The 122,661-nt window shown below is 51.2% G+C and overlaps 5 protein-coding genes and 1 long non-coding RNA gene across 6 annotated transcripts; 3 read left to right on the top strand and 3 right to left on the bottom strand.

The window, feature by feature from the left end:
* The first annotated feature begins 22,814 nt into the window (after window positions 1–22,814).
* Window positions 22,815–29,997, top strand: ALAS1 (5'-aminolevulinate synthase 1). The gene is made up of 10 exons (XM_066557978.1): window positions 22,815–23,080; window positions 23,824–24,030; window positions 25,001–25,156; window positions 25,239–25,461; window positions 25,908–26,092; window positions 26,658–26,837; window positions 27,006–27,170; window positions 28,267–28,535; window positions 29,002–29,164; window positions 29,717–29,997. The coding sequence occupies exons 1-10, from the start codon at window positions 22,882–22,884 to the stop codon at window positions 29,875–29,877; spliced, it is 1,908 nt and encodes a 635-aa protein (XP_066414075.1). The 5' UTR covers window positions 22,815–22,881; the 3' UTR covers window positions 29,878–29,997.
* Window positions 29,998–35,546: 5,549 nt separating this feature from the next.
* TWF2 (twinfilin actin binding protein 2) lies at window positions 35,547–58,319 on the bottom strand. The gene is made up of 9 exons (XM_066558322.1): window positions 58,220–58,319; window positions 48,340–48,417; window positions 44,437–44,615; window positions 43,048–43,143; window positions 42,209–42,313; window positions 37,156–37,281; window positions 36,912–37,062; window positions 36,382–36,503; window positions 35,547–35,831 (listed from the first exon to the last, which is right to left on the bottom strand). The coding sequence occupies exons 1-9, from the start codon at window positions 58,242–58,244 to the stop codon at window positions 35,664–35,666; spliced, it is 1,050 nt and encodes a 349-aa protein (XP_066414419.1). The 5' UTR covers window positions 58,245–58,319; the 3' UTR covers window positions 35,547–35,663.
* An 83-nt stretch (window positions 58,320–58,402) lies between these two features.
* Window positions 58,403–65,941, top strand: PPM1M (protein phosphatase, Mg2+/Mn2+ dependent 1M). Its single transcript, XM_066558259.1, has 10 exons — window positions 58,403–58,617; window positions 59,550–59,673; window positions 60,291–60,545; window positions 61,019–61,131; window positions 62,093–62,177; window positions 62,503–62,621; window positions 63,030–63,093; window positions 63,944–64,051; window positions 64,254–64,402; window positions 64,665–65,941. The coding sequence occupies exons 1-10, from the start codon at window positions 58,403–58,405 to the stop codon at window positions 64,807–64,809; spliced, it is 1,377 nt and encodes a 458-aa protein (XP_066414356.1). The 3' UTR covers window positions 64,810–65,941.
* A 742-nt stretch (window positions 65,942–66,683) lies between these two features.
* On the bottom strand, window positions 66,684–84,402 carry WDR82 (WD repeat domain 82). The gene is made up of 9 exons (XM_066557957.1): window positions 84,143–84,402; window positions 79,246–79,343; window positions 76,307–76,373; window positions 76,018–76,117; window positions 73,274–73,390; window positions 72,376–72,531; window positions 72,204–72,273; window positions 70,290–70,432; window positions 66,684–70,113 (listed from the first exon to the last, which is right to left on the bottom strand). The coding sequence occupies exons 1-9, from the start codon at window positions 84,301–84,303 to the stop codon at window positions 70,084–70,086; spliced, it is 942 nt and encodes a 313-aa protein (XP_066414054.1). The 5' UTR covers window positions 84,304–84,402; the 3' UTR covers window positions 66,684–70,083.
* A 223-nt stretch (window positions 84,403–84,625) lies between these two features.
* On the top strand, window positions 84,626–99,870 carry GLYCTK (glycerate kinase). Its single transcript, XM_066558044.1, has 5 exons — window positions 84,626–84,704; window positions 93,032–93,427; window positions 93,796–93,947; window positions 95,784–95,959; window positions 96,576–99,870. The coding sequence occupies exons 2-5, from the start codon at window positions 93,141–93,143 to the stop codon at window positions 97,479–97,481; spliced, it is 1,521 nt and encodes a 506-aa protein (XP_066414141.1). The 5' UTR covers window positions 84,626–84,704; window positions 93,032–93,140; the 3' UTR covers window positions 97,482–99,870.
* On the bottom strand, window positions 94,956–100,306 carry LOC136561644 (uncharacterized). The gene is made up of 2 exons (XR_010784379.1): window positions 98,154–100,306; window positions 94,956–97,490 (listed from the first exon to the last, which is right to left on the bottom strand). It is a non-coding gene; the product is annotated as an uncharacterized lncRNA (long non-coding RNA).
* Window positions 100,307–122,661: the final 22,355 nt, after the last annotated feature.

The following is a 122,661-nucleotide window of genomic DNA, read 5'->3' as shown; positions in this document are numbered from 1 at the left end:
CTGTGCTGTGGGGACATTGCAGGTGACATCTCAGTGATGGTTGCCACTGATCTCACCACTGATCTCAGTGGTGCCCTGGCAGGGGGAGCAGCCCAAGCAGAAACTGCTGAAGGGAACTTGTTGCTTCTCTGTCTGGTGGGAGCCCAGAGCCCAGCAGTGCCCACAGAGTTGTTATGAAGGGCAAGGACAGGCCTGGGCCCTGTCTGGCTGCACCAGGAGTGTGTTCCCCGGGAGGAGCTGGGATGGCTGCAGCCTTGGGCATCCCAGGGCCCTGTTTGGGGACTTTCTGGCTGGGCCCCTCTGACACCTGCAGAAATGTCCTTGTGGATATCAGGGAGAGAGGCCAGCCCAAGGGACTGCACCAGGCTGCACAGGGGGAATGTGGGAAAGCCCAGCCCTGATGGCAAAGGTGGAGGCCAGCCAGGGCCTGGCTGCTGGGTGGTGGTGACAGAGATGAGACATTCCAGGCATTCTCCAGCACAGCTGGGAAGTGGGGGAGCAGCTGTTTGTCAAGGTGTACAGGGTCTGCATATGCAGGGACATGTGTTAGGGATTAGCTATGTTACCTTGGCAAGCACAGGCTTTCTGTGAGCAGGCACGTGTGTGTCCTGTACAGGAGCTGCTGTGAGCTTCTCCTTCTCCATGCCAGCAGTGGTTTCCTGGACAGGCCAAAGATCTTGGCTGCTTCCTGAGGGGCAGCTTTCCTCCAGCTCCTCATCCAGGCACAATGCAGCTGGGGTTCTTTTTTTTGTGGCTCACTCTTGGCTTGTAGCCTTCCAGCACCTTGGGATGGTCCATCTTAAAGCTGGGCTATAACAGAATCATAGAAGCTAGAAAGTGCAGAGAAGAAGAGAGTTGTAACCAGTTCAAGCCTGAAAATCAAAAATACATAAGAACTAAGACTTTAGTCTTGGCCAAAATCCAAACCTGGGTATTGAAGAAGACAGGGGAGTTTGAAACCTCAAGCTTGGGCTGTCTCAGATGTTACAATATGGTTCTATTAAGTGATAACCAGCCCTGGGTTTTTACCTGAGCAAGTCCACAGAGCTGTCCTGAAGGGGCAAGGAGAGGCCTGGGCCATGTTCAGCTGCACCCAGGAGTTGTTCCCCAAAGGGCAGCAGGGACAGCTGCAGCCTGGGACATCCCAGTGCCCCGTTTGGAAACCTGTCCAGCTGCGCCCCTCTGACACCTGCAGAAACACCCTGACAGTCTGCACCTTTTGTGATTCACTGGAGAAACATCTTACAAAGCTCCTTGGTAACAAACCAGCCTTTTAATTGGCTAGGAAAAGTTCTGCCAAGCAAGGGGAAAGGGTTTTCTGTGTTGAAACACATTGCAGCAAGCCTTTGTGTGGAGTAAACACTCTTCATGCCAGCAGGATCAATACAAACAACCTGTCTTGGTACCCAGTTCTGAGCTGCTGCTTGTCTCTCTCTTGCAGCCCAGTGTGAGGCAGTTTGGCTGCAACATTCTGTGATCTCTGTGAGAGGAGAGGCTATTTCTGAGGTGACAGGGACCCAGCAGACGGCTGAGAGCCCAGAACAACCCCTGAGCTCACCTTGTTAGCACTGCCAGGTTGCTCTTCTCTGACAATCTGTTCTAAACATTGGCTAAGTTTGGAAACAGTGCTAAAAGCAGGCTTGTCATGGTCGTGCCAATGAATGAAGAGCTTGTCAACAGAGAGGAGTCACCAGCAGCACAAGGGAGAAGTATAAATATGATTATATTTCCTCTATAGAACAGTTTATATCTAGCTGTAAATCCTTCAAACTGCTGCAACAGAGCTTTAATACTGTATTAAGGACTGGAAAATTGGAGGGTCAGAGGATATTTCACTGTCTAGCTCCAGTCTTTTGCACATGAATGTGAATCCTCCATTCAAAACAGATTCAAAAAGCCAGTTTCTAGCAGGTTCTGACCCTTATAAAATGTCCATATTCAGCTTTTGACTTCAGCTTTATCTCCAGAAAATCCTCAGCAATTTAGGCTTACTCCAAGGGCAAAGCTCACCAAGCATTCACAGAAGACAAGGAACAGCCACATGCAGCTGCTGGCAGCAGGGCAAACCCTCTGGGGTGAAGATCCAGCATCCAGTGATCACAGCACCACCTCTCCCAGCTCAGCCTTCAGGAAGTAAGCTGTTGTGTTTTTTCCTGTGAAAGCAGAAAGGTGAAGAAAGAAGCTGGTTCTCACAGGAAGATGGACAAGTCAATAAAAAGGGAGGTGCTACAGCTGCAGTGAGTTTGGGGGGTGCTGCTTTGAGTTATCCAAAGGTATAGGAAAAGCCTGTAGGTGTAGGAGTCTCCTGCAACACCTCAGGCCTTCTCAGAAGAATTTATTTCCCACTGCAAGTCACCCAGCTCTGCATTTCTTGGTTGGGCTTACTCCCTCTTGGAGACCAGGCACATTCCTCTGCCCCTGCCTTTCAGCTCAATGCCAGGCCTGCAATGTCTCTGACAGATAAATCAAGCTCTGGCAAAACCAAGCACATTCTTGTCTAGCACCATACCTTGACCCACTGATGAGTTCTTTTTTCATTATTTCCTGGAGATGTGGGAAACAGCTGGAGCCAGAATCCGTGACAGGAAGCAATAGAATTTCAGGCATTTCAAAAATAGAAAGATCAGAAAGGTTAGGCTTGAACCAAGTGAGGCAGACAAAGCTGTAACCCCTGCCAGGAGGATGAGCAATCCAAACAGTGGATGCCTGTAACTGAAGGAGAGATTTTCCCCAGTCACAGCAGAGGAATATATTTTAAGTAGCTGGCTTTTGGTCTCTGTTTTGTTTACTCTTCCAAAGACAAAACCAAAAGTGACGCCATACCCTACTTTATTAAGTGCAGAAGGAAGCATCTGGGAAGGGCAGCAAAACATGACAAAGTCCAGACCAGCCTAAACAGAGACACCCACAAATCCTCCTGAGCCTGCTGAGTATGTAGATATTTATCTAGTACAGCCTGCTACCACCGCTGAACAGAAAACACCTGCTGGGCTTCAGGATGCTCCAAGCAGCCAGGAGGAGAACAGGGGAATACCACACTCAGCTGCTCCTCAGGGGTCGCTTGGTCCCTTGAATAACCACAACTGCACAGAAGGACCAGACCTCAGCTGCTGGGAGCAGACCCCACAGCTCTGCCACAGCTGTGCTCATGCTGGCTCCAGTTCAAGGGCTCTATGGCCACTGCCCACTTGTCAAGCTCCTGGCAACTTCTAGCCCGTGCCAAGCAGAAGCTAAGGAGCTGAATGAGTAAGTGATCCGCTGGAACTTGTTCTGTGTGAGGCACTTCCCCAGAGAACAGCACAAGAAAGGCATTGCCTGCCCAGGAAAGTGCCACACTAAAGCTGGAGAATGGCCAAGCTCTTGTTCAAGCTGCCTGATTTGATCACAGAAGCCAGTACCTCTGCCAAATGCAGGCACTGGCTCTGGCTGAACACTATTATAATTAGAGCTGAGGAGCTAGACCTGCTGTTTCTAATTCCTATTTTCAGTCATTTGTGTTAACCTGAAGAGAGATGGTGTCCAGTTTCAGGAGGCAGGAGAACTTCATGCTAAGAACATCCAGTTTTGTTTTTCTACTTAAGCAGAGTGGTCCAAACCTAGTGGTGCAAACCTAGGTGCACCAAAAAGGTCCTAGGGCAAAGTACTTCACTTGATAAATCGACTTATTGAACAATTAGGGTTAGCAGTATTTAGTTCTGTCAAATTACCCCAAAGCTAATTATTCTAATCAGCAAACATTTATTAGAAACTGCAGAGGTACAGTAAAGGACCAGCAGAGGAAGGGATCAGCAATTTCATCTGCAGCTGTCCTGACCTTCAGGGAAAAGTCTCTCTAGCACAACATGGTTGCCATAAATACTTACACCATGACAAAAGATGTCAGAAATGCAGGCTGTTGACATTACAGGATACTCAGCCAAAGCAAAACTGTATGGCATTCAGACTGAGAGTTTAAAGACCAGCAAGTTTCATGACAGTGTGGTATGCTATCCTAGAGTTTAGAGGGCAAGAAAGTGCAGCTGACATTGAACACAAATATATTATTTTCTTTCAAGGAAGTTCGTTTCCGAATGACACAGAACTGTTTAACTCATTGCCAAGTTTCAGCTCGAAACTAAGCACGTTTGTCTTGAAGGTCTCTTCCAGCCTAGTGATTCTGTGAAGTTCATGAAAGTTCATTGAGGCAGAGTTCACCAGAAATTTTATTCTTTTAATGATTAACAATTTTCTCTCTCTCTTTTTTTTTTTTTTTAATTCCTGGTTCATATCCTCTGGCTCAGGGGATTGCCAGGAGCACAGTGCACACCAGCATCTTCCTTTAGAGTCTGCTGCTAGCTGGATGGACATTTGTTCTGACTCACTTGACTCATACAGTCAGCCAAGACTGAAGTATTCAAGTCTCAGTGTTGTTTGTGCAAAACAAAGCCTCATTTGGCAGTGTGGGGTTTCTCAAAGTGTCTTCTCAGTGTTCAGTTCCTCCTTCTGTCTCTTGTGAGCCTGAAAAGACAGACCACCATCTCCGAGGAGGGCAGACACAGAGTTGCTCTGCTTCTTGTTTGTAAAGTATTACAACACTGTGCAAGCAAATGGTCTAACCTCACATGAAAAGACATCTTAGATAAATCCCTTGCATGGAATTAATCACACTGGTGTTGCAATCATGGGTGTCATGGATAAAAATGACCCAAAGAAGAGGAGGATGACAATTTTCCATCAGGGCTTATTTACTCTAATTATAAACAGAGATTCCCAGCTCTCTTAAGCTAGGCCAAACAACAAGGACCTACCTATGGCCTGTTATTTTAGCCGAGTACTATGCTAGAGCACATCTTCTGCCACATATCTGGAGGGAGCTGCCTTGATCTTACAAGGTGAACAGCAAAAGCATCATTTTACTGTTACTGCTGAATATATGTTTCTTGCACAGTTATAGAAACATTTCCTTGCTACTATAAAGAGGTACCCTCATATCACCTCTAGATGTCATAATTATAAGGTAAAGGTTCCTGGGGCCAACCCCACCATAAGCTCTTATACCTTGTTCAGTGTGGTAGAAAGCTCTGCCCCTGAGCTGAGCTGTGGTCTCTGCCGTGCTGGTGAAACCAGCATTTACAATGGGGTTCTGGGCTTAGACTGTGGAGAGGAAGCTTTAGCACTAAAAAATAAAATCATGAGTAACCACATTAAATTATGTTGAACATATCTTTTATGCACCTGTATGGATGTGGTGCTCTTACAGCTTCTCACCTAATGCTTTTATGCAGTAGGGGAGGTGGAAAGGTGACACAAAGCCCACACATGGTAAAACACCTTTGCAGCAGGAAAATCAAACCTCTACATCGTAAAAGCAACCAGAGAGTCAGGTCATTGGGATCAAGCAATTGATCAGGTAGAAAACCTGAGATATCTGAGTGGTTTTCTTAGGAATGGTTGACTACTTACACAGATTGTGCAACTGCTCTGCCTGTGCTCTGCAAACACAGCCTGATGTCCAAACAGCAGTGTCTGTAACAGCCTGACTCTGTATTGATATCATTTGTGTGAGCTTTTTAAATAAACAAATAATGACTCACAAGTGACAGGCTTGGAGAAACTCAGGGCAGGGGTTATAGCACAGGCTGAGTCCTCACGTTCTCATCTGTCCAGGCACACAGCACAGAATGGGCCTGGCTGCAGCAGGGCAACTCCACAGCACAGCAACCCTGGCTGCCAAGGCCAAGCCCTCAGCCCAACAGCTCAGTGACATTTGGCCTAACTGGCAACAGCAGCCCTGGCTGGCAGGATATCCCCCAAAGGTGAACATTCCCACTATATCCTCACCCAAAAGCACCTCTTTCCCCAGCACTGCGTGTGCCATCCACCCTCCAGATTGCTACACTGGAGGCAAGTGAAAAAAAGTGCAGAAGAGATGAATAGAAATTAATGTTTAACCTTTTCCTGCCTTACACTACTGGCAAATAGCTGCAAGCAATCCAGAAATTGTTTTCCACTAATTTAGTTTCTACTTGATGAGAGATTTTGTTTCCTCTGCCATGCAAAGAGCTCCATCAGAGCAGACCTAAGGAAACCAGGTCCCTCATGGATTTAGTATTTGGATAATTGGTTTCTGGTTTGTTTTTTTTTCCTCATGGCTGCCATGGTTCAAGTCTGCTACAGCCTGTTTCTTGGTCAGTGGATGGCAAGGTCTCTATCAACTGGCTTTGTGGTTTCAGAGCTCTCTTAGGAGCCTTTAAAAGCTTTACTGTTCTTTGAGCTTTTCACTGAACTGCAGCATGGCCACCACGTTCAAAGGCACTGGCAGGCAGTCAGCACAACGCCAGTACAACACTGTGCCCTCACAGAGTTCAGCTTGAAACAAATGGAAAAGGAAGCCAAGAGCAAATCATATCCTAGCCTGGCAAAAATCCTTTAAAGCACAAGAGAATTGCAAAACCAAATCTGAAAAGGCACCGAATCAGAAGATTCTTGTTTGTAGGTTTGTCTCCTCAATTCTTAGAGATGTAGCCTGAACCTCCAAACCAGAGCATTTGGACACTCATGATCTAGAGACTGGATCTTCAGCCTGAACACCCAGAGCACAAGGGAAGCTCTTCAGTCCAAGTCTCCTTCTCCTATCACCATCAGCAGCCAGCCACAACTGCCTGGCATAAACCCTCCTGTCACAAGAGGAGAGTCAGTCCTTTATCCTGCAGCCCATCTCCGTGCAGGACTGCCTGGTACTGCTGGAGAAGCTGGCTATGAATGGATGGCTCATTCATGCTGGGACACTGGGCTGTTTTCTTGTCCCCCACAGCACGATCTCACCCAGCACAAGAGAGCTGTGAAACCAGTTCCCTGCACGGTGCCACTCCACTGGGCTGAGCAACCAGAGATGGCAGAGGCTTGATCCTTGAGGCTTTGTCTGGTTGTAATTAAATCACCTCCTAGGGAGGATGTCCAGCCAGCTTTACCAGCAGTGTCTGAGCAAGGCTGTGCGGGGGCAGACAGAGGCTGCAAGGGCCCACTTTGCAGGCTGCAGAAAGAGCAGAGGAATGCTAAGACCATTGCATTGAGGTTCCAGCAGCCTCATCTTGCCTCCTTACCTCCCTCACCTGCATCCAGAGGTGCAGAGTCATCTCCAAGTCCTCCCCCTCTTGCCCAGCAGGGCCCAGCTGTGCTCCTCACTCATTCCTGCCCTGGGCAAGCCAGGTCTGTGCTGGGGCCACTGCACCACCCCAGAGGTGGAAGCCAAGATCTGAGCATTGGCAAGTTGGGGCTGTGCAGGAAAGAACAACCCCAGGTTGCGAAGAACTCACTGCCACAAAAACAGCCAAGGTGGTTTATTTCTTCAGGCACCCTTTACTTTAACATTAATTCAAATTAGTCGTTGTTTCATCCACAGGACAATTGAAGCTTCCAAGACAAGTAACTGGTGGGACAACTACTTGCAAGCAGCCCAAGTAATTATCCAAGACTCAGGCTGGTGTTTGCTTCAAAGACCTTCCATGTTCCAGTACAGCTCACCCACTGCCCACAAGTTTACAACATCTGAGGCTACAGTAACTGTTCAACTGCTGTTCATGGTTTGGGCAAAAACCTACATTGAACAATACCAAGACTTATCTTGATATTAGCAAAGCAAAGTTGAGCAAATGGGAGATGTGCTCTCGCAACAGAAAGCTATGCAGAGCCCCAGGCCAGGCAGAGTGCTGTCAAGGCCTCCATGCCAAGTCCAAGGGCCACCTGACCTCATCTCTTATCCAGACCAAAGAGGTGCAAGAACCACAGACTTCCTGCATACTTGACCTCCAGCACCTCAGGACTGGGGTGTTACTGTCCAGACATAAACAAGTTTCCTTCACAAAAGCATCACTGTTGATTCCAACACCAGGTTGCCTTGTTTTCCATTTAAGAACATGAGCTGGACACTCCATCTTGCTAAATTTATGGTCTCACCAACTTCTGAAGACAATGAGACATACACAAGTAAGCTCAGCTAACCAGTGGCTAAAAGGATTTTCTCACAGCCCAATCATCTTTTAGTTAAGTTCCACAATTTCATGGCAACAAGCCTCAGATAGGCTGGAGTTGTTGGGAACAGGAGGTTCTTCCCAGTTACCACACAATACATATTTTTCCTGGGTGACTATTTGTTCCTACCAATCATGCTGAGAACAGCACTGTTCCCTGTGGCACAGTGAATTCAATTTATAATAAAACCAAAAAGAGAAAAAATAGGGCAGCTTTGACAAGATCTGCTTGACTCACCCCTGCTGCTGTGTTTAATATTGTTGTAGAATTGCTCCATGCAGGGAACAATTTAGAAAAAGCTTGATGAGAAAAGGCTTGTGATGAGGAAAGCTCATCTGCTTTCCTTTAGAGCAGCTGCTTGCCCAGGACAGATGCACTTGTCACGTATGTGGAGATGGCTCATGCATATTAAAGGAGCAACTCATTCAATAACCACACATTTATGAGACAGTTTCTAATCAAATCCTTCCTCCAAGCACAGATAACAAGCCATCCTCAACACTCTCACCACAAGTACATGACAGCTCCAGCACTCTGCTGTCTCCAACACACAGCAGCCTCATTGTGCAAGGACCCACCAAGCCAGTGTGACAATCCCAGCCTCAGGGCACCCATCCCCTGCTAAGTCAGAAAATCTTGTGCTAGGAATGTATTACCCTAATCCTACATCTTGACTGAGACTTCCAAGCTGTGTGCAGTACACTGGCAGTGCCTCCAGCTAAGACACATGCCTGCTGCTTTAATGCTCTGCTCCATGTGAGTGCACAAAGCATGGGAGATGTCCTGTTACTGCAGGTGAAAAAACATCATTCTCTTCAAAATGTCATTGCTGTGTTGCTTCCTGCATTGATTTCTCCAGATTACCATGGTGTGATGGGGCAAGGACTGCCTGGCCTTGGGTGAGACAATGGGAGAGCTGGGATCTGCAGAGAGCTCTTCAAATATTAAATAGAAACCACCAAGATCAAGCCACTGAAGAGGAAGGACAGTCCAATCACAGACAGATATGCTTTATCAAGCCAGCACAGCAGATGCTGGTATAAAGTAAGGAGCAAAGGCTGCAGGAGGCTGTATCTGAAACACAGTGAGCACCTCTGCAAGAACCTGTGATCTGAGAAAAGCTCAGTGCACCCTCAAGCACAAGAGGTGGTGCCAGGAACCTCCTGCAGCTGGAGAGGCCTCAGACACTCAGTTTTAGGCCAGGTGAATGGGGAGGGGACCCAGCAAACAGCAAGGCAGATGCAGGCAGAGCCATCTGCTCACTGCACAACCCACCTCCCCACACACCTTTTCATCCCAGAAATGCAGCATACTGAAATCTCATTGTACAACTACAAGATTGTGTTGCCTCACTTTGATTATGAGTGAAGCCTTTGAGTGATTTTAGCTTCTCCTGTCAAACCCAGCTGTCTCAAAAACATGGTGTTTCTACATGTTTGAAGGGAAAGAAAAATTCCATAGTGAGCAGGGAGAGAGGGGAGCTACATTCCTGCTCCTGCCGAGAAAGCTGCAGCTCTCACCTGCCCTGCTGGCTGGCTAGCAAGAACACACACACACACTTTCCCAAGTGAGAATTAGCCAGGGCACAGGGTGTCTCCCACCAAGCTGATAGTCAGTAGGTGATTTGGGAGAGGAGTGAGCATAGTGAGGGATACTAAAATTTACTGCATCAGTGGCAAGTACAACTGAAGTTGGACTTCTCCAAACTGCTTGTGCAGAGAGCAACTTGTTCCTTGCTTAGGTTACAGTCAGGAGTTCATGCTAAGGACTTTCTCTTTCCCCAGTGGGTATCACAAGGTGTCAGCTCTGCTACATAGTGCAGCAGCCCCAGGGTAATGGCACCAGCACAACACTGAGATGAATTTTGCTTGAGGTCCCAGTTTTACTTTTGGCATCCAAAGGCATTTGCTTGTTCTGCATCCCCTTTTCACCCTGGCAGGACAGCTGTGTCCCAGCAGGGACAGCTCTTCCAGTAACATGGCACCAGTGTGTGCTGTGCAGACACATGACCAAGCAGACCAGCAGAAACTGCCTCCTCTTTACCAAAACCAAACCCAAGGAAGTCAATAAAGGACAAACAACCCACCCAAGTCAAGTTCCTATTGCCTAACTTAATGCACTGTTTCCCCATCACATGGCACACTGTGCTTGCTTTCAGGGCATCACACATCCCTACAGCCTCAGAGCTTTCCCTCTCCAGCTGCTCTGCCCTGGCTGGGTGGAAGAACAGGCCATGCTGCCTGCCACCTCCCCCAGGAAAACTTTCCTTGCTTTTCTGGAAGGAACTGCTGTGTGCAGGATTCATGCTGGATTTCTCCTACTTTTGAAATTGTTTATCTTTTCCTGTTGATGCTGACCTACATAATAAGCAGGTCACTGGAACACAAGAGATGTTTTTTGAGGCAGAGGAGAAAAGCCAGGCAGCTCCCCCTCCAGGTGGGCTCCTGAGGACAAAGTGCTGCTTCCCCGAGGTCCCACTCCACAGCTTCCTTCATGCTCCTCTGTCCAAAACCAGCAGGAGCTGCTGGGATCCCACTGGGGCTATGGACAGACCCTGAGCAGAACATCAGGCTGGTTAATGCTCCACAGGGGACTGAGGGGAGCCTCAGGAACACAAACCTCCCTCATGTGAGCAGTACAGAGGCCATGTGCAGTCCCTGTGCAGGAGGCTGGGAGCTCATGCAATGGCCTGGCTGTGTGGGACTCAGTCCCGTGGGCAAGGCAAGCTCCCACCAAACCAGCAGCAACAGGAGGGAGAGAACAAGAGGATCCCTGTGGTGCAAACCCCTCCCCAGCAGAAGGAGGGATTGGGCTGTAGCAGGTCTGCAGAGCACAGGAACACAGGGCTGAGACATCACCAGCTGGAACAGTGCTCTACCTGAAAATCTGGCAGGTAAAAAGCAGGGTTAGAAGAGCTTGAACTCAGTTTACTTCTCAAGCTCTAGTCATCGTTGCTGTTTCACCATGAGGGGAGCATCCCTAAGTGTTTGCCACAATAAAGCACAAGCTAGAAATGAGAAAGATTTGAGCCAAGAGAAGAGAGTCCCTGGAATAACCTTTCAGTATCCATATGGTTTAAGGTATGGCAGCATGGAACTGGACTGTCTCAGGATGTTGTCTCCTGCACCATCCTCCCTCATCTTGCAGCCAATCCCTCCCCTGCTCCCAAGCAGGAGACAGCCCTGTGAAAGGTCTATGTCAGCATATCCAATCCCCACACCAACTGAGGCACTGCAAGCAGGAAGCAGAGAATTACCTACCCACGGGTAAAGCAGGGATCTATTAGAGAAATTAATGCAATGTGATCCTGCCTGGGGCTCAGAGTCAGTCCCACAAAGACACATAGAGCGAGTAACCAGAGAAGGCAAGGGTAAGAAGCTCTCTCAAACAGCCTGATGGCTCAGAGAGTTCCAGTGACAATAGTGCAAGTCTGGTAACTAGGTCACAGTTATGATCCTTAATTAATCCTGAAGATTCCCCATCTGCCATGAGGAACATGACAGATAAGGTGGCTCATTAAGCAAAAAAGCAAGCCAGGGGTTATGCCAGACCCAAGCCAAGCAGCAGCTGCTTTGCCAAGCCTGCTCCCTGCCAAGCTTTTAGCCAGCAGACACACCAGGCTCTCCCCATGTCCCCTGAGGAAGTGACAGCAACCCAGAGCCTGTTCACAAGCCCCTGCCCAAACCACACTGACATAATCCATGACACAGGAGAGTGATGGGATTGAAAACAGACCAGGCAGACATGAGGCTCCAGCAGAGGAGCTGTACCAAATCCTGATGGACAGCTGAACCCTAGATCCCTGGGCTGTGCTTCCCCTGCAACCCTGCTCTTCTCCTCTGCACATCCCTGTGCTGGGTGGGATGTGCTATCCCAAGTCACTTCTTCCCACAACTCCTCTGGGAGAAGCTAAGAGATACCAGCTGCTCTGCTAGGGCTGCCTCAGTTTGCACAGAGGCAGTCACAGCCCTGGGTGCTGCAGAGGGACATCAAGGCCAATGAAGAAAAGGGCCTGACACTGCAGCTGACACTAGCAGAGGTCACATGCTGGCAAAGCCAGGCTGGTCACTTGGCAGAAAGAGCTGGTCCTGCCCATGACAGTGGAGAGCACATCTGCCAACAGAGCAGGAGCAGAGACTGACTGAGGGCAAGGCCATGGATGGCTGGAACTGGGGAGAGCAGTCTAGGTAAATGTCACCTGCCCTGGCCTCTACAGCTGGTTGTGTTTTGCCTCTACACATGATCCATACAAATATCTTGATCTGCTTAGCTCCACTGGTGACAGGGAGATAAGACAGGATAATGTTGATTGAGTTTTCGAGCCCTGCTTTTGCTACCTGAGCAATTAAAAAGCAGCCACTGTCAGCAAAACCAGCAACAACTAACAGAGCTTTTGAGGACTCAGCGCAGAGCAGAAGCATTAAAAATAGTATTTCAGAGGAGAGATGGATGACTAATAAGCTCTACACTGACAACTGTTGGGAGAGGGGGGTAGCTTAGTACTAAAGCCATGTCTCTGGGGACCTTTATTAAAGTGTCACTTGTGCTCACCATCACCCCCAAAGGCATTGTATTCCCCAACATGAACAACTGACAGCACGCCAGGGAACAGATACAATTAAACCAGGACAACTAGAAAGGAGAAAAGCTGCCAAGTAAACATAAAACAGTATTTCTACCCAAGGAAACTTTGAAAAGCAGAGCAATCAAATTCACAGTATATACACCATCACTGTAGACATGCACTGTTCTCCCTGATCCAAGTGCAGCTGGGTGAGAGACTGCACTACACTGAGATCATTCCATGAAAACTGGGTCACTGGCTATCAAACCCAAGAGACAGTGCCAGGACTTTGGGAAGGATGCACTGAAATCACTTCTTCTAATTAAAATATGAGCTTAGGAAGCATCTCTAGTTTATTTGCTCTTGTAATTAGAGCTTTAAATTTCAATTACTTGCTCAAAATCTCAGTGTTCTTCATGGTAAATAATCCTGACAGAGTTTTTGCTGTGGAGGAGGCAGGCAGTTTTGGGAACAAAGCTGAAATAAACACAGGAAAGATTAGCACCTTTCCAAGAGAGAAGTACAGAGAGCACAGCTCTCACAGAACAATCCATGGCCTCAAAGGCTCACAAGTGCACTGAGAGCTTGCCCCCATCACACCCCACAAAGAACAGCAGAGCTGTTTGCTGTGCTAAGCAGCAGCCTCCTCTCTACCTCTTCTAACCAAAGTGCAAAGCCAGGTGCTACACAAGCCCTGAAGATACTTCTGGATTTCAGCACTAGAGAGCACAAAGGTCCAGAAGGTTTGCACATCTTCACTCATTAGAACTGTTGGCTCCTGTTTTGTGGTTGAAATGGTGGCTGTCCTCTTCCCAGGCACCCCACCCTCCACTACAGTGGCTCATTCTTGCTGCAGGTTGGAGAGGATGAACATTTGGAGAGGATGAACATTTGCTCCATATCAGAGCCTGGCCAATAAGTGTGCATGGCCCAGCATGGCATCTCTCCCCAAAATTACTCCCTTCTAGATATTGTTGCCTCACAAAATTCAGCTTGACAGAAAAACCCAACCTGACACCCATCTGGGCACAGAGATTGCTCAGCACACTCCATCAGAGGCAGAAGAACTAACCTTAAAGTAGTGAATGGGCTGTGGAAAAACGTTGCAAAGCAACCCAACCACACCTCTACTTGTTAAACACTACAATAATACATCATTATGTGCTGTATTTGCAGACTTCAAAGTGCCAAAGAACTACAAGGAAATATTAAACTGCCATCAGGGCTTTTGGGAAAACAGTTCAGCCACTGTTGGCCAGCAAGAGCCTTGTGCAGTGGAGCTAATTTTAAAGTTGTCTGGTGCTACTGATGGCTGGAGAATCACCAGTTATCCTTTGCCCCGAGTTCCCTCTCCACACAGAGCCACCACACCTCACTCTCACAGGCTCAGTACTTCCTCCCCATGTGATCAATCATCCTTACCAGTGCCTAGAGAGGGTGTCTCACAACAGGTCACCTGGAGTAGCATAGAATAATTTTTATTTTCTATTAATTTATGCATTATTATATTTCACAGTGAAAACACAATGCCTCTTTTTGAGAACATGAATTTGGAATTTCCTTTTCAAGTTAAACTTTGAAGCAGAGACTTTTCAAGACTAGAGGTCTTTAAAAAAAAAATAAGGAGTACAAAACTAAATCATCAGAATTACATGCCAGTTTTCCTAAAAGCTTGCGGGATGTCTGCAGGAATTTCTGGGTTGAAAGTCTGAAGAGACTGAATTATCTAATGTATATATCCCTAAGATTACCAGAGCTCTCTATAAAACCACAGCAGAGAGGTCAATCACTTGATCCATCACTAGTGCTAAGCCAGCAATAATCCTGCACTCTCCCTTGGTTTGCTCTTACAGTCAGTGGGACATGAGAAACCAGGCACAGAAGTAAAGACAATGACTTAACCTTGGTTTGTATTTTTGCCATTTCAATCTTAATGTCTCAGCTGATCCCTCTCAACCTTTTTCTTATGTAATGTTTGCACTTCCATCTCTTTCTAGGACATTCTCTAGAATCAGTTTTCATCTTCTTTGCCCAGGGCTGGGACAAGATACATTTCCAAGAGAGCACATGCCTAACCCCCAATTAAGCAGGAAGATTCCTGAAAAGAAGACCTTAAAAGCTCAGAGCTCTTTACCACATCTCCTGGAGGCACAAGAGCAACACATTTTCCTACCAAGACCACCACCCCAAGCCAACACAACACAACTAGGTTTGCTCAGCACACCAAGCCAGAGACAGCTCACTCCTTTGAGTCCTCTAGTCCAACAGATCTCAGCTGGAATGATGTTCAAAGCAGCTGCAGAACCATCAGGTCTAGTAAACCAATGCAGACAAGGCTGCCAGCAGGGTCACAGTACCCCAAGAAACCTCCCAGTCCAGCTGTCCTGGCATCCTCACTGCTCCTGGTACCGCCTGTGCCTCTTGGCAGGCAGAGCGGCCTGGGAGCCTTGGAAGTGGAATCAGAGCTTTGCATGACTGAGGCTGTTTGTAAGACAGGGCACACAGAGCACTTGGCAGCTTTTGGGAGAGTTCAGTACCAAAGCAAACAAGGAATTAAAGCCTTGCACACTCCAATAATCTCAATAGGTCACAGAGTTTCTCTGATCTGCAGCTTTCAAGTTCAGATTTGGAGATACGGTGTGCTAATTTCCTCCCTTAATGTTTCAGCACAAGGCCCCTTCTTCCCCATAGCTGACACTCTTCTCATTTTAATACCTTATCACCACCCTCTATGTGTAATCTTCAGTGCATAAGGAGGAATAGCATGTCTTGCTCTCACAGGTTAAGCAACAAGAGCTATTGCAAAACAGCACAGCAAATGCCATGGGCAGAATGCAGACTGGGAGCTGGAAGCATTTGGAGCTGGACCCCAAGAAGGCTGTAAACTCATTCTTCCACCTTTCTGGCGTATACACAGGCTGTGGTGTTCCACTCACAGGAGAGTTTGGCTCTGTGAGGTTTTATACCCTGTTACCACACACTTTCATGATATTTCCATGTCTGGAAAACCTCTACTTAAATGTGAGGCATCCTTCTGCTCTGCTGCTTGGCCACTTTGCCTCAATCCTTTGGATTATGCCTTGCAAGGAGCTAACTCTGACTGTACAACTATAGCATACAATATTAACTATGACAACTAATTCTAAAACTATAAATTTTCCCTGGCCATTGATGGATACAATGAAAGATCAAAACTGCTTTACACTTTACTCTGTTACTGCTTGCTTTCTCCAAAACAGTTGTTAAAACCGACTCACAGCCAGCAATATCTAATGCTATAGAATGACTGGATAAGGAGAAAAGCCACTCAGCTAACAGAGTTCTGTTGCCTCACTGGGTACTTGTTCATGGGATAACACCTACACAGAAACACCCAGCTTGGCTCTAGTCAGGAGCAGGATTTTCCCCCACCTTCTCACGTCATCAGCAGGTATTTCATTCTGAAATGCTTCTCCTTACTTCACTGAATTTCACTGACCTTTGCAGAAGAAATTATGTTACCAGATGTGTAAAAGAATTACAAACCTTTGCTGAGACAAACAACAACAACAAACCTTACTAGTAGGTATTCTGTGACTATTAGGACTTCACTGGATGCCTTTACTCCTATTCCCAGGCTGAAAAGGCAATCTTACTTGTATTGCTACACCTGGGAACAGAAAGGCAGCAGGAAATAGTATTGATTAAAAACTGTCCAGTCATGGAATCTTCATTTTGACAAAAAAAAGGACATCAATATATACAAAGGATTTCACTTCCTGTATCAGTCTGAGCCTGTGGTGACTGGAAAGAAGGGAGGGCAGTTTTATTATGCTACTGCCTTCTCAGGTGCCCATGGCAGGCCCATGGGACAGGTAGACAAGTCAGAGAAATTTCTGGTTATGATTTAACACCAGTAAGCACCAAATTCCCACACAGCCCATACTCACTCCCCCCTTTCTCTCAGGTGGGGGAGATAATCAGAAGAATGGAAGTGTAAAAACTTGTAGGTTGAGATCAAGTCAGTTTAATAACTAAGAAAGAGGACAAAAGTAACAGAGAAAACAAGATGCAACAGAAAACAATTGCTTACCACCAACTGACTGATGTCCTGCTAGTCCCTGAGCTATGACACCCCCAGCCAATCTCTACCCTCCCAGTTTAACTGCTGATTTTGATGTCCTATGGTGTGGAATGTGTTCAGCTGGGGTTGTCCCCTCCCAGCTTCTTGTGTGCCCCCAGCCTACTTGCTGGCAGGGCAGTGTGAGAAACAGAAAAGCCCTTGACACCGCACAAGCACTGCTCAGCAATGACTGAAATGTCCCTCTGTTATCATCGCTGTTTTCACCAGAAATCCAAAGCACAGACTACACAAGCTGCTATGAAGAGCACTAACTCTATCCTAGCCAACACCAGCATATTTTTAGAGGACAAGAAGAAGAGAACAAGGTCTGCTGCTTGCTTTCTAGCAATCTTCTTGACAGAAAACTCCTAACATTGACATTGCTTTAAGGGAGAGAGCCCATAGGCTCCAGCACAGCATTTTTCACTGCTGTGGGTTGATTTCTTGTTTTCAAGGACTTGGACAACTCCCCTTCTGCTTTGACTTCCACCTGCCTGCCAAAGCCCACAGTAGCACAGGTATGAGCAACACTCGGGGCTCTCATTAGAGATACCTGCTATAGCAAAGATGCTTTACTACATAAGCATGACTTGAGTGTCTTTCTGGGCCTAAAGCATTTAAATTCGAAGAAGACACACACTTCTCTCCTCTGACAGCTGCCCTTTCTATAGAGAAGCAGGCTATCTATTTAAATACTTTCTGGAAAAATCCATTCTACTTCTATAAAGAGCTCTGACTAAAAATCCAAATCCTTTCCCCACCCTCTCACACCTTCAATATAGGAAGCACTTGAATTCACATTTTCTAAGGTATTTCTGCTTTCTGTTGAGAAGACTTCAAGCTCCTAAACTGGATGTAGAAGGTGCTGTCTCTGACTGAGTACCTAAGGAGAAGTGAGGGCTGAGATATGCAAGAAAAATGACAGGCTGAATAGCTTCAATAACCATAACTAAAAGTATACTGGTTGGGGTCTACTGGTTCTTTCTAAGAGAAGGAGGAAAACTGTGTGAGAGAGGAGGAAATGAGGGTGTGGATGTAAGTCATGGCAAGTGCAGCAAAGCACACAGTAGCTGGAAGGATTAGTGTATAATTTCCTGCTATGTGCTGCACAAAGCAAGACATACTCAACAATAAAAGATTTTTAAAAAATTATGTGATTTTCTACATGTGCAGCAACTGGAGAGATGTCAGGGAGATATTCTGGACTTAGGATAAGCCACTGGTGGATGTGTTAATCAGCTGGGCTGTGGACTGCAGCAGCAGTGTGGGGTGGTGCCCTTCAGTGGGACAGTGAGGTACCTTGTATGAGGGTGACAACAGCTTCCACTGCCCAGACTGAGCCTGACTCACGCCCCTGTGATGGGACTTTGCCAGGAAACCAAACTCCTCCGCTGCAGTGGGCAGCTTCTCGCAGACAGGAAAAGTGTCCTGACCCAACAGCCTTGGGAGGGCCCACCAGCAGCCCACGAATTTGAGGAGATCCATTACAGCAGGGAACAAAACAACTCACACTTGTTTGTATGAGATGGGCACAGATCTTGCCTGGCCTGTGTCAGTGAGACAGGGGTGCTGCTCAGCCACTCCACAACATGAGCCTCGGCATCCAGCAGCTCCTCCAGCTTGCTCCAAGTCTCTGCTGCTCAGAGGGTCCTAGAAAGGAATGAGATTTCCTGTTCTGTCATGTAAAGAAGACACTGGCTCCAAATCAGGAAACGTGTTAAAGAAATTCACCATGGGAAGAACTGTCACTATGCAGCTGCTAGAACAGACCTCCAATTTTGCCTTAAAAGGTAAATAAACTAAATCCTCTCTAAGAACTGCTGGTCTCAGCACTGGAGGTGGAGGTTCTCAGATGAAGCCCGGAATCTGAGTCTGGATTAAATCCAGATGTCAGGATCACACCCACTCCCTCAGAAAATTCAGATCTCAATATAGACAAGGGTTTGTGTATGGGGAGGGGAAATTGTTTTTCTGGCTTGCCCTCTCTGACACTGACAGGATGGGAAAAAATTAGGAATATGCACAGTCCTGACTTCAGAAGTGGGCAAAAGGGATTAGATGTTGCTATTTATGGTGCAGTTACAGCCTTTCATTTGAACAGGCTGGAGGCAGAAGGGCTCTGACCCTTGCTTTTCTGCTAAGTATCTAGATGCTCTCTTCAAAATTTCATGAAAATTCTATTAAAGGAGCTACCTGCAGACAAATGCAAGGGGAGATGAATGCTACAAACCTGTGAACCCAGTTCTGTTTCCAGGAATGCTGGGGCAAACATGCTTGAGAGAAGAGGGATGGGAGAGAAGTATTCCAGGTAACTTACACCTGACCCTACATGGGTAAACCAGCAACATGGAAAGAGATCATCTTCACCAGCAACACTTCAGAGACATTTGCAGACATTAACATGATCTTATGGCAGGATTTCAATTTCAATTTCTCTGTGGGAAGCACTTTCTGTGGCTTCTCACTCTCCACTCAAACTGCTGGAATTTACCCTTGTTTTCCCCTAACTTTATTTAGCTAAGAAATTGACAAATCATCAGAACAGAATGGGCTTATAGGAAACTATAATCACCAGAGACTCTCAGGATAGCCAAGAGTCTTCCCTTCTCTTCCTCTGCCACAGCAACACAGGGGCCTTTCAGGCAGATTGAGCTTCCTCTGCTCAATCCATCTGGTCTCAGGGACCAGCTGTAAAGGCTGCTCCAAAACATAGGTTCAGTAAAGAAATAGCTCCTGAGCTACATTTTGTCAGGGCCAGCTGAAAAAATTTGTTCTCACACCAGTGCTACCCCCTCTGCTTAAACCCTTTTCCTCCTTTATTACCTGTTCCCCTGCCCTTTCCATAGTGCCAAGCAGCCATTCCTTCTCCCCTGCCTGCTGTACCTGCTGCCTCTCTCCAGTCTAAGCCTGATTTTTCTCTCTCAGGATGGGCCCCCTGTTCCCTCCTGCTGCACACTGTGCTCCTCCTGCAGTGTGGCAAACAGCATTTGTTTCTCCCGAGCCCTGTAGGATGGCAGTAATATACTGCCACAATTAACATCCTTAAACACCGTTTAATTAATCCACTGAAGCCCTAAGAAATTTTAATTAACAGCAGCTTTATTAGTATTTACTTCACCTCCAACACATAAGCTCTGGCAGTATTTCCAAAGGGAGGAAGGACACTGGCAGAGCAGTTGACAAGACACCCTTTTCCTGGCTTTTCCCTGCTCTGTTGCTCCCAGAGCTCCAGCCAGCTCTGTGCACTGACAAGGACAGTTCCTTCAGCACCCTCCAAGATGAGGGTCAAGTTAACGTCGTTCCGCTGCTCTGCGCAATTCCTGTCACGTACAAGGTTAAATAAATTCGCCAAAATCAAGCCTTAAAAGAAGTGTTGTCGCAGGGTTTGATGAACAGCACAGATTGGAGGGGAGTCTGACAGGAAAGCTGAGAGTTCTGCTCCGTTTGGAGATCTCCATATCGTAGCCAAGGTCGCAGTGTCTCGGCTGCCAGCCTTGAATGAGGTTTGTGTAAAAAGCAGATGCTCTTCAGGCTTCACATGCACTGCTGAACACAAACCCAGCAGTCTCTGCATTCCAGCAACCAAGCAGAATAACACACAGTCCCTCAGCCCTATAACATGGCAGGATGCTGCTGTTCACATTACCAGGATAAAGGAGGATTAGCAGATTTCTGAGGGATCTAACCTGCTGTGGCAGGTGTCCAGGCAGACAAGCTCTGCAGCCTCTTGCAGCAGATTTGTGCTCATTTGCACAACACCTTTCTCTGGTGCCTCTTACAGCAACACACACATTCCCTCTGAGCTAAGGATCATGGACAAACATTAAGGGAAAATAGGAGGAGAAAGAAAAATACTCTCAACATACTATAAATCAAGCTTATGGGACTTGATTTCTGCTGCTAAAACTGCAATTAACCCCAGAAGCACAGGAGTGATCCCTTAGGCCCAGACACATGAACTGTGCTCTAAGGACACTTGTCAGGTATCCACAAGTTAGAATGCCATGATGTTCCCTCAATCTTTAGAATAACTGATGTGATACAAAACTTCAGGGTAGAGAGTCAAATATTGATGTTCCAGGGAACAGGGACAGCAGTAATGTGAAACACAGATCAGGTGTCTTTAAACTTATTATTTTGCTAAATACTTGAGGTATGTAACACTAGCCAAAACACAGTTGTGGAGGGGAAAAAAAACAAAAATAAATTCTTAATGAGCAACTGAACTAATTATTCAAAACACTATCCTGGTATTACCAAATGACCAGGACTCCTGCTATCATAACTGCTACAGAGGCTGAGATCAAATACCACTGCCCTACTTTAATAATTTATGTACAGAACAAATTAAAACTAGCACATATCTGGTGTAATGACACCAATTATGCATTACACTGACAAATACTGAGTTAAGATCTGAGCATTGAGACTTCTTATATAACACTGTCTTAAATTTCTAATAAGCAAGAAGTGAACTGTGCTTAAAGCACTCCTACTAAAGCCTCACTAAAACCCAAATCCCACACCCTGTCTTGTAAAATCCCAGCTAACTTTTTCAGGGCTTTGTAAGTAGTACATGAGGGCAGAACCCTGTCCCATTTCCTGTCTCAGAGCTTAGTAACACACTGGAGCTGACATCAAATCTGACATTTGACTATGATGTTTTCTTCCTGACCAACTTACTCAGATCCCAAAGTTTACAAACTGCATGCAGCATCCTCAAACAAGTCAGTGGTGAATAAAAGAGGGTCAGGCAAATACCTTGCTGGTTGTCCCCCAGATTAAAGATTAATCTGCAGTACCTAAATACTAAAGAAGTGTTTTTTAAAGCCAAATTTGTGTTCATCAGCCACAGTCCTACACAGGCATTGTACTTCTCTAGTCATGCTACATGAGCACCTTCTAGTAACTACACAATGTGACTTCATGCAAGGCAAGAGCCAGGAGTGACCTTTAAGAAAGCTCTCCTCCAAACTCCACACCTGTTACAAAATCCACTCCTGCCTCAAAGTGCCCAAGACAGCTCTTGGCTCTCTACCCAAATCCTGTCTTCCGTGAAATTGTTTCACAAGATGAGGGAAAAAACATGTTGTCATTTTTCCTTCTCCATTCTTTCCACACTTGAGCAGTCAGTGCTTACAGGAAGTAGGACTACTGTGGTTTGAATGGCCACACACATAAGGAGATCTCCTTTTACCATTACCCTCCCCACCAAAGACTCTTGTAAGCAAACAAGCACTAATGTCCATTGCAAACCAGAGAACGAAGGGTTCTATTTTACTTGTTGCTGTTGTTCTTCCCTTCAAAACGTGGCAAAAATGCAATGGTGAAAGTCTGAGTATCACCTACAGAGGAGCTGTTAGATTAGTATCAGCTGTAGGAAAAGTAAGAGGAGTTCAGGATCCCACCACCACCTGAGCCCGGGCTCTGCAAGGAGTCAGAGGGGCATTTAGGAACAAGACACCGAGACGCGTCCGAGCGGCGCTGGATTCCCCCAGTGCAGCTGACTCAGAGCTCGCCTTTTCCCACGAACGGGCACGCTGGGGTGACCCCGAATCTCCTGTCCTGGGGGCGAGAGAGCCCAAACCTGGAAAACAAGCACAGCCTGGAGCTCTGGGGAAACCCTGAGCAGCGCTTTCCGTGCGGACCATGCCCACACAGCCTCCGCTCAAGGCCAGCTGCCGCATCCCCTCACAGACCCCCGGCAGTAGCCAGGCCCCCTCCGTACCCTCACAGCGCTGCGGGAGCGGCTCAGCCTCCCGCACACCCTCACAGCGCCCCTATTCCCCCGTGGCATCCACATCCACTCCAGCCCTCACGACCCCCGGGGGTAGGGACGCCTCCAGCCCCTCACGATCCCCGGAGGGGGCTCTCCCTGTCCTCGGGACGCCTTCAGTCCCTCACGATCCCGGAGGTCTCTCCCTATCCTCAGGACGCCTGCAGCCCCTCACGACCCCCAGAGGTCTCTCCCTGATCTCGGGCCGCCTCCATTCACTCACAGCCCGCAAAGCTTCTCCCCCGTACCCGCACAGCCCAGAGCCGCCGGGCACCGCCCCCGGCCCCTCCCCGCGCCTGCGCAGCCCCGCCGCGCCTGCGCCGCGCCCCCGGCTCTATAAAGGCGGCAGTGCGGGGCACAGCGCGGTGTCGCTTCCCCGTCACCAGGGTCGCTTTGCCGTCACCTCCGGTGTCCCGTCCGAGAGCGAGGATGGAGGCGGTGGTGCGGCGTTGCCCGTTCCTGGCCCGTGTGTCCCAGGCGTTCCTGCAGAAGGCTGGGCCGTCGCTGCTGCTGTACGCCCAGCACTGCCCGCGCATGATGGAGGCGGCCCCGCCGGCCGCCCGCGCCCTCGCCACGTCCGCCGCCCGCGGGCAGCAGGCGGAGGAGGAGACCCCCGCGGGCCGCCGCGGTGAGTACGGTCGGGAGACGAGCCGAGGGGGTTCCTGAGGGGGAAAATCTAACACTGATATTGCATGTCACGAGGGGGAAACTTCTGGAATAGGCAGCGCTGAGACAGGGGTTGCTTAATCCTTGAAATGTCCGCGGTAATGAAATTTGTGACCGTGGTATGAATCAGGGACCGGCCTGTTAGGGCGTCCTGCGGCGATCCCCGGGCGGGGATCCGGGATCCTGGGTCTGGGAATGGTGTTTGTCACAGTACGGTGGCCCTTCACGCCAACCGAGAATATCCCTTGGGGAATTCTTCCCCAGGCACTCAGGGGAAGGAGCTGAGAGTTGCAGCAGAGGAAGTTGCATGGCTGAAGAATCTCAGGAGTCCTCGGAAGAAGGTCACAGAATCACAGTTAGGTTAGGAAAGACCTCTAAGGTCGAGTCCAGCCTATGACTGACCACTGCCGTGTCAACTAAACCATGGCACTTACTGCCCTATCTAGTCTTTCCTTAAATATTCCCATTGGGAGTGAAAGAAAGGTATTTCTGCCCCTCAAAGGATACAGTGCTAGATCTAGCATCTTAACTCAGATGTCCCTTGGGTGTTACTGGCATTTTGTGCTTGTATAAATAAAATGTGACTGCTCAGTTAAATAGTCCTGAATGGGTCCTGCTAAATGATTTCCAAAAGTAATGGATCAAAAAACTGAAGTCAGCGTATTCAAATGATGAAGCCTTTTCCCTTCTCTGCCCCCATCTCAGAGGCCAAGAATGTCAAAGAAGTGGCCCAGCAGAATGCAGATGGAACCCAGCTTCCTGCTGGCCACCCACCTGCCAGTGGTAGCCAGAGTACAGCTACCAAATGCCCGTTCCTGGCAGCTCAGATGAACCACAAGAAGAGCAATGTTTTCTGCAAAGCCAGCTTGGAACTGCAGGAGGATGTGCAGGAAGTGCAGGCTGACAGGAAAGGTACGTTCTCTGTGCACTGGAGCAGTGATTCCTCCCGAGAGCTTCTGGTGCCTGACTTGGATGTGGAGCGTGCCAGGTCTGACAGGCACCACTGAAGTGATGCAGCTGGGATTAGGGGAGACTGCAGGGAAAAGCTGCTGGAGAATGTAGGTGTTAATGACATCCCTGTGACGTTGTGCGGGGCTTCCCTGGGTGGTTCTGATGTGGGAATACTGTGAGCTGTGTTTTGATGTGCTGGCTGGCTCTCGATGTGTGAGTCAAGCTGTTACACTCGCACCCAAGCAGATGCTTAGATCTACAGAGAGCTTTGCTACGGTGCTGGTTTAGACAAAGGCTTTATATCCAAAGATGGAGCAAAAAGTGTCAAGACACCAGGCAAGTACCAGCACAAATCCAAGCTTGAAAGCAGGCAAATGGTTTTGGGGTGGTTTCTTTCTGTTTATGGAACTAAAGGGTGTCAGCTAGCTTACAGTGGTAGTGTGAAGCTGTCCTTCAAAGGAAGGAACTTCTCAGCAGTATCAGTAAAGCCTTGCTGCCTGTCTCAGAAGGCTTATTTTACTTCCCTGCTTGCCTTCTGTGGCATAGTTAAAAAAAAAAAAAAAATCTGTGCTAACAGAACAAAAAGGAAGCAGCTGACTAGAACTCTGCCTTCAGTTAGGTGTGTAGCAATCCTTTCAGATGAGTGCTGTAGCTGTATAGTGATTCTCTGAGTCATGATGAACCAAATACGTTATAAGGAAATTGCCTGTTGTACTGTGATTGATTAGCAAGGCTAATCCTTCTGTCTTGTGAAAGGCAAATTTATAAGCAAATAAGATAGTTCATCCCAGCAGGATCAACATGGGGTTTGGGGCATGTACTTCCTAAAGATTGAAATGTTGGTTTTACTTAAAATGCTTGCTTTGCTGAATTCAACCTACTTTACTCTATTTCAAACCAAACTCACTGGAATTTATTACAATATCTGTAGGTACAGAATTTGCCAAAATACCAAGTACTTCCACAGTGAGAAAGATTGAGACTGAGGGAGCAGAGCAGAGTGGCTTGCTCGAGAAGTTTAAGGATATCATGCTGAAGCAAAAACCGGAAAGCGTCTCTCATCTGCTTCAGGATAACTTGCCAAAATGTAAGAATGTCTGGCAAAACCCCCAGAGGGCTGGTCTGTTGTGATTATTTCCTGTGTGCTAAAGTCTCTTGTCTCCTTTCAGCTGTATCCACCTTCCAGTATGATCAGTTCTTTGAGAAGAAGATAGATGAGAAGAAGAAGGATCACACCTACCGAGTGTTTAAGACCGTGAACCGCAAGGCGCAGATCTTCCCCATGGCAGATGACTACACTGACTCCCTGATCACCAAGAAGGAGGTGTCTGTCTGGTGCAGCAATGATTACCTGGGCATGAGCCGCCACCCTCGAGTCTGTGGAGCAGTGATGTGAGTGCTGCTGTGCTCTAAAAGGCGTTTTCAAGCTGTGTTTTGTGGCAAGGCTTCTGAAAAACTGATTTCTATACTGTGGGACATAAGTTGCTTCTAATGTGATTCTTGGTGTGCAGTTAAGGTCACACTTCATTTCTTAAGCAGTCAGTTAGTGTTCAGATCCACTGTGTGTATTGGTCACTGATTGTGCTCCTTGGATCTTCCCTAAAAGCCCCAAACATTACCAGATAAACTGGATGGTATATTGCAGCTGTGCTTGGTCACTGATACCTGACCTTGCTGGACTCCTGAGTGTGCAGGTTGCTCCAAGACCCAACAGCTGCTTTTTGCTGCCAATTCTTCTTTAGAACAGTCCTGATTATGTACCAGAATGTTCTCAGCAATGATCCTTTACTCTTCTGTGTCCCACAGCAATGCTAATGCCTCTCTTGGGCCTTCTTTAGGGAAACACTGAAACAACATGGTGCTGGAGCAGGAGGCACCAGAAACATATCAGGAACAAGTAAATTTCATGTCGACTTGGAAAAAGAACTCGCTGATCTTCATGGAAAAGATGCAGCACTGTTGTTCTCATCTTGCTTTGTAGCCAATGACTCCACTCTCTTCACTCTAGCTAAAATGCTGCCAGGTGAGATCTCAAATTGCACCTGTGTTGCCACAAAAACACAGCCTTGCCCCAAGCTGTCAGGAGTATGTTTTGCAAATGGCTGTCTGAAATGAGGATTCACCCTAATCCATGGGCAGAGCGTGGTTTGCTGGTTTTAATACCATATTCAAGTTATGTTCAGTACAAATGATAGTATCAACCTACTGAGATTGAGATCTGTGAGCTGGGAACTGCTGGAGGAATTAGGCTGAGTCTTCTATTGTGTTTAAACTCTACCTGAAAATGAGACAGCAGCAATTTAGTGTCTTCCCACTGGAAGGGGTGAACTTCTCTCTCACTTCAGAAGTTAGGAGAGTTAGATAACTATTTTCTCAAGCTCTCATTTGTGTTAGTTTGAATGCCTAAAATAAACCTCAGATATTACTCTTGTTTCATGGTGTGTAACTTGCTCTTTTGATTAAGGGCATTACTTTCAAGAGCAAGCTACCCTTGTTTCCTGAACTCTTGCCATACATAATGCAATGCTAGGAATCAGTTAATGCTTTCTATACTTACAATGTAACTGGGCTGTAACCTGTTTCCTCAGGTTGTGAGATCTACTCTGATTCTGGAAACCATGCCTCCATGATCCAGGGGATCTGTAACAGCAGGGTGCCAAAACATATATTTCGCCATAATGATGTCAACCATCTTCGAGAGCTATTGAAAAAGTCTGATCCCTCCACCCCTAAAATTGTTGCATTTGAAACTGTTCACTCAATGGATGGTAAGTTGACATCAAAGCCTCCTCTCGGTTTCTGGGGCAATTAGTCCTCAAATCATCTGGTTTAGGTCTCAAAGTGTACAGTGCTATAGGGGTTGTCTGGGGGTACTTCTGGGGTTTATCCAGTTGTACAGAAAATCCTAAACTGCCCATCACTGCTTTGGTTCCTAGGTGCTGTTTGTCCTCTGGAGGAGCTGTGTGATGTGGCCCACGAGCACGGGGCCATCACCTTTGTGGATGAAGTGCACGCTGTGGGGCTGTATGGAGCCCGAGGAGGCGGGATAGGAGACCGGGACGGAGTCATGCACAAGATGGACATCATCTCTGGAACGCTGGGTATGCACAGCCTGGCACTCCTGCAGCAGCTGAGGCTGCAAAGCTGCTGAGCTGCCAAATTAACTGGGTTAGCTCAAAATCAGTCTAGTCAAATGAACTTGTTAAGGGCTGCTGGGGCCTAGGATTTTTCAGAAAGCCCAAGGGATTTAAGTGTGCCCCACAGTTTGAAAAGCTTCTGTTAAGCTACTTACACTGCCTTAGAAATAGTTATGGTAGCTTTATATGGGGTTTTCTTTTAAGCAAGCTAGCAAAAAGTCCTCCAGTGGCATGTTATACAACTCAAGAAGAAATTCAGGTGAGAATGCTAGTAGAGCAGTTCTCTATATTTAGTAGTACTTAGTTCCTTTATGTGAAATGGAGTGCTCCTAATCTAGAAACCTGAGATGGGGAGTTATGTAAAGAGATTTGGCAAGTACTGAAGCAACTGCTATTATCTGAGTAGAATGCAGGCTAAGGAGTAAGTTTACTGCTGTAATTTGGAAGGTTGTTTAAACACCTTTCAAAACATTAAAAAAAAAATTGCTAGAAAAGTTCATGCCCTTTGGAACTTAAAGTCCTGGGTTACTGCCTAATAGGAGCAGAAGTGTTCCCCAAACACCCTAGTTCTGTCTGTGGCTGTGTTCTGCACTCCAAACATTTGGAAAGAAGGGCTGGTATCAACTGCACAATCACAGTAACAGCCTTCTGTGCTCCTTAGGATCATGGGCTATTTCCAGCATCTCTGAAACAGATTATTTTAAATCTGCTGAGAGACTTAGTGTTGATCAGTTGGGGTCACTGTTCAAGTCCCTGCTTGATGATTTGGCTTGGAAGGTCTTCCCCAAAATCAAAACTTGTGTATTTGATAGAGGCATGAACTGTCTTTGCTGTGCAGCAGCTAGATCCACGTTATCAAGATTAGCTTAAAAACAGAGCTGTACCATGTGCTGAGTAAATACAAGATTACTGGGGGGGAGCTGGCACATGCCATGACCACATTACATGTGTGGTCAGAATAACCCATTCCTCCAAGTGGAACGATGTGAAGTCTTGGAGCTTTTCAATAGGTGGAAAGAATAAATCCAATCACTTACCTTTTTACTTTTTTTCCCTTCAGGCAAAGCATTTGGCTGTGTGGGAGGCTACATCTCCAGCACGAGTTCCCTGATCGACACGGTTCGCTCGTACGCGGCCGGGTTCATCTTCACCACGTCGCTGCCGCCCATGCTGCTGGCCGGGGCCCTGGAGTCGGTGCGCACGCTCAAGGGCGCCGAGGGCCAGGCACTGCGCCGCCAGCACCAGCGCAACGTCAAGCTCATGCGGCAGATGCTGATGGACGCGGGGCTGCCCGTGGTGCACTGCCCCAGCCACATCATTCCCATTAGGGTGAGCACTGGGGGTGCTCTTAACACTGGGCTGTGCTGCCCATTTTGCTGTCCCTGAGCACGTTGTACCATCAGGTGCATTAGTTACATGCACCATTAGTTACTGCCTTCACAAATTTCAAACTCACGCTGTTGCTCAGTGGTGGTGTGCCAGGAGCCTGGCTTAAGCTTAAGTCTGGTGTAAATATAAAAAAGGATGGAAGACTGTGGGTTTCATACACTTCGCAGTTTCCTTATTTTCTATATACTGCTAACAGCTAAAAGATTTGGGTTGTAAAAAGCTACCTGCCTATGCTGCAGTGGTGTTCTTATGCCCAGAGTGTTCTGCAACACAGACTTTTAGCCTTTTTTTTTTTTCTGACCTACACATTACTTACCAGCCCTGTTACACCTTGTTAAGTTGTGCTGACAGTTTTACCAACTCTCATCTTTTGGTTGCTCTTGTAACTTAAAATTTTGAACTTCAGGTTGCAGATGCTGCTAAAAATACAGAGATCTGCGACAAGCTGATGAGCCAGCACAGCATCTATGTCCAAGCCATCAACTACCCAACGGTTCCCCGTGGAGAGGAGCTGCTCCGAATCGCCCCTACACCTCACCACACCCCCCAGATGATGAGTTATTTTATTGGTGAGTGGACTCCTGCATCAGGGCACTGAACATCCTGCCTGTCTGTGCAGTCTTTGTACTGAAGATTAGACCAGGAAGCACTTCAGTTTTAGATGTCATGAGCTAGACAGTGACTTTCCACTGCTGCAGCACATCCTGCACACTTCCCTGCTTGGAGTGTGAGAGGTGAAGGCCAGTGCACTGTGACTTGGAACAGAGGGTGCAAGGCCAGTGCAGACCTACACCCAGCCAGGACTCTGTTCATGCAATGTCCAAACCAATCTTCACATGTTACATGGATTCCAAACTCAGCTGTCCTCAGCTGAGCTGTTAACTTGCCTTAAACATGGATCAGTTCAGAGAAAGTAGATCCTTCTTGTTCCTGTCAGGAGAGGTGATGTGAGGATAGCTGAGACTTAGTTGCAGCCCAGTTGTTTCAAGAGGTAGATTGTGTCAGAGTGAAATCCTATTATCCCTACTCGCTTGCTAGGAGAATAAATATGCTGAAACTTCTGCTGCTTCTCTAAAGCACTCCAGTCTTAAGCTTTGATCTTGATAAATTTTTCTTAACAGAAAAACTGCTGGCTACATGGAAGGATGTTGGTCTGGAGCTGAAACCACACTCCTCAGCTGAATGCAACTTCTGTAGACGACCCCTGCATTTTGAAGTGATGAGTGAAAGAGAACGAGCCTACTTCAGTGGCATGAGCAAACTAGTATCTGTCAGTGCATGAGAGCAACAGTGTCAGTTGTTGTCCAGCTCTAGAATGGAGTCAGTAGCATTTTTTAATTGCTCAAGTATTTTAATTGTAGTTGAAGCACTATGCTCTGAAAATAAATTTCAAGAGCCATGATGCCCTATTGTTTGTGTGCTTCTCTGTGTCCCTTCCATAACTGGAATTGATGTCTCAGGGGCTGGGATGGTATTTGATGGAATAAAACAGTGCTCTACAGCTTAATGCCCCTCAGCTGAACTAGTGCCTGTCCAATGACTATGCCCAAAGAACTTCAGTAGTGCTTCCTGCATGGGGTTTATTTATTATGAAAAGAGAAAATAGCTTCTCTGGCACATCTTCCTGAAAGCCTTTGAAAACATGCAGGTATAGTTCTACGTGCCCACTGTAGTACTTAAGCACCTTGAGAAGTGCTGTAAATAAGCAGCAGCTCCCATGTTTTGGGAGGCAGGCATTCACACTGGGTTGTGCTAGATGCTGTCTCCCTCTGCTACCCTCTTCCCTCGTAGTTTGTGCACATGCATTCCCCTTCTGGCATTCACCACACTGAGGCAAAAGGTGCTAATGGCATTCACTAAGCGCTATTGTCTGACACCCTGACAGAACACTAAGGTGGTGGTGTGGCAGGGGCTGGAAAAGGAAGGTGGGTTCACCTGCATCTCTGCAGGTCTCCATAAGCTGCTGTAAAAACTGGCAGCAAGCAATAGAATAGTTCAGATCTGTGAGCCAAGTCATTGTGGGAGAACATCAGTACTGCCTTTGCAACCCTTCTGAAACCTTAGCAATTGGGTGTAACAGGCCTATCTTATTTAATGCTTTGGTAAATAGCAAAGGCCTGCTTTGAACAGGGGGAAGTAAATTCTCTGGGTGAGCACGTGTGCTCAGAGGTCAGTGTTGGCATAAGTCAAGCGGAGCACTGAACTGCTCCTTGCAGGTGCAGGCACGTCCAGGGGCTGCTACAGTGGCTTTCATGCCTCTGAACAGCCACTCTCTCCAGGGACTCTGTTTTGTGGCTGTAAGGAGCCAACCTGGCACTTCCCCCTGCTGGCACACTCACGTGTGTGCTCTGAGGCTCCCTCCCACCGGGGATCTGTTAAAGTATCACAAATAGCCATGTAGGGTGGAGATAGATCCCAAATTAAAGCAAAACCATCAGCTGGAAGTCACCAGTTGTTTAAGCATGTACTGAAGCACCCTGCCATTCTCAGAAGAGTTTTTATAAAACATTTGACTTTCTCAGCAGTCAAGCTACTTTGAAAAAGCTCTTTGCCAGCCAGCCAAGGGGCTGCTGCTGCCTCTGCCATGTGCAGGTGTTCTCTAGAAGAGAGGATGTGACCTGCCTGGCCTTGCCATGAACCATTTGTGGCCCAAGACTCAATGCATCTGTTACAGAGCTCTTCCCATTATCTTTTAGGTTACATTACTGCATTAACTGGAGACATAAACTAACAAGCCAAAGCTGCTCCATCAACCTCTCCCAAGGACTTTGTCCCCAGCACCATGACATGCCAACAATGTCATTGCAAACTCTGGCAACAATCAGGGAACAGCTGTAAGCAATCAGTGTGTGTGGGAGATAACACAACATGTTGACTCACACATGGCCATATTCTGACAGTACCAGGTCACTTGCATTTCTAGTTTTTTTCACTGAAAGCCTTCAGAATTGGCCCAGTCCATTTTACAAACCAGTTCATAAGCCCAGTTTTTCTCCCTAGTTTTTATAACAGCAGCTCAGTACTTTGTTCTACCAAGGAGAAGAAATAAGACATAAAAAGGTACCAGCTATCAAAAATCTCCAAAGTTCCTCCAAGTTAATCACAGGAGAGAACCAAACCCCAGGATTCAAAGCTGGCAACCTTTGAAATGACAGGAACACGAATAACCTCGGCACGTGGCAGGCAGTACCTCCACACCTTTAACATCAGCTGTGACAAATTACCTTTAGCACTGCTGTTGGCAAGCAAGAGTGAGAAAGCAGAACCAGGGCACAGCAAGAGGCCAGCAGATGTCCATCACTTAACTTCAAAAGACAAATCCAATGGCACATTGAAAAGATAAATTCTCCCCAATGGAAAGGACAAAGAAAGAAAAAATAAACACATATTGTTTCCCAGCAAATAAAAATTGAATGGGGGGGTTGTATAAGTAGGGATAAGTTATGCAAACTTCTATTTGGTTCCCAGAAAAAATAATAGAGGAAGTAATCAGTAAAATATGTTTAAGGTCAGACAATGGCAGTGGCAGAGTGAGGAAGCAGGAATGCAGCCATAAAGCCATGGCTAACATTTGTCTGGGCCAAAACAATTGATCTAGTGAAATGTTGCATAGCCCTAAACTCACACCCCCTCCATTTCCCAACCTATTTACACAAAGGAGAAACCCCAGGTGCTACAGGAGCAGCTAAACCATTCCAGGTGCAAGCAGGAGCACGTGTTCCCCATTGCTGGCAGGAGCTGCAGGGGCTTCCCTTCCTACCATGGCATTACTGACACCCCCAAACCCACAGCTCTGCCATCCCTGATGCTTTGCACCCATTTATTTTGGGACACACCCCTTGCATTGCACCCCGGCCTGCTGCCAGCAGCTGAGATGGGGGATGTGAGTGTGGACTCACCACTAACCACTCTTGTTGGGGCACACACTGGCACAAGGCAGCAAAAGCCTAATGCAAGGTAGCCCCTGGCCCACAGCTGCTAGCCCACCACAGCACAGCTGGACTCCTGCTTATTTAGGACATTCTGTGCCCCAGCCACCCTCCAGCTTGATCCCAAGCCCTCATCATCCTAGGTTAGGTTAGACACCCTCCTCCCAACCCTGCACAGTCCCAGGGGGCTGATCCCAGATATCCTTACCCCCCAGGTAAACAGCCTTTCCCTCCCTGCTGCTCCTACCTGCTTCCTGCCATTCCCCAAGGATTGTAGGGAGGGCAAAGACTCATCTTCCTTTCCCACAGGCACCTGAGCTTTCATAGCCCAGGTGCCAATTGACTCTTAATTTACATATTCAGCTTACAACCAGGTGTAACTCATTTGCAGCCCCTCTGCTCCAGATCTCAGGGGAGTGGAAGCCAAAGGTGTCAGCTCCTCTGAGATTTTGCCCTTTTCCATGTGGGAATCCCATAAAGAAAAGCATCACAGTCCTATCATTTACTCTGCAGCTCATTTGCTGTGGAGTCCATGAACCTTTGTGTGTGAATCTTAAAAGCCCTGAGCACTCAGGCTGGGTGTGGTGCTCAGCCACAGCCCCTTGCAGCTGCCCCTTCTCTTTGAAAGAGGCAGTGCCCTGCTGTCCCCTGCCCAGCCAGGCAAATGCCACGTGCCCTCAGGTGGCACAAGCCACTGCTGGCCAAATGTGGCTTTCCCAAGCATTGCCTCAAACCCCAGGTCTTCTGCAGCAGCAGCAGAGACTTTTAGCTCAAACCTTAAAGAGAAGCTGGGACAGGAAAGGAAAGCGTGAGATGGGAAGAGATGGAGGACATGAGATAGGATGTGAGGGGACAGGTGAGAACAGAATAGGAAGGGATGGAAGATGAAGAAAGGGCTGGAGGATAGGAAAGGACATGGAATGGGATGGGGCAAGAGACAGGATGAGATAGGATGGGAAGGGTGCCCAGGCTTTGGGCTGCTCCTGGCCATCTCTCCCATGACCACGGGCCTTTGGCACAGGGGGCTGTCACCTGCAATGGCTGCATGGCAGGGGGTGGGGGCAGTGCATGGGACAGGTGGGAAAAGGGGCACAGCCTCACTCCCCCTCACTATTTGGGCAAGCTAAAAATTACTGAGCACAGAAGGGGAGGAAGATCTGAAGGAGAAGGGTGACTCAGCTTGTCAAATGACTCTGGTGGCATCAGCCAGGCTTATTAGCATTTATATACAGAGGGAGCTTTCCTGCACTGAGGCTGCTTCCTGCATAGCAGATCTTCCCTCCTTCTCCTCCATGGCAAAAAGAAACTGATTCAGGGCTGGATTTTTTTTTTTTTTTTTTTTTTGCATTAAACCTTTTTTAAAAAACATTTTACAGCTGGCTTTGCAAATCTTCCACCTCATCCTGGGCACAGGATGTAAAGGGTAAAGCCAAGACATGGCAATGCTCTGACCTGGGTGAGGAGCCTAGGACGGAGGCAGATCCCACCGCATTCCCAATTCTTCTCTTGGCTCTGCATCCTCCTGCCTTCCCTCCTCATGGCCAGGCAGGAATTCACTCCAGGCAAGAGAACAGCCCCAGGGGCATCTTCACAACCTTGCAAAATCACCAGCCTTTTCCTTATTAAAATAAGGAAAGCTGGGCTGAGCAGGGATGCTGCCTCCTGCAGCCAGCTCAATCCTGGGCACTGCTGGAGTGGCTCAGTGTAAAAACCTCTGCCAGGCACGGTGGTTGTGCCAGACCCCTGGATTGTGGATGTCCTTCAAGGTGGTGAGGGCTGCACTCAGCCAGGGCAGGTGGGTTGTGAGAGTTGCTGGCTCCCAGCTCACAATGTCCAAGCAATTTGCTTTGCAGCTCCAGAGCTCACAGCTGCTAAATGCCCAAATATGGGGAACCCAGGGGACCTCCAAAGAGCATCAGACTGTTTTAAAAATACTTTATTCTTTAGAAAATACAGCGTTCAGTACAGTGTGCTCTGCTCCTCCCAGCCTCAACCCCCTGACTCCACCGAGGCAACATCTGGACGTTCACTGCCACAGCTGGAAAGCAGAGGGCAGGTTTCACTGACCCCTTTGCCATCCTCTCAGGGAGGCAGGTGGCTCTCAAGCCCTTGCTGGTACCCAGCAGCAAGGTGCTCTGCCCCCAGTGCAGCCCAAATCACAGTGCCAGGCTCAGACCGTGGAGTTTATGATGGCCCTTGGTGGCTGGGGACACCCCCAGGGCACACAGGGGCTGTCATGCTCCCCCACACAAGGATTTGGAGTAGCCCACGTGATTATTGAGACACGGGGCTGCCCCAGCCCACAGACCCAGCTGAGAACCTGGGGGCAAGGAAATGGTGGGGGCTGGGGAATGGAGATGGGGGACCAGGGCTCAGGAACCCCCCAGATCCCATCCTAAACAGGGATAGGGCCGAGTCAGGGCTGTAACAGCTCCTTCTGAGGGGGAAAACCTTACTGGAGCAGTTCAAAAAGGAGAAGCAAACATCACCCAAAGGCAGAGTCACCTTTCTCCAGGTCCAGGCTGAGCTCAGGACTCAGTGGGGAACTTCCACCTCCCGCTGCCTGGCTCTCTGCAGGGAGAAGCTCCCATCCCACAGGAAGCAAAGCCCACCCCACAGGGGGTCCTGCCCACACCCTGAGCGGGTGTGGGATCGCTCCAGCCGGGGGCAGAGGGGCCGTGCACACCAAGAGTAGGACAGGGGAACAGAGTCTGGAGGCTGGGGGGGACAGGGAAAGAAGCATTTTCTCTTTTCAAACAGGAATCCCCAACCCCCTTCCCTTTGCATAGAGCAGCTTTCAGGTGAGTGTGTCCTTCAGTCACCCAGGGGACACCGAGAGCAGTGGCTGTGACCCTGAGGGGGACAGGAGCAAGGCTGGGGACGTGGCTCTGCTGCCCCGGGGCTCGCACAAGGACACGAGGAACAGAACCCGCGACCACCCACCCTGAACCCTGCCCACCACCCTGCCCCCAGGTGCAACAAGCCATCCAGATGTTTAAAAAAGGAATGAAACAGGAAAAAAAAAAAAAAAAAAGGTAAAAAACCAAAAAAACAGCTGAGATGGAGGGAAAGATCCCCAGGTCAGCGGAGAGGAGGGCGGGAAGCGCCGCAGGGATGGTGTCCGTGCCCGCCCGCGGGTCTAACTGTCCTCGCCGTTCTCGCCCGGGCCCTTGATCAGCCGCTTCTGTCCCCGCTTGCCCACGGGCCCCCGGGGCTTGGCGAAGGCCTGCTTGAAGGCGTGCTGCTTGGGGTGCACCTCCTCGTACAGGAACTCCGCCGTCAGCTCCGCCCCGTCGTCAATCTCAATCTGGGAAATGGAAACGGGCTCAGCAGCTCCCGTGGGGTTTGACACATGTCACAGACATCTTTTGTGAAAAATCCTTTCCTTAGGATTTTTCCTCCTGAGAAGCTGAGAGGCCCCAGGAACAAAATGTAAACAATGGTTATCTGCTGTTGTAGCATGCAACAGGTGCATCTGTGACTGGTCTCATGTGGTTGTTTCTAATTAATGGCCAATCACAGTGAGCTGGCTCTGACAGAGAGTCCGAGCCACAAGCCTTTGCTATCATTCTTTCTTTTGCTATTCTTAGCTAGCCTTCTGATGAAATCCTTTCTTCTATTCTTTTAGTATAGTTTTAATATAATATATATCATAAAATAATAAATCAAGCCTTCTGAAACATGGAGTCAACATTCTCATCTCTTCCCTCATCCTGGGACCCCTGCGAACACAGTCACAGACACCCACTTTGGGACACCCAGCTCCCCCCCAAGCCCATCAGAGGGGCTGAACTAAAGCTGCAGCACAGCCCCTTGGCAGTGTCCAGCTCCATCACCTCTGGGGGGGTCACTCTCACCTTCTTGGCTATCTCCAAGCAAAACTCCTGCTCCACCGTGTCCAGCAACCGGCTCTTGCAGCTGGAGTAGAGCATGCGCTCCTTGATGCTGCACTTGTACCCGGGCATGGAGTAGATAAAGACTGCAAAAACAGAGCAGGGCTTGTGGCACTGCCCAGGCCCATGGCCAGGGAGCACCGGCTGCATCCCACCCTGCTCACAGCTCCTCCAGCCCAGAGTGCCAGACAACATCCAGCAACAGAGGGTGAGCCACCCCATCCATCTCCCCTCCCAAATCCCCCCTGGTGCCCCCACAACACTGGAGGAAACCAAACCACCACCACCAAGTGCTCTGGGGCAGCACCCAGAGACCTGCCCTGCACATGGCACCAAAGGGTTTGCAGCACCCACCATGGGAGGGAACTGACTCGAGGCTCCCTATGCACCATCCCTGTGCCCATCCCTGCCTGCTCTCCATGCAACCAGTGGTCCAGGAAAAACAGGGACTGGCACAGGCTCAAAGCGGCCCTTCCCAGTGCTGAGGCTCTCACCAACAGACTCCAGGTAATCTCCCTCGTGTGAGTGCTTGTAGAGGAAGAAATGGTAGCGAGCAGAGTCCTGGGGGACCCTCTTGGGCAGGTCAGAGATCTCCGTGGGGCTCGTGTGCACCAGGTCGATGGTCTCCCGCTCCAGATCCAGCTTCTGATGGACAGAGGGGACAGGGAGCAGATGGGAGTGAGAGACAGCAGCAGGATGTGGGGAGTGGGGCACAGAGAAGCCATGTGAGGGACCTACCAGCTGGATGTAGTTGATTTTCTTCTGCTTGAGAGCCTGGATGGCTTGCTGGGCATCCAGCTGCAGGGGGAAGGCCAGGCCCTGCAGCGTCTGGTGCTTGCTCTCCACGCTGATCTCCGTCTTCACCTGGGGATGGAGACCACCTCCAGCGTCAGGGCACAGTGAAAAAGCGTGGGGAAGGGAGGAACAGGAAAACCAGCTGGTTCTGCAGCTAAAGGCTTCTCCTCCAAGGAGGTGTCTGACACCTGTCCCACAGGGATCATGGCATTAAACCATGAGAGTCAGCCAGGCTCAGGATGGTGGTGCCTGTCACCATCCCACCTCTCCAGGACATCACCCAGCCCAGCCATGCACCCCCACACCTCCTGCTTCACTCTCAGCAAACACCAGCTCAAAACCAACATTCCCCAGGGAATCCCTGCAGGGATGCTGTGACCAGCACTGGCACACCTCCTCTCTGATCATCTCCAGCTGCAACCTGTGGGTGACAGGGGAAGCCCTGGAATAATCACAGCCCTCAGCTGGGCACCCCACCCTCCTCAGTGGGTTGTACTGCAGCAGACAGACATCCCTCCAACGCCAGAGCTGGGGACTGGAGATCCACAGCTCACAAAGATCCCAGATGCTGTTTTCCCAACCCCTACAAGGCAGAAGCTGCCAGTCATATCCCCAGCAAACCCCCTCGTCCAGGAGACCAAACCCCACTTCAGAGAGGGGAGAGAAAGAGATTGCAGAGACATGAAAAGGCTGCAGGAGGCTCCAGGCAGGCCCAGCAGGGTCCCTGGCGGGGCTGGGAGCAGGGCAGACACGGGGGGCACACCATACCTCCTCGGGGTCGGGGTACTCTACCAGCGATGGGCAGCAGCAACAGCCCCCCACCATCTGCCACAGAATACAGGGACACGGGGTCACCCCATGGCAGAGGAGCCCCTCCCACCTCCAGACCCCCTCCCAGGGAAGCACTCCACAACACTATCCCAGTACCCTGCAGTGAGCGTGGGTCCCTTTCCTTTGGGATCAGTTTGGGGGATTTGGGATAGAGTCCAACCTTTATGGTTGTTTTTATTTTTTTTTTTCTTTCTTCATTTCCCTCCCCCTGATAGAGAAAAGGAACAGAAGTCAAGGCATGCCAAGAGAAACACAAGAGCTGGAGCTGACATCTCAAAACCACTCGGCAGCACCAAGGTGGGTGCTGTTACAGGCTGCCCTCTGTCACAGCAGCCCCACACAGCCCCACACCCTGGGGACAGGATGGAGCCAGATGCCTGGGGCAGAGCATGCAGGAAAACACTGCCAGGAGGGGGAGAAACCAGGCACCAAGCCAGCAGAGCAGAGCAGAGCAGAGCAGAGCTGCCTACCATCTCAGTGCTCGAGCCTTGGGAGCAGGAATCCTGAGAGAGCGTGGGGAGAGGAGACACACTGTCAATGGCACAGGAGGGGGATGTGACAGCAGAAGGGGAGGGACACACCGATGTGCCAGGAGGAGGGAGCTGCAGCACCCCTGCTGGAGCACAGGCAAGGCTGATCCCAGCCACGTGGGGCAGGGAGAGCAGCAAAAAACAACACAGGAGATGCCAGTGCAGCCCCAAGCCTGGGCATGCAGGGTCTCCAGCAACATCCCTGTGCAGAGCCCATCCCTGACCCATCTCCTCCTGGCTCCCCACTCAGGGTGGCCCCAGTCCAGGGTCTGGAGGAGTTCCAGCACTTGCAGCAACAGCTTTTGGGCTATCCTCCACTAAGGAGCATATATGGAAGGTTTGTGAGGGAAAAAAAATGCCCAGGCCCCTATCCATGCCAAGCATCCTGGAGGATGAGCAGGGTGTTGATGTGCAGCTCTCAGGAAAGGGAAATGATTGCTCAGGTGGGCACCAAGTCCAGCTGACCTCCATCCCCCAGGCTGCCCTGGCACCAGCAAGGGCCTGAGGCAAGCACCCCTTCAGGGATTCAGGACAAACACAAGTTCCCCTGGTCCCACCCTGTGGAGAGGTGCAGCACAAGGACATTACAACCTCCAGAACCCCAGCTTCGTCTCCCATAAATGCAGGAAGACCAGGAGAGTTACAGTGGGACCACAGAGACCTCAGCTCTGACACAAAGCACACTGAAGTCCAAAAACACCAGGAGGTGGAAATTTGTCCCAGCAACATCAACTCCCCCATACACCTCTGCCTTTTCTACTCCTTCCCTTTTCAGAAACATTCAAATCTGGCTGCCTGAGCACTCCCCAGGGCACAGCCTGGGAGCAGTGCATGGGACAGCTGAGCATGTGCTGCATCCCAGCCTCCCAACCTTGCCAGCAGCAGGCTTGCCTGGAGGCTGTTTTATCCCCTTTTCTTTAGGGTGAGATTTTCTCCTCCTCTTCCCTCCTCCCTGGTGTGGTGCTGACCCTGCCTGAGGAGCATTTCTGTTTCATGGCAAAGTCCTCATGGGAGGGTTCTGGTGAAGCACCACCAGCACTGCAGGCAGCTGTGAAGGACACACTGCAATGGCACCCTCACCTTTGTTTCTCCTCAATTCTCCTGCCTTCTCCCCCAGCTCCAAGGCTGCCTTCCTCTGCCCCACAGGCCTGCCAGTGGGATATGCCCAGCTCCCCCTCCACCCTTGCTTCTGATCCTGCACCACTTCTACAAAGACTCCCCAGCCGTGGGTGCTGAGCTCAGTGCCAAGCTCAAAGCTGTTTCTTAGCCCACGGTCTGTGACAACGATCAGCTCAGTAATGCTGGCATTTTCCAGCTAGTAAAAATATACACACATTTACAGCAGTGGCAAATTTCCATGAGCTCCCACCCAGCTGTCAGAAAGGGGGTTAACGCATCACATCACCTCTGCCCCTCCAATCCTCAAACCCCAGCCCAAAACCTGCTTTGCCAAGGGCTGGGCAGCTCCCTGGGGGATGTGCAAACCTGAGCCCTTCCTTGCTCAGTGTCAAAGGCCACTCTGCTGCCCTGCAGCCCTCACCCTTTGGGCTGTCCTGCCCTTCCCATCCCCTCTCCACACTCACCTGGTGGCTGGGGAGGAGCCCAAGCAGCTTCTCCTGACCAGAAACACAGCCATGTGTGGGGTGAAGGCTGCAAGTCTGCCCAAGACACCTTGGAAGGCTGTGGTCAGCAGAGTGACAGGAGAGGGGAGTGGGGCCCAGGAGCAGCTCCAGGTGAGGGGCACAGCAAAGCCTCATGGGCTGGTGGCTTTTAAAGAAACCATGTCCCTTGTGCCACTTCTGAAATCCTAATGGATTGGCTGAACACAAGGGGTTGCACAGGGCCCTGGACCCTGCAAGCTGCAGGCAATGAACAAGGCTGGAAGCATCACTGTACCAGGCTGTGACACCAACACAGAGACCCCTCAGCACACCCAGCACGTGGCTGCTTCCCACCTTTAAATCCACAGGCAAAAATATATCCATCTTCATCTCTGTCTCAATGTCAGTGCTCCTCCCTGTGGCCCAGGCTGACACAGGGGACCATGCACCCTTAAAATAACCCCCAACACACCAGAGAGCAGCAGCACCTCCATCAGGAGCTGCATCTCCCAAAGGCAAGGGTGGGAGGGAAGGAGAATGAGGCAGATCAATGAGCATCACAAGCACCACTTACCTGGGCCATACAGCTCTGTAAAACATACCCAGCAGCCCCCCAAACTACTCAATCCTGCAGCACAGGCCAGACAAGGTGAAGGCAGACCACAGAATGAGCTGAGTCAAAAGGGACCCCCAAGGATTATCAAGTCCAGATGTCTCAAGGTGCCAAACAAACCACAGTCACCATCAGCACCTCTCTCTTCTCCAAACATGGGCATCTCCTTGGATCCTGCAGAACAAATTCTGCCCTCCAGGCTGGGAGCTGGGATAACTCCCCTAAGACCCACCTGGTGGAGAGCACCCCTTGGTAGCATCTCCCAAATGTCCCTCAACTCTGCCACCTGCAGACCTGCTCTGGCAGGTGGAAATCACCCCCAGACCTGCTTTGACAGGCAGAAACCTCCTGTCTCACCTGTGCTATCAATGAATGCCATGGGGCTGATTGGCTTCACACCTCACACAATGTCCTGAGCCACCCCTGAGAGCCACAGCCCCAGCACAGGCAGAGGACAGGGATGCTCCTCTAGAGAGGAAAGCTTTCCATGCATCTGAGGGAAATTCCCCCATCCCAAAACAAAATACTGCTTCCAAGTGGTCTCCCCAACAGTGAGCACACCCCTTTTTCTGCCTCAGTGTGTCACAGCACCACAGAGGCTGTGAAATGCCAGCAGGGAGCAATGGTGACACAGCCTTATGTGCCCCCAGCCCTACCTGTGGAAGTGCACCACTTCCCATCCTTTCCAGCACATAAGCCTCAAATACAGGCTAAGATCTGTATTTCTTGGGACAGCATCCCTTGTATTTATAGAGAGAAAGGAAGTGTATGGGAGAGGATGCTGCTGCTGCTGCAGTTCAAAGATAAGCCTGAATTCTTCCTGCTTTCCCCATCCTCAAACTCAGCTCTGGCTTTTGCTCCAATACCCACAGGTTACAGACCTGCTTTCAACCCCAAACCACTTCTGACTGTCAGCAAAACACAGGCCTGAGCTCATGTCCAAGCAAGGGAAAAAAAAAAGAATAGTGTAAATTCCTCTTTATGGTACCAGTCTGACTGTGAGGGTGCTCATCCACCTTGAGAAGGGCAGGAATGGTTTAAACGGCAGAGAGTGAAGTAAAAATGAGCCATCCCTTTTAGCTGGATGCTCACTCCCTGCATCCTCCATCCCTTTGTGCCCAGAGGGCCTCAGGCTCCTCTCCCAGGGCTGTTGGATACCCAGCCCTGATGGACACCCACCCCTGCTGGTCACCCTGCCCTGCTGGACACCATCCCTGCTGTTGGACACCACCTGCAGCACACCATCCCAGCTGTTGGACACCATCCCAGCTGTTGGACACCACCTGCAGCACACCATCCCAGCTGTTGGACACCATCCCAGCTGTTGGACACCATCCCTGCTGTTGGACACCATCCCTGCTGTTGGACACCACCTGCAGCACACCATCCCTGCTGTTGGACACCACCTGCAGCACACCCACCTCGTTGATGCGGATCTGCTGGAGCTCCTGCTCGGCTGCGGTCAGCGGGGCGGGGGCAGAGCAGGAGGACACGTGCTTCTGGTACCCGCTCAGGGACACGTCCTCCTGCAGACAGGGCACAGGGCAGCTGTCACAGGTGGGCACTGCTGCAGGGCTGGGTGTGCCCCCAGCCTTGAGCTGAGTCTGAGTGACCCAGAGAGTCTCAGGCTCCCTCCTGACCAGCAGGACCAACCTTGAGGCTCTCAGATTCCTCCATGCAAATCCCACACTCCATTTGTGTTTCCTGACACCCCTGCCCTTCCCCAGTCACCCATGGCTGTGGCAGTGGGCTCCTCTGGCTGTTTCATGAGGCTCATGAGCATGGAAGTGAGAGGGAAAGGCAGAGCCCGTAGCCCAGGAGCAGCAGAGGGACCTTGGAGAAGAGCAGGAATGTTCCCTGGCTTCCACCAGCACCAGAGGCCCCAGCAGGACTGATGGCCCCGGCTGTGCAGCTCCCTGTGCCCATGAAAGGGGAGGAGAAACCTCCATGCAAGGCAGGGGCTAACCCCGGTGTGGAGCAGCTCTGGCTGCTGGAGTGACACTGCCACCACCTGGCACCTCCTCTGCCATTCAGCACAAAGCTCCACATGTCACAGCCTCCCTCCCGCCTCTCCCAGCTCCCTGTCACAGACCAGGCCGTGCAGGCAGCAGAGAGCAGCACTGGCCGTGCAGAGAGCAGCGTGGAGGACCAACACCCTGCTGCTCCCTCACCACACACCAGCATCCCACACCCACCCGCTCACACTGAGCTCTGGGCAGGCTCTGAAGCTCAGGTCAGAGCCCAGGACCCACCACAGTACCTTCACTGTGCCAAACATCTCGTCCTTTATGTGCCCCCCACCAAACTCCTTCTTCACAGTGGCTCTGGTGGCAGCATAGAGCATCTTCAGCCGGACCTGCCAGGACAGGGGGGCACTGCTGTCACACAGGGGACCAGAGGGGGCCCAGTGCTCACAGCCACCACCCCACCACGGGCCCCACACACCTCAGCCTCTCCTGGCAGCACCCACCGAGTTTCTGGCTGGGTCTGAGTTTTAATGGCAGCAGCCCCAGGTAGGGATCAGCTGGAAAAACCCACCAGCACTATTTCTGGGGCTGCAGCCTTGCCAAGAGCTGCCCACAACCCAACAGTTTATTCCATGCTTTGCTTTCCAGTCCCTGAGCTCCAGAGCACCATTTCCCACCAGCACCTGGGTTAGAGGAGGCACAAATACCACAGACCCACTTAAAAGTGACTTTTGCCTTTGGCACTTCTATTGCATCATTCTGCAAAATGCAGGGAAGAGCTTTGGCAAGTTCTCCTGGGCACACTGTGCTTCTGCAGTAAGAGCCCCTGTGGTTTGTTGAAAGATATACATATTTTAAAAATATATTATTACATATGCACCTGTATATGTACATGTACACATGCACAAGTATGCACATGCTTATAAAATTACATATATATCACTTGTATACATATTTTTATATATGTGGTGCACTTATATACACTGGTGCACTTATATACATATTTTTATATATGTGATCAGTGCATGTATTAATGTGGCAGTAAATCTATCTAGCTTATAGATTACAATAAATACATAATAAATAAATACATAGGAATATATATATACACACATATACATATACATATATAACATATACAAATATGTATATAGTTAACACATCAGTAAATTTCAGCTGTTGTGCTCAACAGGATGGTATTTTCCAAGCTGTACCACTGACATCCTCTAAACCTGCTTCCCCTCCAAGCAGCCCTTTTGTGTCACTCTCCACCAGCTGATTTTGGAGCAAGGCCTGGAGAAGGGCTGGCAGCCACTCTGCAACAGCCTCAAGCAGAGCAGGGCCAGGCTGGAGGCAAATCAGTGCCAGCTCTTGCCAGCAATGGCCAGAGCCATGGTGGGCTGTCTCCATCCTGGCCTCATGGTCCACACCACTCCCCCCTCCACATCCCAGCTCCTCCATCTCCTCACTAGCACTGAAATAGGACAGAGACACAGTCCCAGTGTATCTCTTTGTGTCTTAAAACATTCCCCATCCCCACAGCAGCCTCCATTTCTCAACCACCAGGGTGTGAATGCTCCTCCCCAGCCCCAGGGCACAGTCCCCATGGCCAGCACCCCCTGTCCCTGTCCCTCCCCGGGCAGGTCCCTGTCCCCAGGTGGGTGCCAGGGGCTGGGGCTCACCGGGGAGCTGTCGGGGGACCAGGAGATGAAGAGCCACTCGTAGCCCTGGGCGTTCTGGCTGTCCAGGCGGTACAGGACGTAGCAGGGCTGCTGCTCATCCAGCAGGGGCAGCACCAAGGTGTCATAGTCGGTGTCCCAGCGCCGGGACAGCTCCTTGTGGGCTCCCAGCACGAGCTGCTCTGCAAGGAGAACACAGCAGACGTGGGGTTACACCAAAGCAAGGCTCTTCTCCAGGACCAGGTGGTGGCTCACTAAGGGTTCATGGCAGCTCCACCACCAACAGTGACGCTGTACTGCAGAAGAACAAATTGTGACCTCAAGCCACGTGCAGGAGTGTACATTTCCACCAGGAGAGACCAGGGGGCTGTGGCTGCTGTGGAGGGCTGGTTTTTGGCCAGCCCCCTGTCAAACTTCTCTTCCCTTTCTGTGTTTCCCACAGCAAAGTCTCTCTGGTGATCACCTGTGGATTCCTTCCCTCCTGCTCCCTCCAGCTCTGCAGTCCCACCCACCCCTCCTCACTCACAAGAGCTCCCCCACCCCACCTGGACAAGCCCTAGGGTCACTAGAACACCTCACCAGGAACACAGAGAACCACCAACATTTTGGGTGCTGAGAAGAGTAATGGTCTCAGCAAAATCCAGGGTGATGAGCCAAAGCTGCTCCCATTGGATTCCCTGTAACTCACAGGGGTCAAAATCAGAGCTGATACCCAAAGCCCATGTCTGTGGGCAGCAGGGATGTCCCACAGTCCCCAGCCTGGAGGGGACCATGCTGGCAGGAGAGCCCCAGCCTCTGGAAACAACCTGTGCATTTCACACACACCTCAGGGCATCATTTTCAGCTGCTACCCCAGGGGCAGTGGGACTGGGAGCCCTGTGAGCCGGGCACTGCTCAGCTGGGATTCAAACACTGGTGCAGGCATCCTACAGACATGAATCCACACCCTGGCAAGGGTCAAGTCAAGCTTTGGCATGGCTGGGTGGAAAAGTGGGGGTGCTGGGGATACCAGCATAGGTTGCTGGAAAACAGCCTCTATTTCTACTCCATTTGTAGCTGCAGAAAGGTCTGGGGGAAGATTACAGGACTCAGAACAAGATGTAGGAAATTCTGGAGGTGCCAAAGCAAAATGTTTTGGGGCTTTGGGCAATTAGCACTTGAGGCCATGCCCTGCCAGGACCTCTGCCCACTGGGAGCCAGGGAGCCCCTTGGCTGGGGCACAACCCTCTCCCTCCCAACCCATTCAGCTCAGCAGCTCCAGATCTCACAGCAGGAAAGCTTTTAAGGAAAACAGTTGAGGAATGAAGGGTTTGGGGGGAATTACCCACCCCTTGTTCCCACCCAGGCAGGCCATCCCCTGTGACAGCAGGGCCCTCCCCTGCCCTGCCCTGGCATCTGCCACCACTACTCAATCCAGTTACTGGTGCATGGGTGGCACAAGTTGCTGGTTCAGTAACAAGGACAGCACAGAACAAGGTGCTTGAAATACTTTACCTTTTCCAAAACTACCTGTTTGGAGAAAGGGAAGCACAAAAACCTCAGTGTACTCCTAAAATAAACACAAAGCTCTGCGAATGGATTTGTGCATCACAAAGAAGAAACTGCAGGGATTTCGCGGGGCCAAACCCACTGGCAGCTCGAGGGTATCTCTGTCTGCAAAACAACCCAACACCTCACTCACAGAGCGATCAGTGCTGAGTCACCCCGGGCTATTCCCGGGCTGTGACTCAGCCTGACCCGGCCGTGCTGCTGGGAGCTGGCAGCCCTCACCTCTCCCCCGAGCTCTTTGCAGTTTGCTCAATCCATTCAGGGACAAATTTTACTCCTTGGGCAGTGTCAGAAAGGGGAAACTCAGAGCAGACTCCCTTCAGGAGAGTTACACAGCACTGGCTGTGTCAGGCTCTGTTTGTCCCAGGGGCTGCTGCTGGAAAAGCAGAGCTGGGAGCGTTTCTGGCTCTCAGGTGCCCCCAGCACTCCCTGTCCTGCTCTGAAATGCCTCTACAACCCTGCCTGCAGCTCTGGTGGGTGCCAATCTGCAAAACTCAGGGTACACCACCACCTGTGAGTAAAGAAATGCATCCAACAGGGAAGTCCACAAAGCCAATCTTGTCCCAAATCCTGCTGGCAGTGAGGAGCAGAGCATCATCTAAAAACAGCAGGAGCACAAGCTGCTCTCACAGCAGGAAACTGCTGCTGAGCCTTGGTGCACATCCTGCTCCCCTACTCCCTCCTCCTTCCAATCTCAGCTCTTGCCAGTAGCCCTTCAAAGGAAAAACAACCTCTCCAATTGCTCCCAAAGGGTCACTCAGCCACAATGGTGGCCTTGGAGCTGCCTGGACACAGAGCATCTGCCATAAGGTTCCTTGCACCATCTTCCTCTCCTTCTACTCACTCTTGCCTGCTCCAAAATGCCCCAAGACAAATTCTCCACAGGGCAAAAGGTGCTGCAGCCATCCAGCAGAGAGGGAGGCTCCCCTTCCACATCCCCTGTGCAGGCAGGGCAGCTGGCATGTCCTCCCCAGGCTGCTCTGGACACCTCCCTTCCAGGGTGAGCATCTGTCTGTCTGTCTGTCTGTCTGTGACATCTGCCTGGCCACTCTGAGTGCCCAGGCAGCCTGCCCAGCAGGCTGGTGTCCCCTGTGTGACAGCACAGTGCTGGCCCTGCTGCTGGCAATGCACAGATAAACCATCCCTTTCAGCCACAGCAGAGATGGTGGGAAATGTTTTCCATTGGTAATAAAAAGTCTCCCTCACTGGCATCAGCAGCCACAACCCAAAACCAGCAGAACAAGCCCTGAGCATCCCAAGTCCAGGCTTAGGGACAGGCATGACTTATCCTAACACAAACCTCACTCCCACTTTAGAAAAGCAAAAGAAGCTGAGAGCACAAAATTGTTGTCAAAGACACTCCAGAGAAACGATGTGGATGTTTCACCCCCCAACAGTGGGGACCTTGCCAAGGCCAAAGCCAACACTGCTGGGCCCTGCTGCTGCAGTTCCATGGATGTGTCCCATGCATTTCCAGTCATGCTGCTCTTCTGAACAGGACGTTGTGGCCTCTCCAAAGGTCAGGTGGGCTCCTTATGACCACAGGCTCCTTACAACCACATCCACCTCGGTGTTTGCTCTGGTGGCCCACCCAGGGGAGGTGGTGACAGCAGCTTGGCATGGCAGTAATGTCCCTGCTGCTGCTGGAGAAACAAGTCATTCATATGCAATTGTATGAGGCTGAGGTGATGGAAAACCTACACCAGGGCAGCTCCCCGCCCCTGGAACACGCAATCAGTGCTCAGCTCTGCTCTCTTGCTTGACACATGCAAAGGGCACCCAAAGGAGCCATTCCATGGGACAAACACGGGTGAGGTTGGTGCCAGCCTGTATCCTGGGCTAGGGGCAGCCCTGGGATGGGATGGGATGGGATGGGATGGGTCTCAGTCTGGCATTCCTCACAGGATGCCACTGCAGGCCTTGAGCCACCAGCACCCCCCTGCCCATCTCCTTGCCAGCTGTGGGATGGCACATCCCAGGAAGAAGATCCCTGTGCATCACCCCCAACAAAGGTCCCAGGCTCCCTGCAGCAGCCTGCCACGGGGATCCCATAATAAAACATGACACAGCAGCAGCAAAAGCCCCCAGAGAGCACCGACCCCAGGCTGGTATTGCTCTGCTGGCAAAGTCACTGCTCCCCCCTGGAGCTGGCCTGGGGCTCCAAGAGCTGCTCAGCAGCACAGCCAAAGTTTGGGCTTGCATTTCAGGTCTGCGTTGCCACATGCCCAGAAGCCCCAGCAGCATTTTCCTTGAGGTTTACAAGAACACAAGCTGGCACCGCAGTGGTGAGGAAGAAAGGAGGAGAGGAACCAGAGAACAGACAGAGTGTAAATCAAAGCACCTAAAAATGGGACTTACCGTCCTCAATGATGACCTTGATGAGCCGAACTGAACCATTTCGGGCTTTGGCAAAAAAGTCCCTCAATTCTGTGGTGGCTGAAAGAACCAAAAACATCGTGATCAGATTCAGCAATCAAAGCAGGTGCTGGGTTGCTTAGTGACTGACCAGAAAGGGGACCAACTTGGCAGGACAGAAATTTTAAACTTAAAAAAAATAATAATTAAATCTCTGGTGCCAAAAAAATTCTAATAAAAAATAACAACAACAGAAAACCCCAAAAGCTGGGAGAGAAGTGCCGCGTCTCCCTGCGGCACCAGAGTTAAATAGCAGCTGGGAGGGAGCACATGTGACCCAGAGAACCTGATACTTGGCCTGGGTGAACATAATCACCCAAATTTAGACGGTGGCTTGGCCAGTGCAGGCAGGGAGAGCTCAAGTGACAAGTTGATTGGCTTTACAGAGCGGCAGGGGTGGCTGCAGGATGTCCTGGCGGGCTGTGGTGCCCTGGCAGGCTGGTGACACACGGCAGGATGCTGCTCCCAGCGGCTGGGAACCAGCACAGCTCCAAACTGGACATGCTGGTTTGAAGCTGAGCCCGTGGGGAAGGGAAAGGAACAGCCCCAGGGTTCTGCTCTGGAGCTGGCAGGGTTTGGATTGCAGAAGGCTTTTGGGAAGAGTTTTGGGGAGCACTCCTCCTCACCCCACTCCCTGAGCACCAGGCAATGGCAACCAATCCTCAGCATGCTACCAGGAGGCGGCTGGAGGCACGGGACAGTGAAGGAGCAGCCTCCAGCCAGCTCTGGAGGCTTCATCTGCCCTCCCTGAAGCATCACTGGCACAGAGCTCCCCGTGCCACCCAGGACATGCTCTGTGTGAAAGCAAAGCCCAGGAGATGTGGCTCTGAGGGGCCAACCCCCCAACAAGGATCATCTCCTGGCCTGGCTTCCCCTAAAGCCACCCAAGCCCTTTCCTGGATGCAGCCGTGCAGCAAAGGGGGCCCTGTGACTTCAAAAGCTGCTGTGGTTTTAGAAATACTCAAGAAACTGATATTGCAAAGATCAGAGACCTGGGCAGACACCCCTTAGCCCAGACCAGGACCTGGGCTTGGAATCTCCATCAGCAGCCCCTCCATTCCTGGGGCTTTGCTGTGCCAGCAGCAGGGAGGAGCCTGGAGCCCAAGAGCACCCACAGCTAAGGCACATGGCAGAGGAAACCATCCCTACAAGGGCCATATCCATCCCCTGCAGTCCCTCCAGCGCTGGGTGCCACCCTTGGCACAGCCCCAGAGGAGCCCCAATGTCACCAGCACTGCTCAAGGGACACGAGCAGCCACCGACTGTCACTGAGTGCTGCCCGCAGTCCCTGCAGGCAGACCCTGGGCTGGGGCACTGCCAGAGCTCCCCAGCCCCGAGGGAGGAGGAATCCCTGGGGAGCTCCCAGGGCACTCCTGCCTGTCCCCACAGTGACACCTCTGTGATGCTCACAGCTCACAGCCTGCCCTGATCAGGGGGTGCTGAATCCTCCTCCCACGAGAGGAGAGGCACAGGCCAGGGAGAGCTCCCAGCTGGCTCCCTGCAGGCAGCAGCTCCCATACAGGCCCAGAGATGCCATCCTGACAGGAGCCTGCAGGGATGGGCACACAGACACCCCAGCAAAGGCATGTCACTCCTTAATGGCATGTCAGGGGACAAACAGAAGGTTTGCTGGTGTAATCCCACCAGAAGCAGGCTCCCTCCAGCAGCATCAGGGCATGTAGCTCTCCCAGTTCCCAGGGCAGACATTCACCCTCTCCCAGTGCCAGCTGGGAGCTCAGCCTGCTCCTGCTGTGCCCAGCCAAGGATATTCTGATATTTTCAGCCCTTTTCCCTGGTGAGAGTGGCAGTTTCCTTCTGGCAGCATCTGTGGTTATTGCACACACACACAAGGCGGAAGAGGAAGAGAAAAAAACATTTAAACACCCAGGAAACCCCATGCAGGAGACAAAACTCATAATAAGCATCAAGTTTCACCAACTCCTGTTACACTGCAAAACTATGAGAGAACAACATCACTCTTGGATGTTTCCACAGCATCAACTTCAGGGAAGAAATAGCAGAGCTCTACAGCACTGACCAGCTTGCAAATCCCTCCAGTGTGACCCCATCCTTCCCAGAACCCAAAGGCAGGTGGGGGGTCTGGAAAATCAGGAGTCTGGGCAAATGCAACCCTGCAGCCCACTTGGAAATGCTAGGAGTGCCCTGCAGATTGACAGCCAGGATGACTGGCAGGTGAGTGGCTGACAATGACAGCCAAGCACTGGGGTCTGTGTAGGTACCCAGGGGTTGAGGGGGGTGAGGAAAAGCCTGGATGCTGCCCGAGAAGCCAAGAGCACCACAGGAAATACCACAAGATCTTCCAAGGAGGGAGAATATTTCCAGAGGAGACAGCAGCAAAGCTTTCAAAATAACCTCAGAGGGGGCTTGCAAGATTTAATTCTGCTGTTTTTGTTTTTTTTTAAGGAATTTTCATTTACATAAAAACCAGCATGTCTCCAACGTCCCCTTCTGCCTCTCACAACGCAGAGCCAAGAGCCAGTGAGGAGGGAGAGGAATAAACCAGGGAAGGTTTGAGCACGAGCTCAGCACTGCTTCATTAGGGCATGATTACCACTTAACTGGCACAGCAGACTTGATGAGATGGCTTGTGTGCCTGAAATATTAATAGAGAAGTCCACAGTTGGCTCTGGAGGAAGAGCTGGAGGAGACCTCACCCTGGAGATGGTGCCTCATGGCATCCCCTGCCAGGAGGTCTCCAGGATACAGCTCAAGAGCTGAAAAACCCATGTGTGAGGAAACCATAAAAACCAAGGGAGAGGGAGGAGCAACAGGACTGAAAGGGACCCACACGTCCAACTCACCCTCTAGACATGGGTTCCTGGAAAATCCTGGAACAAATAATCCAGAAACAAATCCAAGCCAGGCTACAGCCAGTGTGGATCTGCTGAGGCCAAGATGCATGAGATCCCTCATGCTTCCTCCAGCAGAGCCAGACACCTGTGGGCTTCAGGGGTCTCAGCTCAGCTTCTAAGTGTCTCCAAGTGTCAGATGCCAGCCTGGGAACATGGGGGTGCTGAACCTCCATGGCACAGACACAGAACTGCATGGGTAACTCACTCAGGGAGGGATCAGAGCTGGGATCGAGCAGGTGTCCTGGGCACCTGGGGTGGGTGCAGCTTTATCCACATCTCCATGAACACTTCTGGCAGCTGCAATAGTGCTTCCTGCAGCTGTAAGGTGGGAAGCTAGAGGAGATGCAAGTGTGCACTGGAGAAAAACTCAGCGTTCTCTCAGGAGACTGGAGAAATGGGCTGGGAAAAAAAGAAATAGGATGAAATTCAATAGGAAGCAAAGTACCATAACTGGAGAAAGGACCAGACAGGGCAGGGTCCAGCAGCTCCAAAGAGAGGTGGGTGACAAGCCAAGCCCAGGTTAGTCACTTCACACTGCTGCAGGCACAGCCATTGGTGAAGGCACAAACAAGAGCATGACCACCTTATCTGGTGCTGACAAGGCTGCAGGCACAGCACCAACAGCACACCCAGCATCATGCAAGGAGCCAGGCACAGCACACACAGCACCTGGGCCAGAGGGCACAGCGTGCAGGAGCTGCAGCTGGTCAGCCCAGGGAGGAGAAGAAAAACTATGAACAGTTTGTACTGGTTTTCCAGTCAGGAACATCAAGACCCACTGTGGTGTTTGGGAAAACTCATGATGAGGGTGCCCAAACCCTGGGAAGGACACCATGTCTCCATCCCTGCCCCGAAAAATGGATGTTGCTGCTTTGAGGCAGTGTGAGCCCAGAGGCATCTGAGGAACCTTCTGGCCTTTCTACAAGGCAGCCCTGCTGCTGACCCTCATGGCAGACCTGGTGAGCACACACACCCCAGCCCAAAACCTCCTTCAGCCACTGAGTCCTGCAGCTCCTCCCTCTCCCACCTGTTTGTAGGTTGCAGGTGAGCTGTCCCCTGTGCACAAACAGCCTTTAGAAGCCTGATAACAGCAGGTCCCAGGTCCCCTTGTCCCACACAGCCTCCCAGCCCAGTGGCACCTCCATTTGGGGTGGAGGGCTGAGCAGAGCCAGCTGATGGCACCGGGGCACCCAGGCTGGTGTGGCAGCCCACAGTGTGGCAGGGAGGTGGTGGCTGGCCAGCAGTGGCCTTCAGGTGGCCCTGACCCTGCAGGCAAAGTGCCAGAGGAGAACTGGAGCTGTGGGAGGAGGGCAGGACAGTGCCAGGCCTCGGGCAGCACTGAGCAAAAGGTGCATTCAGAGCAAAGCCTGCATTCCCCCAGCTCAGGCAGAAGCAGGGCAGCCAGATCCTTGCACCTCCTGGCAGACAGGCTGCTGGCAGCCAGAGGGCTGCCCTGTGCTGGGATCAATCCCCAGGAGATTCCAGAGCCTGAAGCATGGCTCTTGTTTAAGCTGCTGAACGATGCTGCTTGTGGGTACCACCGTGCCAAACACTGCCCCAGACTGAGCCTCTTCTGCTGGTTACAGCCCCAGGGAGCCCAGGGGGGCACAGAGGCACTGATGGCACCAGGGAGGGGGCACAGAGGCACTGATGGCACCGGGGGGGCACAGAGGTACTGATGGCACCAAGGGGGCACAGAGGCACTGATGGCACCGGGGGAGCACAGGCACTGATGGCACTGGGGGGGCACAGAGGCACTGATGACACTGGAGGGGACAGAGGGGCACTGATGGCACCAGGGAGGGGGCACAGAGGCACTGATGGCACCGGGGGAGCACAGGCACTGATGGCACTGGGGGGGCACAGAGGCACTGATGGCACTGGGGGGGCACAGAGGCACTGATGGCACCGGGGGGGCACAGAGGCACTGATGGCACTGGAGGGGCACAGAGGCACTGATGGCACCGGGGGGGCACAGAGGCACTGATGGCACTGGAGGGGCACAGAGGCACTGATGGCACCGGGGGGGCACAGAGGCACTGATGGCACTGGAGGGGCACAGAGGCACTGATGGCACCGGGGGGGCACAGAGGCACTGATGGCACTGGAGGGGCACAGAGGCACTGATGGCACCGGGGGGGCACAGAGGCACTGATGGCACCGGGGGGGCACAGGGACTGATGGCACCGTGGCCACAGCAAGGGTCCCTCTCTCCTGGGGATGCCGGCAGAGCCGCCCGCGCAATCCCCGGGGAAGCACCGCGGGACAGGGATGGAGGTGACAGCCACAGCATCCCCCCCTCCTCCAGCCTGTCGCCCACTTGTTGGGGCACAGCAGGTTTTTGCTGGTTTGACCCTTCCCCGTGGCCCCCAGATCAATAATACATGCTCCCTGAAACAGATGCCTCTCCCAGTACACCCGGCCACCCTGCCCTCCCGGCGGGAAACCCGAGCCCCGGGCCATCAATCTTTCATTCCCCGGACATCTTCTTCAACTCGATGCGACTGCAAGCGGCTGCTTCCCTTTCACTGTCCGGGGCACAGCGTGCCTGGGATGTAACAGGGAAACTCAGCCAAAAATCCAGCCACAAACCCAAGCAAAACTTGTCCAAGTTCCAGGGATGTGTGGCCAGACAGAAGTCAAGATGGTGATGAATAAAACATGGTTATAGCTGCATTACCCACACCTTCCCTGCCCAGACAGCCCTGCCCAGCTCCTGGTCTGGGCAGCCAGGAAATGATACAACTGCAACAGGCACAAAATAGCTTTTGCAGCTGCTAAAATTCCTTCTTTTCAGTCTATCCCAGTGTAACTCCTTTAGGCAGTGCCTGCTCAACTCGCTGCTGCAGAAAGCTTTTCTGCCGATGGACACGGTTGGCCAGTTTAAGCAGTAAGAGGATTTTATTCCTCACCATGGAAAAAATAAATATGTCCTTGCAGGGAATCTTTTCTGAGGAAAAAAGCTACAGATGTCAGAAGAAAATAGAAAGAAGGGAGTGGGGCAGGGGGGGAAAGGGAGCAAGAGAGGAGACAAGCAAAGCTTCAAAGCTTTTCTCCCAATTTTTTGTGGGGCTAGACTGTATTCCTGCAGGATTTCACATGGACAGCTCCTGGTCCTTAGTGCAAATCCCACTCAGAGACTTTCAGCCACCTGCCTGACACAAGACATTTGCTTCTCAACACCTGATTTTCCATGTGTGCCCAGGACCTGTCTTGTCTGCACTTTGCCACCTTGGATTGGAGTTCCTCATCCCTTGCTCCAGGGTAGGCAGCACTCACCCTGCAGGCAGCATCAGCTGGATCCTGGGGCAGAGTGGTGGTGCACGGTCTGTCCTTGCCTGCAGAAGCTGCTGGCTGCTGCTCCTTTCTCCATCCAGTAAAGGCACCAGTGCAGCACTGGTTTGTGCACTGCAGGGGGCAGGCACCCAGGGACAGACCATGGCCACGATCTCATTGCATTTAGGCTCACTGCACACTTTCCAAAGGATTTCCTCCATCCCACCACTGCTTCATTCAAGGGGTTTGACATCTCATTGATCTGGTCTGCCACCGGCGCTGCCCCTCTGGCCATCCTGACATGCCCCCACTTGGACATGGGCCGTACCTCCCCATCCACCTCCAAGGTGGCCCCAGAAAAGAGACTGGGTCTGGCTCCTCAAAAATATCCTTGCAGCAGCCCAGTGCCCTCTGCTCCCCATGGATAAAAGGGGCCATGAACCAGCCACCCCTTCTCCTTCTCCTTCTCCTCTTTCACTGATGGCACTTTGTGACATGTCTCTGCTTAGGGGGTACCTCCAGCATTCCAAAGCTGCCCCCCAAATTTGTGCATCCAGGTGCCTCAGGAGCCAGTGCTGCCTCCCAGCACAGCCAGAGGAGAGGGGCTAATGATGTGCTGGATGGACAGAGAAGGTCCTTCTTTCTTCTCACTAGAGAGACAGGAATCTGCCTGCTTTCCACTAAGACTTTGGCAGACCCAGCAGCTCCTGGCTCCCACCTTATGCTCTTTTTTTACCCATCTGACAGCATTCCTGCCCATGTGCACCATGGTTATGCTCCTCCTGAAGCAAACATCCACTCCTACCAGATGCATTCCCAAAGCAAGATCCTGGGGCAAAGTGGCAGCTCCCCTGTGGATGGGAGCAAAGGTCCTCCCCTACGCCCAGCTCTTCCCACCTCCCCCAGAAAGAGCAGGTACCAAACTCTATTTTTGGGTTGAAGAAACAAAATGCATTTGATTTCTCTACTTTCTAGATGAAAAAAATACCCTCTAAGAGACTTTTTCTCTCTACCCAGTGGTCTTGAAAGAGATCCCAGAAGCAACTGAAAGCAGATGACCTCCCACCAGCATCAAAGCCCCGGTTCAGCACCGCCTCCCCAAGGTTCTCAGCTCAGGCAGCAAATGCTGTTCCAATCTAATGCTAATGCTACTCAGAGCAAAATAGGGACTGCAAAACCACTCAATGAGTCCTCCCAGCTGTAGCTAAAAAGCAGGTTTCCAGCCCCAGGAAGCCCACAGCACCCTTTGAGAGCTTCCAACCGCCTCCCCAGCCTGGCAGTCTCCATGGCAGCCTGGTTTTCTTGCCAGCACCTTCAAGAGAGCTGCCTGAGATACCTAAAAAAATAATAATTAGCCTCTTGCCCCTGCATGAAAGGCTCAGGCTTGATTGCACTCCCTGACCCCCCAGCTCTCACTGTCAGAGCTTCCTCTGCACCTGTTTCTCCCCAAAAGCTGGGATGACGTGGGAGTGTCTCTGCTCTGGGGGTTCCCCACCACCACGTCACCCTGCCTCACACAGATCTAGCACTGTGTCGAGCAAAATCCCTCCTCCCAGCTTGTCTGCAACCTCCCCTAAGCCAGCTGCAGAACCTGATCCTAATTCCCCTGGGAGCAGATGTCTTCCTGAAAATGTGAGAGAAATGGGAATGAAGAAACAGAAACTGCTGGGTGCACACAAAGATAACGAGGCCCCAGAAACCAGGAAGAAGTGAATAATTCCTCCTCCTAACAAACAAGAGACCTCAGTGCTTCAGCAGAGGGGATGAAAGTAGCAGTGGGATTGCTCTTCCTCATTTGATATGGAATCTGCTCTTTGCTGAGCAAACAGAATAATTCAATCACCATGACGGGGTGGGGCAGACTGAAATATCCCAAACCCACCTCGAAGGGGGGGTTCCCTTAAAGCCTGGGGCACCCCAGTTGTGCATCACAGGTGTTGGAGGGGCAGATTTGCATTCAGAGAAGAAACAGCAGCTTCCCGGAAGAGAGACAGCGCAACAGGGCACGGAGAGAGAGCCCAGAGATGTCCAGGATGCTGTGACAGAGACCACCCAACACAAGCTATTTTCCATAACCACAGGGGGGATTTTACTCCACCCCAGCCCAGGAATCTGCTGCCAGAGCAGTCATCATGTCCATCCCCTCCCTGCACTGCAGCTCCTTGGGGGAAGTGGAGTCCCTTCCCCTTTCCCGCTGACAGGGCACGTCACGTCCCACGGGCAGCCGTGACTCCCAGCACTGGGCACAGCTTGCCAAGCAGTGGGCAACCAAGGTCAGCCAAGGTCAGTGCTCTCAGAGAGAGCCAAGCTGGCACATCTCCCTCCCTGGCAGCTGCAGGGTGCCAGGAAGGACAGCACCAGCAGCACAGGAGCAGCCGGGCACGGCCAGAGAGCAACAGGCAGCAGCCTCCAGGGGCACACAGTGCCACAGGCCCTGCCTGCCCAGACCCCATGGACAGCTCTGCAGATGGGGCCAGCACACCCAGAGCTCGGGTGGGTGCAGGGCTCCATCCTGCTGATTTTGAACTTTTTAAATTATTGTTGTATTTTTACAAAATAAGGAAGATTTAATTAGAGCATGTGCTTCAGGATCTCAGTTTAAGCCAGAAGCAATGAACCAGAACCCAAACACCATCAAGAACCACCAGCTCTCCTGAGCACAAGCAGGAGGAACATCTAAGCATCATCACTGGCCACTTCTCAGCTACAGCCCCTCCAGAAGCAACTGGAGGGGAAGGATGATCTGGAGGAACAAGGATGCTCTTGCCACGAAGGACCAGCAGACACAAATCCCCACCCTGGCACAAAGGTGCTGGCCAGAGGGAGCTGCGAGGCCACTGTCCCAGCTCCCTCCCGGGACACGCTGCGGGCTGGATTCACACCCGACTGCACAGAGCAGGGCTCCAGGGGCAGCTGCTCTCACATCCCTGCTCGCATATTGATTCGCTTACATAAATTATGCAGCACCTCTACTCCTGATTAATATTGCTAATTGAGCTGGCGAGGCGAGGGGCAGGAGGGAAATACCGTGAGGACACACAGTCAGTCATGCACCAAGCACACTCAGAAATGCAGAAGCCGTTGTGTCGGGGTGCTGGCTGGGTCCAGTGGGGAGCGGGCGGAGAAACCGGGAAGCAGGAATTCACTCGGGCTCTCCGCAGCTCTCCCGGGCTAGGGAGCAGCTGGGGCCGAGCATCCCCGTGGGCAAGGGAGCGGTGGCCGGGGCTGCGGCCAGGCAGACGAGCGTGACACATCTGTCCGAGCACGTCGCGGCGGGTGCTGAGCATCAGCCCAGACAAAGGATGCGGGAGAGCCCCGCACCGGCGGCACCCCGGGGTGAGCCCCCTCCCGCACCTCCTGCCGGCACCCAAACGCTCCCTCCGAGCCTGACTCAGTGTCCCCCTCCCCCGCTAACCGCAGGAAACCCGCCTGCGGGGGTTCAACCGAAGAATCGATGGACTCGAATCTTCATCTCATCGCCCCCATCGCCGCCGCTGTCGCGACAGCGCCCGCAGTCCGCCGCGGCGGGGCCGGGGATGCGCGGGGCGCGGCCCCGGGGGTGCCGATGCCGGGGGCGCAGCGGGGCAGCCCGGCCCGGGGCGGGGGCCGAGCGGCGGGGGCAGCCCCCGGGATGGGCCGGGGGGACCCGAGCGCTCGGCGGGGGCGCCGCTCACCGTGGATGCCGGTCTGGTGAGTCATGGCTCCGCTCGGCTCCGCTCCGCTCGGCTCCGCCGCGTCCCGGGCAGGAAACGGCTGGGCAGGCAGCACCGCCCGTTCCGGAGCGCGGGGCCGCTCCGCTCCGCGCCGCCCCGGGGCGGGACCGCGGCCGGGCCGGGAGGAGCCGCACCTGCCCCGCCATGTCGGGCGAGTGGCTGCGGCGCTGGCGGCGGGGCGGCCCCGCGGAGCGCCCCGGCGGAGCCCCGGCACCGGGCCCGGGCCCGCCGCCCCCCGCCCTGCGCTACCGCCGGCCCAAGTTCGTGCCCGGCGGCGGCGAGGAGGCCCCGCGGGGCGGGCGGGCCGTGCGCGGCGCCGCGCCCGAGCGGCCGCTGCCCTGGGGCGCGGGATACGCCGAGTGAGTGCAGCCGGCAGCGGCGCCGCTCCGGGAGGGGCTCCGGGCGGGCGAGGGGCGCTGCCGGGGTCGGTACCGGGGAATGGTGCAGGTTTGGGGGTGTGGAGGGGGCGGAGGCTTGGGGGGCTCCTGGCGGGGTGCCCGGGGCGGTCGCTCCCCATCTGCCCTGGCTGCGCCCTCGGCTGCAGCCGCCCCGGGCCGGAGGGGCCGCCCGCAGGCCCTACTCGCCCTCCTGCAGCATCTGGAGAGAGCGGCTTTGTGCCCCAGAGCAGGTGTGGCGTGGCGGTGAATGCTCCGGCCCCTCTCCGTCCCTGCCGGGGCCGGCGGGGACAGCCCTGACCACCCCTGCCAGCCAGTGCCGGCTCCAGCGCTGGGACAAGCGGCCGGGGCAGCCCCGAGAGCAGCACCGCTCTTGGCAAAGTGTCTTTAAAACGAAGGAAGGGGATGACCACGATTTTAAAAATCTCTTGGTTTGCTGTTTTAAATGGCAGAAGGATGGATCAGGCAGGAGCTGTCCCCACGTCCTGGTCAGATCACGTCATGCCCCCACGGTGCTGGGATGGCACAGCGTGAAATGCAAGGAGAGCCCGCTCCCATCCAGGGAAAACATTACCGAGGCTGGAAGGAAAAGCAAGGGTGGTGGTTCTGCAATGCACTGTGTCAACAAGGAAATGGCACGGTGTGGGCTGCTGACGAGGGCTGCCTGAGGCCAGGGTGCAGGTCTCTGTGTCCCCAGCTGGGCTTTCCCCTGCTGCACATAAATGACTCACTATTTCGTCATCAGCACAGAGATCCTTGAGTTTGAAAAGGGAGCGTGGGGCTGGAAAGGAGGGGCAAGGTGCAGCTGTTTGCAGGGGCTGCAGAGCAGCCAGCACAGCTGGCTGGGAGCAGCAGAGGTGCAGTGTGTCCCCACACCTTACCTGGAGTGTTTGCAGGGTTATCAACGCCGAGAAGTCGGAGTTCAATGAGGACCAGGCAGCCTGCTGTCAGATCTCTGTCCGGAGGAGAGAGCCAGGCCTGGAGGAGGATGAGGAATGGCTGATCCTGTGCTCCACACAGGTATTGCCCCCAGGCAGGCTGTCCTCACCCTGCTGCCAGCCTCTTGCTGCCACCCAAGGGTGCAGGTTCAGGAAACACGGGATTGCTCCATCAGACCTACATGCCCACATGCTGAAACCCTTCCTTGGGTGTATTTAGGAGATCTGTGTACCCTCTGGCTGGCAAATACATAGCTTTGTCTGTAAATGCCATTTCTGCTTCCATGAGCCATGAATTGCAGCATTTGAGGTCATCAAGCCCTTGGTGCCCTCACCTTTCCTGTCCTCCCTGTGCTTTCAAGGGCCAGTGTGTCTTGGGCAGTGTGTCTTGGGCAGCAGCATGAGCTGGGCACACAGGATGCTCTCACCAGCCTCTGCTGCACATCTGGTGAAATGGCCCCATCTCCCCTAATACAGCACGTGAGGGGTGTGGTGCAAATCCAGATGCTCAGATCTGAGATGATGCGGTGGGCAGAGCAACATGTGGGCATCACTTGAGTTTGAGGAGATTTACCAGTGGCAGGGAAGGGAAGCTGGGGTGGAAAAGTCAGACAAAACACATGCAGTGGCATCCTGGCTCTGAGCCTGCCATCTGTACAACCCCTTCAGCCCCTGTCTTGTCCCTGTTCCTCACGGCAGTTCCTGACTGGTCACTACTGGGCGCTGTTTGATGGCCATGGTGGCCCAGATGCTGCCATCATCGCCTCCAACTATCTGCACTACTGCATCAAGCAGAAGCTGGAGGAGGTTGTGGGAGGCATCACCGAGGCCCAGCCCCCCATGCACCTCAGCGGGCGCTGTGTTTGTGACAGTGACCCCCAGTTCGTGGAGGAGAAGCACATCCATGCAGCAGACCTGGTGGTGGGAGCCCTGGAGAATGCCTTCCAGGAATGTGTGAGTACCCATGCAGGGCACCAGTCCTGCTGGCCACAGCCTGACCCTCCCTGAGCCCTGGAAGGGCAGGGTCTGCAATTCTGCTGAGTAGGCTGCAACATTGGACCAAACCTTTAAATGTGCTGAGATCACATTGGGTCAGAGCCCAGGGCCTGTGTCAGAGTTGTGTGTTGGCAGTGCTGACCAAGAGCAAAGCTGCAGCAGCTCTGAGCAATTCTGTAGGGCAGGCAGATGGCTGTTGTCACACTCATACAGCACAAGGCTGAGCTCTCCCCATCACCCTCCTAAAGCATCCATAATCCAGGAGCAGCAGCTGTGTAGGCTCTACACAAGCAACATTGCCTGTTACTTTGCTGGCTTCTTGTGGCCCATCCACATCAGTTTTGGTTCTGGATTTCTGCTGGGAGGGATGAGACTGTGTAGAAAGCAGCAGCCCAGATCACACCAGTCTCCAAACTTGTTGAAACCAACAGGATGAAGTCATTGGCCAGGAGATGGAAGCTACAAACCAGACAGGAGGTTGCACTGCTCTGGCTGCACTTTATTTCCAAGGAAAGCTGTATGTGGCCAATGCTGGGGACAGCAGGTGAGTCATAATAAAAGGGGGAAGTTGCTGGGGGTGCGAGCTGGGAGTTAAGCAAGGTTTCCAGCATCTTTCTGTCCTGGTTTCAGCTGGGACAGAGTTCTAGAGAACACTGTTGAAAACCCAGTGATGTTTGAGTTGTGCAAGCACTGCTCAGCACCTGCTCAGAGTCAGGCACTTTTCAGCTTCTCACCCCACCAGCAAGGAGGTTTGGGGGCACAAGAAGCTGGGAGGGGACACAGCTAGGACAGCTGACCCCAAGGAATGTTCCAGACCACACAGCACCATGCTCAGTGTGTGAACTGAGGGGAAAGGTGGCCTGGGGCCACTGCTGGGGAAGTGGCTGGGCATCAGTCAGAAGGTGGTGAGCAACTGCACTGTGTAACTGTTGTTTTCTATATTCTAATTATTTTCTCACGATTTTCCCTCCGTTCCTGTCCTAATAAACTTTCCTTCTCTCAACTCACAGATTTTATTTTCCTTTTTCCCAGTTACCTGCCCCATCCCACTGGGAGTGGGGGAATGAGTGAGTTGCTGTGTGGTGTTTAGCTGCCAGGTTAAAGCACAGCTCTGATTTAATCCTACAGACAGTAAATGTGCAGCCCAGCCATCCCCCTCCTGCCTGGCACGGGACCTGTTAGAAGAAAGGTGCTCTCATGCCTTCTGAAACAGTTTGGGGATTTCAAGGGACTAAAGCTGCCCAGACACAGCCTTGGGGTGGTAATGCAGCAGCCCACTCAGCCTGGCAGGTGTTTCAAAGTGAAGGCTGATTTCCCTCACTTGGCTGTGGCCTCCCCATTCCTCTAACAGTGAGCTCGACCACTGTCAAACCAGGCAAGCACAGTTCTCTGCTGCAGCAGTGCAATTACAATGGAGTTATTTGAAATACAGTGGCATTTTTTAACAGGTTTGGGTGCACAGCTATTGTCTGGCACAGCTGAGCTTTGCCTCTTCCCCCTTGTAGGGCAATTCTTGTCCTGAAGGACAGCATTGTGCCCATGAGCAGCGAGTTCACCCCCGAGTCAGAGAGGCAGCGAATCCAGCACTTGGTGAGTGACTCCTTCCACACATCAGACAATCCAGCTGAAGCATCCCACTGGGCCAGAGAGGGCTTGTGGCCAGAGGACCTCCAGCTTTCCTTGAAGGTCACTGTGTGGCCATAATGTCAGCTGGAACGAGCCAGGGAGGGCTGGGGTAGAAATTCAGCCAACAGTCTTTGGTATAGGAGATGTTCATGTCTTCATTGGAATGTGCTTCCCAATTCTGGTCTCCTTCTGCTGCTGGGAGTGCCAGTCCTGAGGCAGAAGCAGCTCTGCTGCCCTACTGCACTGAAGCAGAACCTGTCCATGCTCAGCCCTCCATTCCCTCCTCCAGGCTTTCCTTTTCCCCAAGCTCCTGGATGGTGAATTCACCCGCTTTGAGTTTCCACGGAGGCTGAAGGGAGATGATGTGGGCCACAAAGTCCTGTACCGGGATTACTTCATGGAGGGCTGGTGAGTCCCTTCTGCCCTGCAGGGCTGCAGCACAGGGCAGCTTTACCTGCTCACACCCATGGGGAAGTGAGGGGACAAGGGCCACATCCTGCCAGTGAGAGCAGCAGCACGATGGTAGGGGAGGATGCTGTGAGCAGCTCCCTCCAAAGGACCAGGACCCTGGCAGGGTGGTTAGAAAACAGAATGGTCCTTCTGGCATCCATGGGCATGGGGCTGGTGCAGGCAGTTCCAGGCTGGTGCAGGTACAAGCTGGGGAGGAAGGGGAGAGTGAGGATCACCTTGCCCCATCCTCAGTGAGCTGCCTGTGCATGGGGACACCACAAGAGTCAATCAGAGTCAAAATGCTCTGGCTGGGTTGTACTATGATGTCAGACAAATACCAAATCAACAGTGAATTCTCTGTTCCAGGGGGTACAAGACGGTGGAGAAGGCTGACCTCAAGTATCCTCTTGTCCATGGTCATGGGAAGCAGGTAGCTTAATGCTTTACACACTGGGAAGGCACAGGCAAGTCTTCTGGGTGTCCTCAGTGTCCCTGTCACTCATGTCACACTCTGGGGCACTAGAGCAAACCTGGAGCTCTGTGTCCAGCACAGCACAGTCCCACAGCCTGGGTACAGCAGCTTCCTTTGCTGCCTCACTGGTGTAACCTAGAGCCCGCTGGAGCTCCCTCCTCTAGAGTACAGCAGAGCAGAGAGCAGCCCTGAGGGCTTGCACGCAGAACTCCATTCAGATGAGAACTTCATCAATTCCCACTTGGGACTGTCTCCTTTAGCTCTAGTGCCTTTCCCACAAACTGTCCTCCTCAAGGAGAGGCTGAGCAATGAGCCTGGGGAGGGAGGGAGGGGGTAGGGAGAAGCAGTGACTGCACCCATCCAGCATCTGCCTGCAGGAAGTCCCATCACCTCTCCTAGCACTACCACCCACGTGCCACCTCCTTTACCGAGTCAGTGCAGAACGTCCTTTGTCAGGACAAACAGACACCCCCAAACCAGCCCAACTGTCTTTCTTGCCACGTCAAACAAAGAGCAGATGCCACCATGGGCCTCCTGAGGTCTGCAGCATTACCCAGAGCACATGTACTAACTCCAGAGCACACCCTGGGCCACATGGAGCCATTCACAGTCAGGCTGCTTCCACACTCCCATCAGGACATTGCTTCTGATCACTCCTCCATCTCCAAAGTCTCCAGAGGCTGTTCTGGGTGATGGTTGGAGGAAGGTCCTAAAGCAACACATAGATCAGTCAAGACAAGCCACACACCAGCCTTGAAAGGCCCCACACCCTGACATTTCAATCCTGTTTTGCTTTGTTTGGGGCCAGGCTCGCCTGCTGGGCACTCTGGCTGTCTCTCGAGGCCTGGGGGATCATCAGCTCAAGGTCATTGACACCAACATTGAAGTCAAACCCTTCCTCTCCTGCATTCCTAAGGTCAGTCACAGCACGTGGGAATTGCAGGGTGGAATTAAACAAGCTGCTCCTCTGAAGGATGCACCTTTTAAAGACTTGGCAGGTCTTAGCATTTCTCCAAGCACCCTGGTCCCAGTGTGTCATCTCTCAGGGGCAGTCTCATCTCCCTGACCCCTCTGTTACATTGCAGGAATTGTCACAGATTTACTGCCCTGCTTTCCAGGTGAATGTATTTGACTTTGCTCTGCATGACATTAAGGAAGACGATGTCCTCATCATGGCAACTGACGGCCTTTGGGATGTTCTGTGCAACGATGAGGTGGCCCATGTGGCCAGGAGCTTCCTTGCAGAAAACAGGACAGATCCTCAAAGGTAATACCAGCTTTGCCTTTGTTTTCCCTTCCAAAGAACCTGGTCAGACCTAAAGCAGGCTGAGATCCCACTGCTTCCAGGTCAGCTCTGGCATGACCACTCTTTTCTGTGACTTTGGAAACTGCCTACTACTCTGTTCCCATCCTAAAGTAACAATTACAAAGCTGGTATCTTAAAAAACCTTGTTAAAAAAAGCCACATCTCAATGCTGTACTTAAGAGGAATAGTTGCTATATTAGCCCTTGCATTTTTCTACCCACAGGTTTTCAGAACTGGCCAAGTGCTTGGTATGCAGGGCAAGGGGAAAGAAGAGAGGCCACCAGTGGATGCTGGATGACAGCCACGAGGCATCCTATGATGACATCTCTGTATTTGTCATCCCACTACACAACAGGGAAGAGGACTGACTGTCAGGATGATACACAGCATCTCTGTGTTCCCTTACTCTGGTGCCATTCTGCATCAGCCTGAGACTGAGGGACTTCAGCTGCTCTTCCAGCAAAACCATTTGCAGTGGGACCTGAAATGCACAGCCAGCACTTGGACAGGATGAACAAGATTAGCTCCTTAACAACATGCAAGAGAAGCACAGTGGGCAATAAATCACTCCCTTTTCTCATTGCTGGACCAAGGAGAACCTGCAAAGGGGGCCATGCACACCAAAGGGCACTTTTCCTAAGATCTTTGCGGTACAGTGACACTCAAATCCATATTTCTACTGATCCCTCTCCCTTTTTTAATATTGAACAATAAGGATCAATTGAGATCCAGCCAGTCTGAAGAGCTGGATTTTAATCAGACTTGAACTAAGCTGAACTGGATGCATAAGCTAAAGCATCTCTCGTATCCATTTGCTGTAATGTGAGATGTGCTGAAAACCTGGGAGCTGCTGCCAAGACAGCACTGGGCACAGCTGTGCCTGTGGCATGGGAATGCTGGAGCAGTAGCCCAGAGCTCTTGAGACAGTTGCCATTTGTAGGCAGCACCTCAAACCCAGAGGATGGAGCCAGGCGAAGCTTCACCCTGGTGTACAGAAGCTTCCTGTGCAAAGATATGTGCCTTACTCTTATTGAAGGACACTGAAGCGTGTTAGATTGCTAACAAACCTTAATCCACACTTGCTGACACTTTCTCTATTCAGGTCATTTCTGATAGCAAAGCAGGTTTTGTAGCAGCAGCACTGATGAGAACCAAGGTGTTCAGTGCATCAGCTGATTCAGGAGAAGAGCTCCAAGTAAAATAAAACCGGTTTGTTGCAATCTATCTGCAGTGCTGAATTTCAAGCACTTATTCCAGCAGAAACACAGTGCAGCAGACATGCCAGAGTTGTCTCAAACTCTGAGGATCTGCTTCCCAACCTGTTTGTTAGCCAGGCAAATTCAGGTCTGGACAAGGTTCCCATCTCCCCAAGTCCCCACTTTGGTTTACATTATTCATTACACAGGTTCCAGGATTCCTAGAGAAGCAGCCAAACCCCAGTGTGTGTTTAAGTTCTGCAAGGATGAAAGTCCAAATAAAAGTACTTTGTTTTTTTCCCCATGCATCTTACTGTGGTGTTATTCCTGCCAGGGGTTTTACATAGATCTGGGCTGGAGGAAAACAGCCTCAGAAAATCACTGGGGAATTTGTGCTTTTAATTTGTCTTTGCTTGTCACCAGAAGCATCCCCTTACCAGAACTGCTGCAAGGGCTTGGTGTTGAAAGATTATTTGCAGCAGTCGGAGGAAACTCCTCCCAGGAATGGGGCAGCCTTCTTAGTTATCTGCTTATAGTTTAGGCAAGGGGTAGAATAAAAAAAACATTTTTCTGCTTCCATCCTCTTAACTTTGACCTGAAAACAATGCACATGAGGATTCACCCATGGTAATGACACTGGCTGCTGTTCTCCCTTCAGTAGCTGTAACACATTTATATGCATTAACTGTAATTACCCAAGATTCCTGTCACCCAAATTCAGACAGTTATTTTCTCACCTTGCTGAGAAAGAGCTCAGACCACAGGCTGCTTTGCTGTGAACACCTCTTTACCTAGGGCACCATAGCTCCATAAGTAGCTGTCACAAGGCTTCCCTATCCTGATACATTCATAGGCAAAAAAAACCCTCTTAAAATGGGCAATTTATGGAGGGGTACCTTCAAAGAACCACAATTTCCAATACAGAATTGCTGACTCTGCAAAATAAAGGGAGATTTTAAAAAATGGGTGAGTTTAACATTCCCCCTCTAAGAAACCAGCAAGTTGTATCACACTGGACAAACGCAGAATTTAGAGCACTCAAGTGGTCTCTCTACAAAATATTTATTGGTCACAGCCACAACATTGAATTCTCCACATAGGTAGTATTTTGTGACAAAGCATAATTTGAGTTTATGTATTTACACTCACTGGCAGATACCACCGAGGAGTCCAACTCCCTAGAGCAGCTCACGACCACAGAGACCAGTTTGTGAAAGGCTCACCAGATTCCTGCCCCTGACCCAAACCCAAGGTGAAGTCTCTTAAAGTGCTAAAATAGCCAAGAGGCATTGGAAAAAGATACCCTGCTGCTTCCAAATTTGTCACTCAATTGCTCCTGCACCCTCCAAAGCACAAAGGGATGGGGGCACAAATCCAGGACCTGGGAGCTTCAATAAAGGAATAAAAATCTTTCAAGACTGACTTGGAGAATTACACCTGAAATCTCCTACAGCCCAGGCAGATGTGCTCAGCCACCACACTGCTTACTTTGAGGTGGGCTCTTGAGTCTCATTTCCCCCTTGTTCTGAAGAGAGGTCGTTAATTCATCCCAAAGAACATGGGGAGGATTTATATGTCAGATTTGGAGGGGGAATGCTGTTTGCTGCTTGGCCACTCTGTCAGACCTGGGAAGGCTGTTTTTCATCAGATCTGCTTCTCATTAGCTGGCAGCCCTAAAGAACACAGGAATTGAAGCCCTGGGACTCCTAGAGAAGCACGAAGAAGCTGAATGCTAAAAGCTTATTCACCTTTCCTGTCCAACTGTCTGAAACACACAATCCTCATGTTCCCTGACAACACTTGGCACACTCCCCTCTTTTAAAGCCAGATGGAAAGCACTCCATGCTACATCAACAGGGATGTCTCTGTCTCCATGGGTGGCAGTGGGCTCAGCTGCCACCCTGAATGGAGAACTACTGCATGAGCCTGAACATCCCTCTTCACTCCAGAAAGCCACTGATGTGCTTGTGTGTGCATCCTCCTAAACCACTCCTCTGGTTCCCTTTTCCTTCAACATTCCATGCCACAACACACCATGTTTTACAACACTGCAAGCAGAAGAGAGCTGAACAACAACCTCTAGACAAGCGCTCAAAACCACATTAACAAAGAGCTTTTATAGAATAAAAGACTTTCAAATGCTTCCCTGTCAAAAGTAATAAGGAATATGGCCAGAGGCTATATGTTCACTTCCTCAGGCAAAAGACTTGAAAAACCTCAAAGATTATTTACTACTGGACGCTGAAGTTTGACTGTTAAAACACACTAGAAACCCCAAATATCTGTATTTTACAAAGCACTGCAAATACCAACGAAGGTAAAATAGCACCTAACACCCTGAAATGCAACACTGCTGAGTTAAAGTGACTGAGGCCCAAGAAAACCACCTCCCTTTGCACAGGGCAGTTTTATTTATAGGCAACAGTGGGACAGCACAGGAGAGGGGTGGCAGGAAGCTCTCATCTGCATCTCCAGCAGCAGGCCTGTGTGGCAGAGGGAAAGCATCCATCACCCTGCTGGAGGATGGCCAACTCCCACTGCAGACCTGTGGTTAGAAATGCCCGGTGTGGCAGCGGCAGCAGCAGCAGCAGCAGAGCCACAACCGCAGCACAGACGGAGCACCTCGGTGTGAGCCTGCCCCTTGTGGGCAGGGCTCCTGCACTGCCACAGCCAAGTGCTGCAACCTGAACCGAACCAGCAGCACAGAAATGCTCAGTGCCTGTCCCCAGCTCTTAGCACAGCACCTTTCCCTGGGCAAGGACTGGGAGGGGACAAAACAAAGGCAAGAAACAGCAAAACAGAAACAGCTGTTCTACAAGGCATTTACTTTTCCAGGGAGTCATGATGTGAACCGTATACAGCTGAGATGAACTTCGCTGTAACAGGGGAACATCAGGAAACTGACCTAAGGAAAACGCTCCAGCATGGTTTGCCAGGATGGAGTGGCCCTGGAGAGCAGAGAGAACACGCCTGTTACTGCCTTGTCACCTTGCCAGCTTTTCATATTTATGAGCAGGGAAGCACATGTGACTGGGCAAGGGAAAGAACAGACTTCCCAAGCACAACCCCAAGTGTGTTTGGAAAGGCAAGAATATAGTGAACACTACATTTTTGCCAGGCCTGTCCCAGCTTGCTGGTGAATGCATTCCATTGAAGCAGCATTTCAGGAAAAAAACCCTGGAACTGGGCTTGAAGACCAGCCAGCCAGCTTTTCAGTGCTACAAGCCCCTGAGGCAGGAGAGCATGTCCCTCCCCATCACTTTGCAGGGGCATTCCTTGGAGCAGGGCCACAGCAGAGTCAGCACAGTCATGCCTAAGATTTTTAAAATTCATCTCTGAAGACACCATCTGACAAAGGATGCACTGCTCTTTTGGAGCTATCACCAAAAACCTGCAGACCAGTGCCAAACTGTGTGATGGCCTACCCACATCAGTTTTACCAACAAAGGGATACCAGTTTAAGCCTGCTGTGGGATGCATTTCATGGAGCTTATTTACAAACCAGGGGCAGAAAACTGCATCGGTGAAAGTAAACAGCCTAGACACCTCACATTACTGGCCCACATCATATTCTTTTATATCTAAAAGTAAAAAAATATGGCCCATTCCCACTGCCCACCCACCCCATGATATTTACAAGTAAGATCAGCCAAGATGGTACATAAGGAAGATACACAGGCAGACTGTGCTTTCAGTCTCAGTGTGGTTTCTCCATCTTCTGCTGACAGACTCCTTTATTGCTCGGGACACTGGCTGGACCTCAGCAGTGCTGTCTGCACCTCCAGGATGTTGACACAGCAAACAGCAGGGTTGCTTTGGCAATCTCTGACAGTGGATGAAACCTGTGCAGTTGCACGCTAAATTGCCAAAAAAAAGGATGACAAGATGTATGAGGTACATTCACAGCTACCCACACTTCTGGTGCATGTTCCACTGCAAGAGAATCCAGCATCTGCCGTTGAAAACTGTCAGTGTTCACATTTGGCACAGAAGTATTTGCATCTGTGGACTGCAGTGAAACCAGAGATCCCAGATGTTAAAAACATGCACTTATGGAAAGGAACTGCACGCTCCACATTGGAACATCAATAGCCTTGTGCATTTACAGCAGGAAAACACATAATTACAGCTTTAAAAAATGCCACAAACATTTTGTAGATAAAACAGACTTCAGGGCTCTAAGAAATGACACTGTGTCAGTTCCATCTTAGGCTAAAGCCTGCTGGGCATGGAAGGTAAGAACTTGTAGCATACTGCTTCTGGAGCGTGCCAGGAGGCAAGAGGAGCAGTCCTCCCAACGGAATGCTGTAGATAAAGGTAAGACATGGAAAATACGCAGGAACAGGAACACAGTCTAGGAGATGGAGGCAATTCCAGAACTATGCTTGCAATGCTGTGCTGCTGTTAGCAGCATGGAGCCATCCCACAGCGGCCACAGCGCAGGAATTAATCGTCGATAGTTGGCAACCAGAAGGCCTAGAGAGGAGGAAAGAAAACATTTTCATAGCAGAACACAAATCTCTCCTACAGCATCCTGTAGGAGCTGCCACCTTCTGCAAGCACACATGAGAGGCACTGAGCCTTCTCAGATTCATCTCTGGAAGGGTCAGCACCTCATGGAGCTCAGAGGAAGTTAAAGCCCATTTCCTTACCATATTGGAACATGCACTAGCAAAAGTCATGAATTTTGGATTGAACTGCAGACAGGTTATAGGACCTGTGTGTTTTCCATCTAGGACAGCCACCTTCATCCCACTTTCTCCATTCCAAACATGAATCTTCCCATCCTCTGAACCTGAAGGTACAAGTGGAAAACAAGATATGCAAGATGCACTGGAGATGTCAGCAGAGGAAAGGAAGAACATTTTTTTCTGTCAGAACTTTAGGAACAGGCAGGTCTCAACTTTATAATACAACCTTTAGAGCTCTCCAAATGCCACAAGGGCAGGTACAAAACATCATAGAATTGAAACACCTGTATCCAAATGGCAGGTTTGTATCCTTGCACTGCAGAGACTCAACTATGCAACAGGGCAACACTATTCAGGCAAAGATGTTAACTACTGCCACCCAGAAAGAAAGGAGACCTGACACCTCCAGCTGTGGAGGAGAGACCCTGGCCAACCTGCACCAATGTGCAGAGGCCAAGTGCTGGGGAAAGAGTCATTGTTCACACAAGTTCTCAGTTCAGACACAGCTAAATGTCTCACTCAGTGGGCAGAGAATCAAGCCAAAGCTTTCACCATGGAAGGGAACCAGATTTCAATGCACCAAGCCAAATATCAGAAGCTCCCCTGGAGATATCGACTCTCCACATTACTAAAATGGAACAAGTTTTTCACTATAAAATTACATTTTTCAAACTCCAAGGCTGAGAACTTGGAATTTTTTAATTCAGTTCTGCTTTAGACTCATTTTAAATAGGATTCCTAATAAAAATGCAAAGCATTTTCTTCTCCTTCTGTATTTGTCTGTAGCCTTTCAGGAAAAAAATTAAGAAGCACAAGTTGCAACGTAACCATATGTAAAAACTGAACAGGAATAAGTGGTTTGGAATTTCTACTACTGTTTTAATTTGGAAGAGCACAACAGGAAGGTAAATATATGCAATAAAGTGCTCTCCAGAGACAAACTAAACAAAAACCCCACCCGTCTTCTCTGCAATCAGGAAGTTCTCAGCCAGAACAAAAGAAAGGGAGTTTTGCCAAGACCATCACTCATACAGGAAAAATGAGGATCTGGATATCAAATTACCACAAGGTTAAACATATTTGATATATCAGCCACAGAAATAAGAAGAAAATATAAAGTTCTAGGATGGGGAAGCACCACACAGATGCATCTGACTTGTGTCCAAAGGTCCTGTTGGGCAGCAGGTGACTGAAGTGCTCATTGTGGGGTGCCCAAGGTGCAGCACCAGCCTGTACAGGAGTTTCAGGCTGATTTTTGCCACCTGCTTCCCTCAGGAGTCCATCTTGCAGAGGGCCAGGGGAATCATACAGTGGGAGCCACCAGACTGATGCCTACAGATTCTATTAAGGGTTAAGAATTTGCTCCACAGACATGGGGGTTTACAAGAGCCACATGAACAAACTGCAGCTGCCTCAGAATGTCACCAGTGAGAAGAGACCTGTACAAATGCACCAAGCTACAAGACCAGACTCCCAAGCACAAACATGTGCTTTGGTCATCAGGAAACGGGATGGCCACAATACAGCCACAAAATGCTGTGAGACAGCACATGAGGGCATCCTAGCCACAGGGAGAGGACCACTAACAAACCCTGTGACCAGTTTTCCCACACTACAACAGTTTCCTGGTTTCTTATCTATTTTGGAACAGCATTTATATGTAGGAAAAGAAGAAAAGACTTCTTGCAGGCTTTTTTATGTTTCAGTCTAGAGAACACTGAGCAATCTAACAAAACAGAACACCATCAGTGCAAAGAAAGCTTACAGCTGCATTGTATTATTTAAATACATTCTGTTTCCCAACAGACACAGCTTTAGCCCTACATAACACGGCTAATTTCAGAGCACTGAAATTCTTGCCAAGAATTATCTTACCTATCATGATGAACTGAGAGTCTGGTGTGAATGATGCCTCCAGCGTGACAGCCTTACTATTGTTATAACCCTATGGTACAAAACAGAAGAATATGTAGTAGAGAGTGTGTCCACAGCAATCTCACAACCAAAGGGCAGGTTTTCCAGCAAGTACCAGAGGCAGCAGGCTCACCCCAAACGTGTGCAAGACAGCCCCTTTGAAGGCATCGATGAGCCGGATGAAGCCGCCGTTGGTGGAGATGAGGATGAGTTTCCCATCATTGCTGAACTTCAGGCCTGTCCACTCACACGTTCGGTCATACTGCATCTTAAACGTAGCAAATGGCCCCTGAGACAGAAAATGGGAAACTTGAGGAACACTGTTTGTTCAAATTGCTGTTAACAAGAATCTGCTTTTAACCTCAGTGCAGGAAAACAGCTAAGATTTTTTAAAAGAAAATCCTTAGCCCTAAGATACCAAAAGACAGTGTCAAGACAAACATGTCTCTCCATGTATAAGTTTCAATATATGAATCTAGTTTCCAAAACAAAAAAAGAGCGCATTAGGCTGTTTCAATCCAACACTTTCATACTCTATCAAAATCAACAGCACAAATTAAATTAAGGAACAGGCTTTCAAACAAGGCTGCTAAATGAAGTTAGAGAAAGAATTTGAGCCAGTGTAATCGTCATCTGACTTTTGAGAACCATGGACACCACTATGCTCAGTGTTTATTCAGTTCAGCTGACCACACCAGTACAGTTTCCTTTGAAATTTCCATCCTTTCTGACAGTCCTGGCTCAATCTTTGCCAGTGTTCTTCCAGAATAAGCAGCAAGGAAAGAAAGGCCAAAACTGCACAACAAAGACCCTGTACTGCAGTTTGGAGCAGGTTCAAGAGTTAGCATGGGTTAAGAGTGTACCTCAGGATTTGTACCTCTGTGCATGACGTGTGCTTACTGAGAACTTTCTGGATGCCAAGGAGGCACCCACACAGTAAGCTCAGGTACACAAATCCAGCCTCTGAGCACTGAGCTTAGATTACTTCTTGCAAGATAAAAGCTGTAAAAAGGGAAGTCAGGGTACCTCACCTTGTCAAAAGAACGGAGATCATAAAGCTTCACCATTTCAGAATTGACTCCAGCAGCAAAAATCAACCCTTCTGGGTCAAAAGAACACACTGGCTTCCCTTGGAGATGCATTAAACCCTAGAAATAGAAATAGCCAGAATTATTTTGCAAGACTGATGCTTACTTATATTTCTACCACCTGCCCTTTGAGTCCGCTGTGGGCAGGACAGCACACTAGGGGTGGAACAAATTAATTTCAATTGTAAATCCTGAGGTTTTACAAGGGTTCAGAACTCAGCTTTCTCAACTTTAGGTCATTATATAGGGCTTCCAATTTGCTTCAGTGAGAAAGTTTACACCAAAACAAATAAAAAACTCATTCAAGGTGTCATGCGCGCCAAAAGTCCCCATAGAAGGGAGGCTTATATGGGTGTGTTAATAACCACACCAGGCAGCACCACAAAACACTGCTGCTGGGATAAACAGCAATGCTCTACCACTTATGGCTGCACAAGAGGGAAAAAAAGTACTTTGAAAGCAAGGGAATATCACTGCTGAGATTTACAGGCCTGTTTAATGAAACTTCACACCTGCTGCAAGCCAATAGACCTTACATATGTTACAGCTACATATTAAAATATTGGCTCTTCACAAATATTAAAATGAATACTCTATGTGTTATGTTGGACAGTTATGCTGTATTAATCTCTTTTAAGCAGTGTGGTAAACATAGTTTTTAAGCTATAGCATAATATTAAAATAGAAATTATGTGATGTAAAATACTTTTTGTAACTAGCTCAAGGAATGGAAAAGATAATCAAGAAATTCTTCACATTGTCCTATCTGGATAGAGATAACAGCAACAGACACCAAGATCCCAAGAGAGAAATTATTGCCTCCTTATCGGGAAAGCTCAGACTTGGAGGAACCAAGAAGATTGATTTACAGGATGGGGGAGGGCAGCCAAAATTAAGCAGAAACACCCTAGTTTGAAAGGAATGTTTGAATCATGTGTGAGGTATATGAATATGCAATAGGCTATTGCTTTTAAGGGGTAATCCTTTGTTAGCAAGGTGTGCTTTGTGGCAGAGTGCCAGGCACCCGGACATTCATAATTCTTTGCTTTTTATTGTCTCTTATTGTCCTAATTTTTATTACTATTTTCATTACTATTAAACTTCTAAAACTTTAACAAAAGTGAATGGCGTTTTTCACACATATTAAAATTGATAGGTTACTACCAGTGCTTATTTTTAATGTTACCTTTTCCTTAAGTCACATCATAAAAAACACTTGAGGAAGTTTATTAAAAGCCAACAAAATATGTAATCTTCTGTATCCTGACTACCAGTCTGTGCTTGTTAGTCAAACATTTGCATGAACTGTATGCACATAAACAAGAACACATCTTTGATTAAATCCATAACACATTTAACAAGTTTCTGCATTTTTATTTCTTTCTGCATTCTTCTTTAGGTAAATCTGGAGATTTTACTATTTCTCTTCTTTCCCTCATAGGTCAGTTTTCCCCGTGGTCTCTGAAGGTGAGGCAGAGAGCTCAGCCAATGCTCAGAGCCCTGGTGAGTGGGCCAGCTCTGGTTTCCTGGGAATATTTCCAGGCGGTATGGCTGCCATCTCACGGACCAACTGAAAACTACAAGTAACACTTCCTCCACCTGTTTCCCAGGCTTGGCTGGATGCAGCTTCCAGTTATAAGTCCCAGTTTTACCATTCTTACAAGTTCAGGCATTAGCATAAGTCACAGAATGGCTACTGCACTTACAACCCTGTCTCATGTGCAGCAGCTTGGAGATGGAGATTCATCCCAAGGGAAATCTACACACTGGAGTTAAAGGCATACTCCCAAAAAACAGCAGAATTAAGAAAAAATTAGGAAAAGGCTTGGTTTGAAGAATGATAAAAACATTTTGTAAGAAATGTAACTTTTTTCTTTCTCTTTCATTTACATTTCCATCATCTGGAACAAGCAAGGAGCCCTCTCTCATAAGCAAAACGGTGCCAGAGAGATGGGGAAATATGAGAGCACACCACTGTGTACCCAGATACCAGGACAAAACAACTCAGCACCACTAAAGGTAAAGATTCTACTTCCAATCTTCCATTCCTGCCACTACTGCCAGTTCTTGTATTTTTCTCAACTCTTACAAGCCTGCTTCCACTCAGAAGAGTAAAGCATTTCAGAAAAATAAGTAAACAAAAACAGTTTTGCTGTCTTGCTATCGAGTCAAACCTGCTCACAAACAGTTCTGATCAACAACAGAGGTGATGCAAGGAGGTGGCAGACCATATGGCTGCTGTGTTACTTTAGATCACCAGTTTCTTCATCAAATTTAATTGCATCAAGGCACCAATTTTAGACACACAAACACTCAGAGAAGATGAATTCTCAACACAGGAGGGATGCCAACTCTGAGAGAACACCCTCTGCATAAGGTAGCAGCCTGATGAACAAGCTGATGACACCCAGCCCTTCTCTTGTTTCATCAGCTGTGGGTGTTATTTCTTGCCCTCCCCAGTGCCTCTCCAGCAGAGACACAGGTGAGAGCAAGTGCTGTTACACAATGTGACGCACACACACACACTGCACAGAGATTCCTGACCCAGGCTCCTTCAGGAACGTGTCAACACTAAATCAGCAGCACACACTTCTGGCAGTAGTTTTAGTTTGTTACAAACACACGTGCATTTTTTATTCTTCCAACTGAAAATTCAACATATTGTGCATATGAATTTTATAACTTACCTGGCAATTTGGAGAGCGGAGATCCCAGAGACGAATAGTTTTATCCAGAGATCCAGAAATGAAAGTATCATCCACTGGAGACATTGAAAGAGCAACCACCCTGCAATACAGAAACCCACATGCATCAGAGACAAGCCAAAGAAGTGAATACAGCAACACCCACCCCAACAGTTGTGTAAAAACCCATAACTGAACTAAGCAAAAGCAGCATGAACCAAGTGTAATGAACTCAAGCCCATCACCATTCTCATTTCAATTTCTCCTGGCCTGTCCCCAAGCCACACCTCACCTTTTTGTGTGCCCTGGGAAATAGCGAATGTATTTGTTGTCATGCAGGGAGAGGTATCGGATTGTGTCTGAAACATAAACAAACCATAAGCTTTATTATAAATACCACCAGCCCAAGGTTATCTGAAAGAGATCACATAGTAACTTGCTCCCAAGAGCAACAGTAATCTCACCACAGTGCTTAAGTCTGGTAATTTAATTTCAAGTAAGACTTCGAAAGAGAATCAAGTTAGAAACAGACATAAACCAACTCAGTTCTTAAGCAGAACTGAAAATTAGGCAACAGGAAAAGATACTTCCCACAGTCTGAAGTCATGTTACATTTTAAAAATAACTGTCATGTGATTTATGCAAGGTAATTTCAAAGGTGCTAAAATGTAAGTAGCAGCAGGTTTTATTCCATTGCTCTCACGAAATGGAGAGTATCAAATTTACAGAGCTAATACCACTTCATATTGCTCTGCAGCATGAATATTGCTCTCTTTCCTACATACACATTCAGCAAACAAATCTCCAACTAAGCAGTACACACAGGAAATGTACAAATTCTGGCACTCAGCTAATGATAAAACCGTAACTTTGAAGCCAGGATAAGATCATTAAAAATTAGCAAATCTCTCTTCTTTTTGTTTAATCTGACAATCAACAACTTCACACTTTCTCTGCACTAAGCTCTAAGAAGAGGACAGAGTAGTCTAAAGCTTAGTGCACTTCAAGCACCCTTAAACATAAATTGAATAGATGAGAGCAGTAGCACAACATTTCTCAAGTGCCAATTTTATCCTGAGTATAGGTGAACATACCAAGAGTAGCTCACAATTCTGGAACATGCTGTTGAGACTTCCTCCCCAAAATTAAAAGAAATCCTTCTAAGAGGAAACAATTATTACAAGACAGAAGCCACTTTTTAATCTTTATGTGCAGACTCTGTACTGCTGGAACAACCAGTCCTGCTGAGGGTCAAGGACATTTTACTTTTGACTCAGAAGAACATGTGCCAAGGAGGATGCAACATGAACTGGGTGTTTTGACAGTCAGAGGGGCTGACAGTCAGAAAACTGGGTGTTTTGACAGTCAGAGGGGCTGTGTTCAGAATGTTTTGAAAGGCTCATTCAGCAAAAGTTTCTGTCTGTGAAAAAACTGTCAAGTTCTCATTGTTGCCTGAGGTTACTCATCAAGCTGAGATCAGAGGTCTAAACCACCTTTCAGTATTTGAAAAGCAAACCGAAGCTGACTGGATGAACTGGAAATGTGGTACTGGTGACAGTTCTGAAAAGCTCTAAGTGACCTGAGGTGATTATCCAAAATATAAATCCCTAACACCAGTGTCACATCCCACATTGGACAGAACCAACATGCTTCAAAGTTGCTATTAGGGCTTATCTCTAGTTTTTCCTGCAAGAAGTGTCATTACCTGATCCCAAAGTATCCATGCAGAATTCCATCCTGCTTTGCTAAAAAGAAGCACTGGGCAATTGTGCTCCTCTGTGATGCTCAGTGCTGGCAGGGCTCTGTCCCAGGCAAGGCAGTGGCCTGTACAGTTATCTCCTGTACCGGGTGGTATCATAGACCCTCAAACTGTACAAACTACTACCTCAGCCTGGAATCAGGCAACAGGAGCTGAGTCCAGAGGTCTTGAGGAAATCTTCACAAGTAGATTGGTAGCAACAAAACATTCAACAGAAAAAAGCTTGCAAACAAGCACCAGCATTCCTAGAGAATGTTCCTGAGGTAATTTTCCCTCCCAATACCTGCAAAACAGGTTAATACAATGCACCTTGCCATGACCACATGCATTAGGGACTACAGAGTACCTGGACTCTTACAGAACACACTGTTGGTTTTATTAAGGTTACAATTTGTAACAGCAACAAACATTCTCACATTGTCTCTTTTTCTTTTCTTCTAATTAAGTGTTCACCATAATGCTACCCTGCAGCAAGAAGACTTAAGTCTTAAGGCTTACCAGTGCTTATAAACAAAATATTCAAAATGGCATTAAAATGCTTCATTAGATTGTTAATTATCACTTATTGTAAATTAAATAACAGCCAAAATAAAAATGTGACATATAGTAATAATATAATTTAAAAAATAAGTAGGTTCTGAAACAGACTAAAAAGGCATGTGCTTCCTGTGACACTTTTAAACCTTTTACAGCATTAAATCCAATTCTGGTGGAGACTTCCTTGTTCCTCTAGTTTCAGGCCCAGCTTGCTCTAGTTTAACCCAACTTCTTAACTCTTAACTTCCATCTTCTCTAAATTCACAGCCTTTGCATTTCCTTTAGTAGCCCAGCACACATCACAAGGCACCAGCACCTCTACTGTTCAGTTTCATCTGTGTAAAGGAAAAACCAAACCAAAACCTCTACTACAGAAATTATGAGTCTACAAGTAGAGTGTTCAAATCCATTTGTGAAGTGCTGTGCTAAGAGACGTGGCCAGTGCAAAATTCTCAGACATTGACTACGATGAACGAAAGCAGGACTGAGCTCTGTGACCTCCTCCAGGCTGGGCTGGGATCTGCTGAGCTGCCTGAAGCTCTGCCCTCCCCTCCTCTGCAGCTGAGCTGTGTGCACCAGGCAGAGCTGTGGCACTGGGCCCAGCTGCTCCTTCCACCTCACTCAGGTAAGAAATGAAGGTGCAGAGGCTGATGACAGCACTGACACCAACACCAACTGAAGAGCCCAATGAAGAACCTGAGCTTCATCTCCCTAACAAAGTTTAACCCCTCAGTTACTGCAGCAGTGAACAAACATGTAAGGAAGCTCAAGGGACTAGCACCAAGCTGTGCATGAGTGTTGGACAAAAATTCCCTCCTCTGACAGAGTTCTCATCACTGAAGAGTTGTTATAACTTTTTCCCAAATCTTTAGCTCTAATTATCCAGACATGCAGTGTAAGGAGATTAATATGCTCCACTCCAGTGGATCACTTACCATCTATTTTGTTGGAGCTGTACACAACAGTGTTGGCAGCATGTGTGTATCTGATGAGGTCCACTCCATACTTCTTACTGTACAGGGTCCTCTTTGGTCTGTCAGGAGGAAGCAGAAATAATTGCACTCTGCAACAAAAATCTCAAAACAAAACTCACATCAACAAGGCCTGTTCCCACTGAGGCATTACACAATTGTTTCAAGAAGTCAGATGTTTTTATACAAAGAAAGAAAAGCTTTTGTATTTTATTTTCAAACAAGGATCTTGTTGTTTCTCCAAAACTCTCCCTAGGCCTGAGGTGGTCTCTGCAACACCTGCTAAATGCATGTGTCTCCTCCAAAAGTCCTTTTCCTATGATGTCTATTGCAAAAAAAAAAAAGGAGGAGCTACCATAATGAGCACAGCAAGCAGCACTGCCTTACTGTGCCCTTGCCCATTCAAATCTCCCATTCATCTGCTGCTTATTTTAGATTGAGTATAATTTGTCTTTGTTCTCTGTAACTTCAAACCCCAGAACAGGGTGTCTCGTTCACAGGGTATTAACCCAAACACATCTATATACCAGTCATCTCTAACAGACAGAGTAACATAGGGACTTCTCCAAACCATTGCAGAATTATACTTGTATCCAATCTTAGGGAAAGAAATTTAACATTTTGCAAACAGAATGAAAAATACTAGTGAGAGCAAACACAACCTACAGAACTGGGTTTCTGGGGGTCTGGTAAGCAGGTAATGCACTGCAGTACTAGAAAATCAAACTGCAGAGTAAGCTTGGAAGCAGCTGGCTAATAAGGGTATCTCACAGCAGTGGTGCCTGTCTGAGCAGTGCAAGGTCTCCACCAGCCTCCTTCCCCTTTCATCCCCAGCTGAGGCAGCACAAAGGTTTCAGAGCTGGGCAGTGGAGCAATGAGGGTACTGATCAACACCAGAAATGCCATCTCTTCTGGGAGCTGTTTTTATTCCAGACTCATAACTCTGGTTATTACACAGGCCCACAAAATATTTTACCCACACAACCAAAGACAAACAGCATGGGAACCGAAACAAACAGCAGGAGCACTTGAAACCAAAACTGCTGCCAAGAGAAAAGTCTGTCAGACTACACCTCAGACAAGGTATTTATATTACACTGGACTTTTTCCTTTCTTCATTAGCCTCAACCTGACACACCCAAACAAGAGCACAAGTTGGAGACTTTTCATATCAGAACAAAAGCAGACATTCATTCTTGAATATCAATTCTCAAACAGCAGAAGCCAGAGGGCTTTGACTTCAAACAAATTTGCTGGGGACAAGTTCCTATGAAGGGAAAGCCAATACAGCAAGTGCAGTGAAAAGCCACACACCACCTGTGCCACAGACCAAATCTCAACTGATTCTCCCCCAGTAACTCCAGCAGTTTTTTTAAATCATTCTTCAGATCCAAACATGCCACACACTGAAAAAGCACACCTAATTTAAATTTTGACACACGCTAACATTATGTGTGATATACTTCCCCACACTGCTTTCTGAAGTTACCTCACCCATGATGTTGACCAGTCTGGTGGGAATAAAACCCAACAACAAACCAAGAAAAAAACCCCAATCTCAAAATATATTATATGTATTATATTCTCCCATGCTGAGTTTGGCTTTCACTTTTCTATTACAAGTTTAAACCTCAGAAGATCTATTTAGAATAAATTAACATAGAGACAATAAAGATCAACAGACAGACAAAAGTATATTTACCAAAAATAAGGAAAAAGAGTTCTGTGTTCTATGAAAGGTGAAGTTTTTATGTAAACTGATACAAACAGAAGTGTGTCACTGCACACAACACCTGTTACCAGTCAACTATTTTAAACACAAACAAGAAAACTAAGTACTTTTTAACAACAAATCACAGTCACTAAAACAATTCCAAAATCAAGGTCAATCTATGTAGCCCACCTACAAAAAAAGCAATATTGACAAGGAAAAATACAAGATCTCAGACAAATCTGCTACAAAGATGAAACAAAACACAGGCAAGGATTGTAATATCATTCATGCCTTGGTTTGAATCACTGCTGCTGTGGGTAAAACATCACCACGACCAGGAATGTGGGTGTGCCCAGCAAATACCACAGTAAAGCAGGAGTCCAAGGTAAACCTTTCTATCACTGCAGGGTCACCGATGTGCAGCCAGGCTGTTCCCAGCCTCAGGGATTGCTGTACATCCCAACACACAAAAGTTCTCACAATCCTTCCTCAAGTCCAAACAGACTCCAGGGAGCCTCTTATGCTTCTGAGCCAGCCTGCTGTGGAGGGATTTGGTGACGCAGGATGGGTTAAAAATTTAGTAACCATTTAGTTGTTTGCAAACTTTGAAACAGAAATGGAATCTCAGGACCAAAATCATTGGATGCTCCTGTCAGTTGCCTAAGCCCAGAACAACACATGATAAGGAGATAATCTTGTCCTGTCAGCCCTTGGCTACACAGCACTGTTTCAACTGTCCTGACACTGTCACAAGCTGAAGTTCACCAAGATGGGGTTGAGCACACTCTCATAGAGCTGAACAACTCATTTTGGTGTGGCAAAACAAAGCAAACTAGGTAAGGATACTCCTAAAGTACAAACAGCTGCATTTTAATTCTGCCAGCAGAACTGCTCATTAACTGAGGACACACCAGATTTTCCCCCTTTTACACAGGGAAAGGAATTCATTTTCAGGCCATTTGATGAAGTAGGGTATCCTACATTGAACCCCAGCAAGCAGGACATTTCATTTCCTCCTGGCCATTATATCTAAGCAGGTGAGACTTCCAGGCTCTTGAAATTGTGATTTACAAGGAAAAACAAACCAACTACAAGCCTAAAACTGCCACAATAATGATGACTCAGAGACCTGAAATATCATCTTCACATGAATTTTGAGTGACAAAGTAATTCAAAATAAAACTTTATAGGTTAGAGAACAAGTGTGTCCTGCATCCTTAGCTACCCCTAAAAATGACAGCTACATTTTTAAGCCAGCTGATAGTGCATGAGAAGCTTTCAAATAATTTTAAAATTTTATAACCACCAGAGAACTGCATCCTGACACAGAAGTTACCTTGAAACTACTCTCATTGCCATGCAGCACTGCAGTAGAGGACCACTGATCTGCATTTAACTTAATTAAAGCAAACCTTCTGACTATAAAGCACATCAGGATTAGATGGAGATAGGAATGAAAGGGCCAAATGCCTCCCAACCCATCCAACTATTCTTTACAGGTTTGAAAGGGGAAGAGCAATCAATACCATCTGCATTAACATCACTCAGCCCTGCTACTACTGTATATAATTAAGATCTGGGATACGATCCATGGCACAATCCATATGTATAGAGTTACCTGTTCTTACATAAATCAAAATTAAATCTTTTCATGGCAGAGTTCATTCTAGCAGATGGGGAACACCAACAACATTAATGTGTAGAGCAATCAAACTACACAGAAGTCTAAAATAATATATAATAGGTGTGCCACAAATCAAGAGAATATGTAGGAGGCAATCTTTCCTCCCTGCAAGTATGATGTCTTGGCCTGCTTGGAAAAGCAGGAGGGTTAGGAATACCCAGCTTACTAGAAAATGTATACAACACTGACATATCTCTGTCCTGACACTCCCAAGCCATTTTTTTCATTCCTGCACTACCCTGACCTTTCTATTCCCTGTCCTCTAATACACACACTTCTCCTTCCATGTTCTGTGTGAACGTGATGCTTCCCAGTCCTGGCTTTACAAAAAAACCAAGAACAACCAACAACCTCAGAACTACATGTCTACACCAATAAGCACACATAAAATTTAAAACCTGAAGGAATTTAAAGCAGACAAATGCACACTTGTACAGAGTGTGAGAAAGTACAGAGAAAGATTTTAATGGCATAATGACACCATTTGGCTCAAATTGTTCCAACTCTCACAGACTACAAACGCCCTTGGTGTAGGTTTCCATCTGCTGAACGGGAGCACCAGATCTCAAGTGCTCTGCAGATTTCTGAGAGTTTATCCGAAAATCAAGATGAGCACCATGTGATCAATGGTAGAAAAAAGATAAACCCGGACAGTTAAATGAGAAACAGAAACACCGCGCACCGCGGTTGAGAAACCCTCAACTCATTACCCTTAGGTAACAGAAATCAATCAACACTCCGATCGATTACATCCAAACAACGTTCGAAGACACAGGCAGATCACACGGTGTTTTACAGATCACGGTGTTTTACAGATAAGGACACAACTAGAAAAAATTATTCAAAACACAGAGGACCACGTTTGTCTGCAGCGATCCAAGAGACCACTTGGGAACTGGGTTGTACGGAAAATGCCACCAGGTTTTTATAGGTTTAATTTAGTTTAGTCACATTATCTACACCTTCAGGCTTAAAGCATTTAGCAAAGAAGTTACACTCAAATGAGGCATTAAAAGGGCACATCTGCACATTGCTCACAACAACTTCTCTACTAATTAGCGAGAGTTAAGCCCAGAGAGGACCGAGAAGTCAGTTCCATACCTGCAGCAACGCCAAGACCTGGAAATATGACCAGACTGAGCCCTTTAGGCTTAGCAACTGTTTAGTTCTCACAGAAGTGAACTTTCGCTTACACTTAGGAAATTATAATCACTGTCTCCAGCGTACCAAGATAACAAGTACTCCCGTAGAGCAGGCAAAGCCACGCTGCTGCCATCCCTGCCGCTGGGATTCTACTCAGAAGCCTACGCTGAAAAACAACTGGAGAGAAGCTCAAGCTGAAGCTCAGCGGCCAGATCTGCGGGCACAGCTTGTCCCCAAAGGCCACCGTGGGCAGTCACCAGGGCCCCTCGCATCCCCGTTCCCCAGACCCCGAAGGCCGCGGCCCCAGCCCCGCCACTCACTTGCCCTCCTGGCAGTCATAGAGAACGATGGAGTCATCGTCGCTGCTGGAAATGACGGTCTCGCCGTTGGGGCTGAAGTCGAAGCAGTTGATCTTGTCCGAGTTCTCGCGGAAGACCTTGGCCACGCGGAAGCTCCGCAGCACGTTGTCCGTCAGCTTCATCCCGCCCGCCGGGCCGCACCGAGCGAGGGCGGCGGCGCTGAGGGCAGCCGGGCGGGGCTCCGGGCGGTGGCGGGAACGGCCGGGCCGGGCGGGGCGGGGCGGTGAGGGGCGGTCAGGGACGGCGAGGGGCCGCGGGGGCGGCGGAGGGCTCGGCGCGGTCAGGCCGCGGAGAGGCGGCTCCCCCTCATTGTGTCCGCCATCTTGCGGCTCCGGCGGGGCCGCGCGGGACACCCTGGGAACGGGGAGTGCTGAGGGGGCGTGCGCGGAGGCTGCTGGGACGGGCGAGGGCGGGGTGGCCGGCGGCCATATTGAGTGTGGCAGTAAGAGCAGAGGCCCGCGCGCTCCCGGCCCGCTGTGATTGCCAGCATCTGCAACCGTCCCTGCCGCTCCCGGGGCTCGAGGTGGGAAGGGGCGGCGCAGGGCAAGGCCGGGCGGCTGTGGCGGGGCCGGGGTTCGTTATCCGTTCTTTACCCACCCGCCCGTCCGTGCCCATTGAGGCGTAGGGGGCCGGGTTGAGGGCATGACGTCATCCCGTAAAACGGGCAATGGCTTCGCGCCGGTGGGAGAGCGTCACTTCCGGTGCGGGGCAGGGCGGGCTGGCGGTGCTGCAGGCCGTGAGGGACAGCCGCGCCCCGTGCGGGATATCCCCGTGTGATGTCGATTTAAGGCGTTTTTCGGAGTTTCCAGTGGAAACTAGAGAGAAATGCACTGGTCGGCAACTGGCTGAACATGAGCCCAGGCGTGCCCGGGTGGCCCAGAGGGTCAGTGGCTCCTGGCCTGTATCAGCCATAGTGTGGCCAGCAGGAGGAGGACACTGATTGTCTCCATGGGCAGTAAATGCACAGGATATTTATCCTAGGCACTAGTGAGGGCACACTTTGAGTGCTGCATCCAGTTCTGGGCCCCTCAGTTCAGGAAGAACATTGAAATACTGGAGCAGGTCCAAAGAAGGGCAGCAGAGCTGGGGAAGGGTGTGGATCACCATCATTTGAGGAGCGGCTGAGAGAGCTGTGGGTGTTTACCCTGGAGAAAAGGAGGCTCAGGGGTGACCTTATGCTCTCTACAACTGCCCCAAAGGAGGTTGTAGCCGGGTGGGGCTTGGCCAGCTAGCTGCTGACAGGACAAGAGGACACAGACTCAATCTGTGCCAGGGGAGGTTTAGGTTGGACATCAGGAAGAATTTCTTCACAGGAAGGGTGCTTAGACGCTGGAATGGGCTACTCAGGGAGATGTGGGGTCACTGTCCATGTAGGTGTTCCAGGAAGGGCTGGCTGTGGCTATGGTGGTGCTGGGCCATAGGTTGGACTCGGTGTCTCAGGGTTCTTTTCCAACACAGGTGATTTTGTGCTGTGCCGGCATCTTGGCAGGAACAGCCTCAGAGCAGCCCAGGTGACCAGGGAGCGTCAGTCAGCTCCCTCTCCTTTGAAACACACTGTGATCACTTTCTCACCCTTCCCCTCCCACTTTCAGTCCAGCTATTGCACATTTTTATTTCCCAGTAATCTTTATTCCTCTAAAAACTTGTTGGCAATATTACAGCAATAGCTGTAGCACCATGCTCCTACACCAAGTAGGCTTTCAGGTAAAGGTGGGCAGCACACACTTAAGCCTTTGAGAAACACTTTTGAGGATGCTGTTCCAGTACACGCACCTTGGAACTGCTTTTTTCTATCACAAATCCTGATGACAGGCTCAGTGTGCATGTTTTGTGTATTTCTTACCTTAAAAAGCTGCTCTTGGAGTATAAGAGTAGCTGTGAGAATCTCACCCCACAAAGCTTTTTACTACTGTAAATTTAGAAACCAGCAGATCTTGTCACTTTGATCCCCCAGAAACACAATCAAAAGAAAAAAATAAATTGTAGATGCCTTCCTGAACATTATTATCCATGGCTGTTATTGCATTTCCTTTCAAGGTGTCCAGAATAGAGTTTGATTTTGCTTTTGGATCCTGTTGCCCTCCTGTGGTCAAACCTCAGCAAGTCCAAGGACTGTTAAAGCTCTGCACGTCCTTCAAGTGGGCTGAATTATTTTGTGTGCATTTATTTTTGTCTGATTTAGTTAATTGTTTCTTTTCTCAGAGTCCTTGCCCTTGCTGTTTGCTTGCTGGAGCTCCCTCTTACATGTTTGGAGGTCTCATCCTTTCACACTGCTGTGGGTTTGGCTCTCAGAATGATTTACCTTTTTTACTTTAAAACAAAGTCCAGACTTTCACAGGGGAGTCCAGGGTTACCAGAACACGCCCTCATTCCTCCCGAGGGTCTCGGGGTCAGCTGCCCCTTTGTTAGGCCAGTTCAAAACCCACAACTGATTTATTTTCGTGTGATAAGAGGTTTTAGAAAAGCTGGGAATGTCGTGCCTCCTGCAGACTCTAAATTGCAGGATCAGAGCCTGGATTATCTCCTGCAGGCCCGGAGGTGACTCACCAATAACATCATAAGACAATTTACTTCAAAACACCTACAATACTTAGCTAAGTTTTAGAGTTGTATAACACCGTGGGTTGTTGATTTGATATTTTGTCACTTCCTTTTTATTCTTCTGCCTTTCTTCCTAATCGTTGGAACTTAGTTTGTCAGTTTATACCAAGCTGGAATTTAGCTGGCAGGATAATTGGATCTCCTAGAAAAATGTCATATTAAGTAGGAATTATGGATAATGCCCCTGCAAAATTAGTTAATGGAAAAAACGTTTAATTGCTGCTTGAGTAATATCGATCAAATGCAGTTATTCTACCTATGCATTTCTGTATTAGATGCCATGGAACCTGCACAATACAGAGACTTGTGCTTGCTCAGCAGCAAAAATTCACACTTCTCCCTGCTGAGTGCCCTGAGGTTTCTGTGGGCCCCGACCTTGAGTTTATCCCAGTTCCTCTGGAAGGTGCCTCCATCAGCAGTTCCCCAAACTGAGCGCTCTGTGCTGCTCTCCAGGTCACTAATGAAGCCAAGGTGTAGCACAAACACCACCAGAGCTCCTCTTGATTACCAGCTGTCCGCTGGACCCCGGGCCACTGCTTTCTGCCCTCTGAGCCCAGTGGTCAGGCTGCTTTCCAGCTGTGATTGCCCAGCCCACCCTCCAGCGTGCTCACAGGAATGATGTCAAAAACCTCAGCAAAGTCCAGGCAGTTCACATCTGCTGCTTTCCACGTTCCCCACAGCCTCTTGTCTCAGCCCAGAGGGCAGCTGTAATTGTCATCCTGTGACTGATTAAGATTCCTGGCTCTTTCTCCTCTTATGTTATTTCCAGCTGAGGAGCTCATAATTTTCTGCTATTAATCCGAAAGACCATGACCTTGTATTTCGCAGCACTGAATTTCAACCCCTTTCTACTATTCCAGTCCTCAAGGCTCGCAGCTTTTCATCTTCTCTAGAATACTGTGATCCTTCCCTGGATTTTAAATGACTCTCATCTTTGATGGCAAGTTGACTCAGAATAGGGAGCTTGAGAAATTACAGCATGAAAGGAAGTAGACTTGGCATGGGCTTGGCTTCAGGGTAGTAGTGTTCTGTGTTGAGCTACAGAAGAATTTTTACTGAAAATTTTTTCTTCCTTGCAATCCCCAGAGCATGGGAAAATCATTTCCAAAAGGTATATAGGGAGTGAAGGGAGTGTGACCTAGAAAAACTAGTAAGATGCATATGTCAAAACCAGTTAATTTTTTTTGCTAATGATACTGATCTATATATATAAAATGCTGAATAGAACACTTATCTTCCCTGTGTTTGGCCTTAAGCCACATTCCCCATCAAAGGCAAAGAGACCCTGTTGACACTTTCCTGGTGAGTAAATCAGTCATGAGAGCAACATATTTCTTTTCCGAGCAACATATAGAAAGCCATGTACTGGAAACTAGGACTCCTGGGTTTCCCAGAGCTCAGCATATTCTTAAAACAAAGGTATCCAGGCTCCATCCTACTTTCTCCCTTGCCTGCCTGGCAAACCCTCTGGTCTCATCATACTGCTGCTGACCACCCTGATACTTTTTCCCACTTTTGGATGCAGGAGCACTGCAGTGAGAGGGGGCAAAGGGCCCCTCACCCTGTCCCTGCACACCCACTCGTGCACTGGACCCTTCATAACTGCCCATCCTTGCTGCAGACATTTTCTCTTTTGCCAAATGTGAATGAGGCAGTGCAGTAATTTTATGCAAATCCATGTGCAGATTAAAAAATTAATCAAATTCTGAAATTTTCATTTAAAGAGATTAGTCTTGAAAAATCCCCCATCTAATCCTCCCAGAATAGTCACTTGGAACAAGCCTTCAGTGCGTTGTTTCCCTCCTGGGTTTAGTGCATCTCCTGGAAAATTTTCTTGTAATGCTTTTGGGACCATGTGGAGCAGCAAGCTTGGGTTTGAGCAGGGCTCACCAGGCGAATTAAAGTTGATATATCAAATGATAGAGGAGATGTGTCAGTAAGTGGGAACGGGGGAGTTTAAGGCAGTAAAATCTCCACTTTGTTGTACTTCATAGGTAAATTCCCCTGGTGATGTAGGAGAAATGGAAGCAGGGAGCCCTGGTGAGTGTGTCAGTAATTTACATGCCGATAGGCCAGAAAAAAGTCACGCAGCAAGAAAAACGAGGAACAAGAGACACTGCTAAAACTTGCTGTGTCTGGGAGTTTACTACTGTAATCTATCTTTTAGAGCTTGAGCTCAAAATTATCCTCCAACAACTGGGGTTTGATCCAGTGCTATCTCAAATATTTTCCTAGCCCCTCAGAGATTTTGAAGCTGACCCTGTGCAAGGTGTGCCAGCCAGCAGTCCTGGAGGAAATCCAGAGGCATCCTGACAGCATTGAAACTAAAGTAACTTAGGTCCCTGTTCTCAGTTAAATCATGTATTCTGGCACAGCATCCTCTGATCTCACAGCACCTGAAATGCTCAGGATGTCTGTGTGGTTGGGTTGGCCTGCAATAAGCTCAATTGCCCCAAGTTCAAAAAAACCACAAGCCCAAGATGCAAATCCTTGAACAAACCTCCAACCACAGCACCTGGAACAGCTCAGCTCTGCCCAGTGATGGCAGACTGGCCCCTAGAAAGGAGTATTTTTCTAGCTTTCAAGTACCTGCCATGGAGTGAGGTGCTGGCTCATTTTTCTCACTGCATGGGCATGGCCAGCTCATTTGTTCACTGTTTTCTTCCCCAGTGTGACTCCAAGTTTATGGCTCAGACTCTGCCCTGCTATGTCCATGCTTTTGGTCTCTTGCCACCATCCAATTTACTTGGCAGCTTTACCACATTTCTGCCCCTACTGCTGGATTCTTTCTGTCTCCCTCTGACTTTGGCTCCTTGCCTGCAGAATTGCTTTAATTAAAAAGTTAATGAAAGGTAACGCAAACGAGCATTTTGCCTGTATTTTATCACAGTCCAGCTCCTTCCCCTCCCTCTTTCCCAGAGAAGGTGAAAATGAGAAGCTGGGGTTTTGCTGCATTTTGTTGTGAGAGCTAACAGTGGAAATTTCTGCAGGCTTAGGAGGAGCCCTCTGAAGAAAGGGCTTATAATGGTGTGTGTAGATTATCATTAGTGCGTAGATTATTCATGAATGAAAGCTGAGGAAGTTTTCATTTAAAGGGGATTAATCTAAACCCCTTACAATCCTCCATCTCTCTTTGGAACAGGCAATTCTTAGCATCATTTTCATCCTAAGCTTAGTACGAACTTACAGGAAACTTTTCAAAAGACTGTCTATATCCCAACTCCAAATTATCCCAACCAGGGACAAAGGGAAGGTGTGAAACCTGAACCTCACTCATGCCTGTAGCTTGTCACCTTATATCCATATAGAAGAGGGCTCATTCATCCTTAAGTGATTTTCCTGAGAAACTGGGAAACTAAGATTAGTGCATGAAGTAATATGAGTCACATCATCAGCCCCTTCTCCCAGCCCAGATTCCTCACAGCCAGCAGTGGGAAGAGGAAAAGGCAGGGATGTGAGGGTGTAATTTCCCCTCGTGCAATATGTAGCAGTTAACAGGCAATTACACCACTTCTAAACCCACCATCTGGGGAGGGAGCATGAGAGCTGCCATTTGGGTTATTTTTCTTTCCACTAGTGCCTGTGTTTTGGGGTGATATTCAGTTCTCTTGATCTTGTTTTTAAAGTCTTAGTAAAATGAGTAGGAGTTTTATTTTTTGTTAATATCTACAGTGGATTTCATAGCACTGATTTATAGCTGTTCCCTGATGACATTTAGTACCCAGTGCCTGAGACTGTATAAATAAATTACATAAAAAGGGATTTGTGGTATCATTAGCAGCACCCCCATTCCAAGGGGAGTCTCCAGTGAGCCTGTGTGTCTAATCAGAGCTGACAAGGAGCAGAGTCACACACTGAGACATCCAAAGCAAATGGATCTGTGCCAAATTCAGCTCTCTGTTGCACTGGTATAAAACTGGATAACCTCTGACTGCAAGGGGGTTTTACACTGTGTTTACTCTGCCTTTACACCTGTGCTCTGAGATCAGTTTCAGGCAGTGAACCCCAAAATCCTGAGATGCAATAGAAAGGCACTTCCTGGCTTCCACAGACTCTGGATCAGGCCTCGATGGTTAAAATATAATCTGAGTTCAGAGTGCAGAAAACAGATTACATGCCTGCTATTGTACTGAAATGCTTTCCAGAGTAAGCATTAGCAGTATGTACACAAGTGCCAGATGAATTAAGCTGGCATTTAGTTTTTCCACCTCCAGTAGGAGAGGACTGCCTTTAAAGAACTCCTGCCTGCTGTGTGGTGTCTGGAGCTGGAGCTGCTGGGAGGGCACGTGTGACAGAGCCACGGCTGCAGGTCTGCTTGTGCTCAATTTCCCCGGGCTTCAGGGTCAGCAGCGCACAGAAACATCAAGGCAGAAACAAAGCCTGTTAAAAACTTTGGGGGGGGGGCGTTTATTTTCTTAAACTCCCCTGGCTCCCTTTAAGCTTTTCTTCTCTAGCCTTTCCTGCAAACCCTGTATTGCAGCTCAGACGAGGTGACCTGGGGTGTGATGCGCCTCTGCTTTGTAGCACCTTCCTCTGATTGCACTGTGCCCAGGGCCAGGTGAATCAGAGACCTGCTGGGAGCAGAGATGCTTATCTCAGTTCCTGAGAGGTGCAGGGCTGACTTCACTGCGGTCAGCACAGTTACTCTGGCCCTCACTGAAGTGGGGTCAGTGGTTTCAACTGCTGGCAGCATCAGCTGCCATGAAGTTTAAGAGTCTAGTAACAAAGTGGTCAGGGCACCCTGTCTTTTGTTCTCCTGTCTCCTAGTGGTTGAAAAGCCAGTCCTTCTGACCAGCACCTAAAGGGAGTACACACAGGTAGTTAATCTGCCTTGGCTTTTGGCTTTAAAATCTGTTCTCCTAAGCAATGAATTTACTGCTAGCCTTGTTCTTAAGGGTCTTCTCCCACTTCAGTGATTCTTGGGGTTCTTTCTCTGACAAACTTTTGATTCTCTGTAGAGCCTTACCTACAAGTCCCTTGTCCCTAGATTTCAGAGTGTTCCCAAGTTTCAATGCCTGAGAAGGTGTGTAGAGGTTTTCTCTGTAGATCTTTTGGATCCCTGCAGCAAAATAAGGCAGATTTAGACCCAGAGGAGCTGTTGAAAAGCTTGTCCAGCTTAATGATTAACACCTTGCAATGCTAGGGAGTGTCAGGACAGAGAGACCTCTGGACTCCTGAGCTCTCCTAAAAGAAGCCCTTGCACAAAACACATCCACTTACTTGAGAGAGGATTAACTCTCTCTCAGGGAATTTCAATGAGTCTGTGATCAAGTGTGTTGCCCTGGCTGCTTCAGCCTCCTGGCACCCTGCCTTAAATGCCATGAGCAGGAGAGATGCAGATCACAAGGATCTTTGATCCTCAGAAACCAGCAGTGAACTTGCTGCCAGTTAACAGAAGGAAGGAGAAATGCTGGGAGGGAATAGATGTGTGTGTGCTGGCAGGGGCCACCTTTCCTCTGTCAAGACAAGTATCTGCCCTTGAGCAGCTGAGATCTTTTGGTCCATGCACAGATCTGTTGCAGATAATGCTAATGCTCAGTGGAGAGCAGCTCAAATGGGCTTTCACAGACACAGCTTTCACAGACACTTTGCCTGGATATGAAGTCTTATTTGGGCTCTAAATGTGATTTTAATGGATAACGAGGAGTAAAAGAGAAAGGCAAATTAAGCCTTGTGTTAATTTGCTGTTTGGTGAGGAAACCTAATTACTGGTCTCTCTGTGGCCACCAGTAGCAAGGGATGAGGCAGCCAGCAAGGCTTGTATCTCCTCAGTCCGTGTCTGATGCTGCAGGGACACATGGGGCAATGCACAGCCAGAGGATGACATCAACATTTGGCTAGCATGAGAAGGGAGTTAATGTAGTGAAAAGCTGTTCCACCCAGATGCCCTGCTCTCTCCAGGACAGAGAGCAGCTTCCACAGTTTGGAAAGGTGTCAAACGCTAAGCAAAAAGAAATGATGGCTTGCCAGTGGCAAATCTACAGTGATGGAGAAGCTGGCTGGCAGAGCTCACCTTCCCTGCAGGAGGTGATGAGATTTCAGGGGAATCACAAGCTGACAGATAGTTTGAATGTGACACTGTCCTTCCCTTCCTCCTGCCTGGGGAAAAGTTAGAAAATGCTGCTTGTATGGCACCTTAATCTAGGGGAAACAGAAGCTAGAGTTCCACAGTTCATGTTTTGACCTCTCTCTTCTTTCTGTGACAGCCCTGTCTCTTCTACTAGCAAAAGTGTTCACTTTCCCTTGCAGGTTGGAGGCTGCTGGCTGTTTCAGCCCTTGATGCCTTGCCAGTGCTGGCAGGGAGTGCAGAAGCCCACCCCACAAGGCAGAGTGGCTCGGCCCCGGCAGCCTGTGCACCATGTCCCTCCGCGAGCACGCGCTGTCCGTGTTCCGTGGCGCTCTGGGCACCGTCCGCCCAGCTCCCATGCTGAGGAGGGCTCTGAAGCTCCAGGGAGATGGGTGCCCTCAGCTGCTGGTGAAGGGCCAGGCCTTTCCACTGAAGAGGGACCTGTACCTGGTGGGTTTTGGAAAAGCTGTGCTGGGGATGGCTGCAGCAGCAGAAGAGATCCTGGGAGACCACCTCACTCGGGGGATTATCAATGTGCCGCTGGGGATCCAGGAGAGCCTGCAGCGAGCAGGAATGCAGTAAGGACTGTTTCTGGACAATTTTGGGGAGCAGGAAGGAGGGGTATAAGCTGCCAGATTTTCCCTCTGTGGGATGTTGCTGTGAACACCTTAAGTCCTTCTGAGCTGCCCTTGCTTTGCTGCCTATCCCATCCACCCCACTGTTCTCATCTTCAATCACATCCCAGTGACACCAGTGATGCAAGCCCACCTCTTGTGCTGGGTGTGCTGCCTCTCTGGCTGTGGGGAAGAGACACTCAGCAAAGGCCATGTGCCTGTCCTGGTCACTCACTGTATGCCACTGGTACACCAGGCACCTGCAGGTGACAGCCTGGCTGCCTGTGTGGGTGCACAGATCCGTGGTGTAATTGCCTCTCTTACCTCACCAGGGAGATGCTGCTGAAGCCACACAGCAGAATCCAGGTCATCGAAGGTGCCAAGAACAACCTCCCAGATGCAGAGGCTCTGAAGGGAGCAGTTGCCATCCAGGAGCTGGCTGAGGGTCTGACTGCAGATGACCTGCTCCTTGTGCTCATCTCAGGTAGTGTGGGGATCCCAAGGAATGGGATCTGCTGAGGGCCCCCAGCTGCCTGCCCACCCCTGACCCTGCAGCAAGGGAGTGCTGTGCTGTGCCAGCCCCTTCAGCACAGACACTTGCACCTCTGACTTTTTCCTCTCCCTTCTGCCATCCTTTCTCCAGGCATGCAGCAAGGGAGAGCACAGGGCTTCCTGCTGCTGCAGTGGACATGCTGCCTCCCAGCACTGGAAAGAGGCTGAGTTGCACAGGCTAGGTCCTGCAGTTGTGCCACCACAGTGAAGTGGCACCTCTGGGCACAGCCTGGCAGCTGTTCCCACCTCTGGGCAAGGAGACACTTTCTTCCTGCCCTCTCCTTATATTTGGGGATGCAGACTTGTAGAGGCAAGCACTTGGTAGATTTGCATGCTCAGCCTTTATGCAGGAGCGTGAGTCTGAAAGCTGAGATCTGGGACTGACCTTTCCCAGGGCTTGGCTCCTTCCCAGCTGGTGGAAATGAGGCCTCCAGGTACCACACAGTAAGCTGCATGCCTTGCAGGGGCAGCCCTGCACACCCCCAGGGCCTGGCTGGTGGCCCCCAGATCCAGGGCTGTGTAAGAAGATGCATCAGAAGGATGCAGTGACATCACCTCATCCTGAGCTCAGTGGGTGTCACAGGACAGAAGCATGCAGGGGCTTGGAGCAGCTCTGCAGAAAAGCCTTGTTCTCCTCTGCTCAGTGTTTATTCCTCTGTGGATGCTGAGGCCCGATCCAGTACAGAGAGAGCAGTGCCATTAGGCAAACACCCAAGTGACTGGAAGCTAGCTGTGCTTTCTGGGGATTCCCCTGGGCTTCCTCCTGTCTTTTGGCTCCAGGGATCTCCAAGAGACTCCTCAGCCCTTCAGGGAGCCTGTACAGGATCTCCCCGTGGCTGTGACTCCCTGTGCATGTGCACTCCCACACAGCAGCCGGTCCCCAACTGCTCCTGCCTCTCAGCTAGATCCCTGGCTATTGACTGAAACACAGGCATTTGCATTTGTTTTTCTTGCTCATCATGTTTTATTGATGCTGATTTGTCTCAAACCTCTGAGCAGGCTTTGCATTTTGACAGTAGCATTCAGCTGTACTTCTGTGCACGTTCACTCTGTGCACAGACCTTGCTCTTTTCTCCTCTGTATTTTCAATCCATTCCACTTTTCCATTAGAACCTTGCCTGCTTTTCCACATTTCCAATGCCTGCTTGTATCAGACAGAATTCCCAGCAGTGAAGCTATCACCCTGGACTCAGAGTGTGCTTTGTCCTTTGCATTACTGTCCCCCCTTTTCTTTCCTCCCAGGCCTAGATGAGTGCAGTTCAGCAGTTTCCAATTTTGCTGCACCCCTAGCCAGTGTTTTTACACACTGTCCTGAATAAATGGAGCCACCAAAGAAGGCAGTGTCCCCATGTGCACAGCACTGGCTGCTGTGTGAGCCGTGGAGGCCGTGCTCCCTGCCCACCCAGCCAGGTAAGCCCTGAATATCAGTGTGAGGAGCCAGCTGCAGCCCAGTGCAGAGGTGAGGGTAGGTGCTGTCCCTCTTCTGTCATGCCCACCACACTGCAGGCTTCTGGTGCCCCCATCCAGCCAGGCTCACACTGCCTGGGTGAAGTGTAGCTGACTGCAGAGGGTGCAGCACAGCAGTGATTCAAACCCCTTGTTGAAGATGACTGAATTCTCCAGAGATGTTAGCTTAGGTCCCCAGTCACCTCTGCCTTCCCTCTAGACACCTGTGAGGGAAGAGAAAAGGCTAAAGCCTTGCATCTTACATCCTTTGTCCTCCTTCCCCTGCTATCCTGATGTCCTTGCCATCTCTTCTGCATCCTAGGGGGTGGCTCAGCCCTGCTGCCTGCTCCCATCCCTCCCATCCTCCTCGAGGAGAAGGAGAAGCTCACAAAGCTGTTGGCTTCCCGAGGAGCTGCCATACAGGAGCTGAACATTGTCCGGAAGACTCTGTCCGTGCTGAAGGGTGGAGGGCTGGCCCAGCTGGCACATCCTGCACGGGTAACCAAGGGAAAGCCCCTGTTTGCCCAGAGATCACCCATCTACCCTCAAAACACAGGTTTAATCAACTTGCCAGGTTTTTGTCCATACTGAGTGAACAGCTTTGCAGACTGTTTTGGGGTTCTCTAGCTGAGATTTCACTTTGGACCGAAACTCTCTGGGAGACAGAGCTGGGAGAATGGGAATTCAGACTTGGGAAATATCAGCCATCCCATCATGCCACTCTGCAGATCCCAGGCCACACCCAGCAGGCATTTCCAAGTGTAGGTGCTTCAGCACAGTGCTTTCAAGGCTGGCTCTGACCCTTGGCTCCCCTGGGAGCTGTTCTCAGCGTGTCCCATTGCTGAACCCACACTAGATTGGGCCTGACAAGTGCAGTCTCACAGGTGACATCTTCCAACATGATAGTCCAGCTTCAAAGGGGACTGTAAATCTGTGGGTTTGAGAAAGGCAAGGTGACACTCATAGGTCCATAAATTAAAAATGGGCAAAGACCTACCCTGTTTCCATCTGCTTTTATGTGGGGATGGCACTCAGAGCAGTGCTTGTGCCAGGGCTCTTTTGTGGTCACCTGTCTTTGCCTCCTGCAGTAATTTGTGGGCATTTCTTTCCATAGGTGGTGAGTCTCATCCTGTCTGATGTGATAGGTGACCCCCTGGACATCATAGCGAGTGGGCCCACTGCTCCCAGCTCCCACAGTGTCCAAGACTGCCTTCAGATACTCACCAAATACAACCTGCTGCACAGCCTGCCCAAGTCAGTGGAAATGGTCCTCTCCAGCTCTCCCACCAAGCCCACTGCTCCAGAAAACTACTCCCATGTTTCCAACATCATCCTTGGGTCCAACAGGCTGGCTTTGGAGGAGGCCAGGCGCCAGGCTGAGGGCCTGGGCTATGCAGCCCTGGTGCTGAGTGCAGCAGTGCAGGGGGAAGTGGGCCATGTTGCCACTCTGTACTGCCAGCTGATCCAGCTGCTCTGCCTGGGCCTCAGCAGCCTCGCAGAAGGGCCCCTGGGGGACGAGCTGAGGGGCAATCTCCTGCAGCTGGCAGCAGAGCTGCAGATCCCAGGCTTGCACCTGGAGGAGTTTCTAAGGGCCCTGCGAGGATTAGGGCCTGACAGCCCAGTCTGCATCCTGGCTGGTGGAGAAACCACGGTCCAGCTCCAAGGAACAGGCAAGGGAGGGAGAAACCAGGAGCTGGCCCTGCGTGTGGGGCTGGGGCTGCACAAGGCCCAGGCCACAGGAGCCAGCAGCCCCCAAGGGAGGTGTGAGATCCTCTTCCTCAGTGGGGGAACAGATGGGCAGGATGGGCCAACAGAGGCAGCAGGAGCCTTCTGCAGCCCCAGGCTGGTGGCTGAGGCACTTCAGGAGGGCCTGGATGTGGAGGCCTTTCTCAGGAACAATGACTCCTACACATTCTTCAGCCAGTTCCAAGGTGGGCATCACCTCCTGGTGACAGGCTTGACAGGCACCAATGTCATGGACATCCAGGCCATTTTAATTAGAGCCACGGAGAGATCATGAGAGCTCCCTCTGCAGACACCCAGATGCACTTAATTAGGAGCAGGACTAAATGAAAGCACCAATGCTGTGGACAAATGCAAACTACTTAAATTAGAGCTCACTGTTGAGGCTGCTAGTGTCTTTGACAGAAAGAATCCACTAATTAGACACATGAGTGGACATCCACAGCAAAAACAAGCACTTGTAATTGGTGGGATCAGAGGAAGGTAAGAGGTCGCATTACAGACAAGGAAATTGGATTTAAGTTTGTGACTGCTCCAGCTATAGTTAATTTAAGAGAAGTAGGGAAGTTGAGGCCGTGGCAGGGCTACCAGGGAGAGCCCTTGCTGCACTGTTGCACTTCCAGTGCCCCCAGCTAAGAGCAGCTCAGCAGTGGGGTTTTGGAGTAAATTACAGTGACTGAAGGATGTAAAGCAGTAACAGCAAGGCCTGCTCACCTGAAGCATGGAGCTGCTGGGGGGATGTGGTGGGAAGGGGACACCCAGCACCTGCTCCACATGCCAGCACAGTGCCCTGCAGCTCTTCCCACAGCAGGGTACTGAGATGACAGAGACCCCAGGCCCAGCAGGATGCACACCCAGGAGTGTGGCTAAGAAGCACGTTGGCAAAGAGAAGTTCTTGACACTGGCTGGGTGACACAAGCAGTGCACAGTGACAAAGAGGATGACATACCTTCACTGAACAGTGTAAGGATGGAGATGAATGAAGTGCAGTGACAAGCCAGCTGTGTGGAGTCCTCCTCCAGCCTCCTTCCCTCCACAGTAACATCTTCCCTGCTGGTCCCTGTTGGGAAAGCCTGTGTGCCAGCAGCATGTGTGCTATGAGCTTTCATGGTGTTGTTTTCCAACTGTAGAAAACTGTTGTGCATCCAGCCTGAGCCACTGACCTTTCCTCTGCACTGAGGCAGAAGTTGCTGTCATTCTGATTAACTCTGCTAATTCCACAGAACAAAAGACAAGGAAACCTTCATGCTCAGCTCTCCTGACCCATACTGCTGAGCTGATCAAAGGGCAGATCTGCCAGAGCTGTGCTCTGACAGGGAGCTGCTCCCCCCACATGCACGAGGACGCTGTGGTTATCACGTTTTTGTCACCTACTGCAGTGTGGTATGTGGGAGAGCAGAGATGAGCTCGGTTTCCCAGGACATGGAGCTCACAGTGGGGCTGGATTTCAGGAGGGCTTTGCCTGCAGCAACAGGCACACTGACGGTTTGGCTGGATATTCAAAGGGCTTTAGCTCAGCAGCCAGTATGACCCAGCACGTCCAACTCCTTTTGAATATCTGTCTGTTTGTTACAGAGCCTAAGTGGGAGCTGAGGTCCTTTGAAAATCCAGCTCTAATGTAATAGGACACGCTTGACTCAGACTCTTTCCAGACAGACCGACCTACTCCGTGTGGCTGATCTCATCTCATGACATAAATACACCCTTGTGCCAACACCCTGTGGTGTCTCACTGAACAGTCAGTTGTTCTGCACCCCACTTCAAGGTGGATCAGAGGGTGGGGTTTTGAGGAGGATGCAAAACCTCCTATTTTGGTTTGAAGCCAGTATCTAACAAGTAGGGATATCAGCAGGACCATCATGGGGCCTGCTGTCGATGCTAGGCTGGCAGCTGGACTCTCTGGGCTGCAGCCCAGGCTCAGAATAAGGCACAACCCTGGGAATTTGAAAATCCCAGCCTTGCCCGGTGGTTTAAACTCATCCACGCATCTCATTTGTCCTCAGAGTCTGAAGGTCTTTTGTAACATGCCTGAACTTGCTCACAGTGGCAAACAGCTCCCAGTTCTGCTGGGGAAAATCTGCCAAGCGTTACAGAGCTCCCTGTGCCCTGTAATGTCAGGGGGTGGTTGTGCAGGAGAAGCTGCTTTGTGCCCTGTGTTTTTCTCCAGAGGTCGCTGGCAGGTCGCCTGCGCCGTGCCCAGCAGGGCAGCTCCACGGGGCACTAACACGGGCAGCCACACAGCCACAGGTGTGGGCTGCAGCCAGGACAGCTGGGTGAGGCTGGCTCCACACTGCTGAGCCCTCCCTGGGCCATTATGCTCTAGCAGAATGCAGAGTGACTCCCTTTCAGGCTGGGGTGCCTGGCAGAAGGGTCACTTCAGCAGCAGTCAAGTGTGCCAGGCTGGGCACACTGCCACAGGGCCACCACAACCCCCTACCCAAGGCTCTGCCACACTGCTGAGCACCACCCTGGACTTGGAACTGCTGCTTGTGCTGCCTCCCAGTCAATTCCAGAGGACCTTGGGCTCCTGCTGGCTGGCTTCTCCTGGGAAATGCCTACTCCAGGTAGCCCGAGCAGTGTCCTTGCTTCCTGAATGGTGGCTTTTCATAACGATTAAAGAGTGTGTTGGGGAGGAGAGAAGTCTAATAAAAGCTTTGTTGAAAGGATGGAGCTGTTTGAAGTGCACTTCCCATCTACCTTTGCTTGGCTGCCATATATGGATTTTTGTTCTTGTCCTTTCTTTCCTAATGAGATAACAGGCCAGGGGGAGGTTCAGCAAGAACACCCAGGCTACAGAAATACTTCTCTGATGCTCCTACCTGGATAACTCAAAGCTCCATTTCCAAGGGGCTGCTTTGGTGGACCCTGTGTAACTTCTGCCTAGGGACAAAAGGAGCATTGGAGTGTGCTCAGCCCTCGCAGACAAAGTTGCATCTTATTCCTCTGGACAGTGCTCAGCAGGGAATTGTCTGCTATCACTCCAGCCCAAGGCCAGCTCCCTCTGACCTGCAGTCCCTTCACAAAAGGTCAAAAGGCCCCATGCATGAGCCAACATACCTTTGGGCCCCACTGGCCAGGTTTAACAGGATTTGTGAGATAACACAAATCTTAAAACACAAGAGCAGAGAGCATCGCTTACCTGCCTGGTAATGATTTGCCTCTGGGCTGGCAGGGCTTGGCAGGAGCAATGACTTTCCCATTGGGAACTCAAGTGAGTCACCACAGCTGAGCAGGCTTTGCAGCTTATCCTTGCTGTCCTGGATGGGATATTGGCCTCATGAGAGTAAAGCTGTGCAAATGAAGACACCAGAGTGTGGCTGCAGTCCCACCGAGCCACCCCAGTGTGTGGGCTGTGCTGGGACCAGCTCCGTGCCACCCTGGCTCTGGTGCTTGTGCCTAAGGAGAAAAGTCACAGAGAGAGTGAGGACAATAAGAGACACTGGGGCTTGACACTCACAGTCCCTTCCCTTTTTATCAGAAAAGCAAAACTTTCTACACCAGCCAGCCTTCAGGAAGGAGTCAGGTGGGTGAAGATGGCCAGCAGCTCCCTGGCCATATCCCTACACATGGTCAGGGGACAGTGGGTGGGAAAAACGTGCTCAGATGCTGTGTGGGGAGCAGGTGGGCAAAGTCTGGATATGTTCAGGGTTGATTTGCTCTCCCAAGTTGGCAGCTCGTAGCCAACCAGTGCTAACGGCCGGGGGAAGGAACAGCGTTATTAACAGCACGAGCTTCTGGCAGTAAATTAAAAATCTTGGCTGCCGCCCTTGGCTCTGCTCTTGCCTCTTAGAAGACATTAATATCACAGCTCCCCAGCATTCCCATTATCACTTCATTAAGGATCCAATAATGATAAATGTGGATGGTTTTATTTTGCACAGAGCCTGATTAATGGCCAATAATTCACTAGGTGTTAATGGGCCCCTTTCTTTATGGAGGCATTGGAAGGGGCTGCCTTTCATCTCCTCCACAAGCCACAACTTTCACCATTTTCGCTAATGTGACAGATATAACACAAACCTTGAAAGAGTGGCTGAGGCCTCTTGAGAAACCTTGAAGAGCATCGTGCCTGGGGCAGCCCTTGCTGTCGTGGCCATTCCTCAGCATCTTTTTCCTCTTCCTCCTCCCCTGTGCTGCTGGCAGTGCCTGCACGCAGATGCTGCATATCCCAGGACAGTCAGGGACAAAAGCAGAGCAGCAGATTCCCCAGGGATGAGCCCACCAGTGCAGTCACTGGGGCTCTCCACAGCAGATGTGGTGCAGAACCAGGCCCACTCTTGCAAGGGGGTGCAATGCAAGGAGTGGGCTTGTGCCAGCCTCACCCCAAAGCAGCCTGGCACCCCTCACCTGCATCCCAAGAGGGCTGGGGAGCCTAGGATGCAGGATGAGGCCAGGCTGAGCCCAGCAGTCCCTGTCCAGCCCCCGGGGGACAGCTCTGGTGGCTCCTCTGAGGCCGGCTCCCATGGCACAGGGGCTGCTCTCTGCCGCAGGAGCCCGGCGTAGTGCACGGCTTCAATCCCTATATGAAGTGGGATGTATAATCACATAGGAATAAAAAGCCATACAAGACAGCAGGCTGGGAGATGCTCTGTGCTGGAGGATGATGGGACAGTCCCTCTGCCTGGGCTGCCATGGCCCCTGCTGGGATGGAGCCGGACCCCAGGGAGCCCCAGGATTCCCCCCAGCCCCTGTATGGGGTCTGTGGGGACACACAGGAGCCCTGCATCGAGCAGAGAAGAGAGGCGATGTGTCAGCCAGGAGAAAGCCTGGGAGGCCCCAGAGCTGCTGCAGAGGGAGCCCCAGGAGGTGTCAGCACTTGCTCCCAGCTCTCTCAGCTAACGAGGGCCTCCCATCCCAACTCCCTGCTAGGGGCTGCGACAAGACTTTCTCTGTGCTGCTACACCCAGACCTCCTCGCCTCTCACAGTGCCCACCTGGGAGCACCACCCTGCAGGAGCTCCTCCAGCCTGGGATCCCTCTGCTTGTACCACCATTGTCCCCCAAGGCTTTACCAGCCCCACCAAGGCAGTGGGTACCACAACCCTCCAGCACCATCACAAACACCTGGTGAGGGGAGAAAAAGGAGCCAGCCTCCTCCCTGTGGCGATCAGAGCATCCTTCTCCATCTTACCAGGGAGAGGAGGGCCCAGCAGCTGGAGCTAGCAGTTACAGGGAGCTGTCAGCACCCAGCTGTCAGATCCCAAATCCCCTGGCAGCCCATTAGGAGCAGCTCCTGGGTGCCTGCAGCAGCTCTTGACAGGGGACCAGGCACTAACGTGGATCCTCCTCTCAGGAGGTGGATGTGGGTGGAGGGAAAGCAGGGAGCTGTTCCTCAGTGAACACTCAGAGAGCAGCACTGGCACAACCTCATGTTCAGGGGTGGGGGGCAACCAGGGCAGGGAGCCCACCCAAGCAGTGCTGGGGATGAAGCCAAGTGGTGGCCAGCAGAAAGGGCTGTTTGTGCCACCTCCTCTCCTCCTGCCTTTCTGCTCACAGCCCAGCAGCGATTCTGGCATCCACTGGATGGGAGAGCTGGAGCAGTGCCTGGGGCAGGAGGGAATGGGGTGCTGGGTGCAGGCTCATGCAGTGCAGCCCAGACTGAGAAGGAAAAGATCTTCTAGCTAAAAAACAAACAAACAAACAAAAAAAAATCCACACCAACGTCCCCCGCAAAAAAAAACCCAAACAACAAACCCCACCCCCCCCCAACAAAATACCCTCTCTGGTTGCCACACAGCACCAAAAAACTCTTTTTACTGACCCAAGACAGCACAGCCAACCAGCAGCCTCCAGCTGAGCATGAAAGTGTTGTCTTAAGCAGCTCCAGAAGGGCTGAGCCACCCCAGAGCCATCACCCTGGGCTCCCCTTAAGCCAGCAGGAGGAATTTCAAGCCTCAGGCTGCCTTTCCATGCCACAGGGTAGCACTGGGAACATCCACACTCTTCAAAACACTCCCAGAAGCCTTCCTCCACCCCTGTGCCCAGGTTTCTCCAGGGCTGGAGCTGTGCAGAAGGGTGGGCTCTGCACATCATCCCTCGTGGGATGTCCCTGCCCATGCTGGATGGGCAGGAGTCCTGAGGCAAGGCTCTCCACACGTCCCCTCCCTGGGCAGTGCAGGCAGAGGGCTGCCAGACCCCAAGGAAGGGAGAATCCATCCCCACAGAAGCTTTTTTCAGTGCAAAACCTGGGGGGTTTGGCTTTCCACATCAGTATTCCAGAGTCAGAGCACGTGTGTGCCACTTTTGGGAGGATGGAGAGGTCATTCCCGCTGTGGAGGGGGACAGCCCTGGCTTTCCCTCGGCCAGGCTGTGCCACGGAATTTGCCAGATTAGGCACCGTGACTCTTTCAAAAGCACAAATTCCACCGTTTGAGGGGCTCGGCCCGGCCGAAATCCCCAGCAAAACCCCCACAGGAAGCGAATGGTGCCGGGCATTAGGGCGGCAGGGAGGGCACACTCCCAGGGGACCCGGCACCGGAGGGAACCCAACACCCGAGGGCAGCGCCGGCTCCGCGACCGCTCCTTTACTGCTCCACAGCGAGTCAGCAATTACGGGATCATCAGCTGATGAATTGTAGGAAAAGATGCGTTTGTGAATCACCGCACCCCGGCTGGGTAAGAACACTGCCAGCGCTGTATTTGGGAGCAATTACTCTCCCCGAGCATGTGAATCATTAGGTATAATTACCCTAATAAATAAAAGGAAGATAACTCCAGTCTCTAGCCTAATCTAGAACAAGCGATTTTCAAGGAGAGCTGTATGAAATAAAAGCAGGAGCACAAGGCAGAGGGAAAGCAGGGAGAGGAGAGCTTCAAAACCTGGATGTGCTGGTAGTTCTTCCCACAGCAGGCAAGGCCAGCCGGCAGCAGTGGAGTCTGTCCCACAGGTCCTCACTGGAGTTTGGTGGCAGAGAATTTGCCATAGAGGGCTCAGGTTTGGATGCAGCAGGGTTGTCCCTTCCCAAGGCAGCATCCCACCGGAGCACAACTTCTCTTAGCAAAAGTTTCCCTGCTACAAAAATGCAAACAGGTTAAAAAAAAAACAAACAACAAACAAACAGATTTATTTTGGAGATGATGGGGGGGCAACAGTTACTCAGTCTAATGAAACCATTTTGCTTTTCCCCTGGGAAACACCGGAATGAAAAAAAAAGAAAAAAAAAACAACAAAACTCTAAGCCCACCACACTCAAAGTTGACATTTTGAAACGAAGCAGCAATTTTCTTCTCCACTTAAAATGTCATCACAGACTTTTGGTGTAAAAAAAGCAGCTTTCCCTGAGTGACATTTTGAGGGGAAATGTTGACTTAAAACCAGAAGGAAACCCCCAGTCCATGCAATGAAATGTTTCAAGCTGAAGTGAGACTCCTTGCAGGGAAATTGATATTTTTTGCAGGAAAAAAAACAAAAAAAAACCACCCCCAGCTACACATATTTAGTGGTTTGAATTTCCCACGGGAAAAACCCATTCTCAAGGAGGCAAGACTTTGGTAAAGGATGGAGCAACATCACTACCCTGTGCTGGAAGAAACAGCAAAGAGCAGCCCTGAATCTGGGCAAGTTTCCTCAAAAGCTTTGCAAAGGAAAGCAAAAAATCAGCAGTAGAGTCTGTGTTTGTCCTAGCAGGTGCCAGGCAGGTGCAGCTGGCTCTGTCCTGTCCCTGCAAGATGCCAGTGCAGGAGCAGTGGGGAAGATGCCAAGGCCAGGAGGTGCTGGCCCTGGACTGGGGAGCCCTGGTGAGCAATAGCAGGGTTTGTCCCACAGCCTTTGAGGGGACAAATTGGATTTAGTCTGTGACTCATGGGAATCCTGCTTGTTCCCTAGGGAGAAAGAGGATTGTGGCTCACTCCTCCTGTGCTTGCAAGAGGGGCTGGGCTCTGCCTAGAGATGCTCCAGGAGATGGGGCTGGGCCTGCACTCTCCTGTTAGGTGGGGTTTGACCAGGAACAATCTGTGCTCGGCTCTCCCTGGGGCCACAGTTATTGCTGCCTGGGTTCTGTTTTTTTTAATAAACCTGTAATATGAGAAGCCTGCCCAGGAGAGCACAGGGATTATTGGCAAATATCAGTTCCCATTTGCCAGGCTTGGAGGGGCTTTAGCCACATGGATTAGCCAGGAACAGAGGGAGGGACACAAAGCACCGGGATGGGACAGAGCAGAACTGACTCCTTTGAACACAGGGCTGCAGCAAAATCCTGCAGACAAGGATCCTCCAGCCTCCAAAGGAGAGGGCTGGGTGGGAAGGGCTGTGGAATCCTAATTAGCTTTTTGATATTAATGACTTGGCACAGAAGCAAACAAGGCAGTAACAGTGCCTGGCACAGCTCCTGCTGCCACATCCCAGTCCTGGCACTGGGCAGCCTGCATGAGGGGCCTGAGTGGCACAGCCAGGGACGTGGGGACCCAAAGAAACAGCAGCAGAGGGGGGGGACATGCCACTATGGGACAGGAGCTGCTCTGGGATGATGGCACAGGGAGGATGCAAAGCATGCAGGATGTGAGGGTACACAGCAGGACATGCTGTGGTTTCTGCCACCATCACCACAGCTGACACCAGGACATGCCACCACTTGCACAGGGTCACCTCTCCTGCCAGGCACTTTCTGCAAGGCCAAGGCTGAGTCACTTCATACCCAGCAGCCCAAGGACAGGGCACCCCATCACCAGCTGTGCCAAGAGGTGCCTGCTGGCTTGGAAACACAAGGTGTGCAAATAAGTCTTTATGCTGGACGTCTAAGCCCCTTTTTAGGGGCTCCAAAAGCTTTTGGGGCACCCAGCAGGCAAGCCAAGAGGAGCCATGGGGTGTAGAGCCAAGGGCCCATGCCAGGGGCACTGGGGACATTCTGTTATATTAATGAGAGCTATTAATTTTTAAATGCTGCTGGGCAGGGAGGGGAAGGAGCCTCCCTCTTGCTCAGGAACAGTCAGTGACCAACAACTTCTTGTCTCCAAGGCTGACAGCTGCTCAAGGAGGCGAAGGGGCTCCCCACACATCACCTTCAGCACTCTGGGTGCAAACCTAAGAGCCACCCACCAGCAGGTGCTGAATGCACAACCCAGCCACAGTCCCACCACAAGCCACCCCTGAGCTCAGTGTGATGCCAAAACCAAGCAACACAAGCACTTCTGTGCAGAAGCAACACTTCAGACACAGCTTTTGAGTCCAGCTCACCTCTCCCCTGCCTTTACCAGCAACAAGCCCAGCCTGGGAAGACACAAGGTCTACCCCAATACTTGACTAACTTAACTCTACTTATCAGCACAGCCCCACAAAACCCACAAACAACACCACACCCTCCACTTTACTGCTTTAACCTCTTATAAACCCTCCTGGAAAGGCAGGAATCACTGTGTGCTGTGCTGAGCCACCAGAAGTTGATTAAGCCCTAATTAATTGCATTAAGGTCAGCCAATGTACTCTGTTGAGGAAGAAAGCCAATAATTAAACTCCACGTGTGGTGTGCTTCTGCCATTAGCTCCCCAGGCTGCAGCGGCGGCGGCGGGCTCGGCGGGGTCACAGCCAGCGCTGCTCGCCAGCACATGGCCCTGGCACTCGGGGAAATAATGAAGTGCTGGGCATAAAACCATCAGCACTTCAGCGGCCGGGTGACACAGCCCACCCAGCAGGGCTGGGGACAGCAGGGGGACACGGGCTGCGCGGGGAGCATCCTCTGCGGGCGCCCAGAGGAGGAGGTGGCTGTGCCCGGCTGGCTGAGCCATTGCCCGGCAGGGCTGGGGCTGGCACGGGCCCTGCTCGGGGAGGGAAAGCCTCGGGGAAGCCTCGGGGAAGCCGACAATGGGGGTTTTGTGTGGTCCCGACAGGAGCACCTGCCCCGCGCTGGGAGCCAGCCAGGGGCACCATATGGAGGGGAGCTGGCCCTGGCTTGGGGCCAGCCTGAGTGGGACACAGAGCCCTGGATGGGACCCTGGGAGCCATTGCCCTTCCAGCCTGGCAATGTAACCAGAGGCACAGGGATGGTGGGCACCGAGTGGGTGTGAGCGCCAGTTTGGTCCTGGCCACGCCAGCCCCAGGTGTGACATGGCCTGAGACACTGCAGGGGAGCCCCAGGAGAGCCCCAGCCTTGAGGAAAAACCTTGCTTTGCCCTGGGGCTTGGCAGCAGAGCAGGCAGTGACCGAGGGATGGGAAATGGGGTCCCGGCATCTGCGGAGAGGAAGGAGTGCTGGGGGCTCTGCCCCGTCAATCCCTCCCTGGCAGCAAGCTCATTTAAGGCTTTTCTTTGCTCCCAGCTGAAAAAATAAAGGCCAAGGTAATCTGCCTGCCTGTCCCTCTTTGTCTCGGGGATAATAGCAGCCAGCGCAGTGTGGAGCCCCCCAGGGCTTTGCAGATTAGAGCTTTCAGAGATGTCTACAGTGAGTGCCTGGACAAAAACGAGAGGTGGTGGAGCAGAGCAGGACTAAGGGGACCTCACAAGGTCACCCACTCCCTGCCTGACAGAGATCTCCCCTCTCTGTCCTCTGCCACTGGCCAGGTGGGTGATGGGATGGTGGCCAGCAGATGGGACAGTGGCAGAGTGCTCCTCTGGGCCTCCCAGCTCCAAAGGCTGACCTCACTGAGGGCAGTTATGACGATGTCACAGCAGCTTTTCGTTTTATAATTTACATTTTGATGATCCTGATTGTTACAGATCTGAACTGGTGAGGGGAGGAAATAGAGACAAAACCATGTAACCTGCCACAGAAACCACAACAGTGTGAGCTGCTGCCCCTGTACTCACAAGGACTTCTCTGCAAGCCACCTACAGACCCAAAATGCCTGGCTGGAAACATGGGAATCGCCGTGCAGGGCTGAGCTGCAGCTGGCTTTTCAGTAACTCAAAGGGTCAAGACACCAGAGAAAAAATCCCAAACCAGTTCCCCTATTTCTCATGAGTTTTGTCTGGCAGGAGGCGTTCCAGCCCCGGCAACGAATATCCACTCAGGAATGTCTCATGTCTAAAAGCACACAAAAAAGAAAAAGGGGGGAGGTGGGAGGAAACCCTACGCCCGGCCTTCTTTCCCTGTGGCCGAGTTCAAACGGCTTGGAGAGGGCAGGCAGGGGCTCGCAGCAGTGCTGCAGGGCTCAGCGGGCCGAGCAGAGGAGACGCCATGCCTTGTTCATCCCCCTCCCCACTCTCTGCTCGTGCTGTGGATGTCCACGCGAGCCCCAGGATGCGGCCAGGCTCCTGACCGTGCCCTGCTCGCCCTCCCTCCTCCCTGCCTCCCGTCACCGCACACGTCATTGCTCCAAACACAGCCCATGGAGCCGGCGCGGCCGTGCCGACACCGGGGAACCGGAGGGGCCCGGCCAGCGCTCCCTCCCCACGGGGCTCGGAGACTCACACTCCGCTCCCGCTCCGCCCGGGTTTATTCAGCTGATCAAAGCCATCGGGTGCCCAAAGCCACAGGAGCATCCTGTACAAACTTCCTGGGGACAAGGGAGCGGGCGCTTTGTGTGCGTACCCCGAAACGCCCCGCACGCCCTCTGCGTGCTGCCCACCGAGCATCACCTCCTCCCTGCCTGCCAGAGCCAGCCTAGCGATGGAGAAGGAACCAGACAGAGCAGAGGGGAGACACAGACACCAGACAATAAATCCATGGCTAAACCCGTGGTCCTCAAGAGCCCAACTCCGAGCTGAGCAGAGCCCATCGCTGCTCTGCCCCCTCGGGGTGCCCACACCTTCCCCTGGGCGCAGCACCCACGCCGGCTGCCGCCCGGGGTGATCCGCGGCATCCCACTGAAATTTTAGCTCCGGCCTCCGTAGCAGATGGAGATAAGGACAAAACTACTCCCTCGCTTATAAACAAGGGGCCAGATTCTGCCGCCAGCATCCGGCAGGCGATACCCGAGCCGGGGAGGCCAAAGCCAGCCACAAAGCGACTCCATGCCGGGATCGCAGCCGGATCCGGCAGCCTGCCCGCCGTACGGGCACAGCGCAGCCCTGGCTTCTCCCTTTACCTGGGGCTGCTGTGAATCCCAGCAGCGCAGGAGGAGCCACGCAGAGCAAAGGCGGCTCGGGGAAATGGGATCCCCGCCTGGGGACGGTATCAAAGACACATGCAAAAGGGAAAATAAAAGACCAACCCCCCCCGCCGCGTCCCTCAGCCCCGTCCCTGCTCCAAACAAAGGCAAACCTGGGCATAGCAGCACACACCTGAAACACAAACCCCTGAGACCCCAAGCCCCCTGAGACCCCAGGCCGGCTGAGGGGCCCCCAGCCCCACGGGACCGCCGGGGAACCAGCGGCACACACAGACCTGAGTGACAGAGATGCCCAAACCGAGACACGGGGCCCGTGATCAAAATCATGCCGGGAGAAAAACCCACCCAGGGGAAAGCAACTCCGTGGAGGTACCTGTGTCAGACCGGCAGTGCCCCCCAACCGTGGGCCATCCCAACACCGCCCTGCCCGGGAGGTGGCAGGTATTTATTGGGGCGAGCGGCTGTCCCCCCGCGCTGGGGACCGCGGCTCCGGGGCGGCAGGGGCTGCCATTGGCTCCCGCGCCACCCGGGCAGCATCGCTCTCCAGGGGCTCGCTCTGCCAGGGCCAACTTTACAAGGGAAGCAATTTTTTTTTTTTTTCCCTGCTGAAACAAAGACGAGGGCTCCAGCGAGCGAGAGCACGGATGAGAAAACAGGAGAGGGAGGGGGGGAGAGTGGGCTGGAAAAAAAAGTCCACACAAACCCACGGATCTTGAAACAAGAGGGAAGGATAAAAAAGAAACCAGAGGCTGCAGAGGTAGACGTGGAGATGGGAGGATGAAAAATTGCAGAGGGAAGAGGCGGCAGCCGGGAAAGGAGCAGGGAGCTCAGCCGTGTCACATGTATCACATCCCCGGAGAGCCACCGGCCACCCCGACAGCCCACCGAGGCCACCCGGGACGATGCAGGGAACCTACAGGGAGTCAGTCTCTCGCGGGCCGAGGCTCTGCGAGGAGAGGAGACAAGGGCTCGGCCCCTCCGGACACGACTTCTGCCTCGCAGGGTGCTCCCCGCTCCTGTGGGCTCTCCCCCAGGCGCCCCCGGCCCCACCGAGGTGGCCAGAGCGGTGACCGCTGGGGAAATGGGGGGCCACAGCGAGCGGCCCAGGGGTCCCCCCGAGGTGTCCCTCCCCCGGATCCACCTGCCGCCAGGCAGCCGGAGCCCGACCCACGCCCACGCCAGCCCCTGGCATCCCCCGGCCTCGCTCTCGTGGGCACCCGAGAAGCCCCATCACCCCGAGCGGTCCCCAGGACCACCGATCCTCCATCCCGGAGCCTTTCCGCCCCGGCCGGCCAGGCAGCCGCCTCCCCCCCGGCAGGATCCAGCCCCGGCTCCGGCCCAGCGCCCCCGGGCAGCGGCAGCAGCGGGAACTCCCCCGCGCCGCTCCCATCCCCGGGCCGGTACCGGCCGGACAGCCCCCGGCGCCGCTCCCGCCGCTCCGGCCGAGCCGGGGCTGGCGCACCTGCCCCGCCGCCCGCTCCTGCCCCGCACCGAGCTCCCTCCCCCTGGAGCGGCCGCGCTGCCGGCGCCGCTGCCGGTGCCGGTCCTACCTGCGCGGCGCCGCCGTCCCCGTCTGCAGCCGCCGCCGACTCGCGCTGCCGCGGGGGCGGGCAGCGGGAAGGGGGGGCGAGCGCCCCCTCCCCGCCCCCGGCCCTGCCCGGCACCGGCCCCCAGTCCGGCCGGGGCTCCCCGCCCCCTCCGCAGCCTCCCCTGCCCGACATCCCCTCGGGACCCCCACGGGCTCTGAGCGCAGGAGGAGCCCAGCCCGGGATGGGGACACGGCCCGCCATGGAGGTCACGGCCCAGATGTGGGCAGAGGGAGCCCGGGGCAGGGGTGCCCACCCTGGGAGACACACCAAAACATCTCGGGCAGGATGCAGCATCACCACCGTCCTCTCTCCCGTTGGCTCCCCACTGAGCAGTGGCAGGTGCAGGGAAGGGCTGTGACTGTCCCCACACACATGGCAGTGGGGTGCTGCAGGTGCATGCTCTGCTGGTGATGCAGCTCTGGGCCCCAACGTGCACTCAGGTCCCACAAACCACGCACATCCCTCTGTGTCCTCCAGCTGGCTACTGCCACCCCTGCCAAATGCTCCCGGGCAAGGTGGCTGTCACCCACCATCCTGGACTGTCACCCACCATCCTGGGTAACACCAACTCAAAGGGGACATGGGGGATGGAGTTGCACCCCATCCACATACACACAACCCCCTTTGATGCCTCGCAGCTGGTTTGGCTCCCTCTTCATCTCTGAGGGCTGGCACCAAGGTGGCAGAAAAATCCAAGGGAAAAGTGCAGATGGCACCCAGGCTTGGTCCCAATCATCCCCTGCTCACTCCCAGCCCCACAGTGCTGCTGGCTGGAGCGTGGCACAGATGCCAGGCTCTGAACCATGGTGGCAGAGGTGGCCCTGGGCCCTGGAAAAGGAGGGGATGGGAGTGTGTGGGAGCTGTGTCCCACCAGTACCAACTCCCCGGGACAGCTTCAGGCTCTACCTTAGCAGCCTGGTTCACCCAAGCTCCCCTGCCCCTCATGCCCCCTGTCCCAAGCCATGCCACTCCTCTAGCATTAATAAAGCCATTAATTAGTAGATTGGAGATAGGGCTCAGAAATGCCACTTTGGAGCAAGCTGGAAGTGCTGCAATTGGGATCACAGCGATAAGCAGGCTCAAGGAGGCAGAAGATAAGTTAATACCAGGGCCAGTGTTTAATACAGGCAGTTCCTCCCCAGGCCATTCTGGAGCCCCGTGCACACCGAGCCCGTGAAGACGAGCAGGGCTGGGCTGGGCTGGGTCCCTCGGGAGAGCCGCGGGAGCGGAGAGAGCGGGGCCGCGGCTGCCGCGCCGAGCACAGAGCACAGAGCACAGAGCACAGAGCACAGAGCCGCCTTTCATTACAAAGGGCCGGGAAGCGGCTCGGAGCTGCCAGCAGCACTGACACCGTGCAAGAGGGGATTTTTCAGGCTGATGCAGCAACAAAGGCAGTTAAATCTAGCCAGGTAAGAGGCTTTCGAGGTTAGCTGGCTGTTCCCACAGCGCAGGCTTTCTTTTCTTTTTTTTTTTTCCTTCCCCCCCCCCCCCCCCCGTCCCCCCCTTCCTCCCTCCTTTTCTAGGGGGAATTATTTTTGGTAATCCATGTGTTGCTGCTCGTTGGGCGCTGGAGCAGAAGTAAGCAGGTAAGCGGCACTTTTATCCCCAGCCCAGCTTCCCACCATGGCCAGGACTCCAGTGAGGGGCTCTGAGCTCAAAGAAAAGCAGCAAGGCTGGGCCAAGGCAGCTGGAGCGGTGCTAAGCTCACAGCAGCTGGGAATTCCTTCTCTTTTTTCCATAGAAATGATGGCAGGGGGAAACTACCTGGAGAGGAGCAGCTTCCACAAGAAGCACCTGCTGCACTGCTGGAGCTGTGTGTGCTGAGGAGTCACTGGGGGGTTTGGGGTGCTGGCACCCACCTGGAATCCCTCGCTGCCTGGCCCTCCTGGCAGGGCACAGGGGTGCTGGGCATGGAAAGCCGCCCGTGACACCCACGTCCATCCTGGGGCAGGAGGGTGCTCCCATCACTGGCTCTGCAGGGAGTCCAGGAGGTTCAGGCATCTCAGTGGGACATTGTGGAGATAGATCAGGATGAAGCCCAGACCCTGGAGCCTGTTGAAGGCCGGGAGGGTGTTTCTGAAGGGATTTGTGTTTCTGGAGACCTGCATGCCAGCCCCAGTGCTCCCTAGGGAAACACCCTGGGCTGCCCCAGGCAGCTGCCTTCCCACCAGCCCTGCCAGGTGGAGGATGCTCCGGTGACTCATCACCTCCTCCCAGTGCTTCACACCAGCAGTGGGATGTGACAGGACCCTGGAGGCTGCAGTGAGCCGTGGCAGTGATCAGTGAGCTGAGCTGCCATGCAGGGACCCACAGCCCCCTGCCATCCCAGGCTCGCAGCCATGATGGGGTGGCCACAACTCATCTCCCTGATGGAGCTCATCATCTCATCCTCTTCTGGTGGCAGCTCCTCACACATCAGCTGCTGAGCCCAGGAGTCCCTGTGTTGATCCAGCTGGGGCAATGATGTTGTTGCTCCATTCCCTGAGGATGCCTTTGCATCACCCTGGGCCATGTGCCACGATGGTGCCAGTCAGTGCTGGTTGCTTCCTGTAGCTTGTACCCACACTGTGCTCTGGTGAATGGTGCAGCCACCACCACCGAGGTGCCCAGCACCCTGCCCAGACACCTGAACCCTGCCTTGGTGTGGGGAGAAGGCAGTTGAAAATCCCTCTTCCTCCCCATCATCCTCCTCCCTGCCCAGCCAGCGTCCACCACTGCAACACGATTAAACCAATTGCACCATTATTTGTTCTATATTTAATAAGGGTTTGAGGAGCAGATCTCCCAGCAAGCCCCTGCTATCAATCAAACCCGCACAGAGTCCCCTTTCGTGCCTGCCTTTCCAAGAAGAAAGAAAACAAAATTGGTCTAATTTATTATTCATTTGTTCATTAAGTCTGTATTAACCAGATATATTATAAAGGAAAACAGGATTGTGCCTTTTGATCAGCAAACCCTCTGCTCATGAATATCCATGAGGCTCCCCCCTACCCCAGCACCTCTCCCGTGTGTGGAGCAGCCGATGGAGGGGGCAGTGGTGGGTGCTGGCACCGGGCTGGCTCCTGGCACTGCACAGGGCTGGGAAGCTGCTCTCAGCTCTGTCTGCTTGCAGAGCACCGGGGATCAACTGTGCCATCCCACAGCACTCCAGAGCTCAGGCCACTCTCCAGTGCCCACAGCTGGGAGGGAGAGGCCGAGCCCTGCTGGGTGCAGGAGGCTGTGGGGACGTGCTGGGGGGCACTGGGGTGATGGGCTCCCCTCCCTCGCTGCCTGGGGCTGAGCAGGAAGCCGAGCAGGTGGTGTTTCCTCGGCGTGAAAAAGCAGCATATGTCCCTGGATCCCCGGCGCGTGGCGGCGGCGCCGATGCCCGCGACTCCCCCGACGCTGGGGGAGGCACACAGGGACCCCCAGTGCCAGTGATGCCCTGCAGGACCCGCACAGGACTGCAGCAGCACGTATCCCTGCTCCCTGGGGCATCCTCCATGCACCTCCTGGGCCATCCTAGGGAGGATTGGAACCCCAGGAGATGTTGCAGGGACCAGCTGGCACCAGGTCATCAGCTCATGGTGGCATTCACCCAGAGCCAGCAGCAGAGTGTGGAGAGCCATGTCCCAGCCCGGCAGGATGGTGGATCCCAGCCCTGCCCAGGAGCTGTTGCACCCTGCAGCAGCAGTGGGCGTACACAGAGAAATGCCACATCCTCATGGATGTCCATGCACCCATGCAGTCCAGCCAGACCTGAAAATAGGTTGGTTTAAAAAATGCATCACTTTGAAGTTATGTAAATGAAAGGCAGCGGCAAACAGAGCATGCTGGCAAAAGGGTTTCCAATTTTTTTTTTTTTTTCCTCCTCGCCAGCTTCCTCCAGTTAAAATTGGGTTGCAATTCATTAATAAAGGAACAGTTGTACTGAATAAGCTCCCGTGCTTAAATCAGGACAGAGAAGCGTAATTAACCCAGCTCCAGTCTGATGTGATGGAAGAGGAAAATGCTCTTCTGTTTTGGTCCCTTCCCTTAAAAGCCCGCTGCGTTCTCCCGGCCTCTGGGGAACGGAGCTGAGCTTCTTATTTAAAAATGAAGCTCGCAGCCTGACAGAGCGGGTTCATGTATATATATATAAAAGCTGTCATGATGATATTTTATTCATACCCCTCTTCCCCTTCCCTTTGCTTGGAAAATCCAGGAGCAGCCAGCAGGCAGTGTGGAGAGAGAGAGAGAGAGAAAGCAAGAATCCCCTTTTAAAAGTAAATTACAGATGCAAGTCACATTAGTTGAAGCCCCACGAGGCGGCAGATTCCTGAGTACCAGGGCTGGCCCCGGCGGCTTGGCCAGCCCAGCCCTGGCACCGCAGCTCCCACCGCCAACGCCACCCGTGAGAGAGCAGGAGGGGACGGGGGTGGCACCGGCTGCACTCCACTGATTTGTACAAGATTTTTCCTCGCTCCTCTAAAAGGAGCGACCACCTAAATTACAGCCTAATTAAGGGCCACAAAGGGCTCCCGCTGGCAGTTCCTATAGGTGGGATTCAGCCCATTGTCCTGGGCTCAAGGTGAGAGGATTCCTTCTCCACCATTATTTCTGGGGCTGAATCTCCACCTTTCCCCACAGCAGTGTGTCTGGATGAGCCAGACGCTGTCCGGCCACCGCGGAACCGGCACGTGGCTCTGCATGTTGATGGAGCATCCCTGCGGCTCGGCTCGGCTCTGCCTGGCCCTGCTCCCCCCTTCCCCCGCCGCCGCTGCCTCACCTGCTGTTGAAATAGCTGGCTAAATGGTGGCATGGGAAGGCAAGCTGGATTTTGGGTGGTCTTTGGGTGGGGAAGAGCTGCCCACAACAAGGGTGCTGGGTTTGCTGTACAGGGCAGGGAGTCTGGTGAGGCAGAGCAGGACAGAGCGGTCCATTGAAACTGGGAGCGCTGCAGCACTGGCTTGATGTGAGAGGCAGATGCTGAATTCCACACGGGACCAGCCACAGACCCATCAACATCTCCTCTGCCCCTGCTGAAGCCACACACTGTCACCTGTCACTGTCCCCGTGTCACCTGGGGTGAGGTGAATGCCCAGAGGGACACAGCCAGTGAGCACCAGGGCTGTGGGAGCACCCCAGAGGAGCAGCCCTGAGATGGGGACACACAGAAGGAGCTCTGCCATGGGGAGGTGCAGCAGTTCCCCTGTGCCATAGGGCTGCCCAATCACCCTGGGTATGGAGCTGGAGCAGGGGTGGTGGCATTGCTCCATGGCACCACTCCCCCACTCCCTGGGGACCTTCTCCATATTCCTTCTGCTTCACTCCCAATGCCTGCCCATGTCCACCTCCTGTAGCTCTACCCCAGGGGATTTTGAGGTTTTAATAGTTTTATTAAAACCAACAGGTTGGCTCCCAGAGCCCAGGGATGCTGAACCCTGCCATGAGCCCATCATACCCCACCATGAGTGGCTGGGTACTGGGTGGAGGGAACAGGGGCATTGCCAGGGTTCATCCTGCCCTGCTCACACCAGCATGCCTGGAAAGCCTTGATGGGGCAAAATGAATCCCTGGGGATGAAGGAGATGAGGTTGATGCCAGCCAGGCCTTTTGTAGCAGAGATGTTTCTGGTGAGGAGAAAAAAAAGAAAAATCAGTGTTTGTTTCTTTCTGAGAAGATTGCTCTCTGCACGCTCCTTGTATTTAGTTATTATTAAAGGGTTGTTTTGCTGTCAGTGAAAGCCTGCAATTACGGGCTCTCTCTTCTTTTCCTGGCTGTCACTATTCCCCATGAAAGCATTGCCCACAATTTTAGCATTTCTGCGTTTCAATGTAAAGAAAAAGAAATCAGGATTTGGGCTGACACTTTCCATGTGCGCATGGCCGGTTTCAAACTCCTCTGATTGTCCCCCCACCAAAAACCATCATTTTGGGGGCTCAGACCAGAGCAGAATGTAGCTGTGCACTAGCAGAGATTCTTTGGTCTTGACCCCCTTGCTTGTTCAACCCATATCCAGGCAAAAAGCTCACAGGAATCCTACCAATGCCAATGCTGTGGTCAGAAAGCCAACACCACCTCACACCCTTCTCTCATAAGTGTGCTGTGCAGAAAAAAATATACTATTTTCACTGAAGATCCTTATAAATTTCCCTTGGTCAAATAATCCATGGCTGATGGCTGGAAACACACTTGGTGCCCTGTATCTGTCTGTGCCAGCTCCACATTGTGCCTGCCACACCATAAATCCCTTCCCTGACCCCGTGAAACATGGGATATCCCCAGCCAGAGCCAGCATCCATGTGGAGCCAGTGATGCAGCAGATGGGGCAGACTTGGCTCTGCTGGACCCCAAATCCTCAACATTCCTAGAGGAATCCCCCCCAAAGTTCATGGGGACGCTTCTCCTCTCTCTGAACCCTCCTCCCCGGCTGTATCACCACTAATCTAATGTGGCTAATTTTAAACGAAGCTGCCCTCCCTTGACATGCATCTCCCCGTGGCATTGAAATTAAATGTAGGCTGTAATTTGGCATTTGAGAAGCGAAAGGGATGGTGGCCCTAAGGGAAAAGATAACAGCTTGGCTGTTTGTGTTAAATAGCTGTCTGCGAGCTTCAAACTGCAGCCGGAGACTCAGCTCACCGCGGGCAGGCTGCCAGCCCCCGGCCTGCTTTGGCTGCAGCTCCTTCACAGCAGGAAGCTCAGAGGGGGGATCTCAGCCCCGACCCCTCCAGTGCATCTCACAGGGCATCTGCTGCTCGCCACCCTCCGTGGCTCCTGCTGGAACTGTCTGGCAGGCTCCCTGCCCCAGCTCCAGAGAGAGCAGCAGGGATGGATGCACAGCCCAGTGCAGTGCTCTGGGGTGTTCTGAACCTGGCAGGGGCATCCCAAGTCTATGCTGCACCTTGTGAGGTGGTGACATCCCTGCCAAGTGCTGCACCAGTGTGGATTTGCAGCTGGCATACTGGGGTTTGGCCTCAGCATGGCACAGAGGTCTCTAGATTGGCTCCAGACCCCAGCTCTCCTTGCAGGTGAAAGCTCTGTGCCACCTGAGGACTTTGCTTTAAATAAAAGTTTGCTTCACTCAAATCCAATGTTTCTCATGGCCTGAAACAAAAATTAATTTTAATTTCAAGTTCGCTTTTTTTTTTTTAATTTTAATGGATGCTGTTAATAAAAGAGAGACTTTAAGATAGCAATTTCCAGCAGCAGAACATGCCTGTTTTGGGGGCAGTTTGTTTTAAACTGGAAAAATTTGCCAAGGCAGTGGGAATTTGCCCGTGCTCTTGGGTTCCCCCCGGTCACCTGTGCAGGGGGCACTGGGGCAGGCAGGGGATGGAGGAGGCAGATGTCCCCATGGCCAGGGCCAGCTGCAGCCCAGGGATGGGGCTCCCTGATGGGATGGTTATCTGGGGCACCCCACAGCCCTTCTCCTTCCCAGCCCACCCACCTCCACCCCTCTGCCCTCCCCCTTGCCCGCACCCAGTTCCCATTTCCCAGGAGCTGCTCGTCTCTCCCAGCCCTTTGTACCGCTTGTCTCCATCCTCCCCTTTGTTTAGCATTTTAATTATTTTAATTACCTTGTTTGCCAGCTTATCGCGGCGCTCAAACCCATCTGTGTGCGAACGAGCAGACACAGACTTTTATCTGCAGCCCGCCGTCAGCCCCATTAGCATTTTTTACTCCGGCTTTGGTGGAGGAAAGGAGAAATTTGCATTTCTGCCTGGGCCGGTGGGGCTGGCACGGCCGTCCCTCGCCTCGCAGGGTCACCTCATTCTTCCCAGAAGAATGGGACTAATTTATCTCTCCCCCCTCCTTGTATCCATTTCAAATGAGAGATTAATATAATGACAAACATAAAGCCCAAGTGGGGGCGATGCCTGAGCCCTGCCATGGGGTTTTCCCTCTCCAGGGAGGCAGGCAGCGGTGTTCAGGTGAGGTGGATGCTGTCTCCAGGGAGCACCCTTGGGTCGCCAGGAGCACGGTGTCCTTGGGAAAAAGCTTCTTTCTGTTGAATTTGGGTGCTAAAATGCTGCTTGGTGGCAGAGACAGGGGTCAAAGGCAGGGATGCTGGACCCAGCTTCAAGTGGGAGGGGATGGGGACATGGCTGGGGCTTCAGGCCGTGGTTAAAACAGCAATGCTGCTGCAGTGGCAGGTGCCTTCCAGGTGGGCTGCGTGGCTGGAGCCCCCCACTGTACTTTAGGGACAAATGAGAGATGTCACTGCTGGAAACCCTCTCCCAGCATCCTTTCAGCAGTACTTAAATGCCCTCCCAAAGAGGCCCAACCACCAATAAACCTGTATCAGCTCACCTTCAAACGCACTTCAGTGCCCTATTTTCTCTGCACAACAACAAATTAGCAGCCCCAGTTTTGGGAATGACTGCAAGTCCCCCAGCAAGGCTCCCCTGAGTGGCCCAAGACCCCTTTTTACTGCCCCAAGGCATTGCTGTAATCCAGCTGTGAGCTGCACCTGGAGCCCTGCCCGTGGGGAGGGCAAGGCTGGGTGAGCAGAGGTCCCCTATGGAAAGCTGGGTGGCCAGGGGTGTTCATGGACACCCAGCTGTGCCATGGTGTGAGCAAGGTGGAAAACATCCCTTGGAGTTGGGCTGGGCAGCCAGGAGCTCCTCCTCACACAGGACACCTCATGGAGAAAGAGCAGCCTGTGGAGACAAGCTGTTCCATGGAACCAGAAACCCTTTTGGAGAGAGGACATGCACCCAGCTCAGGATAACCCTTGGGGACAGGATGATCCTTAGGCAGGGGACCTCAGTTTAGGACAGGGTGTTCTTTGGGAACAGGACCCCATCCATGACAGGACATGCCTTGGGAACAGGATCCCCTGTTCCAGGATAAGAATGCCTCTTTGGGACAAGAGTGCCATCCAGGGCAGGATGTCCCCTTGGGACAGAAATCCCCTTAAGGAACAACAGGAAGCACTCAGAGGATAGGACAGGTCCTTTGCTGCCAAGACCCTCAGATGCCCCTCAACATCTGCTTCTAAACCCTCCTTTAAACACTCAGCACACCTCAGTGTATGAATAAAGGGTCTCACACTTCTGATTAGAGTCACCAGGAAAATTAACCAAATTCCAAAGTGCAGAGTGAATTAACCAAATTCCAGCACAGAAGAAATCTCCTAAAAGCCTGCACACCTTTCCTGCACCCAGCAAAGTCCTTTAAGACCCAGGAAAGGCAATAAAGGCCAGTTCACTGGTTCCAAATCTGTTAAACAAAGGGGTCAGAGACAAAAGGATCCATCAGCCCAGAGAGTCTTGAGGGAGCATGGAGAGGCAGTGACCCCAGCAGCCAGGAACCCAGCATGTCTCTCCACACAGCCTGCCCTGGGAAAGCAACAGGCCAGTGTTTTACTGAGGTCTGGGCTGTGAAATTTAACAAGGAAGAAATTCAAAAGAGAAACTTTACTAAAATAGCTTTAGGAAATCATCTTGCCAAAGGGATGGGAGGAAGAACAAAGGAAGGCAGAGGGACCAAACCCAAGGGAAGGGAATATCAGGACGTGGCACCAGTCATTGAGTCTGCTAAGGTGATGGGGAGGAGGAGAAGGAGGAAGGACTGCCCAGCTGCCTCAGCACAGCCCAGTGCCACTTCCTGGCAAGGCCAGGCTTGGCTGTGGGGTGTTGCTGGTGGTATTGAAGGGCAGGTGAGAGAAGAGCACCAGCCCCACAGTGTCCAGCCATGCCATGCTGTGGGACACAGCCACTTCCTTCACAAGCACGTCATCAGCTCTGTGCTCCACTGCTGCTGGAAAGCATGGCAGATTCCATCTATAATTTACAGGCATATCCATCTGGGAAGTGGCTTGACAGGCCTGGGAGAGCAGCACTGCTCTCCTGGCTCCTGCTCTTCTTTTAATTTAAAAATTCTTTACATTGAGGCATGGTATGAATAAAGGCCAGTGGCAGGCACCATCCCCTCCCTCTCCTGTCACTGCCTCCTTGGCTTTCCCCAGCAGGTCCTTGCAGCTCCCCCGGTCACAGTTTGGAGGTGACTCCCACACCTTTAACTCAGATGCTCGGGACAGGCTTTCTTGGGAAGCCCCCAGAGATGCTGCAGCTACAGGGCCGGGCTGGAGGATGCTGGTTGCTGTGGAAACAGCAGGGCCAGATCCAGGGACCGTAGCATTTCCCTGCACCTGGGACCAGTTCCTCTCACCTAGCTTGCAGCTGGAGAGCACAGGATGCAGGAGAGCTGTCCTGGTGGCACTGGGCTGTTCCCAGCCCCAGTCTGTCTGCTCCCAGTCCCATTTTCCCCAGGGATCAATGGATTTACCCCCTGTCACCCTGTGTATGTCGTGCACAGGGTGTCTCATTGTACAGGGCTCCCTGGGGTGGAACAAAATGCTTTGGACCTGGGCCACCACCTCTCCTCCAGCCACCTGGGGGCCAGACCCAGCCATCCCTCCAGGAACTGCATGGCACAGCCTGGCAGCTGCAGGCCACCACATCCCAGGAAAGCCTTTGTGGCACCACAGCTTCACTCAACCAGTGCACCACCCAGGCTCTCCTAAATGTCACCCAGACCTGCAGGAGCTGGGACACACTGGGACAAGCCACACAGTGTAGCCAAACCCTGCCATCAGCCAGGCAGGGGCCGCTGTGTGCAGGCTGCCAGGCACCCCGGGCTCACCCCTGCTCCACTCTGGGGCAGCTCAGCTCCTCGCAGGAATGCCGGGATGATGGAGTATCCTGCCGGAGTAGAGGAAGCCAGGTAAACCTCTCCATCCATCAGGGCCCCCACTTTCTGCTAAGCACATTAGGGGATAATTAAGTAAAAATAGGCCTTCCGACCAGTGTAGCTCATTAAGGGCTAATTAAGTTAATTAGTGCCAGGTGTGGATTGCAGCGCTTGCGCGTGTGGCTGTTGTTTGCTGTAATTGCATTTTCTCAGCAGCTTCCTCCGCCGGGCTGGAGCGCTGCCAACAAGGAAGGGATTCAGTGCCCGCTGTTGGTGCAACACGGGGCAGCTGATGGGCACCCAGCGATGGCACCGCACCAGGGACAGTTAACCCTTCTGTCCCCGTGCCCCTGAGCGCCTCTCCCACCCCAAAGCCAGGGCCTGACCGTGCCTGTCCCTCTTGGTGTGCTCCTCCTGCCTGCACGCACGGGGTGGACAAGAGCCCGTGCCACAGCAGTCCCCAAAAGCAGCCAGGAAGGCAGGGGACAGCCTCCCAGGGACCCAGCACCGAGACCAAGAGCTCTGAAGGTGTGTGAAGGTGATAGGCAGGGATGGAGCAGCAAACACAGCCATGTATGCTGGTCATTTTGGTGCTGAAAGATGAAAGAGGGATGGTGGAGAAAAGGGTGGGGAGGAAGAGAAAAAGGCAAGAAGGAAGCATGAGAGGGTGAGGAGAGAGATGCTGGGCTCTGATCTCTGCTTCCCGCACCTGGGAGCAATTAGAGCCACTCTGCCTGTGCCCCGCAGAGACACTGAAGGGATGAAGATGTGACAAAGACCAGGCTATTTTTTGCTGAGGTTACTGTCTAATAAATGGAAACTCTCCCTTGACACGTGTTCCTGTTCCTTCCAGCGTCTGGGCATTTTGCATCCTCCTGCAAGCGCAGCCTTGGCGGTGGCAGCCTCACTTGGAGCTGACCCACACTCCCTCCAGGGAGGCAAGACTGGTAAACAATTCTGTGAAATACAGCTGAAAGGCATTGAGGGGATGGAGAGGCTGTGCAGGCACCCCATCCCTCTCCCCACACCATTAATCCACCTCCAGTGAGGCAGGAGCAAGGCAGGGAGCTCCATCCATAACCCGGGATGGAGGCTGGGGAGCACAGCCAGTGTTCTGGGGCTGCCTTTCCTGCAGCCTCTATCCATGGACAGTTCCTGCTGCCTGCACCACTGTGGCAAGGAGATGGGGAAAAGGGAGCTGAAGGGGAGGCAGGAAGAGAGCTGGGTCC

This window comes from Molothrus aeneus, chromosome 12 (genome assembly GCF_037042795.1).
Source record: "Molothrus aeneus isolate 106 chromosome 12, BPBGC_Maene_1.0, whole genome shotgun sequence".
Taxonomy (NCBI): Eukaryota; Metazoa; Chordata; class Aves; order Passeriformes; family Icteridae; genus Molothrus; species Molothrus aeneus.
This window is presented reverse-complemented; position numbering and strand designations above follow the sequence as displayed.

Coding starts and splice junctions, on each gene's coding strand:
- TWF2 (XM_066558322.1), bottom strand. CDS start 58,244: ATGACTCACCAGACCGGCATCCACG. Junction 42,314..43,047: donor AGATGTTTGGCACAGTGAAG/GTACTGTGGTGG, acceptor CCCTGTCTGCAG/GAGGACGTGTCCCTGAGCGG. Junction 37,282..42,208: donor AGCAGATCCGCATCAACGAG/GTGGGTGTGCTG, acceptor CTCCATCCCCAG/GTGAAGACGGAGATCAGCGT.
- PPM1M (XM_066558259.1), top strand. CDS start 58,403: ATGTCGGGCGAGTGGCTGCGGCGCTGGCGGCGGGGCGGCCCCGCGGAG. Junction 59,674..60,290: donor TGATCCTGTGCTCCACACAG/GTATTGCCCCCA, acceptor TCCTCACGGCAG/TTCCTGACTGGTCACTACTG. Junction 62,622..63,029: donor GATTACTTCATGGAGGGCTG/GTGAGTCCCTTC, acceptor TCTCTGTTCCAG/GGGGTACAAGACGGTGGAGA.
- ALAS1 (XM_066557978.1), top strand. CDS start 22,882: ATGGAGGCGGTGGTGCGGCGTTGCCCGTTCCTGGCCCGTGTGTCCCAG. Junction 26,093..26,657: donor TCTAGCTAAAATGCTGCCAG/GTGAGATCTCAA, acceptor CTGTTTCCTCAG/GTTGTGAGATCTACTCTGAT. Junction 26,838..27,005: donor AACTGTTCACTCAATGGATG/GTAAGTTGACAT, acceptor TTTGGTTCCTAG/GTGCTGTTTGTCCTCTGGAG.
- WDR82 (XM_066557957.1), bottom strand. CDS start 84,303: ATGAAGCTGACGGACAACGTGCTGCGGAGCTTCCGCGTGGCCAAGGTC. Junction 76,118..76,306: donor TTCCCAGGGCACACAAAAAG/GTGAGGTGTGGC, acceptor TCTGTATTGCAG/GGTGGTTGCTCTTTCAATGT. Junction 73,391..76,017: donor TCCGCTCTCCAAATTGCCAG/GTAAGTTATAAA, acceptor TTCTATTTCTAG/GGTTTAATGCATCTCCAAGG.
- GLYCTK (XM_066558044.1), top strand. CDS start 93,141: ATGTCCCTCCGCGAGCACGCGCTGTCCGTGTTCCGTGGCGCTCTGGGC. Junction 93,948..95,783: donor GCTCCTTGTGCTCATCTCAG/GTAGTGTGGGGA, acceptor TCTGCATCCTAG/GGGGTGGCTCAGCCCTGCTG. Junction 95,960..96,575: donor AGCTGGCACATCCTGCACGG/GTAACCAAGGGA, acceptor TTCTTTCCATAG/GTGGTGAGTCTCATCCTGTC.